The 144,179-nt window shown below is 33.1% G+C and overlaps 1 protein-coding gene across 1 annotated transcript; it reads left to right on the forward strand.

The window, feature by feature from the left end:
- Positions 1–555: 555 nt before the first annotated feature.
- Positions 556–55,247, forward strand: LOC133198191 (uncharacterized). The gene is made up of 5 exons (XM_061334320.1): positions 556–1,043; positions 12,949–13,119; positions 21,650–21,770; positions 52,532–52,756; positions 54,943–55,247. Exons 1-5 carry the CDS (start codon positions 556–558, stop codon positions 55,159–55,161), a joined length of 1,224 nt encoding a protein of 407 aa, XP_061190304.1. The 3' UTR covers positions 55,162–55,247.
- Positions 55,248–144,179: the final 88,932 nt, after the last annotated feature.

Here is a 144,179-nt window from a genome sequence, read left to right on the forward strand (position 1 = left end):
TATGGCCAAGGTTAAGTTTTTCAGGAGTATGTTAATCTCCAATGTCAAGTTCAAAATGTCAAAATGTTGTTATCCAAATGAAGGTCTTGTTAAAAAGAATTCATATCTGAAATATAAAGGCCCTAGTATTAACTGTTCAAAAGTTAAGGCCAAGGTTAACGTTTCTTTTTTTTAAAGTGGGTAAAACTCAAAGGATAAGGTCAAAAGGTCAAAGTTGTTGGTATCCAAAGGAAGGTCTTGTCAAAAGGAATACACATGTGAAGTATGAAAGCCAAAGCACCAACTGTTCAAAAGATATAGCCAAGGTTAAAGTTTGAAATTTTTTTTTTGCAAAAGTGGGTCAAACTCCAACGTCAAGGTCAAAAGGTTAAATATGTTGGTACCCAAAGGAAGGTCTTGTCACAAGGAATGCACATATGAAATATAAAAGCCATAGCTCCAAGCAATCAAAAGTTATGGGCAATTTTATAGTTCTATATGTAAAAGGTCCCTGGCCTCAGAGAAGTCATAAGATCGGGCACGGGATACAAAAATTTCAATACTCTTTGTTTCACAATGGCGTCTCCTGATGACGATCCATTTCAGCCACCCAGATTTAATAGAAAAAGGCCAACAACATCCTTTTGCCGTGGTTCGAGTTCAAGCGATACAACAGGAAACTATGGTGCGAGGCCAAAAAGATCGCATCTTCATGCTGACCTAAATACTATTTCAAAGTGGACCACGAAAACACTCGATGAATTCGGAATAGCATATTACAACGATCCAATTACTATTGAGGAATTCACTATCAAAATTCAGTCAAGAGCGCACGAGGTGTGTGATAAGAAGGTGCCAGATTTTGTTTCTACTCTTAAAACGTTATGCAAGAGAGGCCTTGTTTTTTCTCTTGATTTACCAGAAAAAGAGACACTGAAAAGTTTGGATAAATTATCTGATTCTACTACAAGGCTTCGAGAAATTCTTAACAATTTTGACACGTTTATTAATGATGTATTAAAAAAAGAGGATGAATATCTTGGCAAAGAATGGCGAAACAAAGCGTAAGTATGTCGAAATTTTTACTGCTTAATTAAAAAGGTCCAACATAATATCTTCAGGCCAAATAAAAAAATATGTGTGGTTCCGGTTACCCGACCTTCCCTATTTTATACCTCCGACCCTAAACTTTTTTTTGGGAATTTTCATATTTTTTCCGGAATTTCCCCCGATTTCCATCAATGGCTCCAGTTTAAGTTTTAGTTTCAGCAATGACGGCCTCCTTGCAAAACATAGTGCAAGCGTTTAATAATGTTAAATCCAAAGCAAGCTAGCATGTAGGTGTCCCCTACCAATATTGACTAGTATATTATCACACCACATCTAAATGCCATTTGCAAAGCAGTGATAGGTATTGTTTAGAAAAAATTAAGAAAATCATTTTGTTAAAAAAAAAAAAAATCCCTACCTACCTACCCTATTTTTTTTGGAAGTGTAACAGGAACCACACATATTTTTTTGTTTGGCCTCATTTAGCTATATACATGATATAGCTTGAATTAGCACTAGCAGCAGCTACACACCCTGAAACAGTCAGAGACACGGTACTACCCCCAAAAAAGGGTTGCAAAAAACATTTTAAACCTTGGGGGCCATGTGGGTTCTTCCCAACTTCACAAGTTTTAATAGCCCACACTGATATTTTGGCACCCACAATTTTCTGTTCACTTACCAGGTCCAGCACAATCTCTTGATTTAGCTATATAGCTTGAAATAGCTATATAGCTTTATTAAGCTATTCAAAATAGCTTGATAAAGTTATTTATATACAGTTTTTCACAAAAATGTTTTTTTGTAAGAAATAGACAAAAAGTCGCAAGTATTTGACTATTCATATATGTACTATGGGCTATCAAAACAACAACCGAAATCAAAGATAGTTCTAACATTGCAGCATTTGAATACTTTTAAGCAAAAGATGTATTTCCATTGTTTGAGTTACTGTACACTACCTTGTGTGCGTTGAGGCATGGATAAGTATGATTGCTTCTTGTTGTACTGAATTATTACCAATCAATTATCTTGTTGACCATAATTGGCCTCCTTTATAATTTCATTGAAGAAGTAACTGTATCATTTGCTTTATATAGCCTCAAAACATTTAGAAATTTGAGAACAAAGTCTCTCAAGAGATTTTAAAAAGTGATTTTTACATGCATCAATATCAGATGAGTTCAAGGTTGAATATCATCACTGCAGCAAGGTGCAACTTTTTGTCCATGGTGAGAAAATTACACATTTAAGAAAAAAGTGTGATAAAATAGCTAAATCAAGCTATTCTGAATAGCTTAATAAAGCTATATAGCTAAATCAAGAGATTGTGCAGGACCTGCTTACTTAGTAAAAAAAACTTTTATCATAATCTCAGATAAAAATACTTTATTGTCCACAGTATTTCTTTTCAATTTTTCCTGCAGATTTCGACACCACTTGTATGAAGGAGCCATAGTGCATTTGATAGGCATTTTCGCCTACTCTACTAGTGATTTCTTAAAATTGAATACATTGTTGAACCAAAATTTTGCCATACAATCTTAGTTTATACATGCATAAAACCAGATCAAACAATAATGATATTTCAATGTTAATAGTTCATTGTAGTAATAATATTTCATTGTGTAGTTTCAAGTTTGTTCAAATCATGACCCCCTGGGGGTAGGCCAGGGTGGGGCTACAACAGTGGGTCAGGATTTACATAGGAATATATAAGTGCAATGGTTAAGGGGTATTTGAGTAAAATGCACTAAAGACTTCAAATAGTGGAATGACCTGACAACCCTTTGAATGGACTAGCCAAAGAGTACATATATAAGGCAAGGCTTTGGGAAAGTCTGCATGGTCAGGCATTCAGAAACTAGCTGGAGAGGTTGGATGCTAAATCAGCAATAAAGAAGTTTAAAAGTATTCCATTTCTAATAGCAAAAGATTCTATGAAATTGAATACATAACAGATGTGTAGGTGTTGAATACTCAGTATATTAAGACCCATTATGACAAGGAAACTATTTTCTGTGACGTCATACAGTGGCTGCAACATTATTGTTGACAAACCAATTGTGTAGTATCGTTCGTGAAACATGCATGTTCGTTCGTGTATCGTGAGAGATCTTGCGTGTATCAGGCTCAATTAATTGTTTGTGGTTTTAATCAGGCGTGATCTTGCGGTAAGAAACTTACAAATTTCGTTTTGTAAGCTTTTATTGGATTGATTCTATGTTGTTTTACGTCCCATTGGAGAATTTCTCACTCATATAGAGATGTCACCATATAACGGTGAAGGGCTTCAAATTTTAACCTTTACTCAGCACCCAGGGCCATTGAGCAGTGAGGGATCTTTATCGTGCCAACGCCTGCCATGACACGGGGCCTCTCTTTTTAAGGTCTCATCCGAAGGACCCGCAACTTTCACTTCAAAGTGCTGAGCGCATGGCGAAGGAACAGTTGCTACCCATTTTTTATCGACTTAGGTCAGTCGCAGCCGAGATTCGAACTCACGACCTCCCGATCACGGAGCAAGCGCTCTACTGACTGAGCTAACGTGAATGGTAAAGCTTTTATTGGAATGTTATTTGTTAAAGAAGCATTTCGCTTGTCTGTATATTTTTAGCTCTACTGGTCAGAGACTTATGCGAAAGTAAGGTGTCCGTCTGTCTGTCTATCTGTCTGTCTGTAAACAATTTCTTTAAATGCTATTCCTCCTACAGTTTTGGTCTGATTTCAATATAACTTGGCACATAAGTAGACTACACTAAGATACATAATACTGTTTATCTGTTTTGATTTGGATGAACGGTGTTGCCATGGTTACTAAAAATAGAAATTTCTGTGAAATACATTCAAAATGCTACTCCTCCTACAGTTTTGGTGTGATTTCAATATAACTTGCAGTGATTTTTTTAGGGCAGATTTGGGGCCGAAATTCGGCCCCAGTCCCAATTGAAAATATGCCTGTATTTTCCCAAAATGTATTGAAAGTTTTCCCAAAGAAAAACTTGCAAAATATGTGATTGAATTCAGTTTGTTTAGTGCATGTTTTTCAGTGAAGTTCAAGCAGGTTTTGTTGTTCAGCCGTGTTGGGTTTCTTCATAATTAGATATTTCATACCACTATTGTTCTTGATATAAGTAATTAGATAATACATACCAAGAATAGTCTTGATTTGTTATAACAATTGTTTGTTAAAGTAATACAAAGACAAAAACAATGTTTTTTGACAATGCTTTTTATGTGCCTGGGTTTTCTTGGAAATTCTCAATTTAGCCTAATTGACGCTGGAATTCCTAATTCTCAGAGGGCCCCAGCCTCCAGTCCCAAAGTACTGAAAAAAAACACTGACTTGGCACACAAGTAGACTACACTAAGATACATTATTCTGTGTATCAGGTTTTGATTTTGATGAACAGTGTTGCCATGCTTACTAAAAATAGAAATTTCTGTGAAATACTTTCAAAATGCTACCCTTCCTACAGTTTTGGTCTGATTTCAATATAGCTTGGCATACAAGTAGACTACACTAAGATACATTATTCTGTATATTGATTTTTGATTTTGGTGAACATTGTTGCCATGGTTACTAAAAATAGAAATTTCTGTGAAATGCATTCAAAATGCGACTCCTCCTACAGTTTTGGTCTGATTTAAATATAACTTGGCACAAAAGTAGGGGTGAAACGATACACCTCCTTCACGGTTCGATACGTATTGTATAATTTTGTCTCGGTTCGGTTATTTTCGATACGATACATTTTGATAGAAGGAAACAAATTCTACGTTGTTTTATGCTTTCTTTTTCTAAATCTAGTCACATATTTTACGAATTTTATTTGCAAATTGACTAGAAGAAATTGATTAAAATTATTTGACTGTCAAAAATTATTTTACAAGCAATCAGTCATCAAAAATTTACGTTTTCTATACTTATTTATTCTGAGTAACGTGTTATACCTTATGCCAAACCCGACTGAATAACGATCCCGACCGAAAAATGAACCGAACCGAAAATTAGAGATTTTGCACCGTGTATCAAACCGAGAAAAAATACCGCGGTGCATCGATACCGCGGTGAACCGTTTCACTCCTACACAAAAGTAGACTACACTAAGATGCAGAATTCTGTATATCAAGTTTTTGATTTTGGTGAAGTGTTGCCATGATTACAAAAAAAGTGAATTTCTTTTATATACTTTCAAAACATTACTTTGCCTACAGTTTGGTCTGATTTTAATATAACATGGCAAGTAAACTACACTAAGATACATAATTGTCTTAATTGCTTTTTTGATTTTGATGAATAATGTTGCCATGGTAACTAAAATCAAAATTTCTCTAAAACTCTTTTAAAAGGCTACTCCTTCTACAGTTTTAGTCTGATTGCAATTCATCTTGCCACAAAAAGAGCGTAAAACAAGGATTACTATTTATTTATTGCTGTTGCAAAGTTTTAAGTCCAAGTGCTACTTTTCTCTTCCTTAATTGTTACAAGTACAAACCAGGAGAGCTACAGTCTTGACAAAGACTTCTGGTTTTAATTGAAATAAAAGAAATGAAGCGCGGTGTTCATAATTGAACGAACTAATTTTATCTAGTAATTAAGCAATAAAGTGAGTCGTAACATTTTGTATTCTCTTTAAAAATATATTTTAGATTTTAACGAATTTTCCTCCAATAAAAATTTTGTCTACTGCTTATTGTAGTCAAGATATTTTTTATATCAAAATATTAAAAATGTATATCATTACAAAACGATAAATAAATAGCTCTCAATGCTTTCATAAATATTTATGCGGCAAATGTATGCGACATGATTGTTGATGTTACTTAAATACCGACTGAGCTACCCAGGCTGATATCCATGGCCCATACCATTACATTCCTCCTCCTTAAATTGTCTTCGGCCTCAAATACACAACCCAAGTTCTTATTAGACCCTGGGAGGACTTTCACCTGTAGACTAGACCGGGAATCGAACCCGTGACCCCTGCATCACTAGTCAGTAGGGCAGTGCAATGATTTCGATATTTCGATATATTGCTATTTGTTAACAAAAAAAATCGTTTTTCCAGTACCGATACGTGCAAAATGCTTGGCTTAATGGCTTTAGATTTATAAAGTAAAATATGAAATTTATGATGTCAGAAACATATTCAGTCGTGTCAAACAGTACCAAACAGTAAAGGTTTCTGTTGTTTGGTTGCATTTTGTTGCCAAACTGTAATAAAACCAACAAGAACTTCTTTTGTTACAACGTATTTATAAAAGTTTTATACATTCTGCTTATAATTGGAGGTTAATTAAAATAAGAAAAGAGCATTTTAACTGTTATTAAAAATATTGCAATACATATCTCAATACAGTTTCAAATATCGCAATATATCGCAGTATGAAAATCCCAACTGATACCCAGCCCTACTAGTCAGGTGCTCTATTGACTGAGCTACCCAGGCGGATATCCATGGCCCAAACCATTACACTGCTGCAATGAAGTAGACATAAACACCTTAAGTTTTTTTTTGAGATAAATTATACAAATATAAATGTTTTTCATGCTCATCATTTTGCTTTGAGTGGCTGCTTAATTACTGTACATTCCCTATTTTTCGTAAGAACTTATTTTCGCGAAATGGCTCATTAACGTAAAATTGCGAGAACAATAATTAGCGAGTGGACGGTTATCAAGAGATTTTTACATTGATTTCAGCACCATAAAAATAAAAGTGAGTAATTTTATTTCATGAGTGGTGCTTATCGCGAAATTACGCGATAATTAATTCCTTGCGTATATTTAGGAATCTACAGTAAGCCTTTTGAAGAGTGATCTTTATTGATATAGCCTGGAAGCAATTAATTCTGAATGTTCATTCAGTTGTCAAATACAGCAAATGATGACATCGTTTAAGGTATCCGACCCATATTAGGACCAAATTTTCTAATCTAAAATATCCATCCTGTATTAAATACTCTGATATTAATTCAAAGCATTTTATGGTAGAAAAGGATTTACCACGAGAAATTTTCAAAAATTTATTTACCTAAGCAGTAATTAATTAATGAAGATTGCATTGAGGTCTATGGGGACAAGCAAATTTTTGAAAATTAAAATTTAAATACTAAGAATATAAATAAATGCTGTGGTGGAATGTTGCATTTAATTATTAGGAATGGAAAAAACATTGAAAACTAATAGATTTTTTTTACAATTGATTTTTATTGATTAAAAGCAAAGAGGGATAACTCTTCAAGGACAGGACAAGGTAAAAAAAAAAAGGACACATTCCACTTTTACATATTGATACTAAAACATGAATATTATGTCTACATATACTGAGTATTTAGCCAATATATGTCTGTTACATACATTCAGATTCATTGAATCTGAGGCTCTTATGGGTCAGATACCTTAATTCAGATCTAAAACTAGTTCCTATCTTTCATTAAAAAATGGATTTCCTGCAATCAAAAATGAATGTAGAGATGCAAAAGAAAAATTATTAAAATGAATGCTGCTTAATACCCTTACCTTTTTAAATTTTAATGGAAAATGTCCCTTTTTATACGCCCGTCTTTAGACGGGACGTATTATGTTAAGGCGTTCATGTCCGTCTGTCTGTCTGTTAGCTTTTCTTGTGTCCATGGCTCATAACTTTAATACTATTAGGCCTAGGATTATCAAACTTTGTAAGCTGATACTTCTTGGATAGAAGGTGTGTTGTGCACAAAAAGTAGGTCGGTCTGACCTTTAATTAAGATACTATGGCCAAATATGAAAAAATCCTGTCCAGCTCATAATTTGAAAACTATTAGACTTAGAATCATCAAACTTGGCCAATTTATGGATCTTATGTAGAAGGTGTGTTGTGACCTATTTCAAGGTCACTGTGACCTTTAATTGAAGTTAAATTTTAAAAAAATATGTCTTTTTACTATTAAATTACACAATCCCAAAAAATGTAAGAGTGTTGCAGTATCCTTATTAGAAAAATGTTAAGAAAATACTTATTTTTTTTCATTATATACTTTACAGCAATCTATAACAAATGTAATGTTATAAGAGAAATTCCACCCCTCCCATGGGTGTAATTATCAAGCACTGGTCAAGGAGAATTTTGATAACAGAAAATTGCATGTCAAATTAGAGGAAAATTAATGAGTTTAGTGTGAGGAGCTAACTGGTAAAGCATCTCTGATCAAGCAGGTGTTATCTATATCTCTTGGGAACTGTGGAATCAGCATGCCCGATGTCCTTATATGAATTACAGCTTAAAACAAGTCTGATTTTAAATCTAAATATGTCGTCAAGTATTTAAAAACAAATGTTTTAATTATGGTAGATAGTCCCTTAATGTATCTAAGAGTCATGCAGGAACCTTATTAAAAATATTGCATGAAGATTACACAAGTTTTTTCTCTCTTTATAAATCTTTGTAACAAATTAAAAAAAAATCTTTGTTTTCAAATTTAATTTCAGAATGACATAAATATGCCTTTTTATTACACAGCAGATAGTGCAGATCCATTCATCTCTTGGGAGTAATGATTGGACATGCATCCAGTTAAAGATTAATCAATGAGTTCAATGTAGGAAGGCTAGCTTTTGTTAGAGCATCTCTGATCAAGCAGCTCTTATCTGTATCCTTTGGGAATTATACAGAAGAACTACTGGTCTATTTATAGCATATGTCTTTATGTCCAGCCTTTTATTAGGTCACCTGAGTTTACTCAGGGGACCTATTGCTATCTGTTTTCGTCCGTCAGCGTGCGTCGTCCGTAGTGCGTTAACATTTGAACATTTTCAGCTTCTTCTCTGGAACCACTGAACCAATTTCAACCAAATTTGGCCCATAGCATCTATATGTGAAGGGGAGTAAAAATTACGAAATTAATGACCCCTACCCCCCTGGGGCCTGAGGGGTGGGGCTAAAACCATCAGAATTAATGCAATCTTTAAAAATCTTTTTCTTTACTCCTGGGCATCAAGCAGGCAAACTCTTGGCATGAATGTAATAAGCATTGAGCCCTCTACCTAAATTGTGAAATTTATGGCCCCAGGGTCAGGGGTTCTGGTGCTAGGGTGGGGCTCTGTTGAATATGTAGTGAAAAGCATTATTCTTAAAAAATCTTCTCCTCTGCTCTTGGGTATTTAGGAAACAAACAATATGCATAGTTATGATGAGGAAAGGTGTCTCTTCTAAAATTGTGAATTTCATGGCCCCTGGGTCAGGGGATCTGGTGTTAGGGTGGGTATCTAATGATTATATAGTGAAAATGCATTAATTATTCAAAAATCTTCTCCTCTGCTCCTGGGTATTAAGCCGATGAACTAAGTACATAGTTATGATGAGAAAGAGTGCCTCTTCCAAAATTGTGAATTTCATGGCCCAAGGGTCAGGGGTTCTGGTGTTAGGGTGGGGCTCTGTTGAATATATAGTGATAATGCATTATTTCTTTAAAAAGCTTCTTCTGTGCTCTTGGATATTATGAAAACAAAATAAATACATAGTTATGATGATGAAAGGTGCCTCTTCCAAAATTGTGAATTTCATGCCCCAGGGTCAGGGGTTCTGGTGTTAGGGCAGGGTTCTGTTGAATATACATGTATAGTGAAAATGCATTATTTCTTTTAAAAATCTTCTCTGATCCAGGGCAAACAAGCTGAAGGCATAGTTATGATGAATAAGGGTGCCTATTCCTATATTGTGAATTTAATGGCCCCCTGGTCAGGGGTTCTGGTTTTAGGGCGGGGCTCTAATGATTACATAGTAAAAATGCAATAATTCTTTGACAATCTTTTCCTTTTCTCCTGGGTAATAAGCCGATGAACTAAGAGTATAGTTATGATATGTAAGGGTGCCTGTTCCAAAATTGTGAAATTCATGGCCCCTAGGTCAGGGGTTCTGGTGTTAGGGTGGGGCTCTGTTAAATATATATTGATAATGCATTATTTCTTTAAAAATCTTTTTCTTTGATCCTGGGTATTTAACAAACAAACTGATGCATAGTTATGATGAGTAAAGGTGCCTCTTCCAAAATTATGAATTTCATGGCCCCTGGGTCAGGGGTTCTGGTGTTAGGGTGGGGCTCTAATGATTACATAGTAAAAATGCAATAATTCTTTGAAAATCTTCTTCTTTTCTCCTGGGTATTAAGCTGATGAACTAAGATTATTGTTATGATATGTCAGGATGCCTCTTCCAAAATTGTGAATTTTATGGCCCCTGCATCATGGTTCTGGTGTTAGGGCAGGGCTCTAATGATTACATAGTGAAAATGCATTAATTCTTTGATAATCCTCTGCTCTCTTTCTGGGTATTAAGTAAGCTTACTAAATGTAAAATTATGATGAGCAAGTGTGCCTCTTTCGAAATTGTGAATTTCATGGCCTCTGGTTTAAAACATGAATCCATTGTGGCGAAGTTGTTGCTTGATACTCAGGTGACCTATAAGGCCCGTGGGCCTCTTGTTTTAAAATTAATTTGGTATAGATTAAGTTGTTAAGACTAAATTGATATTGTTTAGTATATTTTTATTTAATTTTTTGAAAATATCAACTAACAAATTTCAGAGCATCATATCTCACAAATATGAAAGATGGGGGGGGGGGGGGGGGCAGATGGGCATTTGTCAAGCTCTAACACAACCAGTTGAGGATGTATAATGTAATATTTGTTATAATAAATGCCTACACCACAGGAGATGTATAAAAAAAATTATTATAAGGAATGGAAAAATCATGGAAATCCTTGTATTTGGTTGAGTACATGATTTTCTTGCACTCTAAACTGTTTATGATAATTGAACAATATTTGACGGTCGTATCATGCTGTGGCGGGGCACTTTATTCTTAGCGGGAATGTCGATAAAATTTATCATGACCAGTGTAATCACGGAGATTTGTGCATTTGTTGTTGTCAAATACGTGCTTGAAATCTTGTAAACATTGGTACAAAAAAGTGTTTGTATGCTCCCAGGTCAAATCATGCGATATCTAACAAGATTTTATGAGAGTTGGCTTCAAGAATGGCTACTCAAGCGAACCAAAAATGGTTTTGACAAAACTGTTATAGAAATGCGGTAGATTTATGAATAAAAGCGTTAGCATTTCTTGGCCCATGGGTTAGGAACTGTGGTGTTAGGGTCAGGCTCTTTTGATTTTATAGTGAAAATGCATTTTATTCTTTAAAAATCTTCTCAGCTCTTGGGTATCAAATAACAGGGATTTATCAGTACCCTCTCAGGGGCCGAAATTCGGCCCCATTCCCAATTGAAAATAAGTTCAATTTTTCCCAATTTGGCAGTATTTTTTCCCAATTGGTGAACAATGCTTTTATATTTAATTAACACAAAGTAAAATTGTCAGATTATCTGTAATTTTCCTCTGTTTAACTCATTTAGCAAACCTACAGCCATAACATGTTTTAAAAAACACTGTAAAACATCGCCGACTTTTACTCCGAATTTCCTCTGTTTTTCTGAAAATGGAGATATTGTGTTATTATGTAGATTTATTAAGTTATTTCAACCTACTCAATTGATCTATGAGTGAATGGTAAGAACTGTAGGCATTATTTCAGATAGAAAAATATATTTTCAATGGATTTTTACAAATTAAAATGGAACTTAGTATAATTTTTAAACTGCAGGAGGTTTATAACATCCAGAAACAGATAAATTCTTAAATGACCTAAATTGGAATCTCATATACACATGTACTACCTTAAGTTATATAAATACTTTATACTCAATGAAGCCATATTTAGTGTTTTTTAAGTCTATTATTCTGATAATTGATCTTGTATGATGAAGTTGGATTATTAATTTGTCTGTTTGGTTGCCCAAATTAGAGTTCATGCTGAAATGTTAAATGAATTACATTGAATTACATATGAATACATGATGTAAGCAAGATTTTTTTATTTTTCCCAATTTCATCAAATAGCCGATAATTTTTTCCCAATTCCCCAAAAATGGCGTTTCCCAAAATAGGCTGATAAATCCCTGAATAACTTTGGTATCTGAACATGCTGAAAAAATAAGTGCATAGTTATTATAAGCAAATGTGCCTCTTCCAAAATTATGAACATTGTCATGATTGTGGCATCTGGATCAGGGGATCTACAATCTGGTAATAGGGTGGAGTTGTGTTAAATCTGAAAATGCATTATTTCTTTGATAATCTTCCTTTCTGCTCCAGGAGAGAGCAAAGAGCAAACAAAGTTGTAATAAGCAAAGGTATTATACTAGATTTTTGAAATTCTAGACCACAGTTAGTCAAGTGCTGTGGCACTAGGCAGGGCCTTTATATTAATTTGTATTCTGCTGAGAGATTATTATTCACCTATGATAATGAATCACTGTAAATAACTTAAAAGCAATTGAAAAGTCAGGTAAAAGACTTGAACAAGAATTTTCATGTTACATGTACCTTCATTGTCTTTAATGGTCAGGTAGATAGACTAATAAAAAAAAATGGATCATAAGAAAATGAGACAAAATTCCATTATCTTTTTATATTAGGGAATGAGATAGTGCTATTAATGGTGCTCAGCAATGTTTTTTATTTAGTCTGTGTGATGGTAGTGACAAATTCACAGGGGGAAGTACAGGCAAAGTTAATTGATGTAATTTAAGATCTGTTAAGTACTAAGTAAAAGACTAATTATTTTGTTGATTCCTGATAAGCCCACTTGCTCATGCTTGTGGTCACCATAGCTTTATCAGATTATTTTCTTACATTATATAATTTTAGGGATCTTCTATAGTTTTGTATTATACTTAGGTGACCTTAAGGCCCTTGGGCCTCTTGTTAGGAATTTATATTTTATTTAATATATATTATTTAATAGGAAAACATGCAATTTTTTTTTCAATGAAAATATATTTTTACATCAGATATTTATTTTTCTTTTGTTTCAGGTTATTCTTTGCTTGGTCTCACAATGTGCGAAGTTTCCTCAACTACTACAAAAAGTTTCTAGATATAATGAATTCAAGCATGACTGAAAGTTGGTTAGCAAAACCAGTTAGAGAAGCACACTTGCAAGAACTGTTTATGGTCTTTTCCAAAATTTTTTTTTTGGAGCCAGAGTATGTACCATTTTATAAATATTTCTTAAGATTTACAGATATAGGACACATATGAGTATTTTGTCTGGCATCTGTCCTTTTATTAGCTGCCAGAATCTCAAGTGAGATTTTCTTATCAAACTTTGTCCAGCATTTATATCTACTGTTTCAGAGATTTATCAATGCTGTTTTAACTATCAGTAAAAGGTACCTTTCCCCTTTAAAAGTATGTCAAAAATTCCCTTTTAGTTATGAGAAATTTCCTGGTTAACAGACATGTAACATTTAAATTATTAGGGCCCAGCTCTGCGGGTGCCCTATAGTGATCAGTCTGTCCATCCGTCCGTCCGAGATCTCTTTCCTTGGCCCAATCTGGCTCATACTTCACTCACAGAGTGTCTTTGGGTAAAGGGTGTGCAGTGACCTTGAACCATGTTTCTAGGTCTAAGGTCAAGGTCATAGCAGAATTATATGGAAAATCCTTGTCCGGAGCATATCTTCTCTCCTCTTGGTCCAATGTGGCTCACACTGTCAATGGATGTGCAGTGACCTTGAACAAAGTTTTTAGGTCAAGAGTCGAGGTCAAAAATAGTCTCTCTATTCAAATTCTTGTCCAGAGCATATTTTCTCTCTCCTTGGCACATTGTGGCTTATACTTCACCACAGAGTGTCTTTGGGTAAAGGTCAAGGTCATAGCAGAATTATATGAAAAATCCTTGTCCGGAGCATATCTTCTCTCCAATATGAACCATACTTCACATAGGGTGCCACTGGTCAATGGATGTGCAGTGACCTTGAACGAAGTTTCTAGGTCAAGGATCAATTTCAAAAATAGCCTCTCTGTTTAAAATCTTTGTTCGGTGCATAATTTCTTTCCCTTAAGTCCAGTCAGCCTCAAACCTTACCAATTGACTTAGGGTACGGAACAATTGTGATTTCCATCCATATTTCTGATAGATGATATGCAACAATTTTCATAGAGGATATGCAGCATTCGTGATTTTTGTGCCATTTTTTGATAGGAGGTATTGAGCACTCGTAATTTTCTTGCCATTTTTTATTAGAACAAGGATAACATAGAAGCCCTTTAGACTCAAACAACACATCCCTTAATAGTACACAAATGTTCCTCTTCAAAATAAACCCTTTCAGATACCTTATATTTTCATTTCATTGATGAAAGCGGGGCCCTTTGAGATGGCCACCATCTCAATGATATCTAGTATTGATTTATGATAGTTCTAGAAATAACCCCCATTAGCACCAAGGATGCAGATTTCCAGAAGGGCATATCCCTGGACTCACACCTCCATCGCTGAATGTCTTAGCAATAAAAAACTGCTGATATTTTGGTAATACCTCTTAGGTATAGAATGAAAGTAATATCTGAAGTCTACAATGATATGTATTAAGATGAATTTTAAGCATAAATCATGTAAATTATTCATACATATATGTATTGAAATGGGAGATATTTTGGTTTGTTTACAATTTTTAAGCCAGCTAGGTGCTATTCTGAGGACATGATGTCAGAAACTTATTATATTCCCCACAAGTTTAGGGGGTACATTTATATTGGAATCAGCATGTCTATGCACTTTTCAACTTAGATTTTTGGCCATATCTTGATTACAGAGATGAAATTTGTTAGTGCAACTCCTCTTAAACCGCTGCACAGAATTTGGTCAAACTTTGCAGATCTTAGTACACAATGTGTAGATGTGCATATTACCAGGAAATTCTGATTACATTATTTTTCTGGGAATTTCGGCACTTTTCAACTTAGATTTTTGGCTATATCTTGAATATAGAGATGAAGTTTGTTAGCGCAACTCCTCTTAAACCGCTGCACAGAATTTGATCAAACTTTGCAGATATTTAGTGCACAATGTGTAGATGTGCATATTACCAGGAAATTCTGATTCCATTATTTTTCTAGGAATTTCATCACTTTTCAACTTAGATTTTTGGCCATATCTTCAATATAGAGATGAAATTTGTTAGCGCAACTCCTCTTAAACCGCTGCACAGAATTTGGTCAAACAGATCTTAGTACACAATGTGTAGATGTGCATATTACCAGGAAATTCCGATTCCATTATTTTTGCCCTAAGAGTTTTGCCTATTATTGAAGAAACTTTCCAGCTAGGTAATAAGGAAGTCCACGAATCAGCTTTTGTAATGAAGTTTTATGTGAAATATTTTATGACCTTAAGGAGGTTGGATCCTGTTATCAAAAGTATTGAGAACTTTTTATCAAGTATATTTTTGAAATCTAGACACATAGCTTAATTAAAAATCAAAACCAAAAATGGGGGTCAATGCACTTCTTTCGGCGCTACGGAGCATTTAGTATGTCCTTTTTGCACTGTAATTACGTCTAACACATAAATCAAGTTTTTCCTCTAATATTTTTTATCCAAATAAATTATGGGAACAAATACAGTCTTTTTTCATCTTGAATAGTCTCTTGAAAATTTGTGACATCAAAAAAAGTTTCAAATTACTTTGCATAGTCAATGATTTGACCTTTGTACACTCAAAAAATTTCATTTTTCTGGTATTAAAATTTTACAAGCAATAAAATCATTTGAAAGTAAGGACATTTTTCTGAGTTTAAGCAGAATGGTTAAAATTATCTTGTTTATTCAGAAAATAAAATTAAAAGTGGGGGTCTGTGATGTTAATTTTTAGATAAAACTAAAATAGCGCTAATTTTTAGCCTAAAATGGGCTATTTTTTCTCCAGGACTTTCATAATATATTTGTTATGTTTGTCCAATATGATGACAGAATTCATGACAGTTAATTTAATATATTATTTAGGACCAGCCTAAAACATTTCACTGCTCAAAATAACTTTGTGTGCAGGCTGCATGTAAAAATAGGAATCCAAACTTAACAATACTGTAAATATTTTGAATGAGAAAAATTGATCATTTTCTTCTATAAAACCTTCTGCCACAAAATATAGTTCCTGGGCTAACTTAATGCTTTCAGTATGGAATTTAATCATGGGGTTTTAATTGAATATAGTTAAATTAGCATTGCAGAATCCAAATTTATTCCAAGAACGAAAACATTATGCAGAATTTTTTAGATAGAGGTCTACACAAAAATCTGCCCAAAAGCTCAGGAACGAACCCCGTTTAAAAACCCCTATTGATTTTGAGATCAAAATATTAATGATTTAACACAAACACACACATAAAATCTTGGATACTTCTCCCCCCCCCCCCCCCCCATATTGGTGCTTTGTCTTAAATAATTTCATAAGTACAGTATATAAACAGATTCATATGACTACATCATAATTTTGTTTCCATCAATTATTTAAATGTGTAAATTGTCATGTGTTGGACATGGACTAATTTGTTTGTTTGTTTATAGTTTTAACATCCCTCTCGAGAATTTATCACTCATATGGAGACGCCACCACTTGCCGGTGGAGAGCTGCAAATTTTGACCTATACTCGGCACTCAGGGCCATTGAGCAGTGAGGGATCTTTTTCGTGCCAGCATCTACTACGACATGGGACCTCGGTTTATACGGTCTCATGTGAAGGCATGCTCTCCACTTCCCACATTGGGATTCGAAACCTGCGACATAAGGATTAACTCCTTACATCACGACTCTAGAGCAGACGCTCTACCACTGCGCCACGCAGGTGACTGACATAGACTTACACTCATTAACAACTCTGTATATGATAAGTGTCATAGTGACACCTACATGTTGCACATCATTTTTTTCAGCAAGCACTCTGCTACACTGTGCATAACTACTGCACTAAATTTCCTGAAACTTTGTAGGTATTTCAGACATAATGTATAGATTTGTATATTACCATGAAATTTTTCTTCCATTATTTATCTAGAAACTTCAGCCCAATTAAATTTGTAAACAAAGATTTGAATGTCCTTATATGCAAGAAGTTTTGATGTGATGATTTTTTGCAAGTAATGCCCCTTTTTGAATTATACTGTGTATTAAAATGCACTGTGCCATTCATTACATGTTGCATTGTCGAGTTTTGGGGGAGTGTGGGTACAAGAGCTTGCTCACTTTTTCTTTCATTTTCTTTCATTTTTATTAGTCCCCTGCCAGAGAAATAGGAGGGGACTATAGGTTTCCTCCTCATCCTTCTGTCTAGCTGTCCCTCTGTCTGTCAGTCAGTCCAATTTGTTTTTCCGCATTTTTTTTCTAAATGCTTGCAGATTTGAGCTGATTTTTGGTGGGTGATGGTATCTTTATGAGTTACAGATCAAATTTGGATTTCGTTCTGCTTCAATGATTTTTGACAGAATTATAGCCTTTTTAATTTTTAAGGGTTTTTCTTAATTTTTTTTCTAAATGCTTGCAGATATTGAACTGATTTTTGTATGTGAGTTTACCTTGATGAGTTGAAGACCAAATATGGATTTTGTTTTGCTTCAATGATTTTTTGACGGAATTATGGCATTTTCAATTTTTAATGGTACCCAGATTACACTTGCCAATAGGGGACTAGTATTGCTAATTCAATACTCTCAGAATGCTTGTTTACTTAGTGATTTTTGTTTCATGTATAGTTTTGATACATAGGAACAAGAAACTTACCAATCTGTTGGGAAAAAAAGTTAATTTTAGCTTAAAACTATCAAAATTTAGTTTCATGGTAGATATAGTCCTTACAAATATAAAAGTCATTAAAAAGATATTAATTAATTATTGAAAATTTTGCATCATGATTACAGTTTTTTCTTTTGTATAAACTTTGGGGTTATAAACTTTGGGGGCCTTAGGGTTAGGTCTAAAGCCATCAAAATCTGTTCTATCTTTAAAAATATTGGACGTCAAGCGGTCAAGATGTTGGCATTTTTCTAATAATTAGCCTAAAGCATAACCACAATGAAATACCATATCATCTAAGTCTACTCCCTTGGTCTCCAATACGTTCTGTTTCCATTAGTGAACTCTTCAAAATTAGAGGTGTGTTCGGTCGTCTGACTGGGACAGCAAGGTGTTGCAGATAATGCAAAGCATACCAATCTCAATCCAATTTTGAAAGTTAAATGTATTTGTCATTCCAATTAAAGAATAGAAGAACTAAAAAACATATGCAAAGAGTGAGAACCCTAAATTTATCATCCATTAGTAGGTCATGATGACCTACTTTTTAAATTTTTTAAAAATTACTTTTTAAATTTTGCAGTCATTCTTTTTCAAAATGATATAGAGGCATATTTTGAACAATTTAAGGCCTATGCTCCTCAGACTTATCAAACTTTGTCAGTTGTTGTATCTTGGGTCCTCAGAGTACGTCAACTTAAAGTAGGTCACCTTTACCTACTTTCTGAATTTATTGCTAATCCTTTTCAAAACATTTAAGGTCATTAATTCGAATACTGAGAGGTTTATAATCATTAAATCTTGAATTATGATGCATCTTGGGGCCATAAAACATATTTATTAACAAGAGGCCCAAGGGCCTTAACAGTCACCTGAGTATAATACAACAATTTAGAAGTTAAATACACTGATAGATGAAGCTTTGTTGCCCTAAAGCAAGAGAAGTAGGAAGATCAGGATCAACAAAATAATTAGTCTAGTATTCAGTATCAACTCATAAATTAAATAGACACCGTGATGGAAAAACGGGAAAATTGACAAAAGTAGAATTTTTGCAAGACACATGCAAATTTTATTCAATTCTCGAAAGTATTAGGTTTCAGAAAATTACAGGTTTCAGAACCTAAAAAATCTACTTTTATGGAAAAAATATAAGTAAAAATAATTTTAGTTTGCCCCAACATGAAAATTGCTTCACTTCTTCCTCTTTAAGGTACGCATGCGCAGAAAAGTTGAAGAAGTTACCATGGTGTCAATTCCACGGATATAAATGTCGGATGACCGAGGATTTTTTATATAATCTTCAAAAAAAAAAATGATCAGAACTTATTCCTCACTTTTGATTGCTCCAATTCAATGTTGTTTACAAGTTTCATGCTAAAAATAAAAGACACATGACCTTGACATATGCTGTCATTGATGATAACAACCAAGCCATAGATACAACTTTTCTTTTTCCGGCACTTACATTCTGCAGTCTTTTCTTGCCTTTACCGTGCAGTTGAGATCTCAAAACTTCGCCTTATTCATATTTCTCATAAATCTTTAGCTTTATGATACAATTATCTTAAAAGAAACACATGATATTGACTCGCTGTGTAACTTTAAGTTCAAATCTGTCCCCCACTTAACACTATCACCATGCAGACTATAAACAAACTATTAGTGCTTCTGTACTAGTCTATTTTAAACCCATATTAAGACCTCTAGCATTGACCCCTCTTATGGTCTTTGAAGAACTTTTAATAAGATAAGTTATTTTTGTCTCATTTTTATTTATCTATTATTTTCAGGTCTACCTGATTATTAAAACTAAGAAAGTACTTTTTGAATTATACGATAAACATTCTTGCATAATTATCTTATTCTATTAACCTTTCAAATACATTATTTACAGTGATTAATTATCAAAGGTGAATGGAAAAGGGGAATAACTTCTCTCAGTAGAATACAAATTAATAGAGCCCTGCCGAGGACCAGAATGCTTAGACAAATGGTCCAGATGTTCAAAAATCTGGTAGAAATACGCTTACTTATATCATTTAAACTTTTACTCACTTTGCTTCTGATATGCCCAGAAGCAGAGAAGAATTTCACAGGTACAATGCATTTTCACTACAGGTTCAACAAAGCCTTAGCCTAACACCAGAACCCAAGACCAAGGGTCAAGAAATTTACAGATTTGGAAGAGTTACCCTCATCATCATAACTATGGACTTCAAAGAATTAACACTTTTCCATATATTATCAAAAGCCCCCCCCCCCCCCCCCCCCCCCCCCGTTATGCCAGAACCCCTGACCCTAGGACCACAAGATTTAAAAATTCTGTTCGAAGCTCCGATTCTCATCATAGCTAAGCAATTTATTTATCAGCTCAACACTAAGGAGCAGACTGGATTCATTAATGATTAATTAATAGAATTAATGTTTTTTCACTATATAATCAATAGAGCCCCCCCCCCCTCCTCAAGAACCCCAAAAACTGATTCCATATATTTAAAAATTTTGGAAGAGGCATCCTTGCCTATCATAATCATGCACTTAGCTTGTTTAAATAATCTCCAATAGCAGAGAAGAAGATTTTCAAAGAATCAATGCATTTTCACTATATAATCAATAGAGCCCCACCCTAACACCAGAACCCCTGACCCTGGGGCCATGAAATTCACAATTATTGAAAAGGCATCCTTATGCATCATAACCATGCACTTAGTTTGTTTAAATAATCTCCAGTAGCGGAAAAGAATATTTTCAAAAAATTAATGCATTTTCACTATATAGTGAATAGAGCCCCGCCCTAACACCAGAACCCCTGACCCTGGGGCCATGAATTTCACAATTTAGGAAGAGGCTCTCTTGCTGATCATAACTATGTACTTAGTTACTTTATTTAATACCCAGGAGCAGAGAAGAAGATACCAGTTTATTCACATCATGACCCCCAGGGGTAGGGCAGGTACCCAACAGGGGGTCAAGTTTTACATAGGTCCATACATAGTAAATGTCTTTAAAAATCATTTCTCAAACATAGCTAAGCCATTAGTAGAGGCATCCTCAAGTAGTGTAGATTCAAATTCGTTGAAATTATGAACCCCTTCAGATTGGGTGGGGACACAACAAGAGATCAAAGTTTTGCATTGAAATATTTAGGAAATGTCTCTAAAAATCTTGTTTTCAAAAACAGATAAGCAATGATTAGTCCTCAGGTAATGAAGATTCAAGTTTGTTCCAATTATGACCCCTGGGGTAGGGCAGTGCCACAACAGAGGGTAAGAGTTTAACATAAGAATATATAGGAAATATCTTTAAAAATTTTATTCTTAAGAACAGCGCAATCATGATGAATCATTTAATTATTGAAGCATCCTCAGGTAGTGTAAGTTCAGGTTTGTTCAAATCATGACCCCAGGGGGTAGGATGGGTCAACAATAGGTGATCAAAGTTTTACATAGGAGTATTTAGGTAAAAAAAATCTTCTGTTCAATAACAGCAAAGCAATGATTAGTCATATTAATATAGAAGCATCCTCAGGTGGTGTAGATTTAAATTTGTTCAAATCTTGACCCCCAAGGTTAGGGTGGGGCCATAATGGGGGATTTAAGTTTTAAATAGGAATAATTATGGAAAAATCTTTAAAAAGCTTCTTCTCAAGAACAGCAAAGCCATGTTTAGTCATTGTTATGGAAGCATCCTCAAGTAGTGTGTGGATTCAAATTTGTTCAAATCTTGACCCTCAAGTTAGGGTGGGGCCACAATGGGCAGTTAAAGTTTTACAAATGAACTTTTGAACACTGAAATGATTTCTGCTTTTTCTAAGCCAATGTAAGCAGGCCCATGGGCCTCTTGTTTTGTTTTCCTTTCATTTGTTAAGAGGGGGTGGATCACTCAGATGGCCACTTTGGCCCATGGCCAATATTATTATGGAATTTCTATGTTTTAGAATGGGTGACAAGGAAGTGAAACGGTTAATCATTGGTGCACATGTGGTATCCTGTATTCCAGACATAAGGTTCACATGTTTAAACCCACTTCAGCGCAGTGTTCTTCTGATGCTTACAGAGGTATGTTGAGAAAGTTGAGAATTATGGTCTGATCAAAACAGGTTAAGATCCCTTAAAAAATATGAGAATGATTTTTCAGTATTAATTGGTTACCATGGAATCATGTTTGAGGGTCACCCTTATCCATGAATTTACGTCCCCACGAACAATTATTTGGTCAATGTATTTATTCATTGAATCATCTTAATATACAAGTTACCTACAAAATTACGTCCCCATGAACCAACAAAATTTTGCTTAAGAACGAACGGTAATAAATGGAACCACAGGCCTTTAGATCGCTTTAATCCAACTTGAAAAAATAAAGGTATGGAACTCATTTCATAGGGTACCCACTTTTGCCAATAAAATACTTTTAAATCGAAAGATCTAAAACTTTTCTTTCTATTCATATCTTTCCACATATAAACAACCTACATTACTACCAAAGTTCATCCCGAAATTCCGTATACATCCCGAGATATGCTGAAATCAATTCCAAAATTGACGTTATTTATTTTACTCAACATTAGCTTGGGCCTCTGAATATTTACACTAAAAATTGTAATATGGGAAGAATTTTTCCCAGAATTTGCTCTATGTTCACTGAATATTTGCTTTTTAGCAATCAATCTCTACAAAATTTTATATGACTTGATCAAAAGGTCTTACTAAGTTACCAACAACATTTTAGGGGTCTAACTTTTAAAAAAAAAAAAATATGATGCATTCTGGGAAAATTTTCGTTCCATCATAACTTTTCACATTTATAATCAAAATGGCTGTGTGCAGTTGTCGAAGCGGACGTTTTCTAATTATTTATTTGCGAAAGGATTTAATATGGACTTGTACCATAGGACTGGCGGTAAATTTAGATTTTGCTTTGATGTTGCTGTGGTATATTTGCTAGAAGAATCACAGTGTTTTTTAAGCCACGCCCACCACATAATGAAATTACACCATTCAGTCAATGGAATGGTAACTGAATGGCCACTGAAAGGTCACTGAAAAGATCCTTTCCCCTGACTTTTCCATGGTCTTTCGATCACCATTCAGTCTTTCATCTTTCGATTACCATTCAGTCGACTGATTGGCAAATACATTTCTGTGGCCTTTCAGTTATCTTTCAGTTATATCTTTTTATTGAATAATGGGCTTATTTTTTAACTTAGAAATTTTACTTCACGTTTTCTTATTATAATGGCATTAAATTAATCTATTTCCGAATAAAAAAATGAAAAAAAAGTGAATATAAGAGAAAAAAATTCTTGCAGAAGGCAGGGGTTGAACCGCGGCCTCCCACTTGTTAGTTTGTGACATTATCCATTACGTCACGATGTCTTGTTGAATAAAATGTGTTTTAAAATCAATACATTTGTAGAAATCGAATTGGGACACCCAGTTCACTATTACGTCCATTACGTCACGACATCTTGTTGAATAAAATGTGTTTTAAAATCAATACATTAGTAGAAATCGAATTGGGACACCCAGTTCACCTGTTGTATGGAGGAGCTGGGAATATGTATATATCTTGTATACATTTTGTATATTGTATGTTAATTGTGCAGATTTTTGGGCTACTAATTAATTACACATCTCTTATCGGGATGATGACAATTATCGGCGATGAGCACCTGTTTTTTGTTGTTTTTTTTTCCAAAGAAATGATTCAAGATGGATCTTCACCTCGGAAAACAATGTAAATTCTTAAAACTATATCTTAATTTTAACATGCTAAATTATCATGCGATTTTAACAATCAAATTATTAATTCTATTTATGTAAGATAATTTTAAAACGATATCTTTTAAAAGCTAAAATATTATGCAATTTTAATAATTAACAAAGAAAATTTACATTATTAAAGTTTCTTCCAGAAAAGGCATAAATAATTAATTCTGTCTCGTCTTTCATAACCAGATATTTCCATGAAAACTAACCACATTATACACTGTGTTAGATGGATATAAAAATAATGAAAAACTATTTTAAAGCTGAAAAAATAAAACTTTTTTTTTCTTTATTTTAAGAAGAAACAAGTTCCATACCTGTATCTTTTTTATACACTCTACATTTTTTTAAGTCAGATTTAAGCGATCCAAAGGCCTCTGCATTGAACCCCACAAATTAAAATGATTCCACAGTACTTGCTTCATATTTATACCCCTGCTCTGAAGGAAAGGGGGGTACACTGTTTTACTCTTGTGTGCCTGTCTGTGTGTCTGTCTGTAACAAATTTTCTTCACAGTTTTCTCAGCAGTTACTCATCGCATATGCTTGAAATTTTAGCACACTCTCTGTTTAGGCATGCCATATGGTGGGATTCATAAGAGCATATCACCTCAGAGGGGTATTGCTAGTTAGCATTGGATCACAGACCTTCTTGATTCATAAGTTCCAAGTCTTTCTTTTTCATACCTATTGAGTTACCTTTGCAAAATTTTATTTACAGTTCTTAAATTGGTATGGTATATGTGTCTGTGTGCATGTAGGTGACATCAAAAATAATGTCAGGCAAATTGAAATTTTTGAAAAAATTCAACTTACCATAATGTAATATTATACTGTATATACATATTATAGTTATTCTTTCTGAAGTTACAATAGAATAGAAAAATGCATAAAAAAGTCAGAATTTTATTAGTAGAACTTTATTTGAAAAAAGACAATATTAAGTACATGTGTATGTGTACTTCCTAAAAGATTTCCAAAAATACATAATCAAAAAATTATAGTTTTTAATGGCCAGACTTGTGATGGAAATGTTAGTGTTTAGATCTATACCTTAATTATTAAAAAATTATAAGTTTTTAATGGCCAGACTTGTGACAGAAATGCTATTGTTTAGATCTATACCTTGATCAAGTTTCTTTTTTATATGTGAAAAAAGGATTTTATTATGTCACCCCGAATGAAGTCGGAGGACATATTGCTATTGTACACATGTAAACATTGTTCATGGACTTTCTCGCAGATAGCTGGGGCAATGTTGCTGAAACTTTCCATAAAAGATGTTGACCAACTGAATTTGTGCGAAAAATATTTTTCAGTTTCGACATGGCTACTGTTGCCATGGAAACCTACAAAAAGTGACAAATTTTGTCCTGAAGTGTTGTCGCTGATCCCAAGACAATCGTAATGAATCTTCATAGAAATTATAAATGGTAAACAGTAAATGTACTTGTGCGAATCACATTTAAAATTTTCAAACCACCCATTGTTGCCATGGAAACAGAAGAAAAGTAAAAACCGCTTAACTTCAATTTTCTCACAACCTGCTCAGGCAATTATTTTGAAACTTGTAAGGATTGTTCCTTACATTTTGTCAATTTCTATTTTAAAAATTAGAATCTTTTGCAAACAGTTGCCTTAGGAATGAAATAAACAGAAAAAGGTGAATATACACACAGATGTTTTCTGTGGTGGCTTGGACAATTGTGATGAAAATTTACAGAAATTATGATTAGACACTCTTTTTGTTCAGTCGACATTCAGAAATTTCTAAATGCCCATTGTTGCCATGGAAACAGGAAAAAGATGATTTTTTTTTAAATTTTCATTTTTCTCAGTAACTAACAAAGCAAACTTTTCAAAACTTTATTGGTTTTATCCTTTCAATGTATCAAAGTGGTTTCTGCATAAAATGGAATTGATGGTCAGTGGAAGGAAGCTGGGACGACTAATTGTTTTTTAGTCACCCTATTTTTAGGTAACTTGAGTCACTCAGGTGACCTATTGCTATCCATTTTTGTCTGTCGTCGGACGTCGTCCATTGTGCGTTAACTTTTGAACATTTTCAACTTCTTTTCTAGAACCGCTCAACCAATTTTGGTATATAACATCTTTGGGTGAAGAGGAACTAAAATTTTGAATTTAATGGTTCTTCCCCCCCCCCTTGGGGCCCCAGGGATGGGGCTAAAACCATCAAAATTGATGCAATCTTTAAAAATCTTCTTCTTTACTCCTGGACTTCAAGTAGTCAAACTGTTAGCATGATAATAATAGGCATTGGGTCCTCTACCTAAATTGTGAAATTCATGGCCCCAGGGTTAGGGGTTCTGGTGCTAGGGTGGGATACTATTGATTACATAGTGAAAATGCATTAATTCTTTGAAAATCTTTTTCTCTGATCCTGGGTATTATTGAAACAAACTAAGTGCATGGTTATGACAAGCAATGATGCCTTTTCCAAAATTGTGAAATTCATGGGTCAGTGGTTCTGGTGTTAGGGCAGGGCTCTATTGATTATATAGTGAAAATGCATTAATTCTTTGAAAATCTTCTTCTCTGCTCCTGGGTATTATTGAAACAAACTAAGTGCATGGTTATGACAAGCAATGATGCTTTTTCCAAAATTGTGAAATTCATGGCCGCTGGGTCAGTGGTTCTGGTGTTAGGGCAGGGCTCTATTGATTATATAGTGAAAATGCATTAATTCTTTGAAAATCTTCTCTGCTCCTGGGTATTATTTAAACAAACTAAGTGCATGATTATGTTGCACAAGGATGCTTTTTCCAAAATTGTAAAATTCATGGTCCTGGGGTTGGGGGTTGGGGGCTCCATTGATTATATAGTGAAAAAGCATAATTTCTTTGAAAATATTCATTTCTGCTCCTGGTTATAAAGTAAACTAAGTGTGTAGTTATGATGAACAGGAGTGCTTCTTCATGAATCATGGCCTAGAAGTCAGATGTTCTAGTGTAAGGGTGGGACTCTATTGATAATATAGTGACAATGCATTAATTCTGTTAAATAATCCTGTCTGTTCCTTAGTGTTGAGCAGATAAACAAAGAGAATAGTTATGATGAACAATTGTGCTTCTTACAAAATTTTTAAAAACTTGTGGTCTCAAGTTTTGGTGTTTATCGAAGGGGGGGGGGGGGGGGGGCTATATTTATTAATAAAGTGAAAATGTGTTAAATGTTTGAAAATCTTCAATTAAGTGCATAGTTATGATGATTAGGGTACCTCTACCAAATTTATGAATTTCATGACCCTGGGACATGGGTTTTAGTGTAATGGTAGGGGTGTGTTGAATCTGTAATGAAAATGCATTATTTCTTTGAAAATCTTCATATTGAAGGCAAACAGAATTAAAGTTTTAATAAGCAAGAATATTTTTACCAGATTTTTGAACATCAGGACCATTTGGTCAAATGTTCTGGTCCTAGTCAGGGCTCTATTATTTTGTATTCAACTGAGAGAAGTTATTCTCCTTTGCCATTCACTTTTGATAATTAATCACTGTAAATAATGTATTTGAAAGTTAATATGAATAAGAGAATTATGCAAGAAATTTTATTGAATAATACAAAAAGTACTTTAATAGTTTTAATGATCAGGTAGACTTGTAAATAATAAATAAATAAAAATGAGTAAAAAATAACTTATTAAATGTTCTTCAAAGACCAGGAGAGGCCAATGTGATAGGTCACAATATGGGGTTAAAAGTAGTACAGAGGAACTAATGGTTTGTTGATAGTCTGCATGGTGATAGTGCTAAATGGGGGATAGATTAGAATTTATTGTACAGTATATGAGTTGTTACTAAATACTAGACTGATTATTCCGTTGATTCTGATCATCGTATTTCTCTTGCTTTTGGGCAACAAAGCTTCATCTATCAGTTTATTTTATACTCTATTGATCCTCTAAATTGTTGTATTATACTCAGATGACCATTAAGGCCCTTGGGCCTTGTGTTGTTTTGGAGCGTTCTCGTAGAAGGCTTAAAAAATCTTTATGAAACTTCACAGAAATAAAGGTCAACACCTGTAGTTGTGCGGATATATTTCTTTGTGTCGATGTCTACTTTAAAAACTGAAAAATCATAATTGCATTTTCTTGATACGAGTGGCCAAAAAACGTATATACGTTTATGCTTGATCTTTTTAAAGCTTTAAATTATTCAATTTCTTTGTCTTCCTAATTTATGTTTTCTGGAATATTCCTAGAGTAAATAAAGGTACATCTGTGAAGCTTTTATATGTTATTATTTTTAGCTCACCTCAACGAAGTTGGGGGAGCTTATGTAATACCCTCGGCGTCGGCGTCCCAGGTTAAGGTTTTTGGAGCAGTTTTCTTTTCAAGTACTTCTATGGCCTATATTAGTCAGAGATGCATGGAGGATGCTTCTAGTGTGTTTCATTGTACCAGTCAAGGTTTCAGATGCTGCAATTTCAGCTGAAGAATGACCAGGTTAATGTTTTTGGAGCAGGTTAAAGTTTTTGGAGCAGGTTAAAGTTTTTGGAGCAGGTCTCATTTCCAAGTAACTATAAGCCCTATATTGACCAAACTTGCATGGATGATACATCTAAGGATGCACACTACTGGACTTGCTTCGGATGCTGGATCTGACTTATATTTTCCGGATGAGTGACCAGGTTAAGATTTTTGGAGCAGATCTCATTTCCAAGTAAATAAAAGGCCTATATTGACCAAATTTGCATGGATGATACATTTAAGGATGCACACTACTGGACTTGCTTCGGATGCTGGATCTGACCTATATTTTCTGGATGAGTGACCAGGTTTAGGTTTTTGGAGCAGATCTCATTTCCAAGTATCTATAAACCCTATATTGACCAAACTTGCATGGATGATACATCTAAGGATGTACACTACTGGACTTGCTTCGGATGCTGGATCTGACCTATATTTTCTGGATGAGTGACCAGGTTAAAGTTTTTGGAGCAGATCTCATTTCCAAGTAACTATAAGCCCTATATTGGCCAAACTTGCATGGATGATACATCTAAGGATGCACACTACTGAACTTGCTTCAGATGCTGGATCTGACCTACATTTTCCGGATGAGTGACCAGGTTAAGGTTTTTGGAGGAGATCTCATTTCCAAGTAACTATAAGCCCTATATTGACCAAACTTGCATGGATGATACATCTAAGGATGCACACTACTGGACTTGCTACGGATGCTGGAACTGACCTATATTTTCCGGATGAGTGAACAGGTTAAGATTTTTGGAGGAGATCTCATTTCCAAGTAAATAAAAGGCCTATATTGACCAAACTTGCATGGATGATACATTTAAGGATGCACACTACTGGACTTGCTTCGGATGCTGGATCTGACCTATATTTTCTGGATGAGTGACCAGGTTAAGGTTTTTGGAGGAGATCTCATTTCCAAGTATCTATAAACCCTATATTGACCAAAATTGCATGGATGATACAGCTAAGGATGTACACTACTGGACTTGCTTCGGATGCTGGATCTGACCTACATTTTCCGGATGAGTAACCAGATTAAAATTTTTGGAGCAGATCTCATTTCCAAGTAACTTTAAGGCCTATCTGATCAAAACTTGCATGGATGATGCATCAAGGGACGAACAATCTCAAAACTTGCTTCAGATGCTGGATTTGACTTACATTTTCTGGATGAGTGACTAGTTTTAAGTTTTCAGATAAGTCTATTACCAAGTAACTGCAAGCCCTATCAGACCAAAATCGCATAAATGTTGCATCTAGGGATGCACACTCCTAGATTATTAGTTTAGTGTGGGACTTTGCCTTACTTAAAGGCAACATTCGTTGAGGTGAGCTCTGTAATCTCTGATTACCTATGTTTTTTCTTTATATGATTAAGAAGAAATAAAATATCTGATCATTTCCCAAAAAAGGTAGGATCAACGTTTCTTAAAACTAAAAATTATTCATTTTATTTTCATGTGTGTAGTTTTCGGGGACTGCACTGGAGTAATACACAAAGTACGAAGTGTACAGAAAAAAATTCTCTGGTGACAAAGACTTCGTTTTGCCATAGAAATGAGTTTCAATTGAATAAAAAGAGTAGTATATATTTGGCAGGCACTTTTTATTTCCTTCATTTCAAATATAGAAGACCAAATCAGTCCCCCCCCCCTTCTCTCTCTATAAATATATATATATGTCTTTCTCTAATTGCAAGTTTTGCTTTATGTCTTGGATTCTAAATAAAATGACCTTCACCTTCATATCATAAGCAACCCTTCATCATTAAGTTATCAAAATGTTAAGGCTTAATAATTAGGGCACCTGCTCTGTGGGTGCCCTATAGTGATCAGTCTGTCTGTCCGAGATCTCTTGGTCGGAGCATATCTTCTCTCTCCTTGGCTCAATCTGGCTCATGCTTCACCCACAGAGTGCCTTTGGGTAACGGGTTTGCAGTGACCTTGGACCATGTTTCTAGGTTTAAGGTTAAGGTCAAAGCAGAATTATATGAAAAATCCTTGTCCGGAGCATATCTTCTCTCCTCTTGGTTCAATGTGGCTCTTACTTCACTCACAGAGTGCCACTGGTCAATGGATGTGCAGTGACCTTGAACAATGTTTCTAGGTCAAGGGTCAAGGTCAAAAATAACCTCTCTGTTTAAATTCTTGTCTGGAGTATATTTTCTCTCTCCTTGGCCCAATCTGGCTCATACTTCACCCACAGAGTGCCTTTGGGTAAAGGGTGTGCAGTGACCTTGAACCATGTTTCTAGGTCTAAGGTGAAGGTCATAGAAGAATTATATGAAAAATCCTTGTCTGGAGCATATCTTCTCTCCCCTTCGTCCAATGTGGCTCATACTTCACTCACAGAGTGCCACTGGTCAATGGATGTGCAGTGACCTTGAACCAAGTTTTTTGGTCAAGGGTCAAGGTCAAAAATAGCCTGTCTGTTTAAAATCTTTGTTTTGTGCATAATTTCTTTCCCTTATGTCCAGTCAGCCTCAAACTTTACCAACTGATTTAGGATACGGAACATTTGTGATTTTCCTTCCATATATTGATAGAGAATATGCAACAATTTTCATAGAGGATATGCAACATTCGTGATTTTTGTGCCATTTTTTGATAGAGGGTATGGAGCACCCATGATATTCGTGCCATTTTTTATTAAAATGAGGATGACATAGAAGCCCTTTAGACTCAAAAACATCCCTTAATAGTACACAAATGTTCCTCTTCAAAATAAACCCTTTTCAGCCACCGTACATTTTCCTGTTCATTGCTAAAAGCTGAGACCTTTGAGATGGCCTCCATCTCAATGATATCTAGTTCTACAAAATAATGGCTAATTAACATGTCTATTTTCAAGATAACCCTCCCCCCCCCCCCCTTCCTCGAAATAGCGAGGTAGAAACGCAGATATAAAAATTACAACTGACAGGGAAGATGTTAAGAATTTCATGAATAAAGTTCCGCTGATGTGATCCAATATTTTCCCAGCACTCATTTTATTCTTGTTTTGTCTACAGAATTTATAATTATTTTATTTAAAATTTATATCTGAGAAAAGTAGTGATTGTCAGCCATATTCATTAGCATTTCGTGTTTTCTTGTGAATGTATTACTTGTATATGAATAATTTCATTCATTGATAGTTAGAATTATTTCAATTTTATTTCCATCTTTTTATTAATTTGAAAATCTTGGGATCCGCTCCTGCAGGTGTGTGAAAGCCTCATGGCTATTGTACATTCAGCACATCGGAAACGTTCCTGATTCTGATAAACTAAAAAAAAGTTTACACATATTTTATCATCTCATAAAAAAATTAGTCCATGTCCTATGCAAAAATGCTCAAATTGAAGAGGAAAATTCAAGAACTATTTTGCATCAGCCATGTTTTGACGTGAACCTGGCATTCTGTAAATTAAGATCTTCCGTCTTCTACAGAAGACATTCTTGTTATTCCTGATATCAGAGAAACATTAATAATTTTATTTCACACTAATCAGATCTCCCAAAATCAATTAACTTGAGTGAGAAGGGAGAGGAGATTTTTCTACGAATACTTACTTTCTTAAGTATTGGAACAATCTTACAGCTTATGGTTCAGTTTGGGGTGACATATGGTATTGCTTGCAATAGCAGATTTTCTAGTTTTACTTGTTCTTTTAGTGCATGTTGATTAATATGTGCCTGGTCTTTTTTAGCTCTACTAGTCAGAGATGGGTGTAGTCAGAGACTTCTGGTTTAAAAGAGGTCCAAACAAAATCTTCTCAAAAGCTGTGACTTGTGTGATTTTTGCCTTGTGTTATTTTCACCTTTCACACTTAAAAACAATTTTGCTCCATTTTAAATTTGCCCAGTTGCAGTTCTGTATAAGAAATTACACTGTGTTCTTTGAATTCGTCCATTTGAAATTCGCCAAATTGTGAGTAGGGCGAAAGGCGTGGAAATTTCCCTGTATACAGTAGATAAACTGACCAGTTACTTGTTTGTACAAACATGAATTAAAGTCTTGACCATAATCAGGGACCTATATAGGTCCCTGCCAAATCTACATGTATGTATAAAGAAACCTTCTCAGATATCATATCTTTGAAATTCCAGGAGACAACATTTATTACTGATGCAGCTAGCATTTATATACAGTCCCTGAAACGTTCTACTTTCCCATTTTTCCTTTCGCTCACCATTCGTTCAGCGTGCGTTCACCGTGCATTCACCGTGCGCTCTCCGTTCACAGTTTTGCGTTCAGCATTCACCGTGCGCTCGCGTTCACCGTTCACAAAGCGTTCAGCGTTCGCTCTTCGTTCATTCACTTTGCGTTCACCTTACGTTCAGCGTTCACTTATCCTTCAGTCTTTATTGTCATTCGGAACTCCGAAGTGAAAGGACTTATCTTTTTTTAGCTCACCTGAGCCGAAGGCTCAAGTGAGCTTTTCTGATCAAAATTTGTCCGTTGTCTGTCGTCGTCGGCGTCGTCATTGTAAACTTTTCACATTTTCATCTTCTTCTCCAGAACTACTGGGCCAATTTCAATCAAACTTGGCACAAAGTATCCTTGGGTAAAGGGGATTCAAGTTTATTCAAATGAAGGGCCACTCCCTCTCAAAGGGGAGATAATTATGAAATAGCAAATAATTAATGACATTATTGAAAAATCTTCTTCTCAAGAACCAATGGGCCAGGAAAGATGAAACTCATATGGAATTATTGTCAGGTAGTGTAGATTCAAGTTTGTTCAAATCATGACCCCCGGGGGTAGGGTGGGGCCACAATGGACGATCAAAGTTTTACATAGGAATATATAGGAAAAATCTTCAAAAATCTTCTTCTCAAGAACAGCAAAGCTATGATTGGTCATATTTATATGGAAGCATCCTCAGGTGGTGTAGATTCAAGTTTGTTCAAATCATGACCCCCGGGGGTAGGGTGGGGCCACAATGGATGGTCAAAGTTTTACATAGGAATATATAGGAAAAATCTTCAAAAATCTTCTTCTCAAGAACAGCAAAGCTATGATTGGTCATATTTATATGGAAGGATCCTCAGGTGGTGTAGATTCAAGTTTGTTCAAATCATGACCCCCGGGGGTAGAGGGGTCCACAATGGACGATCAAAGTTTTACATAGGAAAATATAGGAAAAATCTTCAAAAATCTTCTTCTCAAGAACAGCAAAGCTATGATTGGTCATATTTATATGGAAGCATCCTCAGGTGGTGTAGATTCAAGTTTGTTCAAATCATGACCCCCCGGGGTAGGGTGGGGCCTCAATGGACAATCAAATTTTTAGAAAGGAAAATATAGGAAAAATCTTCAAAAATCTTCTTTTCAAGAACAGCAAAGCTATGATTGGTCATATTTATATGGTGTAGATTCAAGTTTGTTCAAATCATGACCCCCGGGGGTAGGGTGGGGCCTCAATGGACAATCAAAGTTTTACATAGGAATATATAGGAAAAATCTTCAAAAATCTTCTTCTCAAGAATAGCAAAGCAATGATTGGTAATATTTTTATAGAAGCATACTCAGGTGGTGTGGGTTCAAGTTTGTTCAAATCATGACCATCAGGGGGTAGGGTGGGGCCACAATGGACGACAATTAAAGTTTAACATAGGAGAATATAGGAAAAATCTTCAAAAATCTTCTTCTCAAGAACAGCAAAGCCATGATTGGTCAAATTTATATGGAAGCATCTACAGGTGGTGTAGATTCAAATTTGTTCCAATCATGACCCCCTGGGGGTAGGGTGGGGCCACAATGGACAATCAAAGTTTTCATGGAGTATATAGGAAAAATCTTCAAAAATCTTCTTCTCAAGAACAGCAAAGCTATGATTTGTCATATTTATTTGGAAGAATCCTGAGGTGGTATAGATTCAGGTTTATTCAAGTCATGACCCCTAGGGGTAGGGTGGGGCCACAATTGACAATTAAAGTTTTACATGGGAATATGTAGGAAAAATCTTCTTTTCAAGAACAGCAAAGCTATGATTGGTCATATTTATATTGGAAGCATCCTCAGGTGGTGTAGATTCTAGTTTGTGCAAATCATGACCCCCAGGGTAAAGGTGGGGCCACAATGGACGATCAAAGTTTAAAATAGGTGTACATAGGAAAAATCTTCAAAAATCTTCTTCTCAAGAACAGCAAAGCTATGATTGGTCATATTTATATGGAAGCATCCTCAGGTGGTGTAGATTCAAGTTTGTTCAAATCATGACCCCCCGGGGTAGGGTGGGGCCTCAATGGACAATCAAATTTTTAGAAAGGAAAATATAGGAAAAATCTTCAAAAATCTTCTTTTCAAGAACAGCAAAGCTATGATTGGTCATATTTATATGGTGTAGATTCAAGTTTGTTCAAATCATGACCCCCGGGGGTAGGGTGGGGCCTCAATGGACAATCAAAGTTTTACATAGGAATATATAGGAAAAATCTTCAAAAATCTTCTTCTCAAGAATAGCAAAGCAATGATTGGTAATATTTTTATAGAAGCATACTCAGGTGGTGTGGGTTCAAGTTTGTTCAAATCATGACCATCAGGGGGTAGGGTGGGGCCACAATGGACGACAATTAAAGTTTAACATAGGAGAATATAGGAAAAATCTTCAAAAATCTTCTTCTCAAGAACAGCAAAGCCATGATTGGTCAAATTTATATGGAAGCATCTACAGGTGGTGTAGATTCAAATTTGTTCCAATCATGACCCCCTGGGGGTAGGGTGGGGCCACAATGGACAATCAAAGTTTTCATGGAGTATATAGGAAAAATCTTCAAAAATCTTCTTCTCAAGAACAGCAAAGCTATGATTTGTCATATTTATTTGGAAGAATCCTGAGGTGGTATAGATTCAGGTTTATTCAAGTCATGACCCCTAGGGGTAGGGTGGGGCCACAATTGACAATTAAAGTTTTACATGGGAATATGTAGGAAAAATCTTCTTTTCAAGAACAGCAAAGCTATGATTGGTCATATTTATATTGGAAGCATCCTCAGGTGGTGTAGATTCTAGTTTGTGCAAATCATGACCCCCAGGGTAAAGGTGGGGCCACAATGGACGATCAAAGTTTAAAATAGGTGTACATAGGAAAAATCTTCAAAAATCTTCTTCTCAAGAACAGCAAAGCTTTGATTGGATATATTTTTTTGAAAGCATCCTCAGGTAGTGTAGATTCAAGTTTGTTCAAATCATGAGCCCCGGGGGTAGGGTGGGGCCACAATGAACGTTAAAAGTTTTATATAGGAATATATAAGAAAAACCTTTAAAAATCTCAAGAACAGCAAAGCCATGGTTTGTAATATTTATATGGAAGCATCCTCAGATAGTGTAGATTCAAATTTGTTCAAATCATGACCTCCAGGGATAGGGTGGGGCCACAATGAAAGTTCAAACTTGTAGAGAAAAAAGTCACAGTTAGTCAAAAAATTATGTAAGCAGTGTAGATTTAATTTTGTTCAAGTCATACCCCCCCCCCCCAACTCCCTTTTAGGGGTAGGTTGGGACCATTTATGCATTTAAGCTTTTCAATACTAAACTGATTTTCCCTTTTTTCCTGGCCACAGTGCTCAGGTGAGCGATGTGGCCCCTCGGCCTCTTGTTTAAGTAAGGATTTACAGGTTTTGAATTTAATAATTAACATATCGTGTTTAAAGAATCATTATTTCATGGGAAAAAGAATTATCTACAATATTTATTTTTATCATTTTAACTTAGCTGTTAGGTTATTTATTAAATTCATCTGGAAAATAAATGTTGTTATAAGTACATGTATGTACCTATGTTGAACGATTCTGAAAATTTAAATTTAAATACGGGCAATATACAGATACTTCAAGCACTACAAAATTTTGTTGTTATGTTAAAGACGACAAATCGTTAATGGATAGATAATAATCGAAGTCAATTAATCTACCAACTGCGGCAAAAATACGAAAATATTTATTTCTAACTCATTTTTTTTTCAAATACAGTGGTTCCCGTTTTATCGAATAGTCAAGTTGTCAGCCAAGTTTTATCCGAATAGCCGAAAATTAGAATAGCCGATTGCTCCATACCGAGTCCAAAGATAGATGTATAGAGCTACATGTATTGATAATACATCGTAGCAAATTTCAAGCTTGCACTTTCGTTTTCTTTTGACATGTTTACTTAATGACTTTACTAAAAATAATTTATTTCACTTACTTATGAATTTAATATGAATTTTTTTCAAATAAATTGACGTATAGAATATATTCTTTGATAGTTATTGCCATCTTTCTTCAGCACATGTTTACATTCCTTCTTCGATGGTCGCCATTTTGGAAACGGAAGTAGACTAAATGCTTGACTAATAACCGTAAACTATTTTTCCCTGGATAGATTGTAAATTAAAAATAAACAAAAATATTAAATATATGTAATTGTTTCGTTTTTATTTGTTTCTTTAATACGGTTACGTATTTTATACTGTGTGTGAGTTTACCAGTCTCGTTCTTGTCTGCTGAAGAGAGATTTTGAGAGCCATGTGGAGAAAGATGGTATGAATTTTGAGACGTATTTTTATAGAACGGGCCATTTGTGATTTTTACCATAAATTTTGCACTGAAAAGTGAATAAATATTAAGCCAATTGACCAAGTTAAACAACTGAATAGGCTTATTTCATTATCCAAGCAAATTGCCATACAGTTCACAAGCTAATCAGTTCAATAATTAAAATTTCACGCCGAAAAAATTGCAAATAATTGTCATAATTAACAAGTGCATCATTGAACCCAAGCTGATCACGACAACTGTAATCAAAACATATCTATTTACTATGCCCACTATTGACACAGGTAAGGCCTGTGTGCGTCCAGCCGTAACTAATCCCCTCATTGTGGTACTCAAGCCAGTCAAGGTAATTGGTGTCAAACTGTGTAAACAAAGGCTTCACATACGAAGTTGGAGGTGTGAACAAGGTGCTGATTATCAAAAAACACTACGATAGTCCAAATTTTTGTATCGGATAAAACGAAATTCCAATATTTTCTCATCAGAATATCAGGTGAAATTATTAATAAATATGTAAGAAATGGTTTTGTGCTCTGATATTATATTGAAATAGCCGAAATATTCGTTAAACCGCTATCCGATAAAATGGAAGCCACTGTAATACAGAAATACATGTGAGAACTAGTTCTGAGAATTATAAACAGTACTGCAGATATCCAGTTAATTAAGTATCTTTATGGCGAATTAAATTGATAGTGTGGTTTAAAAAAATATTTGTTTACAATGTAATACATTAAAGTTTTTTTTTTAAATTTACATATATAAAGTCTTTAATTAGAGAAAGAGAAATGCCTTTAGAACATGATTATCTTTGATATAACCAAGGTGATTCGCCAGTAATGATATTTTTCACCGTAACTTTATATGTTTGCCATTCGATATGATTTTTTTTTTTAGAAATGTTGGAATCAGATCTAGAAATGATGAGAAAAAATGTTAAAACTTCTTGGAAATACAAAACTTTGCTTTCGGTTTGGTGAAACTTCGAGACTTTCACACCTGCACAGTGTCGAATGATTTTGATTGACAGGTCAAGCACGTGGACTTCGTATGAACTTGAAGCAGGAAAATAAAAACCGATTATGACTGTAAAACAAATGGATTTGTTGTTAAAAAGTGGTTACTTTCACTGCCTGATATATTTAAGATAAATTAAGAATTTTGTTTGATATAGGTACAAACATTTGAGGAAGAGGGGGGGTGGGGGCGCTAATACCGAATCTCTCTCTCTCTCTCTCTCTCATTTGTCTGTTTAATAAAAACTATGACAGCATATTACTTAAATATAAAGTTGTGAAAATTTAATATTAAGCAAATAATATGAATGCCTTTTTGTATCATCTTGTCCTAGTATAATCACGGCCGGGAAATGTCTACAGATACATGTAGAAGTCCGCTCAATAAATCATCAAAAAATACAACATAAATATATTATTGCATTAAAATACGAGTGTATTTATGCAATACGTCCACATGCCTTTGTAAAATATTTTATTTTTTTTTCTCATTATTTTACAGGGAATCGCCTTGGCACGGAAATATATGTATGGATGTTACAACCGTTGTAATTCATTCTATAAGTCCGTAGTCTAAAATCCACATTATTTGTAATGGTTTTATATATCAAATAAGAATAAACATATTTATTTTACAACTAGATTAATTTTATCTTTTATACTACAGCGTTCGGTAACAATTACATGTACAATGTTTTATAGCGATAAAAATCGTGTTATTAAAAACTTGAATTTAAAATCGTACATATGTGCAGAAAATATTGTAAGAAACTTAAATTAATAATTTTACTTAATGTGCATGTATCGTCTTTCTTAGGACAATTTTCATTGATTTGTTTATTTATTTATTATTTATTCATTTTTAGCACCAACAATAGAATAGTTTCAATGCAAGGAAAAGATCAGAGGCATTCCGAATAAATCGTTCATCTTGCGTTCACCGTTCATTCACCGTTCACTTTGCGCTCGCGTTTGTGCTCCGTTCGCGTTCTGCGTTCGCTCACCGTTCACACATCGTTCACCAAGTTGCGTTCAGCGTTCACACATCGTTCACTCACTGTTCACTCTGCGTTTGTTCAGCGTTCATTCACCGTTCGTTCAGCGTTCGCTCACCGTTCAAGTGGGAAAGTAGAATGTTTCAGGGACTGTATCACCTTGTCCTTGCATGATAATTTTTCTGCCAAAAGCATCTACATTTAGATATTTTATTTCAACCAAATGATATATTTATACATACTTAGTATATAAATCACACTCAGAAACTTGAATTTTAGTAATGTATACCTATGAGAACACTTCTAATTGCTTGAAAATTGCATTAAATACATTTTTACGCCCCATCATGAATATTGCCAGGGCATAGAGTTTGTCATGTCCGTCTTCCATCCTCCTGTAGCGCTTTGTGTTAAGCTCAGTTCAAAGCTCAATTTCAAAGAAACTATTCAAAATATTTTTATCAAACTTCCAAATCTAATACATATTGATAAGAGCTAGCTATTCAACTACATCAACATTTTTTGACCTTGACCTTTCCTTTGATATTGATCTCACTTTTTTTAAATTAGTGTCAAACTTCATATGCTAATACATACAACTGTAATGATGTAAGCTATTTAACTGTATCAGCATTTTTGACCTTGACCTTTAATTTGACAATGACCTCATTTTTCTTAAATTAGTGTCAGACTTCATATGCTAATATATAACTCTCAATCTCTCGAAACCCTTGATCCCTCGAAGTCAAAATGCAGTCCCACTATGCATATTCTATTGAAATTTACCCTCAATACCTTGAAGTGGCTATGTGTATGCAAGCATTACATAACTAACACCTTTACCTGGACATTTAAATGGCCCCTGGCAGAAGACGGGACTTGAGGAAGGGGATGTTTATTTAGGTGACACTTGTATTGCAAGGTGATAATTGATTGATAATTAAACATATTTTGCCTGTCTGCTCTTAAAAGAATTAACATCGACTGTTTTACGATAATTTAGAGATGCTGTGAAAAGTAGAAATTGATTACAAGATGAGACACAAATTTGAATCAGTGTCAAAGTTAAATGAATAATAAAAATGCAGAAACTATGCAAAGCATCATCATTGTCAATTAGACAACTTTTGAAGAACAAATACAGAACTGCATTTGATGATCATGTTTAGTATCAACATGTACAAATAGTCAATGCTACGTACAATGCTATTGTTGTTTTCATGTAACAAATGCGCAGTATGATGTTCGTATTGCATAGAATAAATATACATGAATGTTGACGATATAGAATTTTTTTGTTTTTATTATTCAGTTAAAAAATATTCACCTAAAAATACAAAGAAGTATCATTCTTTTATAACAAGAGGCCCATGGGCCACATTGCTCACCTGAGCACATTGGCAAGGCAGAAGCACAAATCAGTTTAGTATTGAAAAGATTAAGAGGGGGGGGGGGGGCTTGAATTTTAAACTACCTGATGATGTTTCAATGTCAATATAACAAATGGCTTTGTTGTACTTGAGGTGATTTTTAAAAAAATTTCCCATATATTCCTTTGTAAAAATTTGTTCCCCCATTGTGGCTCCTCCCTATCCCAGGGGTCATCATTTGAACAAAATTGAATCTACACTACCTGAGGATGCTTCCATATCAATATGACTAAACATAGCTTTTCTGTTCTTGAGAAGAAATTTTTTTCTATATGTTCTTATGTAAAACTTTCGATCCCCCTATTGGGCCCCACCCTAACCTCGGGGGTCATCATTTGAACAAAATTGAATTTACACTACCTGAGGATGCTTCCATATCAAAATGACTAAACATGATTTTCAGTTCCTGAGAAGAAGATATTTTCCTATTGTTCCTATGTAAAATTTTCGATCCCCTATTATAGCCCATCCCTATCCCTTGGGGTCATCATTTTAACAAACTTGAATCTACACTACCTGAGGATGCTTCCATATCAAAATGAGTAATCATGGCTTTGCAGTTCTTCATCAGAAGATATCTTCCTATACATTTCTATTTCAGACTTTTATCCTCCATTGTGGCCCCACCCTAACCCAGGGGGTCAGGATTTGAATAAACTTGAATCTACACTACCTGAGGATACTTCCACATAAAAATGATCAATCAGGGCTTTGCTGTTCCTGAGAAGAAGATTTTTAAAGATTTTTCCTATATATTTCTATGTAAAACTTTGATCCTCAATTGTGGCCCCGCCCTACCCCCGGGGGGTCAGGATTTGAACAAACTTGAATCTACACTACCTGAGGATAGTTCCACATAAATATGACTCATTATGGCTTTGCTTTCTTGAGAAGAAGATTTTTAAAGATTTTTCCTATATATTTCTATGTAAAACTTTGATCCTCCATTGTGGCCCTGCCCTACCCCCGGGGGGTCAGGATTTGAACAAACTTGAATCTACACTACCTGAGGATGCTTTCATATAAATATGACCAATTAGGGCTTTACTGTTATTGAGAAGAAGTTTTTAAAGATTTTTCCTATATATTTCTATGTAAAACTTTGATCCTCCATTGTGGCCCTGTCCTACCCCCAGGGGTCATGATTTGGACAAACTTGAATCTACACTACATGAGGATGCTTCCATATCAATATGACCAATTAGGGCTTTGCTGTTATTGAGAAGAAGGTTTTTAAAGATATTTCCTATATATTTCTATGTAAAACTTTAATCCCCCATTGTGGCCCCGCCCTACCCCCGGGGGGTCATGATTTGAACAAACTTGAATCTACACTACCTGAGGATGCTTCCATATAAATATGACTCATCATTGCTCTGCTGTTATTGAGTAGAAGATTTTTAAAGATTTTTCCTATATATTTCTATGTAAAACTTTGATCCTCCATTGTGGCCCCGCCCTACCCCCGGGGGTCATGATTTGAACAAACTTGAATCTACACTACCTGAGGATGCTTCCACATGAGTTTCATCTTCCCTGGCTTTGTGGTTCTTGAGAAGAAGATTTTTAAAAGATGCTATTAATTTTTCACTAATTCTTTATTATCTCCCCTTGAAAGAGGGCGTGGCCCTTCATTTGAACAAACTTGAATCCCCTTCACCCAAGGATACTTTGTGGCAAGTTTGGTTGAAATTGGCCCAGTGGTTCTTGAGAAGGAGTCGAAAATGTGAAAAGTTTACAGACGGACGGTCGGACAGACAGACAGACGGACAGACCGACTACAGACAAAATGTGATCAGAAAAGCTCACTTGAGCCTTCGGCTCAGGTAAGCTCAAAACCACTGTAAAAGTTTAGCACTGCATGGATGAATGAAAATCATTACATCTGGTGATACTAATTTTAAAGCCTGTCAACCAACCCGGAAAATTCAAGACTCTTGAAAACTTGAACTCTTGATCTCTCGAAGTTTTTCCTTGGTCATGTGGACTTCGAGGTATCTCAAGTTACCTGTACTGATGTAAGCTTTTCAACTGCATCAACATTTTTTACCTTGATCTTTCCTTCGATTTTGACATCATTTTTCTTGAATTAGTGTCAGAGCTGAACAATTTGTCCGCCATATTTGATAGATCTTTTGCTATATCTGAGGGCCCCTATATATAGAGCCGCTCACTTAAAGTCACTGTTCAGTGTAATCAATCGTCACCAGTGTAGATGGATGTATGCTATACAGCACACAGTAGTGAAAAAAAATAACTGTGAACTTCCTATAATGCAGGAGAGTAGGATACCAAAGAGACACATAACAGTTGCACAGGTCAGAGCCGTATACAAACAAACACAACTACACCATAACTACAATAAAATGTAAACAAAAGTAATGCAAGATAACGAACATGTGTTGCCATTCCACGCCGATACCCGTGACAATAAAGCAGTCAGGTGTAACGAATGCGAAGGGTATATCCCGGTGTTGATATCATAGATAGTAATCTCGAAAATGGCGTATGCTTATCTACGAGTCGTGTTCAGCTTTTAGCTCTGTGTTAATAGGTGTTCTCTGTAACCACTTAAACTTCTTTGCCACGCATGGTCACCGATTTTGATGAAACTTTGCTCATTATTACAACTTGACACCAGAAACATATATCAAAGAAAATTTCGTTGCTATGTGTCTTGGTTGCCATGGTAACAGCCAGAAAAGTTGAAAAAATTGAGATTTTCAACCACTTTAAATCTTTATTAAGCCTTAATAAAGACTAAGAAAAACAAACAAACCATTCTCCCAAAAACATGACACCTTGTTGCCACTTATGCTCTAAAGAAACTATTTAGAATTTATCTCTAAGTAAGTGGTAACCATGGGTACATTTGGAATACATTTTAGATGCTGAAAAATGCTGAAAAACGCTCCATAGTCACAAATGATAGATGTTACATGATCAAACTCAATCAACAACCTAAGAAAAACAATGAAAAATATTTGACCTCATGTAATTAGGTATTGGCAATATTATTCTAAAAATAACTTTCATGGTTGCCATGGTAACACAGTGTCACCATGAAAAATCTGTTGCTATGATTGGGTTAATGCTACTATCGTGAGGAAAAACAATAAAATTCATGACAGGCACATATGCATCCTTAGGACCTTGCAACACCGACAACATAAGTAAAATTGAGATTAATTGTTACTTTGCAGTGTAACCATGGAAACAACGTACTAGTTGTTTAAAGTGATATTTTTTTGCTGCTTTAGGAATTTACCAACCTTTTAATCAAGAAAAATATCATTTGAATCACCTTGAATAGTACTTATCTCGTAGAACTTAAGTTGAATATCATATATTGATAAAGGTTGTTGAAAAATTCAACACTGTTGCTATGGTTACCAAGAAGAGAAAATGTTCGATTTTGTTAATTTTTTGTCAATATTAGACCCTATGTGCCAGCTTTTTGCATCCAGTTAGAGATTGGGTGATAGTCAAAATTGAAAGTCAGGTTAGTTGTTCACATATATCAATCATTAAAGTTTTGGGAATCTACAAACAACGGTACGTATCCAAGGAAACAGAGTATTTTTCAGATTTTTATGCATGTTTTTTCGCCTTATTTCCATAGCAACGCACTAGTCTAAATATATAATCTAAAGAACTGAAATTGAATTTCTTGAAATGTGAAAATTAAGGTCACAACAAGGCCTTTAAAAATTGATCATCAGTTATATAGAAATATGCTTTTTAAAAAGATAGGATAAGATTAAAACACTAAGAGAGTAAATTTAAAATCCCTTTGTGGTATTAAAACCATGGCAACCATTGCCAACCTATAAGAAATATCATATTTTGTCCTTGGTATATGTTACAAGGACCTCTTCTCTATTATTTGCTTGCATTTCAACCTATAATTGTTTTTATTCTTAAGTGTATGACTTTATAAAATTAAATGAACAAAATTATTACTTTTGAATACTTTGTTTCCATAGTAACGTATGTTATAGATGATTTACCAAACATGTTTATCATGCATTTAAGACACCAGGCCTTCAACTTTCAGAAACAGTCATTGCCAATTGTTTGCTTTGCTACAAATGTTAACTGTGGGACTCTGAAGATGTTGAAAAATGCCATTTTTCAAACTTTAGGACATGTTGCTATGGTAACCATGACACGTAGCAACCAATTTTTGCCTGATTTGAGTTTACGGTATCAAAGACTTTTATCATAAAGAGTTTGGAGAAATTCTGAGACTATGCGTGCCACAGCTCCTATATAAAAGTTCAAGTCATTACAGAGAATGGCTCTTAAATAAACCATTAACAAGATATTTTTATCAAATTTAATATGTTTATATGTATTAGAGAGAGCTATTCAACTGCATCTAAAATGTTTGATCTTGAACTTTCCTGTGACCTCGACCTCACTTTTCTTAAATTTGCATATTGCTTAGTTTTAAAGAAATCATTTAAGATATTTTTATGTAAGCTTATGCACTTGCACATAATTTGTTGAGAATTTATCATCTATATCCAATTTTTATGCCCCCTTTTGAAAAAGGGAGGGCATATTGCTTTGCTGCTGTCTGTCGGTCGGTGTGTCTGTTGGTCCACCAACAGTTTCCATTCATTTTCTTCGCAGAGGTTGCACATACTGAAATGAAATCAGGTATACAGATTTATTTAGAATTCAGTTTCAATTTTAAAGAAGCTGTTCAAGATAGTCTCATCAAAGTTCATACTCTAATACAAATTTTCATGTTGCATTACTAATATACCCTCAGCAGGGCATTGATGTCCTATGGACATATTTCTAATTGATCTTGTATATAACAAATGACTACATTTCTTAGTGAAGTGATAAAAATTCATGTTTACATATTAGCAATCTACACCTGTACCACTGTGTACTAATGTGTTTGGAACCTTTGATTTTTGGGTGTTCTGCAAATTATAATACCCAAGGAGTTCATAGTTGCTCTGGCTAAAAAAAGACTAACACATGGAGACATGGTATACAGAAGAGTAATACTAGTATGTTTCAGTTTTCACCACTTTATAATATCAATAGAAATGTACTTCAGTTTCTCTGGAATTAATTCAAATTTTGATAAGTATTCTTAATGACATTATTTTCTGCATTTATGTATTCATTATTTTTTTGGAAAAACGTACTTGGACCTTTCAACTGCCACGAGGGTTCAATGTAAAGAACTATAACTCATTTCCGGAAGTTGTTTACAGCAGGTCCGAAATAACTAATTTTTTAAGGAAGGTTAAATGTTTTTTACCATAGGTGCAACTTGAAAAATTAGTTGAAATGCCTACTATATCTTTTGGCATCAGATTAGCAAATGAGGTACCAATTTAACATGACTTAAACTGACAAATCAGCTGAATGAGTTGAATTGCATTATGGGTTACTTCAGATACTATAGGAATTTTACACTTTGAAAAAAATGAATCTACAGGCGATCAAAAACACACAATAAACATTTTTACCATACATTGCCTTGCTGAAAAGCAAATATGTCCATTTATTTTTATTTATTTATTTATTTTTATACTCACAATTTGCATCTGTATTCCTTTATTGTAATATCAGTGAATACAATTGTAAGGTGGATTCCTAGCCAAAGACACATGTAATCACGGGGTTTGTAAATTGTAAAAAACATTTGTTAGAAATGCTGCCCTTTCTCCTTATCCTTGAAGTGCTGGTGTTCTGAACATGGCACAGACTACATTTTATTATGTATGTTTTCTAGTTAACAACATAACAACAAATTGCAAATGCCCATGACATCTTTCTTGGTTTCTAATTTTTGTGTTTTTTCTTGAAAACATTTTTCAATTGTGTTTTGCACACCATTTAATATTGGATTGTAGATTGACCTGAATTACATGTTTGAAGTAAAATTGTAAACATGTAGTTGTCTAGTAAACATTACTATTCATTCAAAAATTGGTTATTTGTTCATGGTAAGATCCATTGTGCATATTGTTATAACATTAGCCATGTAAGGTAAACAAAGGTTTGTTAATGTATATTGTTTTACCCTTGTGTGTCTGTCCATCTGTCAGTGTGTGCATGTCTGTCCATAACAAATTTTCATCGCAGTTTTCTCAGCAACTACACATCGCTGATGCTTACAATTTTAGCACACTTTTTATTTAGGCATTCCATAGGGTGGGATTCATTTTATTGCATCCAATGTCAACTTCCTGTTTGTGTGTCTGTCTATACCAAATTTCTGTTGCTGTTTTCTCTGCAACTACTCATTGCAGATGCTTGAAATTTTAGCACACCCTTTGTTTAGGCATACCATTTGCTGGGATCCATTTTTGTTTGAATTCTATGTCTTAAACTGAACTTGTGAGAGTGCATATTCACATCAGAGCAGGGGTATTACTACTGTGAACATTGGCTCACAGACTTCTTGTTTTCTACCTGTGTATTAGGTGATTTTGGAAAAAGCTGTTGCTACTGAGCTCCAATTTATGCTGTAAATTTTCAAAAAGTGTAATTGAAGTAGACTGTGATTTTTGACCCCTTTTCCTTTTTAGGTCACCTGAGCCAAAGGGTCAAGTGAGCTTTTCTGATCAAAATTTGTCCGTTGTCTGTTGTTGGCGTCGTCTTCGTTGTAGTAAACTTTTCACATTTTCATCTTCTTCTCAAGAACCACGGGGCCAAATTCAACCAAACTTGCCACAAAGCATCCTTGGGTAAAGGAGATTCAAGTTTGTTCAAATGAAGGGCTACGCCCTCTTTCAAGGGGAGATAATTAGGAATTAGTGAAAAAATAATGGCATCATTTAAAAATCTTCTTCTCAAGAACCACTGGGCAAGGAAAAATGAAACTTATGTGGAAACATCCTCAGGTAGTGTAGATTCAAATTTGTTCAAATCATTACGCCCGGGGGTAGGGTGGGGCCACAATGGGGGATCCAAGTTTTACATAGAAATATATAGGAAAATATCTTTAAAAATCTTCTTCTTAAGGTATTCAATGTATAACGACCATATTTTGTACCTAATAAATGAATGGTGGAAAATGATTAATCATGGTAGCATTTTGAAGGTGTTATGAAATAAACATGCTCCACCAAAGGAATTTACAAAATTTTAATTATTGTCCAATTTATTGCACCTTAAATTTTACATTGACATCTATGGGCAGCGCATATTTTATTAAGATATTGTAAAAAGTAATGTGAATTTCATACAAATCTCTTGGTGAAAATATGCATAAACTCTCTTTTTATTAAAATATGAAATAAAATGAATCATTTACCACAGATATTTTGACAAAATTAAAATTTCCTTCTTTTCTTCAAGGGCAGATAACTCTTTAAAAACTTTTCAGATGCAAAATGATCAGCTTCTTATTTGTTATCAGTCATGTGAATTTGGTTTATTTCACTCCCATCATTATCTAGCAATTTATTTAACTAGTTTAAAACATTTTAAATTTGTTCAAAATCCCTTCTTTATACTTTGAATACCTTAAGAACAGTAAAGCCAAGATTGGTCATATTTATATGGAAGCATCCTCAGGTAGTGTAGATTCAAGTTTGTTCAAATCATGACCCCCGGGGGTAGGGTGGGGCCACAATGGGGGATCCAAGTTTTACATAGAAATATATAGGAAAATATCTTTAAAAATCTTCTTCTTAAGAACCGCAAAGCCATGATTGGTCATATTTTCATGGAAGCATCCTCAGGTAGTGTAGATTCAAGTTTGTTCAAATCATGACCCCCGGGGGTTTCTGTGGGGCCACAATGGGGGGTCCAAGTTTTACATAGAAATATATAGGAAAATATCTTTAAAAATCTTCCTCTTAAGAAGAGTAAAGCCATGATTGGTCATATTTTTATGGAAGCATCCTCAGGTAGTGTAGATTCAAGTTTGTTCAAATCATGATTCCCAGGGGTAGGGTGGGGCCACATTGGGGGATCAAAGTTTTACATAGGAATATATATAGGAAAAATCTTTAAAAATCTTCTTCTCAAGAAAAACAAAACCACAATTAGTCATATTGATGTGGAATCATCCTCGGGTAGTGTTAATTCAAGTTTGTTCAAATCATGGCCCCCGGGGTTAGGGTGGGGCCACAATGGGGGATCAAAGTTTTACATAGGAATATATAGGACAAATTTTTAAAAATACTTCTTCTCAAGAACAACAAAGCCACAATTAGTCATATTGATATGGAATCATCCTCAGGTAGTGTAGATTCAAATTTGTTCAAATCATGACTCCCGGGGGTAGGGTGGGGCCAGAATGGGGGATCAAAGTTTTACATAGGAATATATAGGAAAAATCTTGAAAAATCTTCTTTTCAAGAACAGCAAAGCCACAATTAGTTATACTGATATGGAATCATCCTCAGGTAGTGTAAATTCAAGTTTGTTCAAATCATGACCCCCAGGGCTAGGGTGGGCCACAATGGAGAATCAAAGTTTTTAATACATAATAATATATAGAAAAAATCTTGAAAAATCTTCTTTTCAAGAACAGCAAAGCCACAATTAGTCATATTGATATGGAATCATCCTCAGGTAGTGTAGATTCAATTTGTTCAAATCATGACCCCCGGGGGTAGGGTGGGGCCACAATGGGTCATCAAAGTTTTACATAGGAATATATAGAAAAAAATCTTTTAAAATCTTTTTCTACAGAACAACAAAGCCACAATTAGTCATACTGAATATGGAGTCATCCTTAGGTAGTGTAGATTCAATTTTTTTTCAAATCATGACCCCTGAGGGTAGGGTGAGGCCACAATGGGGGATCAAAGTTTTACATAGGAATATATAGGAAAAATCTTTAAAAATCTTTTCAAGAACAGGAAAGCCATGATTAGTCATATTGATATGGAAGCATCCAGGTATTGTAGATTCAAGTTTGTTCAAGGCATCCTCCAGTGGGGCCATAATGGGGGATCAAAGTTTTACATTAGAACATGTATAGGAAATATCTTTAAAAAATATTCTTCTCAAGAACAACAAAGCATGTTGTATATATAGAGATTCAAGTTTGGTGACAGGTGATCAAAACTTTACATATGAATATATAGGAGGAAAATCTGCTGACGAAGAACAGGGCCATATTGACTAGGGCTGGGTATTGAAATCTTTTTTTCGATACGATACATATTGCGATACAGAGATGCAATATGTATTGTCGATACAGACAAATGAGAAAACACTTTCTTTTTTTGTTTGCTGTTGTGTTTTTTTAAAGGGATTCCTTAGTATGTTTTTATTACAACATGAATTTATAATAAAATAAAACTACTTTTTAAATCCTTGTTATTTTATTCCCTCTGAATTGATAGTGCAAGACAGGTTAATGTCATTGTTTGTCCTTTTTTTTTTTAAAAAAAACCAAGGCAGCCTCTTGGTCTGGTTTCAGACAGGCCCTTGTGCTGGAAACGATATTGCCACTGGTGCTAAATACTCTTTCCGAAGCTACAGAGGATGCTTGAACACAGAGATATTCTTCAGCTAGAACAATCAAATTTGGAAAGTCAAAACTCCTTTCCCTCCAGAAAAGAAGAGGGTTTTCCAACATGCCTGTTTGTGGAAAAGCTCTGTATTTTTCTACTTCCCTTCTGGCAATCTCACTATTCTGTAAAGGAGGATCTACATGAGTTACTTCTATGTCATCCTCAAACAATGATGACAATGCTGACTTTTTCAGTGGAGGCTGAAATTATAAAATATAATTTTATTAAAAGATTTTCAATACACATTTCTTAGTAAATAACAGGCTGTAGCTAGTGCTTATTCATTATTTAATCATTAAGTAGAAATAAGCAAAATAGCTATCACCTCACAAGCAGCAACATCTTTTTCATCTTTAGGTGCAGTAGAGTTACTGTCAACTCCATATTTAAACTTGGTAGGGCTGGTTTGGCAGAAATTTCAGATTCAGCTCCTGGTTCCTGCTTGACAATTATGTTGTTTTTGCACAAAGCCACAAAAGTAATACATTTGTTGATGATTCTCTCCCATGTTTCTTCATCAATCATGGTAGTTTTTTTTTAGTTCTGGGATCAAGGGCACTTGCCCCCTCTAGAAAATGAACAATGTTCTGTTGTGTGTATCTTACAGCTAGATTCTTGCCAACCAACTCTTTTATTGATTTCAAAGATGCCGAGTCAGTGTCACAAATTGTAAAATGCTTCTTAAGTTTTCCTAATAAAGGCAAAATAAGTCCTGCGGTAGGTGACTTTTCTTCACATAGTGCTACTGTTGCTGTCATCATTATTTTCATGACTTCCACAAACTTCTCACATCTCTGAATCTCTGAATCTAACATTCCAGCCACTATCTTTCCCTTCTGATTTAAGTGTTTTACATTGTCATCAAGTAAAGTAGCTAAAATGGCAGGCCTTTGCTCAAGAAATCTTTCTAGCATGCTGTATGTGGAGTTCCACGTTTTACAGTCCATGATTAATCTATGAATGGGTATGTTAAGTCCCTCCTGTTTCACTTTCAAGAGTTCAGTTGCTATATTGCTTTTGTGAAAAAATGTTACAATTGCCCTTACCTTGCCAAGGACTTTTGAGGGCGAAGGGTCAGTTAATGCCTTATTTGAGGCAAGGTTAAGCGTGTGCGAAAAGCATCCCAATTTTAATTCTGCTCCAGACTGTTACCTGAATTGCTATGTCCATGTTTGAAGCATTATCCACTGTAATAACTTTAACTTTTTTCTCGATACCCCACTTCATCATAGCTGATCTGAGCTCAAATCCCACTCTGTCTCCAGTGTGACTTCCTCCAAATTTTTCTGTCTGCAAAACTTTTGAGCATAATTTCCACTCAGGTTTTTTCAAATAATGACAGGTAATTGTTCAGTAAGATTCTGTTGCACGTGATGTCCATGCATCAGAGGTCAGAGCCACAGCTTTTGCTGCACTTAAATCAGTTTGAAGTTTAGCTTGTTCTTGAGATAAAAGTGCAGGTATTAATTGCTCACTGACAGTATGTCTGTTAGGTGGGTGATATCTTGGATCAAGTTGGTAGAGCATGTTCTTATTAAAAAAAAGTATTCCTTACAAGATAGTATATGAAATAATTCAGTGAATTTATCATTGTTTATCAAAAGGAATTATCATATCGATGAAAAGAGTACATTACCTGAAAGCTGGGCTCTCAATGGTACTATAAGGTCGCAGGTCCTGGATAATGTATTCTACAACTGCATTGGTAATCTCGTTAGATTTGGCAGATGGCAACTTTGCTGTTCTAGCGATGGTCCATGGGGTAACAGAGGTAGAACTGACACTTCACACCGCCGGTGGGGCTAATGTGTTTACGCTGACTGTGTTGATACTTGACATCGTATTCACGTTATTTGTGGAAGTAATGGCAGCTAAAATATTTTACCAAATTGCTTTGAGTTTAAATAAACTATGATATATATATTAGAGATTTAAAAATTCTGATTGATATTTTATTATCGGTTTCCATGATTCCATGATTTTGAGATTTGTTCGATGCGCCATTTTACCTACCGGAATTGCCTCCACGTTTCACGGTAGCAAACAGGTCAATGTTGTGATCGCGTCTAAGATGGGTAGATAGGTTTGTTGTTCCCCCAGAACTTGCAACTTCTTGTAGACAAATATTACATTTTGCCTTTTGTGTAATGGCACCACACTTTCGACATGTTTATTTGCTTTGAAGTCATGCGTTTAGGGATTTTAGATAGGTCGTTCGAGATGTTAGTCGCTCTGGCTCACCGAAAAGACATTTTTTCTTTTAATTAAATGTCAAAATAATCGAGCAATATGCAAGCATCTCTGTATCGGTTATCGTATCACTAAAAAATATGTTGGAAAAACAAGCCAAAATTTGGGAAGTCCCCAGGTGCATTTTTGGTACATGTGCACTCTAATAGGCAGATACAACCCACCCCCAGGCCCGAGCGAGCAGGATAAAACACCCAGTAATTCTCAGTTTTTTTAAGAAATTTGACCGGGTCTTTAGTACGAAACTATCCCCTGCCACCTATGCACGTTTCACAAACAATTTTACATGATTGGTTTGACAACAATAACATTGCAGCCACTATACGTCACCTCAAAAAATGAATATTTTATAAATATTTCTTTTTTTTAATTGCAAGAGTTTGTGAAACATAAAGGAGAATAAACAGAATGTCTGCCCTCAATAATTTTTGATTAGCCCTTGACTTTTGTCTTCATATTTAAATATTTTTTTGTCAGCACAAAGTGTGTCTGAAAATTAAATGCGTTCTTACTTCTGACTCTGACTTAGAATTGATATATGTCATGCTGGTTTTCATATATCATCAATAGATGATGTGTCCTCATTGTCCTGAACCACATATGCCCTTACCTTTTGGCCTCAAAGTTAAATAATTTGTATAAATGGCAAGGAAATTGTTTTACATGTAAGCCAGACTTATGATTCCTGGTATGTATATATTGTCTCCAAAAAAAAGATGTGTTATACACCATCATTCCCTCTATATAACCATTGAGTTTTCTTAATTTAAAAATGGAAATTAAGTTTAGTAAAATAAATAATGCATTGTCTCTTTTAAAATTCAGGTTAAAAAGGTTGAGCCATTCCCAGAAAACAGGTCATTTGAGCCGAGAAAAACAAGAGCTTCAAGTGAAAGTTCATCAGAATCAGATCAGACGTCGGGAAATTACATACACAGAATACTTAGCATAAATGTGTTAGGACAGCATGGTGGAGAGTTGCTTTCAGAACTTCGATCATCTGCCTTTGCTCCAACAATGGTTGTTGGCTGCATTTGTATGGGAACAGAGGTATGTCTCAAATACTGTAAATCACTTTTTATTCGCAAGAACTTTATTTTCATGTAAATATGCAAGACACTGTGCTCGTCCAACCCCCCCCCCCCCTTCCCCCCGTTAACTTTTCAATACTGAACTCATTTGTGCCTTTTCCTAGCCAATGTTCTCAGGTGAGTGATGTGGCCCATGGGCCTCTTGTTTTTGAGTGACTTGTCAGAAACAGTGAAAGACTAAGACATTATACTTATAATAGGACTTGAGGAGTAGGTGAGAACCATTTGAATTAAGAATGTCAGCCATAACTTCCAGTTGTCACAGGAAGTCATCAAAGAAATTGAAATTTTCAACTTTCCTGTTTTTAAATAAAACGTGCATCATATAATTGTTTTTTTCACAGTTTTGAAATGTTTTGATCTCACATGAAAAAAATGCAACTTCTGGTTATTAGAGAAAAATTACATGTACATAATGTTTTTTTTAAACTTTCCCATATATATCACTTATATATAAAAGTTTTAGAATGATGTTTAACTCACCTCGACGCTTGTACTATACCCCTGATGTCATTGTCGAAGTTATCGTCGGTGTCCCGGTTAAAGTTTTAGGAGCAAGTCCATTCCAAAGTAACTATAAGCCCTACATGGACCAAACTTGCGTGGTTGATGCATCTAGCGATGGACACTACCAGATTTGCTTTGAATGATGGATCTCTTCAACATTTTCTAGATGAGTGACCAGATTAAGGTTTGAAGCAAGTCCAGTCCCAGGTAACTATAAGCCCTACCTGGACCAAACATGTATGGATGATGCATCTAGTGATGGACACGACCAGACTTGCTTCAGATGCTGGATCAGACCTACATTTTCCAGAAGAGTGACTGGGTTAAAGTTTTTGGAGCAGGTCCATTCCTAAATAAAAATATAGGCCCTGTCTGGATCAAATTTGCATGGATGAAGCCTCTAGGGATGGACACTAGCAGACTTGATTTAAATATTGGAACAGACCAACATTTTCTTGATTAGTGAACGTTGTTAGAGCAGGTCCCTTTCCAAGTAACTCCAAGTAAGTCCTATTAAACCAAACTTCCATGGATATTGATCTTGGGATGCACACTTACTAGAAGAAAAAAAATTTGCCTTATTTATGGATAACATTTGTCGAGGTGAGCTTTGTAATCTTTGATAACCTATGTTTATATATATTATAAAGACAACAAATGTCTAGATCAGTAACATTATATATCTTAGTAAAATTCACTTCCTGTTCCATTTTTTTTCTGTCCAGAAAATGAGATTTTGTTCACACAATTGCCAGGCAACAGTACATGTATGCATGCAGTTAAAGATTATCAGTGAGGGAGTCAGCAAGATTCCAGTTCTCCAAGAGCAAGTCTATTTTCTGAGGCACAGCCAAGGTTAAAAAGCCTGTGTGAGGGGAACTGGAATCTTGCTGATATTATATATATTAACTGTTTTATTACCGTAACACCAATACCAAAATTAGACTATTAACTGCAATTTTATTTTATACGCAGTGCAATTATGAGGTGTGCAATATGTTTATTACTAAGAATGTAGATAAAATAAAAGAATAAATTCAATAAAAGGTCTTTGCCTTTGAATCAATAGTTTATAAAATACATGTATCTGCAAGCAATTTTGTTTATTTTATAAACAATTCACATTGTATGTAACAAAGTTTTGTGATCCATCTAGCTCTCAGTGCACATTAGTTTACCATGTTCATAATTACTTGTCACAATTAACAAGTTTCTCTTTCCTGTCTAAATTAGGCCCCACCTCATATATAATTTAACTGAGCTGCATTATGAATATTCATGATTTTATTTGGAACATATCAGTACTTTTCATATGATTAAAAGAAATCGGTAGATGCTCCGAATAGGTGTGTATCAGTTCATCAAACTGCAGCACCTTTTTGCAGGGAATCAGTCTTTTTCCGACGATTTTCAGGAAATCGGCAAAATATATCGATTTACTCATATAGTGAAAAATCAGTAGAGGTATAATAATAAACGACTGAAGTCTAAAACTATCAGGGCTGATAATCAGTCATCAGTTTATTTCTAGAGCTCCATTCAACTTAAAAGTAAACTGAGAAAAACATAGGATGTCAGTAATGTAGCCTAAGTAGTAAACAACGTATATATTGAATGTTGTTTTTTTTTAAATTGTAGATCATTTTTACATATATGGAAATGATGCAAACACATTTGAATAAAATTGTATATGATGGAAAATGTGATGGTGAAACCAGTCTGATTCGGTATACAAAACCTCTGAATTACTTAATAGAAGAAGATCGTAACAAGTGCTTGGATCTCTTGTTCTTGCTTGGTTTCATACAGACGTCTGGATATGAGGATTTATATCCAAATTCTGAAGGAGGAAAGTAATGCTCAAACTAGAATAAATCCTTTGTTGTAGTCCTTGAAATAATATAATAATTTTGAATAATGTCAGTGAATAATTGAACATGAAATGGCACTGTTGTTTCTTTTATCATGTTACTCAATTTTCATTTCATATGATTTTTATATAAATTGTTTAGCAATTGAATATATATCATAATGTTGAATGTTGATTCATGCATTTTGTTTTTCATTTTGAAAAAGTCTTTTACGTATATACATGTATATGCAATATAACTTATTTTTCTACTTTTTGATCTCAAATTAGATTAATATTTGTTTAATTTGGATAAAAATGTCAGATACTGATAACTTTTTCTCACTTGATTTAGTCATAGAGGGCCGAGAGTGAAATTCTACTTAGGTTTTGAACACCAATGGCATGAAATGGTTTTTTAAACTAAGTTCAATTTCATTAGATTTTCTTGAGATAAAAAAATCAGCTTTGCATTATATTTTGTAATTATAATCATGACACCTAATATCCTCTTCAAGTAGTTTTTAATCAGTTATTATTATCATGATTATTATCTTAACTTGTATATCATGAGAACATTCAAATATTTTTATTAATTACTGTCGAATAGACTCACTTTTTTCTGAAGTATTTTCTAATTATGGGTTGAAAGAAATGCATATAAAGAAATGAGAATCACCCATGAGCCATTGTTTTTACAACTTTCTGATTTCAAAGATTTTTTTTTTTTTGGTTTAGTAATTCACCTCTATTTGTTTTCTTAATTTTCTACTCAGCAAATTCAAATTGCCCAGAATTTGATAATGAAGGATATGGGGGCATAAAGTTTTTGGTCTGCATCTGTCTGTCTGCTAAAATAACCTTGGATATAATTTTTGAATGGTTGAGGCTAGGGCTTATGTGTATTCTTTGCGAGAAGAACTTTCCTTAGGTACCAGCACATTTTACCTCTTGACAAATTTCTGTTTCTTTATAACTCTTAACCTTGAATCTGTTAAAAAATGTAAGTTTCCTGGAGTTGATGGAGACTGTTAAGTTGACTGATGACTGTGTACTTGTTTATACATTGTTATAATGAATTTTTAATACATTAATTAAAGTATGTGCTATATACACACATAAATGAAATTTAGTTTACATCAGTTGTATTATTATTTCAGTTATTTTTATCAATGTATGCATGATGCCTTTTCATGAAATTAATACAAATGATTAATGAATTAATAAATTGTCATTGAAGTTTTTTATGTGTTTTTTTAATGACATAATGTTTTGTCTGGAACTGTTGGAACATACAGAAACCTCTCATAATAGATTGGCAAGACTGTTGATAAGGTTACTATAGGTTATGAAAACCAACTGTTTAACACCATTTTATATTTGTATATGATTACATGTATGAAACTGAAAAAAGTATTTTGAAGGACAAAAACAGTATGTTACTTGCCAATACATTCCATTTCCACTATTGAAGAGTTATACTTCTTAGTGCGCTCTTTTGTGAAAAAGTCGGAAAATGTACAAATCTCGCAAGATTTCTGGGACAAACGTAACATAAACAAGTAAACAATATGTTGAATGTCGATGAACAAATCCTAACAAAATGCAAACGAAATATTTTATTGTTGTGGACTTTATATACATCAAGAGTAGGAATGACAACGATATCAATTTATATCTATTGATGATTGTATGTATCGTATGGTACATCTAATACAATACACATGCCTCGGAAATATCGTATTGTTTATTAATGGATGATAAAATTAGGGTTCTCGCTCTCTTACATATGTCTTTTAGTTCTTCTATTCTTTAATTGGAAGGACAAATACATTTAACATTTAAAATTGGATTTGAGATTGGCATGTTTTGTATTATCCGCAACGCCATGCCGTCCCAGTCAGACGACCAAATGCGCCTCTAATTTTGAAGAGTTCACTAATGGAAATCAAACATATTGGTGGTAATTCTTGAATGGTTAATGCAGCACTATTACTTTTTAGCTCTTCTGAGCCAAAGGCTCAAATTTAATGCTATGGCCATTTGTGTGCGTAAACTTTTTAGAATATGGGCCATAACTCAAGAACCCCTTGGCCAATTAGTGTCAAATTTGTCACAGGGTATCCTTGGCACAAGGGCTTCTGTTTATACTAAACCTAGGGTTGTGACCCTTAAACAAGGGGAGATAATTAGGAAAATAGAAACAGAAGTACTGGTTGCTAAAAAATCTATTTCTCAAGAACCACTAGGCAGTTTATCACCAAACTTACAAAAAAGTATGAGGATATGTTGTAGATTAAAATTTGCACAGGCAATCACCCTGGGGCAAAGGGCGTGGTCTCAAGGTCACTTCAAAGTTGACCAAAAATTACATTTTTTAAAATGATGATATTTTGCTTACTATAAGGACTAGGATCATCAAATCTTGTCAGTTGATGCATCTTGGGTCCTTGTAGTACGTCTACTGAAAAGTAGGTCACTGTGACCTATTTTTGAATTTATATGGCTATAATTAAATTTATCAGGTACTAATTGGCTTAGAATCGTCAAACTTTGTCACATGATGCATCTTGGGTCCTCGGAGTAAATTGACTAAAATGTAGGTCACTGTGACTTACTTTTGAAATTTTATTGCTTTATTTGAATATTTTTAGGTACTAATTGGTTTAGAATCACCAAACTTTGTCAGTTGATGCATCTTGGGTCTGCAGAGTTAGTCGACTGAAAAGGAGGTCACTATGACCTATTTTTGAAATTTTATGGCTTATTTAAATATATCAAGTACTAATTGGCTTAGGATCACCAAACTTTGTCACTTGATGCATCTTGGTTCTCCAAAGTATGTCATCTGGAAAGTAGGTCACTATGACCTACTTTTGAAATTTTATGGTTATAATTTTAAAAACATTTTAGGTATTAATTGGCTTAGAATAATCATTTTAGTTTATGCATCTTGGGTCCTCAGAGAATGACAAGTGGGTCACCATTACCTACTCTCAGGTTCTAATTGGCTTAGAATCATCTTGGGTTCTCAGAGTGTTTCATCTAAAATGTAGGTCATGATGACCTACCTTTGGAATTTCAAGTCTTTATCTAAATATACAGGATACTTAGAGGCATCAAATAGAAGTGATAGGTTGTACAGTTTATCAGAAGAGTGACTCAAGGCCCTTGGGCCTTTTTTTCTTGAATTTGGTATGATCAGAAACATTTTAAAAGTTTGAGTGTTTGCATGCATTTTGTTTGTCGACAGCATAGCTAACCCAGAATGAGGATAAACTACTTAAACATATAGTATACGAGGGTCATTCAAAAAGTTCATAGACTTTTGTCATAACTTTTTTTTATTTAAAGTCATATAACAATCAAATTTGGTAAAAATATTTTAACAACAGATTCAAATAATTTGAGTAAAAAAATTGGAATATATCTTGTTATTTATCAAAATTATCAAAGATCTCAGACAGCAAAAATGGGATCACAGAGCAGCGTCAAAATTGAGTTGTTTACTAATTATACACTTTGTAATGTTTATAGCCATACCTCCTATAAATGGCGCATAAACAAAAAAATTAAATGTTTTAATTTAGTATAGTTCTGTTACTTCAGATGTCAAAAGGTAATGTAATAAAAGATATAAATTTCTAAGGGCAGGTAGGCTTGATTAAAAAAAGGGAAAAACCATGACGTCGAAGGACGTCACGGAGCAGCGAGTAGCAATAAAATTTTGTTTTGCAATCGGGAAACCTCTAAAAAAAAACTCTGAAAATGCTGGAGGAACCAGGAAATTTATATAAAAAAAAATTAGCCTTGCATTTGTATATAATGGAAAAGGCAATTTTTTGAGTGGTAGAGACTTTGAATAGGACGATGGACAGTCTGCGAAGAAACAGATTATAAATAAAATTTTTGTCAAAAGAATTAGTAACGTCATGAAACGTGATGTGCGCTTCACTGTTGTAGAACTTGTGAAAACAGAGTTACACGGTAAAAAATGTGAAAACATGGACAATCTAACTTAAGCTACTTGAACTAGGTGTCAAGTGTTATGGACACGTGTTTATTTATGGGGAAAACGCTACAAACCGTGTTTGAAATGAAAAGCAGAGTAATTTTGAGAAACTTTATCGACGTTGTATTTGACGTTACAATGTTGTTAACCGTGATCTGTTACAACGCGAAATGTAATAACAACGCAAAGTGTAATAAACCGGGATTATTGCATTTTGCGTTATAACATTTTGCGTCGATATCAACGCAGAATGTAATAACGCAAAATGTAAAAACAGACTTTTTAGGATTATTACATTTTGCGTTATTACTTTTTGCGTTGAGATCAACGCAAAATGTAATAACGCAAAAAGTAATAACACAATTTTTGGGTTATTACATTTTGCGTTGTTACATTTTGCGTCGAGATAAGCAAAATGCAACAACGGAAAATGTAATAACACACTTTTAAGTCAGTCCGGTTGAGAATAATTTTCAACTGAGTAGTGGATGAAGAAAATAAATGGAAAAAGTAAAACAAAAGGAAAAATAAACATATGCTTATTCATTCATTATATCTGATTTCATCATATATTGATTTCATTAGCCATTTAAAATCAGTTGATATCCAAATCATAGGTATTGCAAATTAAAGACGCGATTGCTCACGTATATGTGTGTGTGTTGGGGGGGGGGGGATTTCGTTGATCAGTGTATCAGTTTGCTTTTGCTTTTTGATAGGCACATGCCTGAAATTTAGTAAAGAAATCTATTTATTTTTACTGACAGGTGTAAATATAGCAGGAAGGGGGTTTCTTGACAATAAAAATTTCATACTGTTTTCAAATCATGTGTATTGCAGACCAGCAAAAATAAAATTCTCTCTCTTTCTCTCGCTCTCTTCAACAATAAAATGGATGGTTTCTGCATTTGCATAAAAATACAATGATCAACATACGAGTAACCCCTACCCCCTGCTTCTCCTCGCTAGACACACACACACACATGCACTTCTAATTTGCTAATCAATGTACACATGCATGTCGTACATGCATATCAAGACTTTTTAATGGACCCATGGTCAATCTTTGGTAATTAAGAATGTCAATGATGGATATATAATACAGACTGATTTATAAATAGTCAATCAAAGTTTAGTTAATTTTTTATAAGTATTCAATAAAAATGTTAGAAACAGCGTTAAAAAAAATAATTAGATTTAGTATTGTCCGTAAAAGCCGTAACGTTAAACTTTGTCTCATGGTCATAGATATGTCTGTCTATTTAGTGAAGCGAGTTTCCCCATTGTTATATGTTTCGATCAATTTTGTGATGTTTTGAGTTGAACACAATACAAAAAATAATAATATTTTGTTTTATTACATTTTGCGTTGTCCCCAACGCAAAAATTAAGTAACGCAAAATGTAACAACCAAAAAGTGCATTATTACATTTCGCGTTAATCCCAACGCAAAATTTAATAACGCAAAATGTAATAATCCAAAAATCTTGGTATTACATTTTGCGTTATTACCTTTTGGTTTGATCTCGACGCAAAATGTAATAACGCAAAATGTAATAATCCCAGTTTATTACATTTTGCGTTGTTATTACATTTGCGTTGTAACAGTGCTCCGTGGTGACAAAACATATTATTTTTAAATTGGCTAACATGAGTTCCATTTAATCAAACGGAATGAAACTTCACACATTGGCAAAATAAATGTTTTTACATATTTTGATCTTTAATCTTGTAAAATTAATATGATGATGGGGAACATTGTCTACGTATTTTTTGAATGACTCTCGTACAAGGCATTGCTATGGAAGTATTTAACAAAAAAGCACCTTCATTCATAAGCTTATAAAGGCGCTCATTCCTCTATCTCATGGCATTGAGCAAAGTAAGTGATGGAGGTTACTTCAAATTGGCAACAGTAGATAACAAAATTTGAAATATACACTGTATGTAATTTGAATTAATTCTTAATATATATTTTTGAAAAAAAAATCATGTGATAAGGTTGAAATGGAAAGTTCAGCAGATCGAAATTATTAAAATTTTGAATATTGAAATTAAATCAGTGTATGCACCAGATAATATACATGTATCAAAAAGTGGAGCGAGATCCTTTTAAAAGATTACACGAAATTAAGTAGTTTAAAACATTCTCAACTTCTTCTCAGGAACTGCTAGAAAGTATTCTATTTCAAATGCACAAGCAAGTATTTAAAACTGTCGAAGTAACTTGATAGTGTTCACAAAATTAAGTTTCTAAGCGCTGATTATGGAACAACAATTGCATTTGAAGATGACACCGATACAAGTAGTCCGATACAAGTGTTCTTGCTTTGATCTTGATTTCGACTACTTACTACCTGTAGGAAAGAAGAAATTCAGATTTAAGAAAAAGTGCTACTAATAAAACTCTTCATTACTTTGATAAGCATAATTCTTCAAGATCTAGTGAAACTCTTCTGTTATCAACATGATCGATGTACATGTTTAAGTGAAATTTATTCTTCTCCTGCAAGTCTATGAACGAATTCAAAATATTCGAGGTCAGCTTTGTTCATGTGTTTATGTTGCTCACCGTGCTTAATTAATATCAAGAAAAAGCAAACGAACATTTAATTTATTGCAGTGATAGAATGTCTTTCCAATATACTTCACTATTTCTTCGTGATTATCCCTTGGATTGTCACTATCTCTATTTGATTCATCTCTTTCAAGTTAAAGACTACATCTTGTATTTCCTACAAATATACATCGACTATTATTTCCAAACTCTTTAATTACAAGAAAACTTTGCAGGGCCTGGATATCGAATATCTGAAACATAATCCTCCATCTTGTTCATGTTCTTCTTCACCCTATAACTATAGTCCTGCTGGACACGTTATTACTGGTGACGTAAATATTGTTAATAATGAGGACCTTAGATCATTAATCTAAAAAGGTCCTAAATATAGGGAACCCCGATCCTTCAACTGGCGTCGGAATTTCATAAATATTACCGATTCTGTAGAGGATTAAGCCAGGCGATGGGCCAGACATGAAAAAAAGACCTTGACACTCTGTCAGAATGGATTAAATGTATCAGATGTATGTTGAAATTGCACATTAAAAGATTGAGAGGCAATATGAGAACCATCTATCCTTCTGTATTCAATAATCCAGAAGTGAAAAAAGAATTAGATAGATTACATGATCAGTACGTACTGGTCCCTGCTGACAAAACAGGTAACAACATTGTCTTTGTAAGACTCATTATATTAAATGTATTTTAGAGGAACTTGGATTTAATTCTACACGGTACTTGACGTTTGTTTATTATTTAATTATTTATTTATTTTCTTAATATTATATACCAGAATTAAGTTATTAATATTTCTCTCTCTGTTCAACAGTTAAATGAATCGTAAATAAAATAACAAAACGAAAAATGAACTCGAGATATCTCGGGAGTTTCTTCTCAAGGTAAAGATGAAGAGCGAGGGTTTCCGAATGCACACGATAAACGCAAAACACGATACACGATAGAACCTGATAAACAATCTTCACGATAAACGCAAAACCTGATAAATGGAAAACACGATGGAAAACGCAAAACCTGATAAACGGAAAACACGATACGATAGGATACGATAGGATACACGCACAATACGACAGGATACACGCACGATACGATAAACGCACGATAGGACCCAATAGAATTGTAAAGAAAAACGATGCGAGTACTGTAGTAGTTATTGCATTATTGATTGTTATGAGCATTTGAATTATTTGACTAGCACGTCAAAAAAGTTCATTTTAAAGAGATTAAGGTGATCCAGTTTTGCAATAATCCCTTTTCAACAGTGTGGATGTAGGAAAAATGTTTGATACACTAATTAAAATCAATGACATTTGAATAAAACAAACATGATCCAGTTTTGGAATAATACTTTCAGTAGTAATCATATTGATCACATTATGGTTAGAAGTTGATACGTGTGGAGATGTTTTCACTTTAGATTTATTAATTTTAAAGACACCTTTTCAAGCAGAAAAATGAAATCTACAAGCATTAAACTTTCTTCTTAGGTAGAGAAAAAAAAGATAAAGAGATACAAAATAATAACTTTGGTTTTCAAAGGATACTATGAAAATTAGAAATAAAATTCATAAAAATGACATTTGCAGATACATGAGATAGTCCTAAGTGCATTATTGCACGTAGTGAGCATTTGAATTATTTGTTTATCACATAAATAAAGTTCATTAAAAAAATTAAGGTGATCCAGTTTTGGAATAGTCTCCTTTCAACAGCTGATTTAGGAAAAAAAATTAAAACACAATCTTCACTTGAGATTTATTGATGTCAAAGACCCCTTTTCAAGCAGAAAATGAATTTTATCAGCTTGAAACTTTACTTTTAGGTGGGGAAATAAAGATACAAACAGTAATTTTGATTTTCAAAGGAAGCTATGAAAAACAGAAATAAAATTCATAAGATTGACTTATGCAGATACATACGATAGTCTTAAATACATTATTGCATGTTGTGAGAATTTGAATTATTTTTTTTCACATTAATAAAGTTCAGGTCATTGAGATTAAGGGGATTCAGTTTTTGAATAGTCTCTTTTCAACAATGTTGATATAGGAGAAATATTAAATACGATAAGTACTGTCAATGACATTTGAATAAAACAAACATGATCCACATCAGAAAGTTTACATTCAGTAGTAATCATATTGATCACATGCTGGTTAGAATTGGATACGTGTACAGATGTCTTCATTTCAGATTTATTGATGTCAAAGACATCTTTCCAAGCAGAAAAATGAAATCCATAAGTATTTATGACTTTCCAACTTTATACACAACCATTTCCCACGATAAATTAAAATCCAGGCTTTTCGATTTTGACAGCTGCTTTTTCAATAAAAATGAAACTCGTAAATTTACTTACCTTGTCATTGGTCATTTGCAAAATTATTTTGTTAAAAAACATTCTGATTGTACACACAAGTACTTTTTTTCTTGGTACAGATAAAATAGATACAAAACACTAATCTTTTTCAAAGGAGACCGTGAAAATCAGAAATAAAACTCATAAGAATGAGTTTTACGGATACATGAGATAGTCCTAAAGGCATTATTACATGTTTAGAGCATTTGAATTAATTATGTATCACATCAATAAAGTAAAAAAAAATTAGGTGATACAGTTTTGGAATAATCTCTTTTCAACAGTGCTGATATAGGAGAAATGTTTAATACACTAATCAATATCAATGACATTTGAATAAAACAAACATGATCCAGTTTTGCAATAGTTATCTTTAGTAGTATTCATATTGAAAACATGATGATTAGAAATTGATACGTGTGGAGATGTCTTCACTTCAAAATTCATGATTTCAAAGACACCTTTTCAAACAGAAAATGGAAAGCTACAAGCATTAAACTTTCTTCTTAGGTAGATAAATTAATTTAAAGAGACACAAAACAGTAAATTTGATTTCAAAGGAAGCTATGAAAATTAGAAATATAATTCATAAGAATGATCTTTAATGTGCATAAGATAGTCTTAAATGCAGTATTGCATGTGAATTTTTTGAATTATTTGTTTGGCACATCAACAAACTTCATTTCAAAAAGATTAAGGTGACCCAATTTTGCAATAATCCCTTTTCAACAGTGTGAATGTAGGAAAAATGTTTAATAAACTAATTAAAATCAATGACATTTGAATAAAACAAACATGATCCAGTTTTGGAATACTACTTTCAGTAGTAATCATATTGATCACATGACGATTTGAAGCTGATTCGTCTGGATATTTTTTCGCTGCAGATTTATTGATTTCAAAGACACCTTTTCAAGCAGAAAAATTAAGTAATCTACGATTATTAAAATTTCTTTTTAGGTAGAGAAATAAAAATAAAGTGATATAAAACACTAACTTTGGTTTTCATTGGAGAATATGGAATTTAGAAATAATGACCATTGCAGTTACTTCATGTAGAATGTAATACATTATTGCATGTAATGAGCATTGGAATTATTTGTTTAGCACATCAACAAATTTCATTCTTAAAGAGATTAAGGTGATCTAGTTTTGGAATAGTCCCTTTTCAACAGCGACGATAGGAGAAATGTTTAATACACAAATTAATATCAATAACATTTGAATAAAACGTACATGATCCAGTTTTGCAATAGTTATCTTTCGTAGTATTCATATTAATCACATGATTATTAGAAGTTGATACGTGTGGAGATGTCTTCACTTCGAATTTATTGATGTCAAAGACATCATTTTTGAGGAGAAAATGAAATCTATTAGGATCAGTTTTTCTTTTTAGGTAGAGAAATAAAGGGATACAAAACACTAACTTTGGTTTTCAAAGGAGGCTATGAAATTTAGAAAGAAGACTCACAAGAATGACCTTTGCGATACTTCAGTTAGTAGTTGTCGCCCGCGTGGCGCAGTGGTTAGAGCGTTCGCTCTAGAGTCGCGGAGTAAGGAGTTGATCCTTACGTCGCGGGTTCGAATCCCACTGTAGGACGTGGAGACCAGTCCTTCGGATGAGACCGTATAAATCGAGGTCCCGTGTCGCAGTAGGTGCTGGCACAAAAAAGATCCCACACTGCTCAATGGGCCTAAGTGCTGAGTATATAGGTCAAAATTTGTAGCCCTCCACCGGCAAGTGGTGGCGTCTCAATATGAGTGAAAAATTCTCGAGAGGGACGTTAAACAATAAACAAACAAACAAACAGTTAGTAGTTAATGCATTATTGCATGTTATGATCATTCGAAATATTTGTTTGGCACATCATCAAATTTCAATTCAAAGAGATCAAGGTGATCCAGTTTTGGAATACTCCCTTTTCAACATGATATAAGAGAAATCTTTAATGAATAGTTAATATCAATGACATTTGAATTAAACGTACATAATCTAGTTTTGAAATGGTTACCTTAAGTAGTAATTGTATTGATCAAATGATGATAAGAAGTTGATACATGCCTTCACTTCAGATATAGGAATATAAAATACACCATTTTAAGCAAAAGATGAAATTTATCAGCATCAAACTTTCCGTTTAGGTAGAGAAATAAAGAGATGGAAAACACTAACTTTGGTTTTCAAAGGAGGCTATGAAAATAAAAAAAAAAATGAAAAGAAAAACCTTCAAGGATTGTCAGAAATGCATTAATGCATGTTGTGGGCATTTGAATTATTTGTTTATCACATCAATATATTTCATTTAAAAAAAATTAAGGTGATCTAGTTTTGGAATATTTCTTCAACAGTGTTGATATAGGAGAAATCTTTAATACACTAATTAATATCAATGATATTCAAATCAAACGTACATGATCCGGTTTTGAAATAATTAAATTCAGTAGTAATCATATTGATAACATGATGATTAGAATTTTATACGCGAGGAGGTGTCTTCATTTCAGATTTATTCAGGTCAAAAAATCTATAAGCATCAAACTTTCCTTTTAGGTATAGAAATAAAAAGATACAAAACCCTAACTTTGGTTTTCAAAGGAGGCTTTGAAAATTAGAAATCATACTCAAAAGAATGACCTTTGCAGAGTACATAAATGGTTCTAATTGCATAATTGCATGTTGTGAGCATTTGAATTATTTGTTTACCACATCAATTAAGTTCATTTCAAAGAGATTAAGGTGATCCAGTTTTGGAATAGTGTCTATACATTAGTGTTAATATAGGAGAAATATTTAAGGAAATAATTAATATGAAAGACATTTGAAACAAACATGATCCAGTTTTTGAATACTACCTTCAATAGTAATTATATTGATCAAATGATCACAATTGATTTAAGGCTAGGTATAGGCGTTTCTATGCAAATGAGCTAATAAAAATGCAAAAGAGGTATATTTATTGTACAGAAAAAGGTTAAATTCATTTTCTTATACATACTTAGTTCACAAGGCATGTTATAGCTAGTGCATATTATGACGTCATATTATAACGTCATTGTTCTTTAGTACTCAAAGTAATAAAACACATCAACAAACGGCTTTGGCGCAAGGGCATACCCAATTCAATTTTAAGTAAATAATGTATAATTCTACGAAGAATATTCTAAAGATGAATAAAAGTGCTGCACAAATCCTATGTACAATCTCGTTTGATTAAAATTTGGGGAAACTTACACTTGACTTTAAATTTTAACCCTGTTTCAACTCAAAACTTTGCAAATAGAAACTAAACAATTGATCTTTCGAAATTTGTGCAGCAATACCACAAATCCTTGGAATATTCTGCTTCTAATTAGACCACGTTTCTGTAAAAATAAATAGGGTATGCTCTTGCGCCGAAGCTTTTTGGTTGATGTTCTTTTTAACTTTGCGTAGTAGAGAGTAATGACGTCATAATGAACTTTTGCGAGAAGCACTGACTTTTACACTCGACGGCTTATTGTGACATTTAAACATGTGCTATGTACGGAGGTACGGAATTGATATTTGATAAGGAAACCTTACTAGTGGTCATAGTATGGTGTTATGGGCACTTACATGATTTACTGGTATGCTATCAACACAAGAGATGATGGGAGGTAGAATAACATAACTTAAAATACCTTATTCGTAAGGGGTAGTATTACTTTTCAATCTCATTTTATGAAGGAATCAAATAAGGAAGAAAAAACATTCCGAAATGAAAACTTGGCAGTAGTTGGTCAAATGGGAAGGGAGGGGGGTTAGTATAGGGTGTTTCTCCTTCCCCTCCCTAGACAACGTAATATGTGCTTTAAAAATGCCAATTATTATCGTTTAATTAACTGTTAAGTTAAATATTTATATCACAAAAGAGCTGCTGTACATTGTCCCAGTGTAAAAGTAAGTCGTCGATTGTAAAAGTCAGCGCTTCCCGCAAAAGTCCAATATGACGTCATAATCTGTACTGGCTATCACTTGTCTCGAGTACCAAGTTTCCATTAGAAAATAAGTTTTAACCTTTTCTGTATAATAAGTAGAGCCCTTATTCATTTTAATTAGTTCATTTTCATAGAAACATCTATACTTAGCCAGCCTTAACTCACTTGCCATGCTTAGATTTATTGATTTTAAAGACACCTTTTCAAGCAGAAAATGAAATCTACAAACATCAAACTTTCTTCTTAGGTAGAGAAATAAAAAAAAAAAGAGATACAAAACAGTTACTTTGGTTTTCAAAGGAGACTATGAAAATGAAAAATAAAATTCAAGAAATGACCTTTGCAGATATATAAGATAGTCCTAAATGCATTATTGCATGTTGTGAGCATTTGAATTATTTGTTTATCACACCAATAAAGTTATTAAAACAATTAAGGTTATCCAGTTTGGAATAGTCTCCTTTCAACAGCTGATACAGAAAAAAATGTTTAATACACTAATTTCAATGACATTTGAATAATTTTATTTTGTTTGTATTCTAGCCTCTGATTGGTTAATATCCAAAAAGGAACACAAATTATTTCTGTATAACCTGGTTTGGTATGGGGACCCCCCCCCCCCTGACAACCAGCTGAATCATCCATACAATCCTCTCATTTCCAGTCCTCGGGTTCATGGAAAATTCCAGATTTAATAAATGTACCTTAAACTTCAAACAATAATTCGATCTTACCACATGTAAACAAACAACATGGCTGCTGGGCCTAATTATCAGTTTTTACCTCCCCTCGCTTCCCATCACTTCTGTTACTTCCGTTACTATGGTTGTATTATTGAGCGGCAAATTTGAACTAATAAAAAGCAACGCTTTGCGGATTATGAAGCGTAAACTGACCCAAACCAGGTTATTCTCGAATAATTTGGCCAAGAATTAGAGTCATTCCTAAAATAAACCAAACATGTTCCAGTTTTGGAATGCTACCTTCAAAAGTAATCACATTCATCACATGATGATTAAAATTTGATCCATGTGGAGATGTCTTCACTTCAGATTTACTGATTTCAAAGGCACCTTTTCAAACAAATAAAAAATGAAATCTACAAGCATTAAACTTTCTTCTATGGTAGAGAAATAAAAGGCTATACAACAATAACTTTGGTTTTCATGTTAGGGTATAGAATGTAGAAATAAGACTCACAAGAATGACCTCTGCAAATGCTTCAAGTAGAATTTAAATCGTTATTGCATGTTTTGTGTATTTGAATTATTTGTTTGGCAGGTCAACAAAGTTTATTTTAAAGAGATTAAGGGGATCTAGTTTTCGAATAATAACTTTCCAACAGTGTTGATGTAGGAAAAAATGTTTAATGCTATTAATTGATATTAATGACAGATAAATAAAACGTACATGATCTAATTTTGGAATATTACCTTCCGTAGTAATCATATTGATCACATGATGATTAGAAGTTGATACGTGTATGCAATAATACATTTAAGACTATCTCATGTATCTGCAAATGTCATTTTTATGAATTTTATTTCCAATTTTCATAGTCTCCTTTGAAAACCAAAGTTATTGTTTTGTATTTTTATTTCTGTACCTAAAAAGAAAGTTTGATGCTGATAAAACTAATTTTGACTTTTGTTTTCATTGGAGGGTATGGAATTTAGAAAGAAGACTCACAAGATTGTCCTTTGCAGATACTTCAGATAGTAGTTAATGCATTATTGCATGTAATGAGTATTTGAATTATTTGTTTGGCACATCAACAAAGTTCATTTTAATGAGATTAATGGGATCGAGGTTTGGAATATTACCTTTTCAACAGTTTTGATACAGGAAAAATGTATAATACACTAATTAATGTAAATGGTATTTGAATTAAACAAACATGATCCAGTTTTGTAAAAGTTATCTTTAGTAGCATTCATATTGAACACATGATGATTAGAAGTTGAAACGTGTGGAGAGGTCTTAGCTTCAAATTTAGTGATTTCTAAGACACCTTTTCAAGCACAAGCACAAAAATGAAATCTACAAGCATCAAACTTTCTTCTTAGGTAGAGAAAAAAATTAAAAGAGATACAAAACAGTAACTTTGGTTTTCAAAGAAAGCTATGAAAATTAGAAATAACATTCATAAGGATGACCTTTGCAGATATATAAGATAGTCATAAATGCTTTATCGCATGTTGTGAGCATTTGAATAATTTGTTTATCACATCAATAAAGTTCATTTCAAAGAGAATAAGGTTATCCAGTTTTGGAGTATTCTCTTTTCAACAGTGTTGATATAAGAGAAATATTAAATACGATGATTAATATCACTGACATTTGAATAAACCAAACATGATCCAGTTCTGGAATACTACATTCAGTAGTAATCATATTGATCATATGATGGTTAGAATTTGAAAGGTGTAGAGATGTCTTCACTTCAGACTTATTGATGTCAAACACACATTTTCAAGCAGAAAATTAATTTTATGAGCATCAAGCTTTCTTTTTGGGTAGAGAAAATAAGATATTCGTTTTCTCCCTATATTTCATACAAAACAATTATTTTGGTTCTCAAAGGAGACTATGAAAATTAGAAATTAAACTCGTAAGCATGACCCTTGCAGATACATTAGATAGTCTTAAATTAATTAATTAATTAATTTTGTTAAAAAACATTCTGATTGTACACACAAGTACTCTGAAGTTGACATTAAAAAGATGCTTGAGTTTCTGATTGACAATATCTATGTGGTTTTTGGAGACCAGGTCTTCCAACAATCTATTGGAATTCCCATGGGTACCAATTGCGCCCCGTTATTAGCAGACCTTTTTTTGTATTCATATGAAGCAGAATTTGTCCAAAATCTTGTACGGGAAAAGAAGAAAACACTTGCTGTGGCCTTCAACTCGACTTTTAGATATATCGACGATGTATTGTCAATTAACAATAGTTATTTCCATTTTTATGTCGATACGATATATCCAGGTGAGCTTGAGATAAAAGATATCACAGAGTCTGACACATCTGTTTCATATTTGGATATTTTACTTGAAAAAGACGTTAATGGTTTTCTAACAACCAAGCTTTATGATAAACGTGATGACTTTAACTTTTCAATCGTCAACTTCCCTTACTTATGCAGCAATATACCTTCATCACCTGCATACGGGGTTTATATCCCTCAGTTGATTCGATACGCAAGAGCATGCTCTACGTCTGTACAATTTCTAAAACGAAGTAAATTATTGGCAAACAAGTTGATGAAACAAGAATATCAGCTGTCTCGTTTAAAGTCATCATTTCGTAAGTTCTATGGTCGATACAATGACCTTGTCAGCAAATACAATTTATCATTGAATTAAATGTTGACTGACGTTTTTCATACTAATTGTTAGGCCATTATTTACACACTGAATTGTCGACGGATTTATTCCGTTATTTCCCGATTATGACAAGGAGCACACGGCGGGTGTGACCGGTCGGCAGGGGATGCTCACTCCTCCATGGCACCTGATCCCACCTCTGATGTTTAGAGGTCCATGTTTGCTCTGCTCCTATTTTGTATTGTTTAATGGACTTTTGAGCTTGAATATTGTTCGTTATCTCCATATATTTCATGCATTATTGCATGTTATGAGCATTTGAAATATTTGCTTATCACATCAATAAAGTTAATTAAAAAAATTAAAGTTATCCAGTTTTCGAATAGTCTCTTTTCAACAGTGTTGATATAGAAAAAATGTTTAAAATACTTATAAATATCAATGACATTTGAAAAAAACAAGCATATTCCAATTTTGGAATACTACCTTCAGTACTTATCATATTGATGACATGATGATGAGAATTTGATACGTGTAGAGATATCTTCACTTCAGACAAATTGACTTCAAAGACACCTTTTCAAGCAGAAAAATGAAATTTACAAGCATTAAACATTCTTTTAAGGGTAGAGAAATAGAAATGAAGTAATATATATAACAATGAATTTAGAAAGAAGACTTAGTAGAATGACCTTTGCAGATACTTCAGATAGTAGTTATTGTATTATTGATTGTTATGAGCATTTGAATTATTTGACTGGCACGTCAAAAAAGTTCATTTTAAAGAGATCCAGTTTTGCAATAATCCCTTTTCAAAAGTGTTGATACAGGAAAAATGTTTAATACACCAATTAATATCAATGATATTTGAATAAACCAAACATGATCCAGTTTTGGAATAATACTTTCAGTAGTAATCATATTGATCACATTATGGTTAGAAGTTGATACGTGTGGAGATGTTTTCACTTTAGATTTATTAATTTTAAAGACACCATTTCAAGCAGAAAAATGACAAGCATCAAACTTTTTTCTTAGGTAGAGAAATAAAAATTAAGAGATACAAGTCAGTTACTTTCGTTTTCAAAGGAGACTATGAAAATTAGAAATAAAATTCATAAAAATGACCTTTGTAGATACATAAGATAGTCCTAAATGCATTATTGCATGTTGTGAGCATTTGAATTATTTATTTATCACACCAATAAAGATATTAAAACAATTAAGGTTATCCAATTTTGGAATTGTCTCCTTTCAACAGCTGATACAGAAAAAAATGTTTAATACAATAATTTCAATGACATTTGAATAAACCAAACATGTTCCAGTTTTGGAATGCTACCTTCAAAAGTAATTATATTGATCACATGATGATTAAAATTTGATTCATGTGGAGATGTCTTCACTTCAGATTTACTGATTTCAAAGGCACCTTTTCAAACAAATAAAAAATGAAATCTACAAGCATTAAACTTTTTTCTAAGGTAGAGAAATAAAAGGCTATACAACAATAACTTTGGTTTTGATGTTAGGGCATAGAATTTAGAAATAAGACTCACAAGAATGACCTCTGCAAATGCTTCAAGTAGAATTTAAAACGTTATTGCATGTTTTGTGTATTTGAATTATTTGTTTGGCAGGTCAACAAAGTTTATTTTAAAGAGATTAAGGGAATGTAGTTTTCGAATAATAATTTTCCCACAGTGTTGATGAGAAAAAAAATGTTTAATACACTAATTAATATCAAAGACATTTGAATAAAACACACATGATCCAGTTTTGGAATACTACCTTCAGTAGTTATCATATTGATCACATGATGATTAGAATTTGATACGTGTAGAGATGTCTTCACTTCAGACTTATTGATTTCGAAAAAATCTTTTCAAGCAGAAAATGAATTTCATAAGCATTATCTTTCTCTAAGGTAGAAAAATACAAATTACGAGAAACATTATAGTGACTTTTGTTTTCATTGGAGGGTATGGAATTTAGAGAGAAGACTCAAATGAATGTCCTTTGCAGATACTTCAGATAGTAGTTAATGCATTATTGCATGTAATGAGTATTTGAATTATTTGTTTGGCACATCAACAAAGTTCATTTTAATGAGATTAATGGGATTCAGTTTTGGAATATTACCTTTTCAATAGTTTTGATACAGGAAAAAAGTATAATACACTAATTAATGTAAATGGCATTTGAATAAAACAAACATGATCCAGTTTTGTAAAATTTATCTTTAGTAGCATTCATATTGAACAAATGATGATTAGAAGTTGAAACGTGTGGAGAGGTCTTAGCTTCAAATTTAGTGATTTCTAAGACACCTTTTCAAGCACAAGCACAAAAATGAAATCTACAAGCATCAAACTTTCTTCTTAGGTAGAGAAAAAAATTAAAAGAGATACAAAACAGTAACTTTGGTTTTCAAAGAAAGCTATGAAAATTAGAAATAACATTCATAAGGATGACCTTTGCAGATATATAAGATAGTCATAAATGCTTTATCGCATGTTGTGAGCATTTGAATAATTTGTTTATCACATCAATAAAGTTCATTTCAAAGAGAATAAGGTTATCCAGTTTTGGAGTATTCTCTTTTCAACAGTGTTGATATAAGAGAAATATTAAATACGATGATTAATATCACTGACATTTGAATAAACCAAACATGATCCAGTTCTGGAATACTACATTCAGTAGTAATCATATTGATCATATGATGGTTAGAATTTGAAAGGTGTAGAGATGTCTTCACTTCAGACTTATTGATGTCAAACACACATTTTCAAGCAGAAAATTAATTTTATGAGCATCAAGCTTTCTTTTTGGGTAGAGAAAATAAGATATTCTTTTTCTCTATACATTTCATACAAAACAATTATTTTGGTTCTCAAAGGAGACTATGAAAATTAGAAATTAAACTCGTAAGCATGACCTTTGCACATACATTAGATAGTCTTAAATGCATTATAGCATGTTATGAGCATTTCAATGTTTGCTTATCATATCAATAAAGTTCATTAAAAAAATTAAAGTTATCCAGTTTTCGAATAGTCTCTTTTCAATAGTCTTGATATAGAAAAAATGTTTAAAACACTTATAAATATCAATGACATTTGAAAAAAAAAAAACAAAACAAGCATATTCCAGTTTTGGAATACTACCTTCAGTACTTATCATATTGATGACATGATGATGAGAATTTGATACGTGTAGAGATATCTTCACTTCAGACAAATTGATTTCAAAGACACCTTTTCAAGCAGAAAAATGAAATCTACAAGCATTAAACATTCTTTTAAGGGTAGAGAAATAGAAAGGAAGTAATATATAAAACAATGAGTTTGGTTTTCATTGTAGGGTACAGAATTTAGAAAGAAGACTCACTAGAATGACCTTTGCAGATACTTCAGATATCAGTTAATGCATTATTGATTGTTATGAGCATTTGAATTATTTGACTGGCACGTCAAAAAAGTTCATTTTAAAGAGATTAAGGTGATCCAGTTTTGCAATAATCTCTTTTCAACAATGTTGATATAGGAAAAATGTTAAATACACCAATTAATATCAATGATATTTGAATAAACCAAACATGATCCAGTTTTGGAATAATACTTTCAGTAGTAATCATATTGATCACATTATGGTTAGAAGTTGATACGTGTGGAGATGTTTTCACTTTAGATTTATTGATTTTAAAGACACCTTTTCAAGCAGAAAAATGAAATCTACAAGCATTAAACTTTCTTCTAAGGTAGAGAAATAAAAATAAAGAGATACAAAACAATAACTTTGGTTTTCAAAGGAGACTATGAAAATTAGAAATAAAATTCATAAAAATGACCTTTGCAGATACATAAGATAGTCCGAAGTGCATTATTGCACGTAGTGAGCATTTGAATTATTTGTTTATCACATAAATAAAGTTCATTAAAAAAATTAAGGTGATCCAGTTTTGCAATAATCTCTTTTCAACAATGTTGATATAGGAAAAATGTTAAATACACCAATTAATATCAATGATATTTGAATAAACCAAACATGATCCAGTTTTGGAATAATACTTTCAGTAGTAATCATATTGATCACATTATGGTTAGAAATTGATACGTGTGGAGATGTTTTCACTTTAGATTTATTGATTTTAAAGACACCTTTTCAAGCAGAAAAATGAAATCTACAAGCATTAAACTTTCTTCTAAGGTAGAGAAATAAAAATAAAGAGATACAAAACAATAACTTTGGTTTTCAAAGGAGACTATGAAAATTAGAAATAAAATTCATAAAAATGACCTTTGCAGATACATAAGATAGTCCGAAGTGCATTATTGCACGTAGTGAGCATTTGAATTATTTGTTTATCACATAAATAAAGTTCATTAAAAAAATTAAGGTGATCCAGTTTTGGAATAGTCTCCTTTCGACAGCTGATTTAGGAAAAAAAAATTAATACACAATCTTCACTTGAGATTTTTTCAAGTAGAAAATGAATTTTATCAGCATGAGACTTTCCTTTTAGGTTGAGAAATAAAGATACAAAACAGTAATTTTGATTTTCAAAGGAAGCTATGAAAAACATACAGAAATAAAATTCATAAGATTGACTTATGCAGATACATACGATAGTCTTAAATACATTATTGCATGTTGTGAGAATTTGAATTATTTGTTTATCACATTAATAAAGTTCAGGTCAACGAGATTAAGGGAATCCAGTTTTGGAATAGTCTCTTTTCAACAGTGTTGATATAGGAGAAATATTAAATACGATAAGTAATGTCAATGACATTTGAATAAAACAAATATGATCCACATCTGGAATTTTACATTCAGTAATAATCATATTGATCACATGCTGGTTAGAATTGGATACGTGTACAGATGTCTTCATTTCAGATTTTTTGAAGTCAAAGACATCTTTTCAAGCAGAAAAATGAAATCCATAAGTATTAAACTTTTTTCCTTGGTATAGATAAAAAAGATACAAAACACTAACTTTTTTCAAAGGAGACCGTGAAAATCAGAAATAAAACTCATAAGAATGAGTTTTACGGATACATGAGATAGTCCTAAAGGCATTATTGCATGTTTAGAGCATTTGAATTTATTATGTATCACATCAATAAAGTAAAAAAAAATTAGATGATACAGTTTTGGAATAATCTCTTTTCAACAGTGCTGATATAGGAGAAATGTTTAATACACTAATTAATATCAATGACATTTGAATAAAACAAACATGATCCAGTTTTGCAATAGTTATCTTTAGTAGTATTCATATTGAAAACATGATGATTAGAAATTGATACGTGTGGAGATGTCTTCACTTCAAAATTCATGATTTCAAGGACACCTTTTCAAACAGAAAATGGAAAGCTACAAGCATTTAACTTTCTTCTTAGGTAGATAAATTAATTTAAAGAGACACAAGGCAGTATATTTGGTTTCAAAGGAAGGTATGAAAATTAGGGAAAAAAATTCATAAGAATGGCCTTTAATGTGCATAAGATAGTTTTAAATGCAGTATTGTATGTTGTGAATTTTTTGAATTATTTGTTTGGCACATCAACAAACTTCATTACAAAAAAATAAAGGTGACCCAGTTTTGGAATAATCTCTTTTCAACAGTGTTGATATAAAGAAATCTTTAATGAATAGTTAATATCAATGACATTTGAATTGAACGTACATAATCTAGTTTTGAAATGGTTACCTTAAGTAGTAATTGTATTGATCAAATGATGATAAGAAGTTGATACATGCCTTCACTTCAGATTTAGGGATATAAAATACACCATTTTAAGCTAAGGATGAAATTTATCAGCATCAAACTTTCCTTTTAGGTAGAGAAATAAAGAGATGGAAAACACTAACTTTGGTTTTCAAAGGAGGCTATGAAAATAAAAAAAATATTGAAAAGAATAACCTTCAAGGATTGTCAGAAATGCATTAATGCATGTTGTGGGCATTTGAATTATTTGTTTATCACATCAATATATTTCATTTAAAAAAAAATTAAGGTGATCTAGTTTTGGAATATTTCTTCAACAGTGTTGATATAGGAGAAATCTTTAATACACTAATTAATATCAATGATATTCAAATCAAACGTACATGATCCGGTTTTGAAATAATTAAATTCAGTAGTAATCATATTGATAACATGATGATTAGAATTTTATACGCGAGGAGGTGTCTTCATTTCAGATTTATTCAGGTCAAAAAATCTATAAGCATCAAACTTTCCTTTTAGGTATAGAAATAAAGAGATACAAAACACTAACTTTGATTTTCAAAGGAGGCTTTGAAAATTAGAAATCATACTCAAAAGAATGACCTTTGCAGAGTACATAAATGGTACTAATTGCACAATTGCATGATGTGAGCATTTGAATTATTTGTTTACCACATCAATTAAGTTCATTTTTAAGAGATTAAGGTAATCCAGTTTTGGAATAGTGTCTATACATTAGTGTTAATATAGGAGAAATATTTAAGGAAATAATTAATATGAAAGACATTTGAAACAAACATAATCCAGATTTGGAATTTTACCTTCAATAGTAATCATATTGATCACATGATATCGCAAGTGATTTAAGGCTAGGTATAGGCGTTTCTATGCAAATGAGCTAATAAAAATGCAAAAGAGGTATATTTATTGTACAGAAAAAGGTTAAATTCATTTTCTTATACATACTTAGTTCACAAGGCATGTTATAGCTAGTGCACATTATGACGTCATATTATAACGTCATTGTTCTTTAGTACTCAAATTAATAAAACACATCAACAAACTGCTTTGGCGCAAGGGCATACCCAATTCAATTTTAAGTAAATAATGTATAATTCTACGAAGAATATTCTAAAGATGAATAAAAGTGCTGCACAAATCCTATGCACAATCTCGTTTGATTAAAATTTGAGGAAACTTACACTGGACTGTAAATTTTAACCCTGTTTCAACTCAAAACTTTACAAATAGAAACTAGACAATTGATCTTTCGAAATTTGTGCAGCAATATCACAAATCCCTGGAATATTCTGCTTCTAATAAGACCACGTTTCTGTAAAAATAAATAGGGTATGCCCTTGCGCCGAAGCTTTTTTGTTGATGTTCTTTTTAACTTTGGGTAGTAGAGAGCAATGACGTCATAATATGACGTCATAATATGTACTGGCTGTCACTTGTCTTGAGTACCAAGTTTGCATTAGAAAATAAGTTTTAACCTTTTCTGTATAATAAGTAGAGCCCTTATGCGTTTTAATTAGTTCATTTTCATAGAAACGTCTATACTTAGCCTTAACTCACTTGCCATGGTTAGAATTTGATACGTGACGAGATGTTTTCACTTTAGATTTATTAATGTCAAAGACACCTTTCTAAGCAGAAAGTGAAATTTTCAGTATCAAACTTCCTTTTTAGGTAGAGTAAATATAGATGCAAAACACTAACATTGGTTTTCAAAGGAGACTATGAAAACCAGAAATGAATCTCAAAAGAATGACTTTTATAGAGACATAAGATAGTCCTAAATGCATTATTGCATGTTTTGATCATTTGAATTACATGTAATTGTTTATCACATGAATAAAGTTCATTTAAAACAATTAAGGTGATACAGTTTTGGAATAGTTTTTCTGAACGGTGTTGATACAGTAAAATTTTTATTACACTAATTAATATCAATGACATTTGAATAAACATAATCCAGTTTTGAAATGGTTATCTTTAGTACTATTCATATTGATCACATGATAATTTGATACATGTAGAGATGTCTTCACTTCAGATTTATTTATTTTAAAGACACCTTTTCAAGCAGAAAATTAAATGTTTAAACATTAACCTTTTTTAGGTAGAGAAATGAAAATAAAGAGATTCAATACAGTAACTTTGGTTTTCATAGGAGAGTATGAATTTAGTAATAAGACTCACAAAAAAGACCTTTGGAGATACTTTAGATTGTAGTTGATGCATTACTGCATGTTATGAGTATTTGAATTATTTGTTTGGCACATCAACAAAGTTCATTTCAGAGAGATTAAAGTGATCTAGTTTTGGAAGAGTCCTCTTCATCAGTGTTAAAATAGGAGAAATCTTTAATACACTAATTAATATCAATGACATTTGAATAAAACGTACGTCGTGATCCAGTTTTAACACAGTAACTTTCAGTACTAGTCATATTGATCACATGATGATTAGAATTTGATATTGATATGTGTCTTCACATCAGATTTATTGATGTCAAAGACACTAACTCAGCCAGAAAATAAACCTCTAAACATCAAACTTTCTTTTTAAGTAGAGAAATAAAGAGATGCAAAAATGCAACTTTTTTTTTTCGAAGGAGGCTATGAAAATTAGCAATAAATTTATTTAAAAAAGACGTTTGCCGATAAATAAGATAGTCCTTAAAGCATTATTGCACGTTGCGAGCTTTTGAATTACTTTTTTCACATCAATTAGGTTCATTTCAAAGAGATTAAGGTGATCTAGTTTTGGAATAGTGTCTTTTCATTAGTGTTGATATAGGAGAAATATTTAATACAATAATTAATATGAAAGACATTTGAATAAAACAAACATAATCCAGTTTTGGAATACTACCTTCAATAGTAATCAGTCGCCCGCGTGGCGCAGTGGTTAGAACGTTCGCTATAGAGTCGCCGAGTAAGGAGTTGATCCTTACATGTACTTCGCGGTTTTGAATCCCGCTGTGGGACGTGGAGACCGGTCCTTCGGATGAGACCGTATAAAGCGAGGTCCCGTGTCGCAGTAGGTACTGGCTCGAAAAAGATCCCTCACTGCTCAATTGCCCTAAGTGCCGAGTATAAGTCAAAATTTGTAGCCCTCCACCGGCAAATGGTGGTGTCTCCATATGAGTGAAAAATTCTCGAGAGGGACGTTAAACAATAAACATAAAAAGTGTCTTTATTGTATTTAGGAAAACACAAACATTTTCCTTGACTTGTAGCGTTACACTTTTTGGCAGTGAAATACTTCAGTCTGAAAATACAATGTATGCTGGTTGCCTTCTCCAGGCCAACATGAAAAGTGACAAACTTACAGAACGAGTGTGCAAAAGTGCTAGATCAAAAATCCACTCTTTATATTCTATTGGTGTTAATAACTCTGACAAACATCCCATTGTATATGCAAAAATATGGAGACGGGTCGTACTACCGTCTGCCCTCTACTCCTGCGAGATTTGGCCGTCATTGTCACTAACAGACATGTAACAACTTGAATATGTACAAAGACACTTCTCCAGAATAATTCAAGGATTTTCAAAGTTTTCTCCGTCACTTTCAAGCATCTCAAATATTGGTCTGTGGACTGTACAGGGTTACATTATAAATGCCGCCTACCTTTTTTTAGGTAGACTCCATAGGCCAGAACAAACCTCTGTACATTATCAGATCTATAAGTTTATTTCTGATGTTCATGTATCTGAAAAAAAATTTTGCAACCAAAAACATGTTATAAACTTTTAACAAATACAAGCTCTTAGATGTTTTGAAAACAATTGTAGTATTATATACAGTAAAAAGGAATTTTCAAAAATGATCATCAAAAGAATATGGTCAGCAGAGGAAAAACAGTGCAGTGTTGCTCTGTCTGGAGATCCTGATATGTCTTTTTTTAGTAAAATACATACCATGTTAAACCCCAATAAATTGTGGCAGATTGCTAGAGAGGATCCCTCAGAACGACTGTTAATTAATTTTTTGATTCAGGTTCCATCGATGAAAATTGTTTGTAAATTTTGTCAATTTTGTAATAAGCTAGCAAGTAGCTATAATATGCACTTGATCTTAAGTTGATTTACATTATTAGACGACAGGGAAACTATGTTTGAGGACATTTTAGATATACTTGAGGTAAACGAGTATGTTTTATTTGAAGATCAAGATCCTGATTTACAGTTTTTATCGTTAATGGGTTGTGTTCAAGGCACAAGTTTAGAAAAAAAAAATCTTTTACAAAATGGAAGCGTATTATGATAATCGTTGCCTCAACAGTATATAAAAACAAAAGCCTTTTTGCCATAGATTGTCGAAACCTGTAATGTTCTATTAGAAAATTGTACATATATAAATATGTTTTCTCTTCTGTATTGTGTTGTTACATGAGTTAATTACTTGATCATACAAACTCTCCGTTAATTTGGATGAAATAAAAAATATCTTATCTTATCTTATTGATCACATGATGGTTAGAATTTGATACGTGAGGAGATGTTTTCACTTTAGATTTATTGATGTCAAAGACAACTTTTTAAGCAGAAAGTGAAATTTATCAGCATCAAACTTCCTCTTTAGGTAGAGTAAAAATAGATGCAAAACACTAAATTTGGTTTTCAAAGGAGACTATGATTGATTGATTGATTGTATGCTGTTTTACGTCCCATTCGAGAATTTTTCACACATATAGAGATGTCACCATGTACCGGTGAAGGGCTTCAAATTTTGACCTTTACTCGGCACTTACGGCCATTGAGCAGTGAGGGATCTTTATCGTGCCAACGCCTGCCGTGACACGGGGTTCTGTTTTTAAGGTCTCGTCCGACGGACCCGCAACCTTCACTTCAAAGTGCCGAGCGCATGGCGAAGGAACAGTTGCTACCCATTTTTTTTTAATCGACTTAGGTCAGTCGCGGCCGAGATTCGAACTCACGACCTTCCGATCACGGAGCGAGCGCTCTACCGACTGAGCTACCTTGAACGGTAAGCAGACTATGAAAATCAGAAATAAATCTCAAAAGAATGACTTTTACAGAGACATAAGACAGTCCTAAATGCATTATTGCATGTTTTGAGCATTTGAATGAATTGTTTATCACATCAATAAAGTTCATTTAGAACAATAAAGGTGATACAGTTTTGGTATAGTCTTTTTTCAACAGTGTTGATATAGGAAAAGTTTTAATTCACTTATTAATATCAATGACATTTGAATAAACATAATCCAGTTTTGAAATAGTTATATTTAGTACTATTCATATTGATCACATTATGGTTAGAAGTTGATACGTGTGGAGATGTCTTCACTTCAGATTTATTGATTTTAAAGACACCTTTTCAAACAGAAAATGAAATCTACAAGCATTAAACTTTCATCTTAAATAGAGAAATGAAAATAAAGAGATACAAAACAGTAACTTTGGTTTTCATTGGAGGGTATTGAATTTAGAAATAAGACTCACAAGAGAGACCTATGCAGATACCTCAGATAGTTGTTATTGTATTATTGCATGTTATAAGCATTTAAGTTATTTGTTTGGCACATTAACAAAGTTCATTTTAAAGAATTTAAGGAAATGTAGTTTTGGAAAAGTCCTTCAACAGCGTTGATATAAAAAAAACTTTAATATACTAATTAATATCAATGACATATGAATAAAATGTACATGATCCAGTTTTTAAATGGTTACCTTCAGTAGTAATCATATTGAACACATGATAATTAGAATTTGATACGTGTTGAGATGTTTTTACTTCAGATTAATTGATGTCAAATAAACCATTTTAAGAAGATGATATTCATCAACATCAAACTTTCTTTTTAGGTAGAGAAATAAAGAGATGCAAAACACTAAGTTTGGTTTTCAAAAGAGGCTATGAAAATTAAAAATAAAACTAATAAGAATAACCTTTGCTGATACATAAGATAGTCCTAAATGTATTATTGCATATTGTGAGCCTTTCAATTATTTGTTTATCACATCAATAAAGTTCATTAAAAATATCAAGGTGATACAGTTTTGAAATAGAATTTTTCAACAGTGTTGATATAGGAGAAATGATTAATACACTTCTAAATATCAATGACATTTGAATAAAACAAACGTAATCCAGCTTTCGAATGCTACTTTACGAGTAATCATACTGATTACACGGTGATTAGAATTAGATACGTGTAGAGATGTCTTCAATTAAGATTTAATGATGTCAAATGCACCTTTTCAACAGATTATTAATCGTATTAGCATCACCTTTCTTTTAAGGTAGAGAATAAAGAGATACAAAACACTAACTTTGGTTTTCAAAGAAGACTATGAAAATTAGAAATAAGACTCATAAGAATGACCTTAACAGATACGTAAGATAGTTTTTAACGCATTATTGCATGTTGTGAGCATTTGACTTATTTGTTTGGCACATCAATAAAATTCATCTAAGATATTAAAGGGAACCAGTTTTTGAATAGTCCCTTTTCAACAGTTTAAATATTTGAGAAATGTTAAATACACTTATTTAAATCAATCACATTTGAATAAAAACAAATAAATACATGTATCATTGCAGGATATGTTATCTTGTTTAGTGAGCATTTAATTTAGAAGACCTACAGAAAAAAACCTTGTTTTTGAACGAAGTCTACATGTATATATAAGTCAGTAACAAATGCAATAAGACATGTTTATAAGTATTTGGATTGTGTTTGAATTCTTTATGATTATTATAATTAATTATCACAATAGCATCTAAATAACCAATTTAGAATAGATACCCTTGATATTGTTAATATTGAGTCCAGCTGAAAGAGATTAATGGATTTAAGTGTAAATTTCATACCCTCCTTTGAAAACCTAAGTATGTTTCTATATCTCATTATTTCTTTATCTAAAAAGAAAGTTTAAATCTAAAACATTGCTTTTTTTGCTTGAAAATGTGTCTTTGACATCATGAAATCTGAAGTGAAGATATATTTCATAATTTCTTTATGTTCATTATGAATACTTTCCCAAAACGTGGTCATATACATGCTATTGTCATTAACAATAATAATAATTCCATTCAAATGATCGTAATCATGACATATCGCAGTTGTAGTTAACTTATTCATACTCTTGGTAAAGATCAACGTCCTTATTCTGTATCGCTCTATTATTTTTGCTTACAAGATACATGTAACCTTTATTCCTCACTGGTACTTTATTTTTTTAAAATCTCAAATATTTTAACACATTGTAATTAAATGTGTATAAATATTGTATGAATATTTCTCTAATTTTTGACACTGCTTAATGGAACTATTCGAAAACGTGATTATCGTAATGTCAGGGATTTTCTTTAATAGAGTTCAACATAATCCAATAATGCTCAGAAACATGTAATAATGCATTTATGACTGATAGATCTGCAAAAATTATATCCATGAATCTTTTTTCCATATTTCTTACCATCCCTTGAAACATCATATCATTTTTTGTATCTCAGTACTTCTTTTCCTCACAAAAAAAGAAACAACAACAGAAAAACAAAACAAAAAACAAAAAAAAAAACTCAAACCTGACATGTGGGATCTTCTGTTTGAAAAAGTGATTTTGATATCATTAATCCGAAATGGAGACATCTTTACACTTATGATAAGCTTCCGATCAATTTTACGTACTAATTTTAAAACTTGATTATGTACATGCTAATATTAATAATAATAATAATAATGTATAATTCAAACAAAATTGAAATGTTCGTAACCATGCTATGTCGCAGCTGTAGCTAACGATGATCCTTATTCTGTATCGTACCACTGATTTAGCTCACAAGGTAACATTTAATCTGCACTGGTACTATATTTTGTTAGTTTTTAAAAAAAAAAAAATTCTTTAACGCACTTAGAATAAAGGATATAAATACTTTATGAATATTTCTCTATTTTTGACACTGATTAACGGGACTATTCGAAAACTTGATCACCGTAATGTCTGGAATTTTCTTTAATGAAGATCAACATAAACTTAATCCACATGCTCACAAACATGCAACAATACATTTGTGACTGAGATATCCTCAAAAATCATTCTTAAGATTTATTTCCAAATTTGAGAGCCTCCATTAAAATCAAATTTCCTTTACTGTTTCACATTTCTTCTCTACTTTCCAATAATGTTTAATGCTTAAATGTAACATCTTCCGCTTGAAAAAGTGTCTTTGATCTGAAGTAAGAAAATCTTTACATAACAAAATATCTTTTATCTTTCAACGTTATTAGTTTTTTGTTTTGTTTTTTGTATACATTTAACATTATTCAACGAAATTAAAATAATTCTGTAAAATTTATTAAATCAACATTTCTTTCCTGTATAATGGATCCAATCGATCCAAAACTGAATAACCTGAATGTCTTTGTGATTACTTGATGAATGTGCCAAACAAAAATCTAAAAGCTCACAATTATGTAATGATGCATGGTGGTCTATCTTAAGTATCTGCAAAAGTCATTCTTATGAGTCTTATTACTAAATTTCATATCTTCCCTTGAAAATCAAGGTTCCACTTTTTTTCTTTTTTCATTTGTCGCGAACTGATCTTGAAAAGAACACTACTTGGCTCAGGATTATAAAGATGTATATTTTGATTTTTTTTCATTAAGTAATCTATGGAGAGAGAGAGAGAGAGGATTTTTGTCTTTTTTAAAAAAAAATATCGACAAGTTCACATGATCTTAATAACATTATTCTTAAACAAATTTCCAGTTCAATATCAAAAGTTTTAAATAATATTCATATAGGTATTTAAATGTTATGAAACAAATGAATTTAAAATTTTTTTCAACAAATGGAAAACTAAATAAATAAATGAATGAAATAAAAATATACAAATAAATAAATTGAGTAAGTAAAAAAGAAAAAAAAATATGTTTAGATAAATAAAATAAACAAACCAATAACTAATCAAGTGATTCGTCTAAAAAAAAAACAACAAAAAAACAGTTGCTCAGTCAACTTCTAAATAATTACCTTTAACGCGCAGCTCGATCCGCACCAGATCAAGATCTAGAATGCTGACCCACTTTCTAAAGTGAAATGACGTGCGTTTGTTTTGAAGTATTTTTAGCGTAAAACGCCACGGACTGTGTATGATACCGTTCTGTTTTTAGTGTTAAAGGTTTTAATAAATTAAGTAGATATAAAAATTAAAAATCAATAAGCAGGAAACAAAACCTATACGGTTATAAATTTAACTGTATATATCCATAATAGAATAATAATATCCATGAATATCGATCAATGATTATCGAAAATTATGGTAAGACAAGGTGCCTGTGCAAATATCGCCCAATTGATGTGCTTCTTCAGTGGATTAAAAAGTTCAACTAGATACTCAAAAGATTAAGAGTAAATTTTACATTGTTTGTAAGAGTTTACCTCTTATACCATAAGATGCCGATAAACAGAAATACTGACCAATATATTATAAATATACATTTTAGTTCTAAAAAACGATATTCTTTAAAGAAAAAAAATCGTCCAAACTTTGAACAGGTATGCATTAAAATAATAATTCTTTACACCATCTATACCCCCCTTAAAAATATGTAAATTGTAAACAAGAACAACGAGGTTTTTTCCCTTAGTTTGCCACTAAGTGACACATGAACTTGATGGCAAATTTTTAGTAAAACTCTCATGTCACTTAGAGGCAAAAAATGATATATATGCTGAATAATTTTTCTATACAATTTTTTTTCTTCCAAAAACCAAAACATGTTTCCTTGGGTTCCTCTTTTCTTCCGATATTAACCCTAACTTTAATGTAAAACTGGCCCGTTTACACGAAAACATGTGTTTGCCACTATGTGTCTGTACAGACGATTTGCCATTATGTTACAACTTTCGGTTATATATATATATATATATATATATATATATATATATATATATATATTTGAAATTGAAATTGAAAATAAAAAAAGGCAACAGTGATTACAATTATTTGCAGTTTCCGTTCATTTTCTTCAACAGGTTGCACATACTGAAATTAAATTTTTGTTTACAGATTTATCATATGAATATTTAGGTAAGGCTCCGTTTTAGGTACCATCGAGTAATTTTTGACAGAGTTATGCCCCTTGGACTTAGAAAAAATCCAATTATTTGCAGTTCCGTTCATTAATTCTGCAAAGGTTGAACAAATTTATTACTGATAAATCATGTTTTTGCCAAAGAAGTGATGTAGAAAACTATTTCTTGTTGATGCATCTCAGATAGTACCGGTAGATGACTTTTTTTTATTTTTAGTCAAAAAGCTTAATTTCATTTCCATATACATGTACACTGCCCATAATGTATACTGCCCATATTAAATGTTTGTGCACCCTATAATGTATGTCAAATGGGGGGGGGGGGGTAAGTGACCAAGTAAACTCAGGGACCGTCACAGTAACTCAATCGGTAGAGCGCTCGCTCGAGCCTCCGTGATCGGAAGGTCGTGGTCAAGCCCCAGCCGCGACTGACTTTTGTCGATACAAAAAAAGGTGCAGCTGTTCCTTTGCCAAATGCTTGGCACTTTGAAGTGAAAGTTGCAGTCTTTTCAGTGTGACCTTAAAAACTGAGGGTCTGTGTCAGGCGATTGCAAGATAAACATACATTACAGCTCAATGGCCTTTAGTGCCGAGAGTTGAACCGTGTTTTTCTCTGCGACATGCTCTTAAACATTTTCATCTTCTCTTGTGAAATTCAATATTTATAAAAGGTCCAGGTTTTTTGGCACATTAAAATTTATAATATAAATGCCTTGTGCTTTTTTTGAACATCTAAAGTATGCAATGCATTATCGTTTTTTTTATATATACAGAGTTTTTCATCATCAATCCAGTTAGGAAAACAAACTGTCTGAAATTTTACATGCACTTAAATATTGCTATGTTTCTCCCGTATTAGCAAAAGGTGCAAATTCTATTGAAATATTATTGCATATAATATTCGAAGAAAAAAGTCAATATACTTTGAAAAGATGTACTTTATAAATTATTTAGGAAACTCTTTAACAATTGTTTTTCACAAAATTCAAGTACAAAAGTTGCCAGTGATGTAGAAAGATTGAAATATTTTATTTATGACAAAAGGGTTTACGAAGCATTTTATATCTGTAAATTACACAATTATAATTCAACAAATGTTTTCGTCTCATAAATACTTGACTATATTATAATAATTTAAATCGAATGTTGGAATGTACTTTTAAAATTATCCATATATATATTTTTTTTTCAAAAATGATACTTTTAAAAAAGTGCATGCTTATTAATAAAGTAAACAACTTTTCATATGATAATTGACGTTTTTATTTATTTTAAATGGAATCACTTCAAGAAAAGGTTTTGACTACGTAAATATTCATTTTTTAAAGCTTTAAACAACGCACATCGATTGCACTGTATATATAAGTCGAGGACTGACCAAGGGCCCATTGCCTTGCTTATTCAACAGCACCCAAATTCCCAAGGATTTCGATAAGGTATGTTGTCTTTTCACAAATCCGCCGAGATATTTTCTTTGATATCTGAAGCCTCATTAGCAAGTATTCCAATTAACAAATTATTTGAAATAAGAAAGGTAGTTTTTTTTTTTGTTCAAACAGCATGACAAAGCTGTTTGTTACGACATGTATGAAATTCCGTATTTGCCCCGGATTTCAGTTAAAATTTTCAGATCCAGATATTATGCCTCTGGGTAAACCTTAACATATTATTTTTGTATGCCACTTTAATTCTTGAACAGTGACAAGTATTTAGTTTTTAGAAATATTTTTAAGTAGGGCTACCTTTAAAAGAATGTTTGTTTGCCTTCTCCCAACTCAAGAGTAAAAACATTTGGTAGGTAGGTGGAATTTTTTCCCCCAGAAAAATTTAACATACTTGTTGAAAGAATGAGAAAATTCAAGTGAAAAAAAAAATATCCTGCCTCAAAGGTTAAAAAAAGTTTTGAGTCGGGTTAAGTATTATTATGAACTTGTTATTTTACTAATGTTCCTCTATCAACGTTATATACTGATTTCTTTTTAACAGGAAGACCACGAAAATGCGAATATTTTCTATCGTTAAATTTTTAACGTGCTTGGCTTTTGTCATCTTCCCTAAAGGTAAAGAAAACAATTGAATCTTAAAAAAAATTCCTTTTAAACAACAAAATTGTTACTGAAGTTATGTTTACTTAATTTTATTTTACAAAAATTCAATTTATGTTGTTTGATAAGTTACTATATTCACTTTTTCTCTTTCTTTGTTATCAAGGATGTGATGCACAGGTATGCTCGTTATCCGAGAAATATAGGTGTGACGAAGATTATACAAGAAAAACGCTAGGCCATGCGTTTTCTTGCAGGTTTGTTCTAAATTATACATGCACTGTATTAAACACGTCAGGTTCGTAGCTTCTGATCTCATGGGCTTTATAAAACTCGTTTCTCAAAATTAACAAGCAAATTCAAAGAATCGTAGTCCCCCGCTTTTGGTGTTACAATCATTTCAAACATATTGTAACTGTCTTGCCATGTCCTTCAAACTTTGGGTGAAGGACACGAAGTCAAAAATGTAATACATTTCTAGAAGGTGATGTCGTTAGTAATGTTATGTAAAATATGAAAGTCTTTTCTTTTCTCATTCAAAAATTATTACCATTGAAAAAAAAAATGAAAGACTAAATTAAATTTAAGGTCTGGGTTACGAGGTCAAGAAAAACGAGTACACTCCGAAGGGTCTTGAAACAACAATGATATTTTTTTTAATAAATTTAGGTCAAACGTGAAGGTCAAGGTCACGTGGTAATATAGCACATTCGGAAACTTCTTGTCACAGGTAATTTACTTGTATAATATGAACGTCCTATCATCTCTTAATAAAAGTTATCATCATTGTTAACATTTCTGAAAGTTAAACTTCCAGGTCACGGGGTCAAATATCATACCATGATTAGAACCGGTATGTCACAGGTAATTCACATTTCAAATATGAGCTGCCGTACAGGGGCATCAGTGTTTCACAAACACATTTTGTTAACAATGCTATAATGCTTACTAGAGTTTCATTGCTTCCTTTCTCCCCTCTCTGACTGTAAAATACAAAATGAGACAAATGGATATAAAAAAAGAGGGAATTATGACCTTTGTGACTCGGAAGTATTTAGGGTGGGGCAAATTAATCAAAGTCCATGTAATTTTTAAATTTCACATTGTAAAATTCTTAAAGGACTTAATGAAATTACTGCAGAACAAAAATGCATCATAGGTTCAGATAAAATTAAGCTGGCACAGCTTTGTCACCCTAAGATTAAGAAATTTTTCTGTTGCTTATCGTTCCTGTATCAGCACATACATGTTGAGTTGTCTATTCATTACAAGTTTTATCCGATTAAAACTAACAAGAATATTCTTAAACAAGTGCACCTCCCCTTGCAAAAGAACACATCGAACCCGATGTAAATTAATACTCGCGTAACATTCCTTACGCTTGTACGCAATCGCACACATACAAGTGCGTTAATATTTCCTCTTGAACTTCGATGCAAGGGCTTAAAGCATTTTTTTAGAGTTCCTTTTTTCACTTTTTTTTTTACATAGCGCAGCAGAGGACTATTTGGACTGTCTAGACAAAGTACACACTGCTTGTGAATCACACCCTGGTGTTGTTAATTCGACTCTGGTGATTAACAAAGCGGGGACCACTATAGATGAAATGGAGAACAACAGAAAAAGATATGGATGTAGTAAGAGACTTAAAAAATACGAAAGTTTATCTTTTTATTTAGTTTGTTCTTCAATTTTCTCTTATCATGATTTATAGAGTATACCGGGGAATCATTTGAATTCGTGAGGTCAATGTTCGTGGGCAAGCAATATCTCTATTACATGTATATCTTTGAGACGGTATTTCTTCGGTAAATTCAATGAATAAATGCTTTGATAAAATGATGGTTCGAGGGAACGTAAATTCCTGGGTAAGGGTAACCTTAGAATCCACAAACACCCCCCCCCCTCCCCCAAACAATGACGATTCCACAGTAAAGGGATTAATATTTTATGATTTTACAACTGGCATTAGATTGTACTGCCTTCCTATGATTTAAAAGCAGATTTTCCTTATAAACATTGTTCTAATCTGCAAAACTGTTTCTCTTTACAGTTCAAGTGTTAGTTAATGGTGCCCATGGGCGAGATACCAGCCTGCTCACAACTGCTTTAGGAATGCTGTGCCCTTTCTTAATTTTGCAATCAACAGCCTTGTGGAAGGAATATTTTTGAATAATTGATATAATGGACGTATTCTGAAAAAAAAAATGTTGACCTAGAGATTTTATTTCACATAACAGCATGCAATAGAACTTCAAAAAAAAATTTTTAGGACAATTGCATAAACCTCTCATTGAAAGAGGAATATCTTATTGGAAACAGATATGAGAATCTTTCTTTCAAATCCATGCACCACAATCAAATGTAAACAAATAAAAAGACGTACAATATTTTTGTGAAAAAAAATATTTATATTTGTTTGGTCAAAAATAAAAGAAAGAAACGATAATTGTCCCTTCTATATACCATATGCAATATACCTTCGTATATTGAAACGATTTTTGAATTTTTTTTTTCAATAATACTTGGCTTTGTTCCTTTGTTTAGGTCAGGCTAAAATTTATTCTGTCACAATGTATGCAAATATTACGTACGCATCTTATTAAATGCATCTTTTTGAATAAAATCATCTGTAAAAATATTTTGAGTTATGTTGCTAGCTTTAATTATTTGAACTTGTGATTTATTGTGGATTGTTAGTGTGGAACCATTTTTGTGGATTTTGTGATCATGGTTCACCCTTGCCCAAGAATGTACAATCCCACATACGATAACAAATAAATTGATTCGAAATTATCTGCAGATATATAAACATGCGCATCGTCAAATGTTTTAAATCTAAAGAAGCTTTTAAGAAGAAGTATGAAAAACTGTATTTTTACTACTTTGCACTTGTAAAGGGAAAAGACATTGTTTAAACGTTTTATTTAGTGTTTCGATGAAAAATACGATGAAAATATTATTTTTGTTTATTTTTATTACTATTGTCATCATTTTTTGAGTTTGTTCCTGTAAGAAAAGTGGCCTTTCGGGAAAGTTCATCACATTTTAAATAGGGGACAACTAGTGGTAAAACACAAGCCGGATTAAGTCTTTCTCGGTTTTAAAATTACGGTTCATATAGCATTAAAAATGTAACCAACGTTTGCAGAAATTTTGGAGGGACTGTATAAAGATAAATGGGGGCATTTTTGTGCAAGAATTGAAATTATACGTATGTAGCAGAAGATTTACTCAATGTAACACACAAAAGCAAGGTCGAATGCCGGACATTTCAGATGCAGTGTATTTGTTTTTGCCTATTTGACAGGAGGTATATTGTCTGAAAACTCTTTGGAGAAAACAGCGCAACTACATTAAACTACGAATTTGCCCTAATATCATTAAACAATACTCGTTGTTTATTACAGTCGTTGTGCACAATCGTTATGCTGTGCAGGTCCGATTTTCCTGCTTTCGTTTTTAACGTACGTTTTTCAACATACGATTGATTGATTGCATGTATTTTTATGTCCCATTCGAGAATTTTTCACTCATATAGAGACGTCACCATAAACCGTGAAGGGCATTAAATTTAGATCTATACTTGGCACTCAGTGCCATCGAGCAGTGAGAGTTCTTTATCATTCCAACGCCTGCCGTGACATGGGACCTGGGTTTTTAAAGTCTGATCCAAAAGACCCGTAACCTTCACTTCAGAATACAAATAATGGTACTAGGTTGTAAAAAAAAAGACAACACATATTACTAATAAGATATAGAAAAAGAAAATTACATATCGATATATAACTGGGCAAACTCCACCTGTAATCATATTCTATAATGATAATCAACAAAGGCATATGTTCCATAAAACGCTATCGGTTTAAAGCAATATATATATCGCTCCTTGTTATGATATGTAAACGAAAAGTTCGTAACTTTAATCGGACTAGTGAACCTTCGGACTTGTGAAGTTTCGGACTAGTGAGCCGTCGGAATAATGAACCTTCGGACTAGTGGGTAGACCCCAGTAAAGCATAGTCGGATTATGAACTTTGACGCGACCTTTCAATACCCAATCGCAGTATACGAAACATTTCTTGTATACTGTTAATGTCAATTGCTGATTTCAACTGCGATGGAAACGAATATTGTCTTTGGCTGAACATGTCGTCACAATATAGAGGCGTAAATATTCAAGATTACATTTTTGTGATCAAGCAGCCACGGGTAGGAGAGAGCTATATGCGGACTCCGGACCGTGGCTTGAGACGTTGCATTTCATTACAAGTAAATGATTCTTTCATTTGGATTTTTCTCCCCGATTCAGTCTTAGCATCTAATAAACTTTGTTAATTATTTTTGTTAACCAAAAACTTGATATTTTTATGTTTACTCCGAGTATTATCTTTCAAAAGATAGAGAAATTGTTTTATAGTATGAAGAAACGACAACTTTACCTCTTTGATATGTGTATGCTATTCCATAGACAATTTAAATCTTTGTGAGATCGTGGCCATTTGCAGAGATTTTACATAAAGTATACTTTTAAGCCGTCATATTTGAGGTTTAATTTTGGACTTTCATATATGTTTCGGACAAAAAGCATTAGCTGGCCGTGTTCGTTCATCTTCCTGTCGTCTGTGTGTTGAAATGTTTTCCCATGAAAACGTCCACTAAATCTAAAAATGCAGGATTTATTTAATATTCTAGCATAATGTGTTAAACTTAGATCCCTTTTACAGATGACTATACATGGCAATATATTTTACTATAGTTTTCTAACCAGAGGTCTCTGATGAGACTGAAGCTCTATTGGTTTGCATTTATAACACAGGAAGAGAAAAGTAGCACGAACTTGAAACTATGCAAGAACAATAAATAGAAAATGGTACTTGGTTTAGTCTGTTTGTGGGAAGATTTATTGCAATCAGAATAAAACTGTTGGAGAAGCCTTTTGAAAGAATTTCACCAAAAAATTCTGTTTTAGTTACCATAGCAAAACCGTTCATCAAAGTCAAAAACAGATATAAAAGTATGCATCTCAGTATAGTGTGTGCAAAGTAATGTTGAAATCAGATCAAAACTGCAGAAGGAGTAGCATTTTGGAAGTATTTCACAGAAAGTTCTATTTTTATTATCATTAGGTCATTCCAAGTTTTTCTCTGTTAAGCGTTCATTAGGTGATTCCAAGTTTTTTTCTCTATTTAGCGTCCACCCTTCTTTCAAAAACCTACCTACCTATTCGCAAAAAAACCCCCACACAAGCCAAAAATAAAACACAGACTTTAAAGTCATAAAAATGACGTCATGCAAAGAATTTGATTTCACTTATTTAATTTTTTCGCAGAAAGATCTACTTTTTAGCGAAATCAATGTAGCAAATGCTTAACATATACCTGATATGAAAAGTTGTAGACAAACCTTTGGAGACTTTGAAAGAAATCATAAATGTCGACTAGAATTACCGGTTTCATGTTTCCTTATTATGCCCCCTTATCGAAGATTTAGGGGTATATAGTTTTTGCCCTGTCCGTCCGTCTGTCTGTCTGTTTCTCCGCAAAAACTTTAACATTGTTCATAACTTTTGATTGGTTGGAGCTATGACTTTCATATTTCACATGTGTATTCCTTGTGACAAGACCTTTCTTTGGGTACCATCAAAATTGGCATTTTGACCTTGACCTTGGAGTTTGACCCAGTTTTACAAAATTTTACCCAACTTTAACCTTGGCAATAACTTTTGAACGGTTGGTGCTAGGGCTTTCATACTTCACATGTGTAATTCTTGTGGCAAGACCTTCCTTTGGATACCAACAACCTTTACCCTTCGACCTTGACCTATGAGTTTGACCTACTTTTGAAAAACTTTTAACATTGGCCATATTTTTTGAACGGTTGGTGCTAGGGCTTTTTTTCTTCACATATGTAATCCTTGTGACAAGACCTTCATTTGGATACCAACAATCTTGACCTTGGAGTTTGACCTACTTTTGAAAAACTTTAACTTTGGCCATATCTTTTGAACAGTTGAATCTAGGGATTTCATACTTCAAATATGCAGTTCTTGTGACAAGTCTTTCCTTTGGATACCAACAACTTTGACCTTGACCTTGGAGTTTGACCTACTTTTGAAAAACTTTAACCTTGGCAATAACTTTAGAATAGTTTGCGCCAGGGCTTTCATTCTTCTCATGTGTAATCCTTGTGGCAAGACCTTCCTTTGGATACCAACAACTTTGATTCTGACCTACAAGTTTGACCTACTTTTGATAAACATTAACCTTGGCCATGTCTTTTGAACAGTTGGATCTAAGGCTTTCATACTTCACATATGCAATCCTTGTGAGAAGACATTACTTTGGATACCAACAACTTTGACCCTTTGACCGTGACTTTGGAGTTCGACATACTTTTGAAAAACTTTAGCCTTGGTCATATCTTTTTAACGGTTAGTGCTAGGGCTTTCATATTTCACATGTGTATTTCTTGTGAGAAGGCCTTTCTTTGGGCATCATTAATTTTGACCATTTGACCTTGATGTTTGACTTACTTTTGGAAAACTTTGACCTTTTCCATATCTTTTCAATGGTTGCTGCTAGGGCTTTCATATTTCAGAGGTATATTCCTCGTTACAAGACCTTACTTTGGGTACCAATATATTTTATTTGTATTTGAGAAAGTTTAACCTTTGCTATAAATTGCCATACGGGGGCATTAGTGTTTCACAAACACATCTAATTTTTTTTTTTTTAGCTTTACTGGTTAGAGACCAGGAGAGCTTATGTGATTGTACGGTGTCCGTCGTCCGTCTGATAAATCACACAAAATATCTAGCTTATCTGTTTCCTAAGTGCCACAGGCAGGCCGTGGTTATTTTATAACTTTGGTTTGTTAAATATAACAAGCTTCTCTGTATTTAACAGCTAGTTAAGCTCCTACATACTTTATTACAGGTATGAAACAAGCCGTGGTTATTCATAACCTTGACTTGTTAAACCTAAAAAAAAAAATAAAAAATAAATGCTTAAGTTTACCCTGATCGAATTATTTTCAGATTCAGAACAGCATAAGCAATAACGAAAAATCACCTTGTTGTAGAGATTACTACAGCTAGTTAAGCTCCTAAATGCTTTATTACAGGTATGAAATAACACAAGCCGTGGTTATTCATAACATTGACTTGTTAAACCTAAAAACAAATAAGAAAATAAAAAATAAACGCTTAAGTTTACCCTGATCGAATTATTTTCAGATTCAGAACAGCATAAGCAATAACGAAAAATCACCTTGTTGTAGCGATTACTACTCCATAACCAGGTTGGATAAAGGGAAAGGACTAAATGTAAGCTCTACATATGACAATGACAAAGCTGCAACAAATTTTTCTTTTCACACCTCACATTGCAACAGTTCATAAGCATTCAAGAGAGGATCATAAAATTAAATTCTTAGGTCACCAGTTGGCATGAGTAGAATAAGCAAAATTGTAAAATTTATAATTCCAGCGTCGGAGGGTCTGGAGCTAGGGTGGGGCTTAATTGATTATATATTGAAAATGCATTGATTCTTTAAAGGTGTTTTAACCCCTTTAATTTATTACATAAACTGAGTGCATGGCTATGAGTAAGAGTGTCTCTTCCAATATTGTGAAATTCTTGGCCTCTGGGTCGAAGGTTCTGGTGTTAGGGTGGGGCTCTATTGATTATAAAGAGAACATGCATTAATTCTTTGAACATCTTCTTCTCTGTTCCTAGATACTAAGCAAACAAAATAAGAAATGGCAATGATGAACAAGGATGCTTCTTTCCAACGTTATCGCACGATTTATCTTGCTAATGGGTAACTTATCTCTATCTCTGTTTTGTTTTATTACAGTGGCTGCAACGTTATTGTTGACAACTTACACGAACGATCACGTTACACGAACGATTCCGCACAATTAAACCTGTTACACGAACGATCCTTCACGCACACGATTCTACACGTCACACGATCTTTCACGATTGCTAACGCAAACACACGATTCTTCAAGCAAAATGGTTAAAAATATGTAGGAGTGGACATTTTTAAAACGAAATAAGGCTTCACATTTATTTTGGATTCCAAATAATCATTGATACTATTCATCGACTTTGGAATACTGAAAAAAAAATGAATCTAAATAAGACTTAATAGTTATAATAAATCTTAGATTACAAATATATATCTACTTAATTTTCCTAATGAGGAAAATTGATTTTGTTCTTTTCGATTGATATGAAAAGATCTAATTTATGATCGATTGCTGCATGTTCTTTCAGATGATATAGGTTGGCTGTGAGTTTCGATTCTTTTGGATTTTATGATATGCAGCAAGGGGGACGAGATAAAAAAAAAAATGGCATAAAAATGAATTATAACTATATCCTTCTTTCCTTTTGTGAATTTCTAAAATTAACAATTATTTTACAAATCATGCAGAAATTTTAAAAGTAAAGTAAGTTTCAGAGATAAACACTGATAAAAGTAACCCCGACAGTCATGTCGTGTACATTCCCCGACTAAATATTTATGTAACTAAAGCATTGGGAATTATTTATTTTTTGTAAAAATATACATTTTTGAAATAAAAAATATCTTGACCACAATTGGCAGTAAACACAACATCAGAGAAAAAAATTGTTAAACATCTAAAATACTGTTTACCATGAAAGGTCACGCTATTTTATTGAAGAGAATACAATATTGTACGACTCACTATATTGCTTATTTACTAGTGAGACTAGTTCGTTCCATTATGTAAATCGCGCTTTATTTATATTATTTGAATAAAAAAAAAACAGACCAGCGAATTCTTGTTTAATGAATTACATTACGAAACGAAATTTGCACGTTTCTTAACACACGATCGCGCACGATTAAAACCGCCAACGATTGAGGTGGCAGAGGATAGTTTCGGATTAAGTACCGGTCAAAAAATATAAAAAATAGAGAAACCTAAGGTTTGAAAGCATATTATATGTGATTTTATTGCTAGAATATTTTATGTGTGCATTTGGAGGGAATTGGTGGCCTTGTATATTTTATTGATATATGACACTTTAGTGTCACTACTACTGTTTATGGGATATGGACTAGAAATACGAAACTAAGATCAAAAATCACTCTTCCGGTATTTCACCAGAAAAGCGGGGTGGGTTCATAGGATGAATTGTAGCTTGAAAACGAGGTGGTTGAGCCATTATCTCTTGCTGTTCAGTGGTATGTAAAGGTGTTTGTCTGCATTTTGTGTGGTAGCTTAGGGCATTAGCAAGGGCCTGGAAGCTGTTGCGGATCTGGCGAAATAGTGAAAATAGGCTAAATTTTCCTGAAATTTTGAGATTGTCCCTGTGCCATCATTAGGGCCCATTGTGTAAGTTGTACATGTTTTATTCCTAAAAGCTTCAAAATCCTCAAGGGCCTAGACCATACTATTGTTACATGTAGAGAGAATTTAAAATTTTCCAATGCACATTTTACAAGCAGCTCAATATTAAGAAAAACGTCAGCCAAACGTTTTAATTGCCAAAAAAACTGTCCTCTGCCACCTTCAACAATACATCAATTTTCAGAAATATGAATTTTAGTCTGATTTTTCTATAAATAGGTTTATTGGTGTACGTCAATTTAAAATCTCACTCTATTTCTTTCATTTAAAATCTGTACAATTGGGTATATTCACTAAAAAGCAAGGGGGGTTACTCTTTTCTAGCATACATTTTCAAAGCCTTTGAACCATCAGCATAACAAATCATACAAAAATCCAGGCATTTTTTGGCAGAGAATGAATAATTTGTTTGATTTTGATACTTTGGGTATTGTCGCATAATTCTAATCAACTTTTGCTTTAATTACTTAATTCTAATTAAAATTAAAGTGTATTAATTAGTGCGATAATATTGAAATTACATAAATTTGCTATTTTTTTCAACTTATTTTACTTAATTAAATTATTTTGAAAATAAAAATCAGTCAGTATACCTAAATGTCACTACTCCTAGCCATATGTAGTACAAAAAACTTTTATGCTTTATTCTACCAAATTAGGCCCACTTTATAATTAATGTTCACATGAAAAATGTCCCCCCCCCCCCCTTTCAATTTTTTTTATCTATATTTAAATGTGATAGAATCTGAATTTTTCAATTCTTTCCTATGGAATGTATATTTTTCTTTGAATAATAACAAAACAAAGAGTTTGTATTGCATATTTAATGAAGTAATATCAGTAAGATGTACATTTTCATGTAATTGTTGAATTGTGCTAGGCCCATGTAATCTGCCCACAAATGCCCAGGAAGGACAGAATAGTCACTTTTAATATTCAGGAGAATTAAATGTATGTATTTGATTACTCAAAATTGTTGAAAGTGAATATTAAACGCTTAGAAAGAGTGCAGTTAGGAAAATCAGAATTCCACAGTGCATTTTCATTACACTAGAGTAATGGCTGGAGGGGTAGGGTGTATAACTGCCATTTCCAGGACACTTCTTCTTCAGCATGTGATGCAAGAGGGGTTTTTGCATATCATAATAAATATCCTTAAAGGTAAATGAGGTTTTAATTTTGCAAAGAAGCTGTAGATATATAAAACCAAGGAATAAAGAGATAAAATGGAATTTCACAGAACATGAAAAATAGGGGAGTATGTGATACATGTGAGTACATTTCATGAAGATGTGCACTTTTTATTTGACTTTTTACATGTAATTGTATTTGAAATAGATTAAAGTTACCATTTAACACTTTTTTGATAGTAAATTGATCCTTTTGAATTGTAAGAATTGCTTCTTTTTTATGTGAAACAAACAAAATGGGCTTAAGGTGGTTGACCGATAATTGGTGAGGTCTCTAATTTGGCCATAACTTTTTTATTTTCAATGAATTGAGACATATTTGGTATATTTTTGCTCAGAATTGCATGTACTTTTTGAATTAAGGAAGTTTTATTACTTGCACGACAAACTTTGAAAGTTAAAGGTGGCAGAGGATAGTTTCGGATTAAGTACCGGTCAAAAAATATAAAAAATAGAGAAACCTAAGGTTTGAAAGCATATTATATGTGATTTTATTGCTAGAATATTTTATGTGTGCATTTGGAGGGAATTGGTGGCCTTGTATATTTTATTGATATATGACACTTTAGTGTCACTACTACTGTTTATGGGATATGGACTAGAAATACGAAACTAAGATCAAAAATCACTCTTCCGGTATTTCACCAGAAAAGCGGGGTGGGTTCATAGGATGAATTGTAGCTTGAAAACGAGGTGGTTGAGCCATTATCTCTTGCTGTTCAGTGGTATGTAAAGGTGTTTGTCTGCATTTTGTGTGGTAGCTTAGGGCATTAGCAAGGGCCTGGAAGCTGTTGCGGATCTGGCGAAATAGTGAAAATAGGCTAAATTTTCCTGAAATTTTGAGATTGTCCCTGTGCCATCATTAGGGCCCATTGTGTAAGTTGTACATGTTTTATTCCTAAAAGCTTCAAAATCCTCAAGGGCCTAGACCATACTATTGTTACATGTAGAGAGAATTTAAAATTTTCCAATGCACATTTTACAAGCAGCTCAATATTAAGAAAAACGTCAGCCAAACGTTTTAATTGCCAAAAAAACTGTCCTCTGCCACCTTCAACAATACATCAATTTTCAGAAATATGAATTTTAGTCTGATTTTTCTATAAATAGGTTTATTGGTGTACGTCAATTTAAAATCTCACTCTATTTCTTTCATTTAAAATCTGTACAATTGGGTATATTCACTAAAAAGCAAGGGGGGTTACTCTTTTCTAGCATACATTTTCAAAGCCTTTGAACCATCAGCATAACAAATCATACAAAAATCCAGGCATTTTTTGGCAGAGAATGAATAATTTGTTTGATTTTGATACTTTGGGTATTGTCGCATAATTCTAATCAACTTTTGCTTTAATTACTTAATTCTAATTAAAATTAAAGTGTATTAATTAGTGCGATAATATTGAAATTACATAAATTTGCTATTTTTTTCAACTTATTTTACTTAATTAAATTATTTTGAAAATAAAAATCAGTCAGTATACCTAAATGTCACTACTCCTAGCCATATGTAGTACAAAAAACTTTTATGCTTTATTCTACCAAATTAGGCCCACTTTATAATTAATGTTCACATGAAAAATGTCCCCCCCCCCTTTCAATTTTTTTTATCTATATTTAAATGTGATAGAATCTGAATTTTTCAATTCTTTCCTATGGAATGTATATTTTTCTTTGAATAATAACAAAACAAAGAGTTTGTATTGCATATTTAATGAAGTAATATCAGTAAGATGTACATTTTCATGTAATTGTTGAATTGTGCTAGGCCCATGTAATCTGCCCACAAATGCCCAGGAAGGACAGAATAGTCACTTTTAATATTCAGGAGAATTAAATGTATGTATTTGATTACTCAAAATTGTTGAAAGTGAATATTAAACGCTTAGAAAGAGTGCAGTTAGGAAAATCAGAATTCCACAGTGCATTTTCATTACACTAGAGTAATGGCTGGAGGGGTAGGGTGTATAACTGCCATTTCCAGGACACTTCTTCTTCAGCATGTGATGCAAGAGGGGTTTTTGCATATCATAATAAATATCCTTAAAGGTAAATGAGGTTTTAATTTTGCAAAGAAGCTGTAGATATATAAAACCAAGGAATAAAGAGATAAAATGGAATTTCACAGAACATGAAAAATAGGGGAGTATGTGATACATGTGAGTACATTTCATGAAGATGTGCACTTTTTATTTGACTTTTTACATGTAATTGTATTTGAAATAGATTAAAGTTACCATTTAACACTTTTTTGATAGTAAATTGATCCTTTTGAATTGTAAGAATTGCTTCTTTTCTATGTGAAACAAACAAAATGGGCTTAAGGTGGTTGACCGATAATTGGTGAGGTCTCTAATTTGGCCATAACTTTTTTATTTTCAATGAATTGAGACATATTTGGTATATTTTTGCTCAGAATTGCATGTACTTTTTGAATTAAGGAAGTTTTATTACTTGCACGACAAACTTTGAAAGTTAAAGGTGGCAGAGGATAGTTTCGGATTAAGTACCGGTCAAAAAATATAAAAAATAGAGAAACCTAAGGTTTGAAAGCATATTATATGTGATTTTATTGCTAGAATATTTTATGTGTGCATTTGGAGGGAATTGGTGGCCTTGTATATTTTATTGATATATGACACTTTAGTGTCACTACTACTGTTTATGGGATATGGACTAGAAATACGAAACTAAGATCAAAAATCACTCTTCCGGTATTTCACCAGAAAAGCGGGGTGGGTTCATAGGATGAATTGTAGCTTGAAAACGAGGTGGTTGAGCCATTATCTCTTGCTGTTCAGTGGTATGTAAAGGTGTTTGTCTGCATTTTGTGTGGTAGCTTAGGGCATTAGCAAGGGCCTGGAAGCTGTTGCGGATCTGGCGAAATAGTGAAAATAGGCTAAATTTTCCTGAAATTTTGAGATTGTCCCTGTGCCATCATTAGGGCCCATTGTGTAAGTTGTACATGTTTTATTCCTAAAAGCTTCAAAATCCTCAAGGGCCTAGACCATACTATTGTTACATGTAGAGAGAATTTAAAATTTTCCAATGCACATTTTACAAGCAGCTCAATATTAAGAAAAACGTCAGCCAAACGTTTTAATTGCCAAAAAAACTGTCCTCTGCCACCTTCAACAATACATCAATTTTCAGAAATATGAATTTTAGTCTGATTTTTCTATAAATAGGTTTATTGGTGTACGTCAATTTAAAATCTCACTCTATTTCTTTCATTTAAAATCTGTACAATTGGGTATATTCACTAAAAAGCAAGGGGGGTTACTCTTTTCTAGCATACATTTTAAAGCCTTTGAACCATCAGCATAACAAATCATACAAAAATCCAGGCATTTTTTGGCAGAGAATGAATAATTTGTTTGATTTTGATACTTTGGGTATTGTCGCATAATTCTAATCAACTTTTGCTTTAATTACTTAATTCTAATTAAAATTAAAGTGTATTAATTAGTGCGATAATATTGAAATTACATAAATTTGCTATTTTTTTCAACTTATTTTACTTAATTAAATTATTTTGAAAATAAAAATCAGTCAGTATACCTAAATGTCACTACTCCTAGCCATATGTAGTACAAAAAACTTTTATGCTTTATTCTACCAAATTAGGCCCACTTTATAATTAATGTTCACATGAAAAATGTCCCCCCCCCTTTCAATTTTTTTTATCTATATTTAAATGTGATAGAATCTGAATTTTTCAATTCTTTCCTATGGAATGTATATTTTTCTTTGAATAATAACAAAACAAAGAGTTTGTATTGCATATTTAATGAAGTAATATCAGTAAGATGTACATTTTCATGTAATTGTTGAATTGTGCTAGGCCCATGTAATCTGCCCACAAATGCCCAGGAAGGACAGAATAGTCACTTTTAATATTCAGGAGAATTAAATGTATGTATTTGATTACTCAAAATTGTTGAAAGTGAATATTAAACGCTTAGAAAGAGTGCAGTTAGGAAAATCAGAATTCCACAGTGCATTTTCATTACACTAGAGTAATGGCTGGAGGGGTAGGGTGTATAACTGCCATTTCCAGGACACTTCTTCTTCAGCATGTGATGCAAGAGGGGTTTTTGCATATCATAATAAATATCCTTAAAGGTAAATGAGGTTTTAATTTTGCAAAGAAGCTGTAGATATATAAAACCAAGGAATAAAGAGATAAAATGGAATTTCACAGAACATGAAAAATAGGGGAGTATGTGATACATGTGAGTACATTTCATGAAGATGTGCACTTTTTATTTGACTTTTTACATGTAATTGTATTTGAAATAGATTAAAGTTACCATTTAACACTTTTTTGATAGTAAATTGATCCTTTTGAATTGTAAGAATTGCTTCTTTTTTATGTGAAACAAACAAAATGGGCTTAAGGTGGTTGACCGATAATTGGTGAGGTCTCTAATTTGGCCATAACTTTTTTATTTTCAATGAATTGAGACATATTTGGTATATTTTTGCTCAGAATTGCATGTACTTTTTGAATTAAGGAAGTTTTATTACTTGCACGACAAACTTTGAAAGTTAAAGGTGGCAGAGGATAGTTTCGGATTAAGTACCGGTCAAAAAATATAAAAAATAGAGAAACCTAAGGTTTGAAAGCATATTATATGTGATTTTATTGCTAGAATATTTTATGTGTGCATTTGGAGGGAATTGGTGGCCTTGTATATTTTATTGATATATGACACTTTAGTGTCACTACTACTGTTTATGGGATATGGACTAGAAATACGAAACTAAGATCAAAAATCACTCTTCCGGTATTTCACCAGAAAAGCGGGGTGGGTTCATAGGATGAATTGTAGCTTGAAAACGAGGTGGTTGAGCCATTATCTCTTGCTGTTCAGTGGTATGTAAAGGTGTTTGTCTGCATTTTGTGTGGTAGCTTAGGGCATTAGCAAGGGCCTGGAAGCTGTTGCGGATCTGGCGAAATAGTGAAAATAGGCTAAATTTTCCTGAAATTTTGAGATTGTCCCTGTGCCATCATTAGGGCCCATTGTGTAAGTTGTACATGTTTTATTCCTAAAAGCTTCAAAATCCTCAAGGGCCTAGACCATACTATTGTTACATGTAGAGAGAATTTAAAATTTTCCAATGCACATTTTACAAGCAGCTCAATATTAAGAAAAACGTCAGCCAAACGTTTTAATTGCCAAAAAAACTGTCCTCTGCCACCTTCAACAATACATCAATTTTCAGAAATATGAATTTTAGTCTGATTTTTCTATAAATAGGTTTATTGGTGTACGTCAATTTAAAATCTCACTCTATTTCTTTCATTTAAAATCTGTACAATTGGGTATATTCACTAAAAAGCAAGGGGGGTTACTCTTTTCTAGCATACATTTTCAAAGCCTTTGAACCATCAGCATAACAAATCATACAAAAATCCAGGCATTTTTTGGCAGAGAATGAATAATTTGTTTGATTTTGATACTTTGGGTATTGTCGCATAATTCTAATCAACTTTTGCTTTAATTACTTAATTCTAATTAAAATTAAAGTGTATTAATTAGTGCGATAATATTGAAATTACATAAATTTGCTATTTTTTTCAACTTATTTTACTTAATTAAATTATTTTGAAAATAAAAATCAGTCAGTATACCTAAATGTCACTACTCCTAGCCATATGTAGTACAAAAAACTTTTATGCTTTATTCTACCAAATTAGGCCCACTTTATAATTAATGTTCACATGAAAAATGTCCCCCCCCCCCCCTTTCAATTTTTTTTATCTATATTTAAATGTGATAGAATCTGAATTTTTCAATTCTTTCCTATGGAATGTATATTTTTCTTTGAATAATAACAAAACAAAGAGTTTGTATTGCATATTTAATGAAGTAATATCAGTAAGATGTACATTTTCATGTAATTGTTGAATTGTGCTAGGCCCATGTAATCTGCCCACAAATGCCCAGGAAGGACAGAATAGTCACTTTTAATATTCAGGAGAATTAAATGTATGTATTTGATTACTCAAAATTGTTGAAAGTGAATATTAAACGCTTAGAAAGAGTGCAGTTAGGAAAATCAGAATTCCACAGTGCATTTTCATTACACTAGAGTAATGGCTGGAGGGGTAGGGTGTATAACTGCCATTTCCAGGACACTTCTTCTTCAGCATGTGATGCAAGAGGGGTTTTTGCATATCATAATAAATATCCTTAAAGGTAAATGAGGTTTTAATTTTGCAAAGAAGCTGTAGATATATAAAACCAAGGAATAAAGAGATAAAATGGAATTTCACAGAACATGAAAAATAGGGGAGTATGTGATACATGTGAGTACATTTCATGAAGATGTGCACTTTTTATTTGACTTTTTACATGTAATTGTATTTGAAATAGATTAAAGTTACCATTTAACACTTTTTTGATAGTAAATTGATCCTTTTGAATTGTAAGAATTGCTTCTTTTTTATGTGAAACAAACAAAATGGGCTTAAGGTGGTTGACCGATAATTGGTGAGGTCTCTAATTTGGCCATAACTTTTTTATTTTCAATGAATTGAGACATATTTGGTATATTTTTGCTCAGAATTGCATGTACTTTTTGAATTAAGGAAGTTTTATTACTTGCACGACAAACTTTGAAAGTTAAAGGTGGCAGAGGATAGTTTCGGATTAAGTACCGGTCAAAAAATATAAAAAATAGAGAAACCTAAGGTTTGAAAGCATATTATATGTGATTTTATTGCTAGAATATTTTATGTGTGCATTTGGAGGGAATTGGTGGCCTTGTATATTTTATTGATATATGACACTTTAGTGTCACTACTACTGTTTATGGGATATGGACTAGAAATACGAAACTAAGATCAAAAATCACTCTTCCGGTATTTCACCAGAAAAGCGGGGTGGGTTCATAGGATGAATTGTAGCTTGAAAACGAGGTGGTTGAGCCATTATCTCTTGCTGTTCAGTGGTATGTAAAGGTGTTTGTCTGCATTTTGTGTGGTAGCTTAGGGCATTAGCAAGGGCCTGGAAGCTGTTGCGGATCTGGCGAAATAGTGAAAATAGGCTAAATTTTCCTGAAATTTTGAGATTGTCCCTGTGCCATCATTAGGGCCCATTGTGTAAGTTGTACATGTTTTATTCCTAAAAGCTTCAAAATCCTCAAGGGCCTAGACCATACTATTGTTACATGTAGAGAGAATTTAAAATTTTCCAATGCACATTTTACAAGCAGCTCAATATTAAGAAAAACGTCAGCCAAACGTTTTAATTGCCAAAAAAACTGTCCTCTGCCACCTTCAACAATACATCAATTTTCAGAAATATGAATTTTAGTCTGATTTTTCTATAAATAGGTTTATTGGTGTACGTCAATTTAAAATCTCACTCTATTTCTTTCATTTAAAATCTGTACAATTGGGTATATTCACTAAAAAGCAAGGGGGGTTACTCTTTTCTAGCATACATTTTCAAAGCCTTTGAACCATCAGCATAACAAATCATACAAAAATCCAGGCATTTTTTGGCAGAGAATGAATAATTTGTTTGATTTTGATACTTTGGGTATTGTCGCATAATTCTAATCAACTTTTGCTTTAATTACTTAATTCTAATTAAAATTAAAGTGTATTAATTAGTGCGATAATATTGAAATTACATAAATTTGCTATTTTTTTCAACTTATTTTACTTAATTAAATTATTTTGAAAATAAAAATCAGTCAGTATACCTAAATGTCACTACTCCTAGCCATATGTAGTACAAAAAACTTTTATGCTTTATTCTACCAAATTAGGCCCACTTTATAATTAATGTTCACATGAAAAATGTCCCCCCCCCCTTTCAATTTTTTTTATCTATATTTAAATGTGATAGAATCTGAATTTTTCAATTCTTTCCTATGGAATGTATATTTTTCTTTGAATAATAACAAAACAAAGAGTTTGTATTGCATATTTAATGAAGTAATATCAGTAAGATGTACATTTTCATGTAATTGTTGAATTGTGCTAGGCCCATGTAATCTGCCCACAAATGCCCAGGAAGGACAGAATAGTCACTTTTAATATTCAGGAGAATTAAATGTATGTATTTGATTACTCAAAATTGTTGAAAGTGAATATTAAACGCTTAGAAAGAGTGCAGTTAGGAAAATCAGAATTCCACAGTGCATTTTCATTACACTAGAGTAATGGCTGGAGGGGTAGGGTGTATAACTGCCATTTCCAGGACACTTCTTCTTCAGCATGTGATGCAAGAGGGGTTTTTGCATATCATAATAAATATCCTTAAAGGTAAATGAGGTTTTAATTTTGCAAAGAAGCTGTAGATATATAAAACCAAGGAATAAAGAGATAAAATGGAATTTCACAGAACATGAAAAATAGGGGAGTATGTGATACATGTGAGTACATTTCATGAAGATGTGCACTTTTTATTTGACTTTTTACATGTAATTGTATTTGAAATAGATTAAAGTTACCATTTAACACTTTTTTGATAGTAAATTGATCCTTTTGAATTGTAAGAATTGCTTCTTTTTTATGTGAAACAAACAAAATGGGCTTAAGGTGGTTGACCGATAATTGGTGAGGTCTCTAATTTGGCCATAACTTTTTTATTTTTCAATGAATTGAGACATATTTGGTATATTTTTGCTCAGAATTGCATGTACTTTTTGAATTAAGGAAGTTTTATTACTTGCACGACAAACTTTGAAAGTTAAAGGTGGCAGAGGATAGTTTCGGATTAAGTACCGGTCAAAAAATATAAAAAATAGAGAAACCTAAGGTTTGAAAGCATATTATATGTGATTTTATTGCTAGAATATTTTATGTGTGCATTTGGAGGGAATTGGTGGCCTTGTATATTTTATTGATATATGACACTTTAGTGTCACTACTACTGTTTATGGGATATGGACTAGAAATACGAAACTAAGATCAAAAATCACTCTTCCGGTATTTCACCAGAAAAGCGGGGTGGGTTCATAGGATGAATTGTAGCTTGAAAACGAGGTGGTTGAGCCATTATCTCTTGCTGTTCAGTGGTATGTAAAGGTGTTTGTCTGCATTTTGTGTGGTAGCTTAGGGCATTAGCAAGGGCCTGGAAGCTGTTGCGGATCTGGCGAAATAGTGAAAATAGGCTAAATTTTCCTGAAATTTTGAGATTGTCCCTGTGCCATCATTAGGGCCCATTGTGTAAGTTGTACATGTTTTATTCCTAAAAGCTTCAAAATCCTCAAGGGCCTAGACCATACTATTGTTACATGTAGAGAGAATTTAAAATTTTCCAATGCACATTTTACAAGCAGCTCAATATTAAGAAAAACGTCAGCCAAACGTTTTAATTGCCAAAAAAACTGTCCTCTGCCACCTTCAACAATACATCAATTTTCAGAAATATGAATTTTAGTCTGATTTTTCTATAAATAGGTTTATTGGTGTACGTCAATTTAAAATCTCACTCTATTTCTTTCATTTAAAATCTGTACAATTGGGTATATTCACTAAAAAGCAAGGGGGGTTACTCTTTTCTAGCATACATTTTAAAGCCTTTGAACCATCAGCATAACAAATCATACAAAAATCCAGGCATTTTTTGGCAGAGAATGAATAATTTGTTTGATTTTGATACTTTGGGTATTGTCGCATAATTCTAATCAACTTTTGCTTTAATTACTTAATTCTAATTAAAATTAAAGTGTATTAATTAGTGCGATAATATTGAAATTACATAAATTTGCTATTTTTTTCAACTTATTTTACTTAATTAAATTATTTTGAAAATAAAAATCAGTCAGTATACCTAAATGTCACTACTCCTAGCCATATGTAGTACAAAAAACTTTTATGCTTTATTCTACCAAATTAGGCCCACTTTATAATTAATGTTCACATGAAAAATGTCCCCCCCCCTTTCAATTTTTTTTATCTATATTTAAATGTGATAGAATCTGAATTTTTCAATTCTTTCCTATGGAATGTATATTTTTCTTTGAATAATAACAAAACAAAGAGTTTGTATTGCATATTTAATGAAGTAATATCAGTAAGATGTACATTTTCATGTAATTGTTGAATTGTGCTAGGCCCATGTAATCTGCCCACAAATGCCCAGGAAGGACAGAATAGTCACTTTTAATATTCAGGAGAATTAAATGTATGTATTTGATTACTCAAAATTGTTGAAAGTGAATTTAAACGCTTAGAAAGAGTGCAGTTAGGAAAATCAGAATTCCACAGTGCATTTTCATTACACTAGAGTAATGGCTGGAGGGGTAGGGTGTATAACTGCCATTTCCAGGACACTTCTTCTTCAGCATGTGATGCAAGAGGGGTTTTTGCATATCATAATAAATATCCTTAAAGGTAAATGAGGTTTTAATTTTGCAAAGAAGCTGTAGATATATAAAACCAAGGAATAAAGAGATAAAATGGAATTTCACAGAACATGAAAAATAGGGGAGTATGTGATACATGTGAGTACATTTCATGAAGATGTGCACTTTTTATTTGACTTTTTACATGTAATTGTATTTGAAATAGATTAAAGTTACCATTTAACACTTTTTTGATAGTAAATTGATCCTTTTGAATTGTAAGAATTGCTTCTTTTTTATGTGAAACAAACAAAATGGGCTTAAGGTGGTTGACCGATAATTGGTGAGGTCTCTAATTTGGCCATAACTTTTTTATTTTTCAATGAATTGAGACATATTTGGTATATTTTTGCTCAGAATTGCATGTACTTTTTGAATTAAGGAAGTTTTATTACTTGCACGACAAACTTTGAAAGTTAAAGGTGGCAGAGGATAGTTTCGGATTAAGTACCGGTCAAAAAATATAAAAAATAGAGAAACCTAAGGTTTGAAAGCATATTATATGTGATTTTATTGCTAGAATATTTTATGTGTGCATTTGGAGGGAATTGGTGGCCTTGTATATTTTATTGATATATGACACTTTAGTGTCACTACTACTGTTTATGGGATATGGACTAGAAATACGAAACTAAGATCAAAAATCACTCTTCCGGTATTTCACCAGAAAAGCGGGGTGGGTTCATAGGATGAATTGTAGCTTGAAAACGAGGTGGTTGAGCCATTATCTCTTGCTGTTCAGTGGTATGTAAAGGTGTTTGTCTGCATTTTGTGTGGTAGCTTAGGGCATTAGCAAGGGCCTGGAAGCTGTTGCGGATCTGGCGAAATAGTGAAAATAGGCTAAATTTTCCTGAAATTTTGAGATTGTCCCTGTGCCATCATTAGGGCCCATTGTGTAAGTTGTACATGTTTTATTCCTAAAAGCTTCAAAATCCTCAAGGGCCTAGACCATACTATTGTTACATGTAGAGAGAATTTAAAATTTTCCAATGCACATTTTACAAGCAGCTCAATATTAAGAAAAACGTCAGCCAAACGTTTTAATTGCCAAAAAAACTGTCCTCTGCCACCTTCAACAATACATCAATTTTCAGAAATATGAATTTTAGTCTGATTTTTCTATAAATAGGTTTATTGGTGTACGTCAATTTAAAATCTCACTCTATTTCTTTCATTTAAAATCTGTACAATTGGGTATATTCACTAAAAAGCAAGGGGGGTTACTCTTTTCTAGCATACATTTTAAAGCCTTTGAACCATCAGCATAACAAATCATACAAAAATCCAGGCATTTTTTGGCAGAGAATGAATAATTTGTTTGATTTTGATACTTTGGGTATTGTCGCATAATTCTAATCAACTTTTGCTTTAATTACTTAATTCTAATTAAAATTAAAGTGTATTAATTAGTGCGATAATATTGAAATTACATAAATTTGCTATTTTTTTCAACTTATTTTACTTAATTAAATTATTTTGAAAATAAAAATCAGTCAGTATACCTAAATGTCACTACTCCTAGCCATATGTAGTACAAAAAACTTTTATGCTTTATTCTACCAAATTAGGCCCACTTTATAATTAATGTTCACATGAAAAATGTCCCCCCCCCCCTTTCAATTTTTTTTATCTATATTTAAATGTGATAGAATCTGAATTTTTCAATTCTTTCCTATGGAATGTATATTTTTCTTTGAATAATAACAAAACAAAGAGTTTGTATTGCATATTTAATGAAGTAATATCAGTAAGATGTACATTTTCATGTAATTGTTGAATTGTGCTAGGCCCATGTAATCTGCCCACAAATGCCCAGGAAGGACAGAATAGTCACTTTTAATATTCAGGAGAATTAAATGTATGTATTTGATTACTCAAAATTGTTGAAAGTGAATATTAAACGCTTAGAAAGAGTGCAGTTAGGAAAATCAGAATTCCACAGTGCATTTTCATTACACTAGAGTAATGGCTGGAGGGGTAGGGTGTATAACTGCCATTTCCAGGACACTTCTTCTTCAGCATGTGATGCAAGAGGGGTTTTTGCATATCATAATAAATATCCTTAAAGGTAAATGAGGTTTTAATTTTGCAAAGAAGCTGTAGATATATAAAACCAAGGAATAAAGAGATAAAATGGAATTTCACAGAACATGAAAAATAGGGGAGTATGTGATACATGTGAGTACATTTCATGAAGATGTGCACTTTTTATTTGACCTTTTACATGTAATTGTATTTGAAATAGATTAAAGTTACCATTTAACACTTTTTTGATAGTAAATTGATCCTTTTGAATTGTAAGAATTGCTTCTTTTTTATGTGAAACAAACAAAATGGGCTTAAGGTGGTTGACCGATAATTGGTGAGGTCTCTAATTTGGCCATAACTTTTTTATTTTTCAATGAATTGAGACATATTTGGTATATTTTTGCTCAGAATTGCATGTACTTTTTGAATTAAGGAAGTTTTATTACTTGCACGACAAACTTTGAAAGTTAAAGGTGGCAGAGGATAGTTTCGGATTAAGTACCGGTCAAAAAATATAAAAAATAGAGAAACCTAAGGTTTGAAAGCATATTATATGTGATTTTATTGCTAGAATATTTTATGTGTGCATTTGGAGGGAATTGGTGGCCTTGTATATTTTATTGATATATGACACTTTAGTGTCACTACTACTGTTTATGGGATATGGACTAGAAATACGAAACTAAGATCAAAAATCACTCTTCCGGTATTTCACCAGAAAAGCGGGGTGGGTTCATAGGATGAACTGTAGCTTGAAAACGAGGTGGTTGAGCCATTATCTCTTGCTGTTCAGTGGTATGTAAAGGTGTTTGTCTGCATTTTGTGTGGTAGCTTAGGGCATTAGGAAGGGCCCGGAAGCTGTTGCGGATCTGGCGAAATAGTGAAAATAGGCTAAATTTTCCTGAAATTTTGAGATTGTCCCTGTGCCATCATTAGGGCCCATTGTGTAAGTTGTACATGTTTTATTCCTAAAAGCTTCAAAATCCTCAAGGGCCTAGACCATACTATTGTTACATGTAGAGAGAATTTAAAATTTTCCAATGCACATTTTACAAGCAGCTCAATATTAAGAAAAACGTCAGCCAAACGTTTTGATTGCCAAAAAAACTGTCCTCTGCCACCTGAGCCTGATACACGCACGTTACACGAACGGTTTTACACGATTGGTTTTTCAACAATAACGTTGCAGCGACCGTATATACCTTTTAGAAGGCAAGCAGGAAACAATTTTTTTTTACATAAAAGAATGACTACAAAACAGAAGATTTAGCTTGGTTTTTAAATGATTTATTCATATTTTTAACAGACAATTTCCAGATTTTTTCTGGACAACCTGCAGTGTCGGAGGAACCAGATCCCCCAAGAGAAGCCAGTTTTGGCAACAGACAGGCACAAGACATCTAAATCTGCACTTTGTTCAGGGCCAATGTTGATAGATTAAAAAATCTTCATATGTTGATAAAGGTCGTCATTGTCATTCCACTGTCCAATTTTTAGATCAAAGGTTTGGATTTTACTTATCAATTATTAATCTTCAAAGGTAAAACCTTGCTCATCCGCTGAGTGGAAAAGTCGAATTCAATCATGAAATGGTATGTGCTAATCCCGGGCAGAGAGCAAAATTAAAAAATGATGGGTATAAAAATTCAATCCCAGTGTTTAAATATTGCAGTGAATAAATAAAATTTGTTTACCTCTCATTTTCCATAAAAACACTACAAAATTTTTCTGATGTAATTTTATAAAACAGATTTTTAGCCAATCAAAATCTTTGCCCAGGATTAGCACATACCATTTCATGGTTGAATTCGACTTTTTCACTCGCCGAGCAAAGTTTTGACGTTGTTTATGGAGATATAAGAAAATAAAGACAAGCATGCCATATATGATTGTGTAAATAAATTATCGTAGAAGACATAGGTATAAACAGTTTTCCAGTGCATGTCCTCTGAAATTGTAAATGATTGCGATTCTGAGGGAGAGGGGTACTCCGTGTAATTCGGAATGTAATACCTTGTGTTATTATTATACTATGGGTTAAAAAAATAATTATAGAAACAAGTGCCTGTGGCTGCTCAGTTCAGTAATGGGGCTATTAACGTCTCAGTCCTTTAATTGTTTTCAAAACATAAGGCAGATTGTAAAAGAAAAAAAATAACACGGATATGAACCTCCAAATTACAGTGACATTATTAAGTATAATCAAACCATTTAAGCATGTAAAAAGCATTAATATCAAATTTGAATTATTTAATTAAGATTAAAATTAAAAAAAAATTACTGTAGCAACATTTGAAAAAAAACCCCACCAAGTTGTATAATATTGAATTAAATTAATAATAAGTGTTAATATTTGCTATATAATGTATTTATATTAGGGCGAAGAGATATAGGGCGAACAAGAATTATGGCGAACGGACCCTGCGTGAATGGACTCATGCGAACAGGTAGATAGGCGAAAGTACCCGATACCGTCCAATTGTATAGCTATTGTGTGAAGAGAAGAAATAAAATATGATAGGAGGTGAAGACTCGTTACAGATATGATCAACCACCTTTGGACTGTGTCGATTGAGGTCCCTCACTTGTTGAATATATCATAGAGAAGGCTCTTTAAATGTGGTTCACTCAAGGACAAAGACAAATGAAACCACGTTTTGAGGCAGAAGAGCATGTAGGAAAGGATATGTTGAACTTTATACTTGCGCACGAACAACAGGCCGCAAAAAATACTGTTATTTGATGTAAATCATTCGAATGATTCATGACATTGTCTAAAAGTACAGTAGGGGGGCAGAGGTATTGACAAAAATGGCGCTGCACAACTGTCGTAAGAAAGTTAACTCGAATAGATAAAAGGTAACTGCTGTAGTTAGCTGAAAAAAAAATACGAAAACAGACTTACCTCAATACTTTGTCAAGTGCCTTTTCAAGCGAATTACTTGCAAAATTCGACGAGGGATAGACTGGTAGAGGTTTCGTACGTAATTGTAAGTAAAATCTGTTGAGTGCTTGTAGGTCCAGTTCATGATCTGAATTTACATGATGTATGCGTTGCTGCAGTTTGCTTATAATATACAACCAAATGTTTTAATAATGTTCAAGTCCGATGATTGGGCCGACAAACTCATATTTTTTAAATCATTTTTTGGCGATGAATTCTTCAACGATCCGCGCCCGATGAACCGGGGCATTGTCGTCCTCAAAAAGATGGTTTACTGCTGGAAAGTGACTGGCAATGAAAGGCAGAGAGATTGTTCTCTAGAATCTCTATGTACTATGTATTTCTACGATGATTAATAATTTTTAATAACACCGAATTTAATTACCTTCAGTGTTAATACTATCTGTTAATAGTTTTATGAGTTATTAAAATTAAAATAAAATAATTGAGTTTTTTTCTTTCAATTTTCAGGCAACCAAGTTTCGAATTCGAATAAGGCAAAGTTTAATTCTATTTGTATATTAAAGTTCATGTTTTACTCTCCCTTTTCTAAAGGTTGCCTGCGTGGCGCAGTGGTTAGAGCGTCTGCTCTAGAGTCGCGGAGTTGGGAGTTGATCCGTACGTCGCGGGTTCGAATCCCACTGCGGGACGTGGAGACCGGTCCTTCGGATGAGACCGTATTAACCGAGGTCCCGTGTTGCAGAAAGTGTTGGCACGAAAAAGATCCCTCACTGCTCAATGGCCCTGAGTGCCGAGTATAGGTCAAAATTTTTAGCCCTCCACCGGCAAGTGGTGGCGTCTCCATATGAGTGAAAAATTCTCAAGATGGACGTTAAACAACAAACAAACAAAACCTTTTTCAAAGATATGTCCAATTATATCTGTCAGGTTTTTGATAGCATGTCTTGTCGGACGAGTTCTTATATCATGTATTATGTATCTTACATCATTTTTCTCAGATGGTGCATCTAACATGTAAAGCACTATATTAAATACTAAAGTTTATAAAATAATGGATAAATAACAAATTTCTTTGGTTATTTTGTAATGTTATAAGCTATTTTAGTTTTCTTAATAAAAGAATTACACTGGTATCCAAATGCAATTCAACATGATGGGGATAAATCAGGACCGGCTCCTCTTCTTAAGGAAACAAGACCCTATCTGGTTTCCATTCATTGCTAACAGGTTGGGGTCTTTGTGTAAAGATGCCAGAAGAAATGCACAAAGCTGTACATTATATATGAGATGCGATACATTGCTTTTGGGTCTTTTTACTTTTATCGAAATAATCCAACTCAAAAGAAAACCTTAATGAGAAGCTGTCAATCACGTGAAATGTCCTTAGGTTATCTATTCTAGTCAGAGGCACTGAATGGCTACGACATGATGTAAGAACATTTTTAGCCTTTGTTAAAGGTTGAATTCAATACGAAGATTCATCCCATTACAATGTTTAGTCTTCTGGATAAGCAAAATTGAATGGAGATGGAAAGGTTATTGCCTTTAACTTTAGTTTTAAAAAATACATGATGTTGATGTTTTTGGCAAAGATAATTAAAAAATAAACAGAATTATCTATCTATCTATCTATCTCTCTCTCTCTCTATATATATATATATCGAGTATTTTTTGTTATTTCCGATATGAATTATTGATATTTCACAAATAGGTAAACAATCTGATGAAAGTGCCATGATTATCTCAATATCTTATGCAAGTGCAAGAATTTCTGTTACAACTGTCTTTTTGTCCGATCTTGGTTCTTTGTAAGTTAATTGGTAAAACAATAATTTATAATTAATAATTAATTTAACGGTAATGTTAAGCTGCAAAGATGAGTTGTACATGTAACTAGTTCTAGGGAATTCTAGGGAAGTTGAAAGTTTTATCGAAGTTGCCTTTTTTGGAATAAAGCCAAGTTCAAGACCTTAAGTATAAGTTAAGAATATAGTGTTCTGTCTTGAAAATTGATTTCTTCTAACATCAGTGAAAAAAAAATCATGCAAAATTTCCAAATTCAGCAACTGGCCGGAAGAAGGATCTTATGATATTAATGCGTACTCTTGTATCTTAATCCTTATTATTTTCATCCTTTTATTTTTCATTAGAATTCTTGGCATAGAAATGTGTCCTTACAAATTATTTTATAGTCATACCTCTCTAAAAGTTGATTAAAAATTAAGATTTTAAGAGTTACAAGGTGTAGTTGAGTGTTTTTTTTGAGTATGTGAATTGAGGAATATTTAAAGTCAGATGAGCCAGCTACATGTAATGCACTATTCTGAACGGGAAAGGACACTGGAGCCAGCTCATTTTGCAATTACTGAACCTGAGTAAGCACGTTAACATTGCTCATTGTTGACACCATAACCATTCGCCAACGTGGAGATCTTTGCACTTAAGGCCTTCTTTTGTGAAGTTGAAACCGATCGACTATAGGATCATCATGATGACTCGTATCTATGGCCAGACATAAACATAACATGTCTTGCCTTTCATACAGTGTCATTCAGGTGTTGAATGGTTGTTTCGTGAATGCAGTGAGTGGTGTATTTTTGCCACGCCAGCGTTTCTACTTATCTCAGACATGAAGTTTTGAAAAGTGCGTTAAGCTAAGGGTTTTGTTGTAAACCAAACATCTTTCACAGAGTTTGTTAGAACTTATGCAAGTGGGTGGGGTGGGGGTGCTAATTTAAAGTTTGAGAATTTTGAGCGGACGACACGAAAAGTCATTTGAGTACTTTAGTTTATCCGAAGGTGCTTCTATTGATCTCATCTCAGCCTGGGAGTTTTTTTGCTGGGTGTCGTCGGTCAGCACCACAAATTCACCCTTTTCATCAATTTCGAACTCAAAAGGTTGGTGATTTAGTTGTTAATGGAATTGCAGACCCCTAGTCAAAAAATGAATAAAGGTCAGAAACCAGACAATATGTGTGAGAATAATGGGAGAGGTGGTGCTTTTTTCAAGTATTCATTTTTTTCCCAGATAATCTTTTTAACGACAACCTTGTATTGAGTTGGATAAATGAGGCGGGCTTTATTTCTTCTTTAAAATCCTATTAAGTGCGTGATTTGCTATTGTGAACTATTATCCTTTACAATGTATATGTGTCTTATAAATCTTGTAAATGACGGCTTATAGCATCACTGATATGATAAGAATGTTTCGTAATACACTTCCTGAGCATCATTTTCAGATTTTTTGTGGTGTAGTTTCGGAATAAAACTTCATTAATACTTCACCCGAATTGGTAGCTGAAACGTCATTCAAGTCCAAAAACTTTCCAAATATCTCTATGTTCTAACCTATTAAGAAAATATTTACATTTATACAGATTTTTATTTATTGTATTCCAGAAAAGAGGTGGGGGTCTTTACAGTTTTGTTTTTACTCAGGCGCTTCGTGGACACATATAATTCCGGATGTTCTGTTTTTTTCCCATTCTTTGATAATTTCATTTATCTCAATCCAAATAGGATCTCTGTTTGTGTCAGAATTTCAAGGAATTAATGCAATTTAAAATTGCAAAATGCTGCAGCATTGCCATTGTCCATTCTAGCGGTGGTAGATCATCAACGATCACACCGCGCCGAATATATTATTTATACACTATTTATTATATGTATTTTTTTAATTTTATTAAAGAAAAGCAAATAAAAGACATTAATTAGACATCATGTTTACATTTATCTCAGTTTAACAGAATATGGGTTCTCCTCTTTCACATATTCCTACGCTACTTGTGGGTCGGAACATATCAGGAGTTTTCCCATATGTATCTCATTTTGTTGAATGATATCCAAGGGGTCTGATTATACCCTTACCCGGGGTTATCATTTTATTCTACTTTGACATATAAAATAACCGTCTTACATAATTAATAATTGAATACTTTCTTTGAAAACACACAAACTATACTTTCTTCTTTTTATAAGAATACTGTATGCAATATTAATTATATTTTTTTTAATATCACATACTGCGGAATCATTTAAATTCGTGGGGGTCAATGTTCGTGGGGAAGCAAAATTTATTGGTTCGTGGGGATGTAATTTCATGGGCAGCTCGTTTATTTGGTAGATCTAATTAATCAGTACGTTTACAAAATAGTTGTTCGTGGGGATGTAAATTCGTGGGTAAGGGTTACCCACGAACATTGATCCCCCACGAACAATGATGATTCCACAGTAACAAAATTCACATTACTTGAAGTAAAGTAATATGATGCAAGCACTGATACAAAACTGCATTCATAGCTGTCGTCACTGCAATCCTTAAATTAAGTACATGTATTTAAAACATTTTGTATAAAAGTGAAATGTATTATGCAATGTCTTCCACGCGATCCAAAACCCACATCTTTGTACTTTAGTGTTTTGCAACTTTGTTTTTCTTACGAGGAATAAAAATAGGATTTTGAATACTCAGGTACATAAAATTATAAATAAACTTCAATATTGCGAAGTTCTGTCCGATTCATTAAACAGAAAGACAATTACGTATGTATACAAAAAATGCAATATGATATAAACTTTGCAAATCTTTAACTTTTAACTACGAGACATTGGATTACTTATTTTACCTTTCATTATGTATAATGAACGTCAGTGAAATATATCCTTCACTGATGCATGTTATTGGGGGAAGGGGTGGGGTGGGGTGGAAGACAAATACTCAACACATGATACAGACAAATTTTGACAAAAAGCTTTAAAATAAAATCCTAAATCATGTTTATATAAGTCAAATGAATAGGTTTTCCCTCATAGTATTTAAGTTTTCATTTGACAAAAAAAGTTGTAAAGATTAATCATGATGGTTGTGGAAAGGTCGACTTTTGAACCTTATAGAAAGTTTACAATTTCGTAACATTGTAGAAATTTATAATTCCAATCATTTACAGCCAAAATAGGTCCAAAAATATATGCTGATTCAATGCCTATTTAACGCCCCTGTCATAAAATGGCCGGGGCATATGGTGTTACCCTATTCCGTCATCTTTCACTTTCCGTTCATAATCTCTGCAACTGTTGCACACATTCAACTCTAATTTGACATATGGATACGTATTATAAATAAGCGGGTCAACTTCGAATATGGTCATGGTCCGATGAATTTTGACAGAGTTAGTCCTCTTGAACTTAGGAAAAAATAAGAAATTTTAAGTTCCCGCTCTTTTGTAGGGATGTATGTATAAGGTTGGAATTGCATATTCTGGTACATTACCAGAAAATACAGGTCAAGTTCTAATTTGGTCATGGTTCGATGATTTTGACAGAGTTACCCCTCTTGAACTTAGAAAAAATAAGAAAGTTTCAGTTTCCACTCTCTTTCTTTTGTAGGGATGTATGTATATGGTTGAAATTGCATATTCTGGTACATTACCAGAAAATACAAGTCAAATTCGAATTTGGTCATGGTCCGATGATTTTTGACAGTTATCCCTCTTGAACTTTGGAAAAAATAAGATTTTTTTTTAGTTTCCGCTCTCTAACTTTTGTAGTGATGTATGTATAAGGTTGAAATTGCATGTGCATTTATTATACCAGAAAATAGAGGTCAAATTTGAATTTGGTCGTGGTCCGATGATTTTTGATAGAGCTATCCCTCCTGAACTTGGAAAAAATATGAAATTTTCAGTTTCTGCTCTCTAACTTATATGTATGTAGGGATGTACGATCAAGTTTGAAATTGCATATGCAGGTATTTTACCAGAAAATAAGGGTCAAATTCGATTGCAAATTTAAAACAAGATGTGTTTGTGAAACACTTTGCCCCCGATGGTAACACAATTCTGGAGTAGGACGTAGACTACAGTGCAATAGTTATGGCCATTGTTAAAGTTTTTCAAATGTAGGTCAAAAGTCACAGTTGAGGTCACATGATCAAAAATTTGTACCATTGGAAAGGTCTTGTCATAATGAACACTCATGTCAAATATTAAAACCTTACCCTTAACAGCGCAATAGTTATGGGCTAGGTTAAAGTTGACAACAGACAGACAGACAGGACAAAAACAAAATACCCACGGGATCTTTCGATCCAGGGGCATAATTAAATATTGCATTTGAAATTTTGCCTGCTTGTAGGGACATTCATGGCGATATCGACACATTTAGTTTAGGAATGACTCTAATTCTTGACCAAATTATTCGAGTATAACCTGGTTTGGGTCAGTTTACGCTTTATAATCCGCGAAGCGGATTATAAAACAGCGTAAACTGACCCAAACCAGGTTATACTCGAATAATTTGGCCAAGAATTAGAGTCATTCCTTATAATTTAATTCTAAAATCATTAAACAACTGTGGGTGTAAAATTTCGTTGCTTTTTATTAGTTCAAATTTGCCGCTCAATAATACAACCCTAGTAAAGGAAGTGATGGGAAGCAAGGGGAGGTAAAAACTGATACATAGTCCTAGCAGCCATGTTTTTTGTTTGCATGTGGTAAGATCCGAGTTACTGTTTGAAGCTAAAGGTACATTTATTAAATCTGGAATTTTCCATGAATCCCGACGACTGGAAATGAGAGCATTGCATGGATACAGACGATTCAGCTGGTTGTCAGGGGGGTGTGTCCCCATACCAAACCAGGTTATACAGAAATAATTTGTGTTCCTTTTTGGATATTAACCAATCAGAGGCTAGAATACAAACAAAATTAAATTATTTATTTGTATCATTTGTCCTTAAGGGTAGTTTAATTTAATGTGATTTATTTATTGAATAAAAGTGATATCCTCTCATAGTGTGAAAGGATACAAAAATGATATTCTCTCATAGTGTGAAAGGATATCAAAGTAAGTAAAACATAATTTTTGGCCCGTCATAAGCTTAAGACCGAGATAGTAACTAACCATCTTGATAGAGCTAAAAATGCAAATGTTGCAAAAATCTATGCTATGTTATGTTTTCAATCTCACAACTGGTAAGCTATGACGTCTCAACCTCTCAACTATGACGTCAAGCCTATGACACTGTGTTAAGAAAAGGCAGAGACAAAGGGAAAATCAAAAAAATGTAATAAACAGAAAATTCAATGTTTTGTAGATGAATATGGAATTTATTTCACTCATGAGACAGGATTTTTTTTATATTTTCACTCGTGCTTCGCACTTGTGAAAATATAAAAAAAATCCTGTCCCACTCGTGAAATAAATTCCATAATCATCTACAAAACATTGAATATCCTCTATATATATATATATATATATATATAAAGAGAGAAAGAGAATTGATAACGTATTGTGGCCGAACCTGTGTTCATGATTTGAACAGAGTTGAAGTTATACTACCTGCAAATGCTTTTATATAGATATAACTATTCATGGCTCTCCTATTCGTGAGAATAATAAAAGATTTTTGTAAAACAATTTCTATAAATTCTGCAAAATTTTGATCATACATTGTGTCCCCGGGGGTCATAAATTGAATAGTTTCGAATGTTTACTATATATGGAGTCACCTTAACATGGAGCTGTTTTGAGAGCAGATAAACCTTTTTGCTAGTAGTGTCACTAGAACAGCATTTCAGATTGATAATTTGTGTGATGTTATGAGGAAATTTTTAATTGATCTTCACTTTAAGCGAACTGGAAAATTTGAAGTTCGCTGTCTCGTACTGCAGAATCTGCATTTCAGTGTGGGGACATTAGAATAAAATGTTCCGCATTTTTGTTGCAAATTCCACAAAGAATCAATGAATCACATGAAACAAATTCTATGATCTATGATTATGGAATAAATAAGGCTGGTGGATTCATGATGACGCCAATATCATTCATTTCTTCACTTCGTCCTTTCTTGAAAACATGCGCATATTTGGACGAAATTCTGAAAAAAGTGGGGTGTTAAATGCTCCTACATTACCATACTTTCAAAATTAAATGCAAGTTTTTTTCCCGCGTCCTTTGGATGAGACCGTATAAACCGAGGTCCCGTGTCGCAGTAGGTGCTGGCACGAAAAATATCCCTAACTGCACAATGGCCGTAAGTGCCGATATAGGACAAAATTTGCAGCTCTCCATCGGCAAGTGGTGGAGTCTCCATATGAGTGAAAAATTCTCGAGAGGGACGTTAAACAACATACGAACAAACAAACAAAACGAGTGCTGAATAATGATAGGCTAATACGTAAATGAACGTGGTTCTCTTTCGTATCAAAATAGTTTGATTATTTTACCCATAGGTATATATTACGAAATACCAGAAGAATATGTATTGGGTACATACCTCTTATTATTTTTCGAATGGTAGGGAAAGAAAGTAGTGCAGAAAAAAATTACAAATTCCTTAATTTACAGATATGAATAAAAAAGATTATGATAATGTACTAAACTGAGCCTAATACTTTATAAGGAGTATTTTCCCTTGCAAACAAACTTGACATATGTAATTTATCAAGAGAATCGGCAGATATTTTGTGTATTATAACACCAGTGAGAAGTCTTCAATTCCGCTACTTTCACTTTCATTTTCAGAGGTTAACGCAGACAGGCGCAATTTGCTGGAAAAGGAACATGACATGCCACCTGGAGATTTTAACCAAGAAAAGACAACTTAATGTGCTTGATCTTAGGGGTCATTCACTGCTGAATGAAAAGTAGGGACATTGCTTAAAAAACGTTAACATTGTCGCCAATGGGAAAACAATTAGTGGACTGCACCCATATGAGAAAGAGCTAGGAAACACATTTATGCACGCGCAATGAAATCTGAATATAAAACGAAGTACTAGTATGTTATTAAAAATATTTATGTTTTCTAAAAATTTTCTCCACTTATTTCCTAATAAAGATAAGAACATGCTTTCATCTTATTCAGGTATTTACACAAATTAAACAACTCATAATTATTTGAAATGAATCTAAAATGTACTTTTCAAACTGTTGAAATAAATTTTTCAATTATAAACATTTGAATAATAGGGTGCAGTCATCATCTTTAAAAGACAAAATTTACATAAGATAATTGAAGTTAATTATTTTTCTTTTATGTAATCCTTATCACAACATGAAAGTGATCTAAGATACTAAAATATTCTTTAAAACAATTAAAATACCATTCAAAACTATCCTTCGATTACACACTGTATATATAGATGTCCAGGGTGGTCATTGACGCATCACTGTATTTGTTCCGACAACCGCATCCAAGTTACCACTAGTTTGGATTTTTAAAGGTATGACAATTTTTTTCTTCACAATATTCTGACATGTTATCCTTCATATGTAAACCTCAATATCCAAGAATTCCCGATTTAAAATATTTATCTATCATAGTTAATTAAAACAAAATTCATTCAGGTGCTGTTATAGTAATTACGTTTACATTTTAATTTTTATGGATGTTTAAATGCATGCAACGTAATTTTGGAAAAAGTATCCCATTGACTTAGACTTCTATACATGTTCGCATTTACATGTGAATGCATGTAAACAAAATTTACTGGCATTATTTATGAGATTAGTTTAACCACTATCATATTAAACAATACCAAACCTACGAAATATACAAGTTTTTTAGTACATTTTGTTTAAAGAAATTAATGCAATGTAAAAATAATTTTTTTTCGAACAATATTTTTATTGATAAAATTGATAGACTTTCACAATTCCAAAAGAAGGACATGTATTCATATTGGAATGCATTGTAATGAGAACTGAATATCGCAAAAGCATATTTTTGATGTATCAATGTCAATTACTGATTCAATTTCAGGGAGAAAGAAGAAAATGCGAAATCTTTCAACAATTTTATTTCTTACGTACTTGGTTTTCACCTTTTTCCTTAAAGGTAACCAAAACCATTGAATCTAAATACAAAAATAATTTTTTTAACCAAAAAATATTATGTTAAAAACAGCTACAGGCGTAGTTTAATTACTACTTATATGTTTATTCCATTGTTATTTAGGATCTGACTCACAGGCATGTTCATTCTCAGAGAAACAAAAATGTGACAAAGAGTACAATGATAAGACTTACTCTACATCAGGCTACTCATTTTCTTGCAGGTTTGTAGAACTCTATGCAGTTTTTGCAGTATATTAACTGTAAGCTTCTTAGTCAACGATACTATGGTTTTTCAAACTCATTTAATTATGGTTCACGTTCTGAAATAATATTACACAAGAAAAACGTATTATGATTTCAGAAAAAAAACTGTTATTACTTCGTTACCCTCGGATTAATCATCCGATCCTTTGGTTTTCGTGCCTTTATATTAGCAAGGCTATTTATTGATTATCGGAATTTATTGGTTTAAATAAAGTTATTTTTCCTATATAGCTTGTAACATGAGATTTGATTGGTTTGCAAGCTGTGATTTAATTTCCGAACACCCAGATTGGGCCAGGGTTAAAAAAAACTGTGACGTCACAATGCAAAGTTTCTCTAATCACAAAAAAGCAAATAATACGACGTCACGGTGTATTGTAGCACGGTAGTAAATCAAACACCAATTGGCTGGACTTTGGTTTGCAAAGAATTCATTTGGTTTAAATTCGTTATCCAGGTCCAATCAAGAGTAGAATACAACCCGGGGTAAATCCATTTACATCCTTGATTGAACCTGGATAGCTAATATTTTTCTTTAAAGAATAGTTTATTCTGCAATCGTTTTCATAGATCATATTCTTACTTGTGTTACATAGAACGGTAGAGGACCATTTAAAATGTGTAAACAAGGTAAAGTCTGCTTGTGAGTCGAACCTTAGTGGTATTGATGCAGACCAGGTGATCAAGAAAGCAAGAGCAACTATCGAACATTTTGAGAACCTTAAAGAAAAACATAATTGTGGTAAGAAACTTGCAAACACAGAAAATACTCCTGTTTTCTCTTGTTCCCGTTTGTTGAAATTTTCTCTTATCTAAGCTTATAATAAAAGCTTCAAAATTGATATTTTATGGTTGCATTGCCTTCCCATTTGCGTATTCTTTCCATTTGCAAAAGTTACAAAAAATGTACATGTATTATGTTTTAAAGGCATCTGTTTTGTTAAAATGTTAATTCAGTCAGCAAACGATGTTTTTTCTTTGCAGTGCATGTACAAGGAAATGGAACTGGAAGAAATATAACCAGCCTGTTTGGAATTGCTCTAGGCGTTCTGAGTTCTTACTCAATTTTGAAATTTTGAAGCTGAAACGACCGCGTTGTGGAATAAATACTTTTGAATTATTGGTGTGTTTCACTTATTCTTAATGTAAATGATGACCAGAGGTTTTGCTTGATTCTGAAACTACCCCTTTACATTAACCTAATAAAGGTAACCTAATAAACCAAAGCTTTATTCGGTCAATGCCATAATAAAGCCTCTTGCATGTATTCCAACGTTCTAAAACATTGTGAGTTCATATATATTGCAGTATTTACGCTAAGGCGTCTTAGTATCAACTGTATCGGTTTGAAAATAGCTCGTTTTGGAGGTCAGATGTAAAAATACATTGCAGGATACATAACAAAATACATGAAATATCTGGTGGAAAACGTGATGAAGGGCAAGGCAAGCCTAGTCCTCCATCACGTTTTCTTACCCTTGCCAAAATATCGGTAATATTTTAAAGTAAGGACGTATTTTGAATTTATCAACTAGACGTCCCCGATGAGACTGTTTTGCACTTATAATGAAGGGAGAAGGTGACACTTGGTCCTGAGACTAAGACAAGCCCAAAAATTACAGGTAACTCGATTCCTCTAAGCCCGTGGGACCGGGGAAAAACTTCGAGAGATCAAGAATCCAGAATTGTCAGATTTCTTTGGCAGGCTTTAAAATTAGTCTAACCGGATATTATGATTTTCATTCATTACAAGTGTTAATCTTGCGTGTTTTAACAATGATACGTGATTGTATTTTTCATGTTATATACAGATTTTCTTAAAAACTGAATAAAGCAAAACGTTGTATATTGTAATTACATAATGTAAAAGGTAAAAATAACGAACTGATTGATCTCAAAATATCCATCAACAATACAAATATGTGAAGACGGCATAAAACACGGACCTCTGGAAATTTCAGAGGTGGGATCAGGTGTCCCCTGTTGACTGGTCACATCGTCGTGAGTACTATGTATTGATCAGGTAGACTTAACCATCCATAGTTAATTCAGTACAAAAACAAAGCCCTAACAATTGTTATGAGACAAGTCATCCAAAAAAAGGACCCAATGATAGGCTATATTTGATAACAAGGTCATTGTAACGACCATAAAATTCACGAAATGCTGAGGTTAAACGAGAGTGTTGAAATCCCTCTAACATCAATTTATCAGTGAGTCGCCTTATAAAGTGATCGAACTCGGAGTGCTAAAGCTCTTGAGTAGCGAATAAGTTGAGAGACATAAACACCATAAGCAGACGTTAGTTGAATATTTCTACATAAATGAGGAAAGTTGACGATGGAAAAGCTAAAGTCATCTCGTTTGTCATAAAATTTAGTCGTTAGTTGGCCTCTATCGTCTATAGCCAATAAAACATCTAAATATGAAACAGATATGGCAGACTGTTTTCTTTTACTTGAAGTTCACTGGGATAGATCGAGTCGACATACGAATGAAAATAACTATTGTTCATTGATAAAACGTTGTCAGTATCTCTGAATGTCAAATTGAAGGCCACAGCTAGTGTTTTCTTCTTCTCGTCTAGGTTTTTATGCCCCGCCATGAATATGGCCGGGGCATATAGTGTTTGTCATGTACGTCTTCTGTCCTTCCGTCTGTCTTTCCGTCACACTTTGCGTTTAGCTCTGTTCAAAGCTCAGTTTCAAAGAAACTATCCAAGATATTTTTATCAAACTTCATATGCTGATAGATATTGATGAGAGCTATGCAACTGCATCAACATTTTTTTTTTTACCCTGACCTTCAATTTGACCTTGACCTCACTTTTCTTAAATTAGTGTTTAGCTCAGTTTTAAAGATACCATTCAAGATAGTGTAATCAAACTTCATATGTTGATACATACTGCTGTAAGCTATTCAACTGCTTGAACATTTTTTTGACATTGACCATTCCTTTAACCTTGACCTCAATTTTCTTAAATTAGTGTTTAGCTCAGTTTTTGAATGAAATCATTCAAGATATTTTTATCAAACTTCATATGCTGATACATACTGATGAGAGCTTTTTAACTGCATCAATATTTTGGACCTTCACCTTTCCTTTGACCTTGACCTTACTTTTCTCAATTTGTGTTTAACTCAGTTTTAAAGAAAACGTTCATAATATTTTTATCAAACTTCATATACTTCTACATACTGATGTAACCTTTTCAACTGCATCAACATTTTTTGATCTTGACCTTTCCTTTGACCTTAACTTATATATTTTAAATTAGTGTTTAGCTCAGTTTAAAATAAACCATTCAAAATATTTTTTATCAAACTTAAATATGCTGATATGTATTTGTGAGAAGTATTCTACTGCATCAAAAACATTTGACCTTGAACTTTTCTGTGACCTTGACCTCATTTTTCTTTGATTTGCTTTTTGTTTAATTTTAAAGAAACCATTTAAGATATATTTTTGTAAGTTTATGCCCTTATAATTTGGCGAGAATTTATCATCTATATCCAACCTTTTAGATTTCAATTTTGAAGAAACTATTCAAGATATTCTCATCAAATTTCATACACTAATACAAATTTTCATGTTGCATTATTAATATACCCTCGGCGGGGCATTCATGTCCTATGGACATATTTCTATTTTGAATAAATTCTGCTTCACAAGAATATGAAAACAGGTCAGCTAATAAAGGAGCACAATTAGTGCCAGTCGAAATTCCAATAGTTTGTTGGAAAACTTGGTCTCCGAAAACTACAATCAATGATAAATTATCATCTTTGTCAATAATTACATTCCAAAGACTACATAAATGCTGTCGATCAATGAGGAACTCAAGCATCCTTTTGATATCAACTTTATATTACTTGTATGTACAATAGAAGTGGTTTTTAACGAAGTAATTTTGCTGATGACCAATCAAGATGTGAAAATTTCCGAGTTCCGTTTTTATTAGAGAAGCAGTTGTCTATGATATCAAAAGCTCTAGATTTTAAATTATCGTGAGAAATTGTGTAAAGTGTAAAAAGGACATAAGTTTTGATGTAATTGACTACTGAAAAAATTTGGCGATTTTAAAAACTCTAAAAACTCTTTCGAGTTTTTGAGGATCCACATCTTATTTACACCACTTCTAAAATAAGCTGTAGCACAGCACGTCTGAAATTTTTCCTTTAATACAGCATTTAATTTTTTGCAAGGAGTAAAGATAAGGGCTTGGTAGCACATTTGCTTGACCCAGCAATGTATATTTGTAGGGATTTTTATGAAGTTTTGGAATCCAGTAAATGTAGCGTAGATCGAACTTAATTGGTTGACTGATGTATTAAAGTATTAAACACTGAAATATGACTTTGAAGAATTTTATCTTTGGAAATTGAACTGTGAGTATATGTAGGATTTCCAGACGTAGAATTAAAACCAAGATCTTCTAAAATACAATTATAATAATGAGCCGACGATATTGTTGTCAGCATTGTCGGCTGGAACCATAACCTACTTTTTTGTGTAGTCGCTTCAACTCTTTCATCACTTACGGTTTAGTAAACACAGAAGAATAGATTGTTCGCATTTTGTCTTTTTATTTTCTCATACGAATCTTTAATATATTTCTATAACACTTAATCCATTCTGACAAAGTGATCAGGTCTTCCTTTTCATATTTAGCCCAACGTTTGGCATACTCTTCGACAGAATTCATAATGGAAATATAGTTCCGGCGTCAATAGAAAGATCAGGGATCCCTGTATTTAGGACCTTTTACAATGCTTTAAGGTCTTCATTTTCAACTTTATTAACATCACCAGTAATGAAGTGTTCAGCGGGACTGTAGTCGAAAGACGAAGAAGAGCAAGAACACTTAAGAGGGTTTGTTTTAAATGTTCAATATCGAGGCACTATAGGGTTTGTTTATAATTGTAAAGTTCGGACGCAACAGTTTGTGAATATCTTAGAAAATGCACGGTTGGACTTCACCTTCAAATATGGTCGAATGCAAGACTGAATTTTGTAATGATTAAGAATATTACTAATGTTCACAGCATCTACACCTTTGTTTACAAATTTAAGCTTAAGGAACCGACGGGCAGGGTCAGAATTATCATCCGACACACGTGGTGGTTTAAAGAGCCAGTGCTGGGCAACATCCATAATCACAAAAAACTAGCTTGTACTCCGCAGTGTTTTGAAATAAGCATTAAGCCGGCCATTTAAAAGATCGTGAAATTCATTGCCTCATGATCTAGACTTTTGGAGTTAGAGTGATCATATAGTGGAAATGCATTACTTCTTTGAAACACTTCTCTGCTCCTGGGTATAAACAAATGAATGAGCAAGAGTGTATTCTTCAAATTTGTGACATTTATGACTCCGGTATTGAGGCGTAAGCAAATGACATTTATATTTCTAAAACTCTTGTTCTCTGCACCTAGGTATTTTAGAAAAATATATCAATTATTTAGCGCAACAGGTGCTGGAACGAAAAAGATCCCTTTATGGTCCTGGGTGCCGAGTATAGGTCTAAATTTGCAGCCCTCCACCGGCAAGTGGTGGCGTCTCCTTATGAGTGGAAAATTCTCGAACGGGAAGTTAAGCGACAAACATAACAAACAATCAAAAACAATTTTCTACTCATTGGTAGTCTGAATTGATACTTTTATAATTGTGAAAATAAATAACGTTTACAAATATCATCCTTAGAACTATGAAAATAAATTTTTCATAATTACAGTAATTGAAATTATATGCCATTATTACCTTTATCGTCGTCAATAAACACCTATTCATAAAACAAAAATTTTAATATTATTTCTTTCTGACGTAGTTGATACTGCACCTTGAAAGTGTTTTTAAATACGTAAGTGCTCGTTTTAAAATGAAATAAAAATTAGACAGTCATTGGTTGCAATGTATATAAAGAAGTCGAGGGGTTGCCAACACCTTGGATATTTGGAAAACAACACCCGCTTAGCTACGAAACTGGATTTTTATTTTTGAAAAGGTATGATATTTCTTTACAGTAATCGATTTCATTTTCACATCACAACATTTCTGTGATAACAATTTATTCAAATACATGAATGTATTGATAGGGTTGTTGATTTTCTAATATATAGTTAAATAAAGATCACCCTAAAAGAGTACTTTTCTTATCAAGTGTTTCAAAATCTATAGAACCTACATTTAATATGACATAGCACAAATAAAGGATATACGCAACGTCATAAGTACAGTGAAAAACAAATCATGCTCAAGACGTTCCCTCAATTTAGCTGTACAATTTCGGTGAAGTGTTACGTTCATTGATCGGGAGGCCCGGGTTCGATTTTTGTTCTTGTTATAGCCTGACACTAGAAGACAAAGTCACAGGTCTTTCGGATGGCACCTGTAATAAGCGAGGTCCCGAAAGGCGTTGACACGATAAAGATCCCTCTCAGCTACGGATGTAAGCGCCAAGCAAAGGTCAGAATTCGGGACACACCTGGTTAACTAGGTGAACCTCTCTTTATGGGTGAAAAATTCTCACATGGGACATGCAATCAATGAATATACAATTCTTATATAAATAAGGTTTTATTTGTCGGCATAGACGTCCGAGATCTCCAAAATTTAATTTTCAGTGCTTGAATATTAACAAACTACTAATTAAATGCATATAATTCCTTAGAATATAATAAGCATGTGCGAGAAAAGAAATGAACTGCCTTTTATCACTGCTGATACATATTTGAGTATTTTATTAATACTGATGTATTCCATACTAATTGTTAGGCCATTATTTACACATTGAATTGTCTACGTTTTTTTTCGATCATGTTTTCCCGATCATGACAACCGCGGTTGTGATCGGTCAGTAGGGGATACTCACTCATCCATAGCACCTGATCCTACCTCTGATTTTTTGGAGGTCCGTGTTTGCTTTGCTCCCGATTTGTATTTTATAAATTGACTTTGAGCATTACTCCATATTTCATTTCTCGTATCACCGACTAAGATTATTTGTTTACCCCCCCCCCCCCCCAAAAAAAAAAAAAACACTGACTGGACAATAGTCAAACATTAGTTTTAAAATCTGACAGACAAGATAATACAATAATGAAGTAATTTTGGTCCGTATCCCCGAAAAATAAAACTGGTTTGTTCATCTAGAATGTTCCGAGGAATGCAGGTCATCATTTAAGCAAAAAGCTATATATAGGTATGTCTTAAAACTAAAACTAACAGAAATATACAAGGATGGTAAGGCAGCAACATAAAGTATTGAACATTAGAGTTACAATCAATAATAATTCTACTCCAAATGAATGATCCGATTTAATTTATATAATGCACTGGACAGAAACCTGCAATATTAAATACAATATGGCTGCTATGCATATAAGCAAAATTAACACCACTTTTCCATATGATATTACAAGCGTTTATTCATTTACATATTAGACAGCCCGCGAGCTTACTTATTACTGTGGGAATCATTAGATTTCGTGGTGGCTCAATTTTCGTAGAATTCATGGGTACCTCTCACCCACGAACTAACATACTCCACGAATGAATAAACTATGGTTACAAAGTCATTTTTTTCCTTTTGTAGAAATTACGTCCCCACGAACCTGTAAAATTTAAGAAATCCACAAAAATTGGCCCCCACGAATTTTAATAATTCCACAGTATCATATGAAGAATTTCAAATGCGCTAACGTTGTTTTGAGCTCTGGAAGGTGAGTTTGGAGCAAGTCATTCCTAATAAATTCGTTTCAATTAAACAAAAATTGATTCAACCAAAAAAACTATTATCGTAACAAAATATATCTGTAAATTAAGTTAAAGCAAGAATGTCTCCTCGTTGGTGATTTATTTCAAATCTGCTTCCTACTGATCTACATATGCTGTTAGCGATTTACAAATTTACAAAAATGTAGTTTTCTAACTGTTATTTTAGAAATACCCTTGTTTAAAGCATTACATCAGCATCATATCAAATCCTTCCCTTGTAGAGCATTAAAGAACACCTTGTAATATGAATTTAAAATTCGATTTCCAAACTGACACCATTTCAATTTTTTTTTCACAGGTAAATGATGATAATGCGAAAACTTTCAATCATTATATGTATTGCATGTTTAAATTTCATCATCTTCCATGAAGGTAAACAAAACGATTGGATATATAAAGACCTCTATTTGGAAAGTAATTATATATATTCTTTAAAATTTTCCATTATTTAAGGAAACTGCCATATTAATTTATTTCTCCGTAATTCAGGAAGTGATGCATAGATAGCTTTCTATATAAGCACTACCTGTTCCTTTCACGAAATGCTTGTGTGTGACGGAGAATATAAAGTCGACAGAATCCATGCGGGCGGTGATGAGGTATTTAGTTGCAGGTAGGTATACCTTTAGCTGGCTAATAATGCAATGGATGCAATAAATCGTAACCATAACATTAAAAACAGAACTTGGTGCTGATATGGCATCGGAATGATTCTCTTATATCAATAAATTGTTTCGGCGTACAGTAAAAGGCGCTTTTTACTACATGTTTCACAATTATAATGAATTGCATGACACTTATGCCCTGTTCACACGGAGAGTTTAATTCGCAGTAAATTAATGCGAAGTAAAATGATGCGAATTAAACTAATGCGAATTAATGCCCTGTTCACACGGAGAGTTTAATTCGAATTAAACGTAAGTTACTGCGAATTAAATTTGAACCGCGTTCACACGGAGAATTTAATGCGAATTAGTTTAATTCGAATTAATTTACTGCGCATTAAATTACTTCGCATTAGCTCCGTGTGAACGCTAAGCGAAGCTAATTCGAATTAAATTTTGACGCATGCATAAGGGCAGAATTAAGTCACAGGCCACATGTCGATGGTCAGATATAGGTACTTGTGCTACTTGTGAGTGGAAAACAAAGGAAAATTATGATAATCACTAAAATGTGTACAGACACTATGACATTATGTCAAATCAGTGGTCAAATGTATCTGCTCGGCACAATGTGACGTGATTCGCAAAATGACGTCATAATAGCCTTACTGTAGAAATAAAAATTTAATTCGCATTAGTTTACTTCGCATTAGCTGTCGTGTGAACGCAATTTAATTCGCATTAGTTTAATTCGCATTAGTTTACCTCGCATTAATTTACTGCGAATTAAACTCTCCGTGTGAACAGGGCATAAATTGCGTTCACACGACAGCTAATGCGAAGGAAACTAATGCGAATTATAATTTTACTTCTACAACAAGGCTATTCAGTAAGGCTATTATGACGTCATTTACAAATCACGTCATATTGTGCAGAGCAGATACATTTGACATAATGTCATAGTGTCTTACACATTTAAGTGATTAAAATTATTTTCCTTTGTTTTCCACTCAAAAATAGCACAAGTACCTATATTTGACCATCGACATGTGGCCTATGACTTTGACGCATGCGTCAAAATTTAATTCGAATTAGCTTCGCTTAGCGTTCACACGGAGCTAATGCGAAGTAATTTAATGCGCAGTAAACTAATTCAAATTAAATTAATTCGCATTAAATTCTCCGTGTGAACGCAGTTTAAATTTAATTCGCAGTAACTTACGTTTAATTCGAATTAAACTCTCCGTGTGAACAGGGCATTACACTTACAGCACACTTTAAGTGATTTTCATTCCGGCCCGTGACTTGAAAATACACTGTGAGCTTAACGAATATAATGAATTATTATGCTTCCTGTCAGCTTGTCTCTACATAGTCAATACCCAACTATTTTCGCATAGTGGTCTAAGGATATATATAGCGTAAGCATACTATGTCGAAATAGAGCACGGCTTCTTTTTCTGAAGAAAATCCGACAGCGCCCACGCCGGGGATCGAACTCACGACCCCAAGATTATCAGTCCGACGCGCTACCGATTACGCTACAGACGCCGTTATCTATAACACTGTATTATAATATATATAAACTAAGTTTCAAAGATTTTACACTAAAAGAAAAAAAATAAACAAAATAATTTTTATAAAATAGTATCTTGCAATTTTTTACCCTTCACACAACTAAATTTCTCTATCTGATACATGGAACATTCAAAATATTAAAGATAAAAGATTATGACGTACATGTAGCACAATGTGACGTCATAATAGGGGTGTACTAACATGAATGTAAGATGTGATGAAACATTGGAAAGGGAGAAAATATTGTCGTTTTTATACAAAAGTCAGCATAATAATAACAATAGTGTTGTACTTTGCATGCACTATGCCTAAATAGTAGTCAGGGTTTGACACATAGTGCACTCGCCTCCGGCTCGTGCACCATGTGTCAAACCCTGACTACTATTTAGGCATAGTGCATGCAAAGTACAACACTATTATATAATTAGTGTAGTAAAAAAAAACCTTGAACTTCGCGTGTTTTACTGTATATCTAACATACTGTAAAGAGAATACAAAATTAAATCATTCATCGATTTAATTAAGGGGGAGAATTAACCTGGAATTCCTCTGACACCCCCAGGTTAAAAATTCTGTTTCTTATCTGGTATCTATATTTTTACAAATAATCAGACGTGTTTTTGATTGATGAGGAATATACTGTTACTTTCTTTACTTTTTCTTTTGATACATAGTGCTGGAAACAACTACCTGAATTGCCTAAATAAAATAATTCCCCATTGCAAGACGTATCGTCCTAGTACTTCTTATGCAGATCACATGATCCAAATGATAAATGAAACAACAATGGATGTCCAAAATCAACTGTTGGTTAATAAATGTGGTGAGACATTTTTTTTATCATTGATTTTAAATAGTATTAACAACTTCAATTTTCAAAGGATTACGTTTCGTTTAAATATTTCAATGTGCTTTTTTAGGAGAAACAAGTGCCGCATGGAGAAATACCAGCCTGTTCGCAGTTGTTTTAGGACTTTGTGTTCTTTCCTTATTTTAGATCTCGAGTTTAAAGTAACGGTTGTATACAATAAATTGTGTTTTTCACTTTTTCAACAACAATTAAAAAAGAAAATTGATTGATTGTATGTTGTTTTACGTCTCATTTGAGAATTTTTTCACTCATACAGAGATGTCACCATATACCGGTGAAGAGCTTCAAATTTCTACCTAAACTCGGCACTCAGGACCATTGAGAGTCCTTTATCGTGACAACGCCTACCGTGTCACGGGACCTCGGTTTTTAAGGACCCACGACTTTCACTTCTAGTGCCGGCGCTTGGCGATCTTCAGGTGTTAGGTCTGATGCGGCGCGGCGAACGAGAATCGTACCCGGGCCTCCCGATCACGAAGCGAACGCCCCACCAGTAGGACATCGTGACTGGTCGTGAATACATGTATGAAGATATCGTCAATGTGATTTCTGTAGAGAAAACTTATTTAATCGAATTATATCACCAAAATAAAATACAACAAGAGGCCCAAAGGCTTTAACAGTCACCCAAGTATAATTCAACCCTGTAAGGGATCACAGTATAATTAAAAAATAAGATATCATTTTTAGAGTCTCATTGGGATATGACATGAAGTCGGTCACGTGATCAAATTCTATAACGCCCGAAGGGCGTCATAGTAGATTTGATCACGTACCGACTTCATGTCATATCCCAATGAAACTCTGAAAAATGATATTTTATTTCTTATATTTATATTTTACTTTTATTCGTACTACAAGGAAAAATGGGCACTATTTAGACTTTGTTATGGAAATGCAACAAATCATACCTACGACGTCATGTGACGTCACGAACTTTCCAAATGGCTCGTGCAGTTTGCTTTCCATACACAAGAAAGTCTTATCATGTGACCAACTGCATGTCATTGAAAACTGAAAGTGAAATATATGGAGATAACGAACACTATTCAAGCTCAAAAGTCCATTCAACAATACAAAATAGGAGCAGAGCAAACACGGACCTCCAGACATCAGAGGTGGGATCAGGTGCCAAGGAGGAGTGAAAGTCAATTTAATTAGTACTGTCATAAAAGGAAACACATCGGCAAATGTAAATATAATAAAATAAACTTGAAGATGAAGCTTTGTTGCCAAAGGGGAAGAAGTTTGTTGAGATCAATAAAGTAATTATTACTCAGTGTCAGATCTTAAAGTATATCTTTTTACTTGCCTGTATTTGCACTAATCTGTCACTATCGCCATGCATTCAAAACAAAACAATAGTGCTTGCGAATAAGCACTATAAGTAAACCCATCCAATTCTCTCTCACATGGTCTCTCTTCGTCTTTGAAGAACATTTAATGTACAAAGACAAATTTTTATGTCTTTTATTTATTTAACTTTTATTTAAAAATCCATGTCACCATTGAAAACTATTAAAGCATTGTTTAAGGTATGTCACTCATGAAATTAGTTATATAAAGGTTTTTCTTAGAAGTGTATTTAAGATAAGTACACATATAGCTTGACTCAAAATCGCAAAGAAAATGGGGGGGGGGGGGTGTCAGTGTGCATCTTACTGAGCTACAGTGTACGATACAATTAAATTGACCTTTTTTGCACTTAAATTGTAACTCTTTGGTTAAACACTTTAATCTCTATCATTCTTTATCAGATGTAATTTTGGCAATAAATATAATCTTATTTTACGTAAAATAGTTTGAATGATATTTATCATTGAACAAATCATGCAAATTAATGCGCATTTATTATTATATGACTTTTTTTTTTACTAAAAAATGTATCATATTTGGGGTATAATAAATGTGAATAGGCAATAAAATATTTTCCTGTATCAAATTTTTTATGACTTAAATGCTGATCGGTTGAAAGTATCGTGTTTTTTTTATTAAAATAATGAAAGAAAAAGTTGGGGACAATGATGTAAATTTCGAGATATTGGTCAAAATGTGCGATTTTCAGGCCAAAAACAGTGTAAATTTTATCTTGACTTCTTTAATATATCTTCATTTATCGATAAAGTCTGTTTAGTGAATGTGTAAAAATTGTTCTAGAATTATAAATTGAGACCTATATTTAATATTCCTAGCACATCATAACGGAAGATATTCTCTAAGTAAAATATGTGGGGCTAAAGTTCCAAGATATTAAATTTAACAAATGTAATATATATTTGAAGAATTTTCTTCTAAATATCCTTCCACCACAAGAAATAGTCCCTCATAAATCTTGCTTCCTGAATTTGTGTGCAGTTTTTTAATTGAATGTTGATTAATTTGCGCTGTTTAATTTAAATATGTTATAAAAATTGAATTGTAATAAATAGTTTTGAAGTTAAAGGTTCTAAATAAACTTTTTAAAAAAATGACGAGTGGCATACCTTAAATTATGTATTATAAAAAATCTTGTACATTTCTATTATTCAACTGACCTTTTCATAACATTATTTACAGTGACTAATTATATCGTAAGTGCAAAAGAAAGGGGAATTACTTTTCTGAATACATCTTGGCAAAGTCCTGCCCAGCACAAAAACACTTGATCAAGTGGTCCAAAATTTTACAATCCTAGAAAAAATACCTTTGCTTATTGCAAATTGGTTTGCCTTTTATATACACAGGAGCAGATAGGAATATTTTTAAATAAATAATGAATTTTCACCACAGATTCAACAAACTTACCTTAAGGAATTACGTTCCTTATTATTTGGATTCCAAAGTGACACGATTAATATCTTTCACAATGTGTGTTTAATATTCATCTTTATATTCATAAATATGGTATACCGTATACATCAGTTAATTATTGTTATTAAAAGAAGAAAAAGTCAAATGCATTTTTAAAATGTTTTCTTAGGAACTTTTTTTACAGAAGAATTTCAAACAATAAATGCATAGAAATTTGCTTATTTTAATCTTAATAGTGCCTTTTGACAATGGACAGATAGTAAATTAGAAATTAAGCATTTTCCATGTAGGCTAGCCTTTACAAAAATTTGTGAAAAAGTATTCAATAGACGTATTATCGTTGAAATCCTTATAACTTTACTGACTTGACACATGAAACGTGGCCCCATGTTTCTACATTAAATGTCCAAAATAAAAGATGTAGCAATAATATTCATGTATTTTTTTTTAAATGGCATTACTCCTTCACTAACTTTTAAACGTACTTTATTCACGTTACATTCTCTTAACTGTATTACCTTTCATGGTAGCCTAGTGGTTGGGCGTTCGCTTCGTGATCAGGAGGCCCGGGTTCGATTCTCGTTCGCCGCGCCGCGTCAGACCTTCGACGTAAAGATATGTAGTAAATGTTCATTCGCCAAGCGCCCGGCACTAGAAGTGAAGTCGGGGGTCTTTTGGAAGAGACCGTAAAAGCCGAGGTCCCGTATCACGGTAGGTGTTGGTACGATGAAGAATCCTCACTGCTCAATGACCCTGAGTGGCTAGTATAGGTACATGTATATGCTGTACGAGTGAAAAACTCTCGAATGGGAGTTATACAACATAAACATACATTGTACAATCAATCAACTTATCTGTGATCGAGTCAAGACCGCGAATGACCTAAGTCGTTAAAAAAAGGAGCAACTCTTCCTTCGGCAAACGCTCGCCACTTTGAAGTGAAAGTTGCGGGTCCTTCGGATGAAACCTTATAATTCAAGGTCCTTTGTCACGGTTGGCGTTGGCACGATAAAGAAACCTCACTATTCAATGGCCCTGACTGCCGAGTAAAGGTCTAAATTTGAAGTCCTTCACCGGTGTATGGTGACGTCTCTACATGAGTGAAAATTTCAATCATTTTCTTATCTGTAAGTACAGAGGTCATGATTCATAGATTAGATTACTCTTTCCTTACCAAAATATATACTATCTATGAGAATTTTATTACACAAAACGTATCAACATGTGTATAAACAATACAAATCTGTGAAAAGGGTATAATAACACAGACCCCTGGAAATTCCAGAGGGGGATCAGGTGCCAATGACGAGTAAGCATCCCCTGTTGACCGGTCATAGCCGCCATGAGCCCTATGTACTGATCAGATAGACGGAACATTCCGTAGTCAAATTAAATATTAAAATCAATCCTAACAATTGTTGTTACAGTACGTATGATATATGTAAGCCACACTAAGATCCAATGATGTTATATTTGCTAACAAGATCATTTTAACGCCATAGAATATGCGAAATGTTGATTTTTACTGAGGCTATTGAAATACCTCTAAAATCAACGTACCTGTCAGTAGCCGACCTTGCTTTAAAATTGATCGTACAAGGAACATGCTTTTGAGTATCGAATAAGTTGGGAGAAGTAAACATCATATGCAGGTGATAGCGGGATATTACTAAATAAATACGGAAAGGTGAAGATGGAAAAGCTGAAGTCATCTTAAAAGGTACCACCACATTTTCACGAATTTTTGATAATCTCCCCTTGAAAGAAGACCTGGTCCTTCATTTGAACAAACTTGAATCCCCTTCCCCTTGTGGCAAGTTTGGTTGAAATTGGCCAAGTGGTTCTGGAGAAGTCGAAAATGTGATAAGTTAAAATAAGGACGGGCAGTCACACAAAATTTGAGAGACAATCTTACTTGAGCTTTCAGCTCAGGTAAGCTAAAAAGGGGAGAACCATAGTTTCCAGTGATTGGACGAATATTTACATTCGAAACTCTCCAGCAAATTGTGAATGCCAATGGCCCTGTCCTCCCTGCAAGAACCGAGGGTATTTCCAAACGGATATCAACAGTGATTTCTTTAAAAGAATGACATATGAAGGAATAACATTGAATTCTTCAGTTTCAAAATCTTTTCGTCAAGTTTTGTTGTATAAAATCATATACTTTTCCTCTTATTCCTCTAATTCTCTTCTTTTGAATCCTTTCTTAATATAAATAAATGTTTATTTTACCATTTTTTAAAGGGTCCTGGACACAGTTGCACTGTTTACATTTTAAATTCCTTTGCATATTAAAAAAAACTGTTAAATGAATCGAACTTGCACGAATACTCTTGGAATTCAGTGACGACATTCTTCTTTACATTACGTCAAACATCTGTTTTTGTAAACAGGGCAAGAGCTCTGTTATTGTTAATGTTTACGTTTCACCGGGTGCGTTCAATTTGTTAAATTCTGCACACATCACATGGCATAGACTTGCAATACTGGTGAGTTGAGTTTGCTTTCTCACATTTCTAATCTGAATTTTTGGATTAAAGTTTAAATATTTTTCATTAATACAAACAAAATATCTACTTTTCTTAAGTATTATGGATAAATTTTACTTTTTGAAATGCAAGGATATGTCAATCAATCGCTTCCCGAAATTCATATTTTAATAATTTCCAGATAAAAGAAGTTTCTGAACACGCTTTTATCATATTTCGGTGTAAAATGCTGAAGCAACATACAAGTATTATAGAGTAATTTTTTGAGAAAATATTAACTTCAAATCTTTCAGGCCCCTTTAATTAACTGACGTGCGAATTTATATTAAAATTTTCTTTGTTACTTTGTGATTATTATTGAGACAAAATTTCAAGCATATTCTGTAAATTGAAAAGATTATTCTGTAATTATTTTGAACAAAAAACTTGTAATGATTGTGATTAAACAGAATTTGAGATCTGTCTGAAAATAGAGGCATGATCTTTTTATCAGGTATTTGATAGTAGCTTAGTCGAGAATGCAGCTAATTATGATGAACTTGGACACTTTGCCAATCTTGATTTGGACACCTTTTCTTTCAATATGAATATAAAAAAATACTTTTACAAAAAAGGAGAATTGAATGAAGTGTTTAACGAGAAAAATCTCGTATAATCTGTTTTATAAAGTATCCCCTCTCAACAAACACTTAATGTATATTTTATCATATTTCTAAGACTTGTCTACAAGTTTTGGCCCGATTGGAGTTTTACAGTGTTACATCGGACGAAAAAGACGGACAATATGGGAAAATAACCAAAAGGAAAAAGCTGTTAGTATTAAATGAAAGAAAATATTTATTAAGAGAACTTTACGAATACTTGGGCAGGTATGGATCTTTCGTTTTTTTTTCGTTGGTACCAAGAATACAATTTAAAAAAATAAAAGTCAAAAATTTACACTGTTATGCCCAGTAGACAATGTATTCTCTACTTTGAAAACCTTACAAAGATACATAGCGGGTTTTAGTAAAGTTCTACCAAGCCTCTTTCTTTACTCCTCACTAATATATTTACAGCAGTGGAGGAGAAATACAGGGATACTGTACAACAATATATTCCAGAAGTGGTGTAAATAGATGTGGATACTTGAAAACTTCAAGAAACCTTAAGAAAATTTGTAATCACATAATTTTACCAAAACCAACAACATCAAAACGTACGACTTTTCAGCACTTTATACAACCATTCCCCGTGTTAAATTAAACTCCAGGCTTCTTGACATCACAGACAGTTGCTCTTTCAATAAAAATGGAATTCGTAAACTTACTTACCTTGTTATTGGCCATTTGCAAAATTCTCTAGAGTTGCGCAGTAACGAGTTGATCCTTTCGTCGCGGGTTCGAATCCCGCTGCGGGATGTCGAGACCGGTCCTTCTGATGAGATTGATAAACCGAGGGCACGTGTCTTAGTAGGTGTTGGCACAAAATAGATCCCTCACAGCTTAATGGCCCCAAGTGCCGAGTATAGGTCTAAATATCCCAGCCCACCACCGGCAAGTGTTGGCGTCTCTATATAAGTGAAAAATTCTCGAAAGAATCGTTTAACATACAAACAAATTAATTAATCTGAGTTTCTGACTAATACCTAATGTGGTCTGGAGAGTGGATTATAGAACAGAATAATGTGTGTTACTGAATTCAAAAGTGAAATCGTCTGTGCATTGTAATAATATACTCATCTACTTTGGGAGATAAATGTACTTGCAATTAATATAAAATGCTAACTTCTTACTAGGAAATTTAAATTTAAATTTTTGGCGATCATAAGTGATCCAGAACAATAATCAAAACTTCATTTTTCAAGATAGTTTAAGAATAATAATAAAAAAAACAATGTATATGAATATTTTTACAATTTACAACACTAGATGAAATCCCGCGCAAGCGCGGGGAATATTGAATTAATACCACTACCGACATAAAATAAATTGTAGTTTCTACTGACAGCCTACAGGCTAATAGCGGGAAGAAATACTTTGTTCAAAATCCCGTTAAAGTAGATGCACGTCTCCACCCCACCCCCTTTTTGTAAAAACTTGAAAAATAATAGTTTCATTAATTGACGTTTATTGTGACCCCTGTTATACTATGTTATGGATATTGTACTTCAGATGCTCTTATTTCATTTTCGTCAAGGATAAAAGCAGAGAATATGCACATTTTACTGATAAATTGATTTTTCTTTTTTTTTTGGGGGGGGGGTAAAATTTACAGGCAATTGGGTCTTGTTTTATAAATATGTATGTACTTTATTGATATATAAAAATGTACTTTACTTTTTTTTTTACACATCAATAAGGTACATGCATATTTATAAACCAAGACTCAAGGGTCTGTGTAAAAATTAGCTTTTGAAGCCCTATGGATAATCCGAGTATTTGATACAAAAGACTGTATTCAGACACACACAAAAAATGAAATGTATTGATTAAGCACAAAATTTTACAGCTTTTTTTTATTTGAACAATACCTTATTCATTCATTTTCTTCTCTTTCCGTGTTAGCAAGGTTATTACGAAATATAAATTGTACTTCGGGTTCGTTGCCACGATACTCTCAGTAAGGAATGTATACAAATTTTACTGATTAATTTATTAGGAAAACCTATTACATATATGTAAATATATTTCGATACATAAATTTATTCACAGCTTATAGTGTTATCAATGATTTACCATTATTTCAATGACCATTCACACAAAAGCTTTTTTTTATGTTCATACAGGTATTTGTTTGTATTTTTTTTTAACATCGGGCTCGGTGCTATATGATGCTCTA

The sequence above is a fragment of the Saccostrea echinata genome, unplaced genomic scaffold (genome assembly GCF_033153115.1).
Source record: "Saccostrea echinata isolate AGI-Se365-2 ecotype Australia unplaced genomic scaffold, CSIRO_AGI_Sech_v1 ptg000033l, whole genome shotgun sequence".
NCBI classification, from domain to species: Eukaryota; Metazoa; Mollusca; class Bivalvia; order Ostreida; family Ostreidae; genus Saccostrea; species Saccostrea echinata.

What these genes read in the sequence shown, in the direction of transcription:
- LOC133198191 (XM_061334320.1), top strand. Translation starts at nt 556, where the DNA reads ATGGCGTCTCCTGATGACGATCCATTTCAGCCACCCAGATTTAATAGA. An exon ending in AAAGAATGGCGAAACAAAGC is followed by an intron (nt 1,044 to 12,948) that starts GTAAGTATGTCG and finishes CTTTTGTTTCAG; the next exon opens with GTTATTCTTTGCTTGGTCTC. An exon ending in TTCTTCTGATGCTTACAGAG is followed by an intron (nt 21,771 to 52,531) that starts GTATGTTGAGAA and finishes TTTAAAATTCAG; the next exon opens with GTTAAAAAGGTTGAGCCATT.